The sequence below is a fragment of the Populus nigra genome, chromosome 14 (genome assembly GCF_951802175.1).
Source record: "Populus nigra chromosome 14, ddPopNigr1.1, whole genome shotgun sequence".
NCBI classification, from domain to species: domain Eukaryota; kingdom Viridiplantae; phylum Streptophyta; class Magnoliopsida; order Malpighiales; family Salicaceae; genus Populus; species Populus nigra.
The window spans coordinates 12256880-12398598 of NC_084865.1; the positions used below are offsets into that span (position 1 = coordinate 12256880).

The 141719-nt window shown below is 33.5% G+C and overlaps 15 protein-coding genes across 22 annotated transcripts in view; 7 read left to right on the top strand and 8 right to left on the bottom strand.

Moving 5' to 3' along the window:
* Nucleotides 1-5543: 5543 nt before the first annotated feature.
* LOC133672287 (GDSL esterase/lipase At2g23540) lies at nt 5544-7691 on the bottom strand. Its single transcript, XM_062092664.1, has 5 exons — nt 7358-7691; nt 7123-7253; nt 6772-7020; nt 6435-6690; nt 5544-5931 (listed from the first exon to the last, which is right to left on the bottom strand). The coding sequence occupies exons 1-5, from the start codon at nt 7611-7613 to the stop codon at nt 5708-5710; spliced, it is 1116 nt and encodes a 371-aa protein (XP_061948648.1). The 5' UTR covers nt 7614-7691; the 3' UTR covers nt 5544-5707.
* Nucleotides 7692-15000: 7309 nt separating this feature from the next.
* Nucleotides 15001-20295, top strand: LOC133672787 (uncharacterized). Its single transcript, XM_062093317.1, has 5 exons — nt 15001-15521; nt 16091-16327; nt 18167-18250; nt 18688-18817; nt 18908-20295. The coding sequence occupies exons 1-5, from the start codon at nt 15220-15222 to the stop codon at nt 19952-19954; spliced, it is 1800 nt and encodes a 599-aa protein (XP_061949301.1). The 5' UTR covers nt 15001-15219; the 3' UTR covers nt 19955-20295.
* Nucleotides 20296-31433: 11138 nt separating this feature from the next.
* Nucleotides 31434-35128, top strand: LOC133672774 (uncharacterized). Its single transcript, XM_062093302.1, has one exon. It carries the CDS (start codon nt 32055-32057, stop codon nt 34869-34871), a length of 2817 nt encoding a protein of 938 aa, XP_061949286.1. The 5' UTR covers nt 31434-32054; the 3' UTR covers nt 34872-35128.
* A 1265-nt stretch (nt 35129-36393) lies between these two features.
* On the bottom strand, nt 36394-42493 carry LOC133672844 (uncharacterized). Of its 2 annotated transcripts, none has more exons than XM_062093382.1 (11): nt 42055-42493; nt 41705-41883; nt 41366-41588; nt 41106-41247; nt 40827-41027; nt 40405-40536; nt 40195-40323; nt 39315-39733; nt 38932-39148; nt 38422-38612; nt 36394-37055 (listed from the first exon to the last, which is right to left on the bottom strand). In XM_062093382.1, the coding sequence occupies exons 1-11, from the start codon at nt 42426-42428 to the stop codon at nt 36878-36880; spliced, it is 2385 nt and encodes a 794-aa protein (XP_061949366.1). In that variant the 5' UTR covers nt 42429-42493; the 3' UTR covers nt 36394-36877. The 2 variants fall into 2 exon arrangements, with proteins under 2 accessions (XP_061949366.1, XP_061949367.1); XM_062093383.1 differs by having other exon boundaries at nt 41705-41903; nt 42055-42177.
* Nucleotides 42494-53557: 11064 nt separating this feature from the next.
* On the bottom strand, nt 53558-55013 carry LOC133672805 (exopolygalacturonase-like). The gene is made up of 4 exons (XM_062093338.1): nt 54891-55013; nt 54499-54810; nt 53883-54398; nt 53558-53782 (listed from the first exon to the last, which is right to left on the bottom strand). The coding sequence occupies exons 1-4, from the start codon at nt 55011-55013 to the stop codon at nt 53558-53560; spliced, it is 1176 nt and encodes a 391-aa protein (XP_061949322.1).
* Nucleotides 55014-57618: 2605 nt separating this feature from the next.
* Nucleotides 57619-60429, top strand: LOC133672397 (B3 domain-containing transcription factor VRN1-like). The gene is made up of 3 exons (XM_062092801.1): nt 57619-58213; nt 58366-58789; nt 58925-60429. The coding sequence occupies exons 1-3, from the start codon at nt 58196-58198 to the stop codon at nt 59011-59013; spliced, it is 531 nt and encodes a 176-aa protein (XP_061948785.1). The 5' UTR covers nt 57619-58195; the 3' UTR covers nt 59014-60429.
* An 866-nt stretch (nt 60430-61295) lies between these two features.
* LOC133672586 (large ribosomal subunit protein uL1y-like) lies at nt 61296-63262 on the bottom strand. The gene is made up of 6 exons (XM_062093032.1): nt 63108-63262; nt 62959-63003; nt 62307-62526; nt 61839-62004; nt 61554-61759; nt 61296-61462 (listed from the first exon to the last, which is right to left on the bottom strand). Exons 2-6 carry the CDS (start codon nt 62961-62963, stop codon nt 61409-61411), a joined length of 651 nt encoding a protein of 216 aa, XP_061949016.1. The 5' UTR covers nt 62964-63003; nt 63108-63262; the 3' UTR covers nt 61296-61408.
* Nucleotides 63263-65788: 2526 nt separating this feature from the next.
* Nucleotides 65789-68530, top strand: LOC133672941 (putative B3 domain-containing protein At5g66980). The gene is made up of 4 exons (XM_062093514.1): nt 65789-65978; nt 66071-66482; nt 66557-66699; nt 68024-68530. Exons 1-4 carry the CDS (start codon nt 65898-65900, stop codon nt 68285-68287), a joined length of 900 nt encoding a protein of 299 aa, XP_061949498.1. The 5' UTR covers nt 65789-65897; the 3' UTR covers nt 68288-68530.
* Nucleotides 68531-73301: 4771 nt separating this feature from the next.
* LOC133672982 (uncharacterized membrane protein At3g27390-like) lies at nt 73302-77588 on the top strand. The gene is made up of 10 exons (XM_062093562.1): nt 73302-73471; nt 73559-73667; nt 73819-74017; nt 74118-74248; nt 74562-74850; nt 74975-75081; nt 75186-75327; nt 76150-76342; nt 76727-76970; nt 77242-77588. Exons 1-10 carry the CDS (start codon nt 73378-73380, stop codon nt 77378-77380), a joined length of 1647 nt encoding a protein of 548 aa, XP_061949546.1. The 5' UTR covers nt 73302-73377; the 3' UTR covers nt 77381-77588.
* A 9294-nt stretch (nt 77589-86882) lies between these two features.
* On the top strand, nt 86883-91517 carry LOC133672925 (protein root UVB sensitive 4). Its single transcript, XM_062093499.1, has 10 exons — nt 86883-87618; nt 87969-88115; nt 88286-88432; nt 89055-89117; nt 89213-89289; nt 89663-89768; nt 90320-90422; nt 90520-90671; nt 90774-90839; nt 90994-91517. Exons 1-10 carry the CDS (start codon nt 87148-87150, stop codon nt 91228-91230), a joined length of 1569 nt encoding a protein of 522 aa, XP_061949483.1. The 5' UTR covers nt 86883-87147; the 3' UTR covers nt 91231-91517.
* A 336-nt stretch (nt 91518-91853) lies between these two features.
* LOC133672922 (extra-large guanine nucleotide-binding protein 1) lies at nt 91854-98011 on the bottom strand. The gene is made up of 8 exons (XM_062093498.1): nt 96336-98011; nt 96091-96228; nt 95895-95999; nt 95612-95797; nt 94394-94574; nt 93559-93800; nt 93110-93273; nt 91854-92859 (listed from the first exon to the last, which is right to left on the bottom strand). Exons 1-8 carry the CDS (start codon nt 97494-97496, stop codon nt 92268-92270), a joined length of 2769 nt encoding a protein of 922 aa, XP_061949482.1. The 5' UTR covers nt 97497-98011; the 3' UTR covers nt 91854-92267.
* A 3873-nt stretch (nt 98012-101884) lies between these two features.
* LOC133672373 (protein JINGUBANG-like) lies at nt 101885-103121 on the bottom strand. The gene has a single exon (XM_062092770.1). The coding sequence runs from the start codon at nt 103097-103099 to the stop codon at nt 101999-102001; it is 1101 nt and encodes a 366-aa protein (XP_061948754.1). The 5' UTR covers nt 103100-103121; the 3' UTR covers nt 101885-101998.
* Nucleotides 103122-107358: 4237 nt separating this feature from the next.
* Nucleotides 107359-128283, top strand: LOC133673253 (uncharacterized). Of its 6 annotated transcripts, none has more exons than XM_062093993.1 (36): nt 107359-107718; nt 107804-107888; nt 108338-110577; nt 111202-111316; nt 113131-113991; nt 114189-114432; nt 114509-114798; nt 114954-115080; nt 115163-115287; nt 116573-117174; nt 117284-117401; nt 117498-117614; nt 118675-118769; nt 118899-119047; nt 119798-119853; nt 119932-120145; nt 120938-121354; nt 121437-121714; nt 121932-122017; nt 122104-122190; nt 122313-122583; nt 122681-123091; nt 123199-123295; nt 123435-123748; nt 124062-124178; nt 124334-124501; nt 124631-124759; nt 124859-124948; nt 125069-125175; nt 125241-125389; nt 125877-125959; nt 126036-126131; nt 126284-126406; nt 126790-126873; nt 127234-127377; nt 127892-128283. In XM_062093993.1, the coding sequence occupies exons 1-36, from the start codon at nt 107441-107443 to the stop codon at nt 128228-128230; spliced, it is 9306 nt and encodes a 3101-aa protein (XP_061949977.1). In that variant the 5' UTR covers nt 107359-107440; the 3' UTR covers nt 128231-128283. The 6 variants fall into 6 exon arrangements, with proteins under 6 accessions (XP_061949977.1, XP_061949979.1, XP_061949978.1 ...); XM_062093995.1 differs by having other exon boundaries at nt 122684-123091; XM_062093994.1 differs by having other exon boundaries at nt 118902-119047.
* Nucleotides 128284-131387: 3104 nt separating this feature from the next.
* On the bottom strand, nt 131388-133703 carry LOC133672271 (large ribosomal subunit protein uL1y-like). Its single transcript, XM_062092645.1, has 6 exons — nt 133593-133703; nt 133469-133513; nt 132569-132788; nt 132083-132248; nt 131751-131956; nt 131388-131661 (listed from the first exon to the last, which is right to left on the bottom strand). Exons 2-6 carry the CDS (start codon nt 133471-133473, stop codon nt 131608-131610), a joined length of 651 nt encoding a protein of 216 aa, XP_061948629.1. The 5' UTR covers nt 133474-133513; nt 133593-133703; the 3' UTR covers nt 131388-131607.
* Nucleotides 133704-141498: 7795 nt separating this feature from the next.
* The window catches only part of LOC133672703 (uncharacterized), a 3159-nt gene continuing 2938 nt past the window's right edge, over nt 141499-141719 (bottom strand). For both annotated transcript variants that reach the window (XM_062093194.1, XM_062093193.1), the window contains exon 5: nt 141499-141719. This exon is cut by the window's right edge and continues 280 nt beyond it. The gene's annotated coding sequence lies outside the window, so the exon portion shown is untranslated.

Below are 141719 nucleotides of genomic sequence, written 5' to 3' on the forward strand. Positions count from 1 at the left end.
TCATTGACCTATCTCATTAACCAGACCATTCTGAATAATAGAAATTGGTAAAGCCTAGAGAAAATGCTACGTAAAGCATTTGATCCTATCCACACGTCAGATAAAAAAAGAATAGAGGATGCATCTCCAATCATGAATTTAATGTTTTCACAAAAAAAATTTAAAGAAACTTGAAGTTGAAACACGAGAAGAAACCTAGAAAACATAAAACTTACATAAGAGGGAAAAAAAAATGTAAAATCTGTAAGAAAAAAGAAATTCATGCTCATAAAACCTTGTGATAGAAATATATCTACGAAGATCCTCTTTGTTTTTGAAATACACTTTTAAAAAAAATTGAATTTTTTAATATTTTTTCAAATTAATTTTTTAAATAGTATGGATGGCAAGAATAGTAGTGATGATGAGCTGATTGACGAAGCTACTCTCTTGGATTCAATTCATATTAAGACACGAACAAGCATCAAATTTCATCACCAGTCAATAACTGTGACAATAGGACATTTTTCTCTTTGAAAGAAAAGTCCAAGTTATTAGTGAAAACAAAAGAGAAATCAAGCCAAGAGAATCCAGTAAGATGCTGAAGTTGATATTAGTAAAATTTCTCAGCATGGAATTGTTGGAAAAGAAAAATAGAATGTGGTAGCTAATTTATAAGAACAAAGCTAAAGAACAAAAAAAAGATTAAGATGAAAGTTATTTTATTAAAAGTTTTCTTAAAAGATATACTTTTCTAACTCTTCTCTATATCTCTCTCAACTTGTTTTTAATGTTTAAGATTATAAGTCTATTTATAAACTTTAAATCCTTACTTATCAAGAAATTAAACAATTCAAAGAAAATTATAATCTAACAAGGAATCTAATATTCTAATTAAACAAAGATTGTAATAAACTAGTTTATTATAAATCCTTTTTCATTAATGATTTTTTTTTTAACTAATATTAAAATTTTTATAAATTCTAAATTTTATTAATTTAAATTCTAGTTGATATTGAATTTCACCAGGAACTGCAGCATGAGTTGAGTGTAAAGTACCTCACGGAAGATAGGATGCAACATTGTCACTGTAAGTGTCTTAATCACTCTGATTTGTTATGTACGCTGTCCAGATTCCTCTTCTCAACTCTTAGACTATTTTTATAGACATACTCTGATTCTTCAGAATCAATCTGAAAATTTGTAATGACAGTCAGAAATCTGTCAACGACATGAAACAAGATGCTCACCAAATCTTGTTCCTTTTTCTCTGATGAATGGCTGGCGGCATTAAGAGCTTCTGGAGAGGTACTTGGCTGATACTATAGTGAATGATTTCATGAAATATTTGTAGTAGCCCCTGATTCAAAAATTTCTGTAGGAAATTTTAACCATGAAAGGTGGCACTGTACAAAATTCACCCCATGACAAGTTTCAACATGAACCTGGTCCTTGGTCCCTGGTATGATCCTGCATGCTCTATTCCCTTCTCAAATAATGTCAGCAAGCTTTCTTACTGCAATCAAGTTTTTTTCCGTGGGTGAAGGGAGGGTAGGGTTTTTATATAATTAATGTCTTATGAGTACTACTGGTGGATGTGTAGGATTCCTTTTGGAACTGAACTGAAAATGATGCTCTTCCTCTTGCTATAATATTCTAGTTAAAAGTTTAATGACTACTGATTTACAGTGGACATGCTGTTTTGGGAAGTGATGGAGGAGACTGGTGCAGGGGTGGCTTGCGAATTGGCTGCATGAATGAAGAACAGAAGCTCTACCCTCAGATTTTATAGAAGAAAAGCAGATTATTTACCAGCATTTGGTCTGATGACTATAATGTAAATGGTTTTCAGGTGCACCAGGAAGAACGCTCAAGGGATCGCACCATTTGACTGTACAAAATGTTGGAACACTTTAAATTATCTTAAGATTGTTGTTTCTTTTGAACTTACATGATTTGGTTTTCACAAAACATAAAAATGCACAACTTCCCATTCACTCCAACACAAAATTCATGAATAACATCACACCTTGCACTTGTGATTGAGGAGACACGGTTCACTAAAAAATCCAGGGCTTGGACCATTTCAATCTATGTCTCTGTTGAGTCTGGGGAGATTCGGCTGATCATTCTGCTATGACTAACAATGTCACTCCCTAAAATCAAGCCATGTAAAAATCAAATTCTGATGATGTTTTTTATTCTTCCCTTCCTGATTCCTGTTTCCCTACTTCAGCATGGGTAATCGCACTTTTAATATTTGATGCTACAATTATGGCCTGTGTAAACAGCACTTTGAAATTTGAATATTTATGCTAAAACCATGGCTATTTTTTTGAGAAAAAAATTCCAACTATCTGAACCTTCATGTTTGACGCTTTTGAACTATCACTGGGATGGTACGTGGTTGTATAATTCAAAATCTATCGTAGCTAATTTTGTGTTCTTGTTATTTCCCTTCACATGCTGCTAGTGATAGAGTGGAATTTTCAGGATTCGAATAGGTTTCGGTGTTCTTGTTATTCCCCTTCACCATGTTGGAATGATAAAATACGTGACCTTGCATGATTAATTATGTGTTCTTTTGTCATCCACTTTTTTTCTTCTGAGTCCTTTTTTTATTTGAATTATATCATGCTACATGATTGCATCTTTCACATGATATAATAACATATAATGTAACAATCTAATAGGTGGCAGTGATAAGAATTTAGAACCAAAAAGTTTGCTCCACCTATGATCTCAGGTTCGAGTCCTGTAATTGCTAATATAATGGCTACTGGAGGTTTACATGGTCAAATTAGTTGAGATACGCGCAAGCTGTCTCGGACACCCATGTTAATAAAAAAAAATAACATCCAATGTGCGTATATGTGGGAGAATCCGAGACCTTAAAAAATAAACATCATTTGCAGTCAGCACAAGTAAATTATATAGCTTTGTACTAGAGTTTGTAGAGGTTGCGAATTCATAGAATGAATTGGTTGAAGATTCTTGGATCATTTTGAAGGTTTCTTTAGTAAAATAATGAGAGCATTGTTTGCTTGCTTTAATCTTTAATTTCAAGCCTGATTGCGGGAGAGTGTGAACAAGTTAACGAAATCAGGGATTAAGAGGGTCCCGTTTCAGATTTCCTACTGTCAACATAACATGTACAACAACGACTAATTCAACCAAATTTTGGCATTTCAATCCCCAAAGTTCTGGAAAGGGAGTAGTAGTTTTGTTCTCTTATCGGAAATATGGGTACAGGGAACTTGGATTTATATGATGCTAGGGATCTAGTGAAGTTTGGATTCCCTTTGGCTTTCACTGCAACAATGTTGCTCTGGGCTATTCTTGTGTATGCAGAACATATTGAAGTAATGAAACAATTGAGTGATGCTCAGGATTCTCTAACTTGAATGCATATCCTTTCCAGTGTGCTTTGCATCCAGGTTCCCTGCTTGCTATTACTGTTTACACTTTGAACTCGAATTCATGGCCTAGGAGTGCTCTATTTTGATCGGGGTAATAAAACTTAAGCAATGCTGAAAGACTTCAGTTTCTTTGAGTTTTACTTCCATCTGCAGAGTTCTTACCCAAAAGTACATGGATTTTGAATCTCAGAATTTGTTGACAAATGTATTTTACCTCAACCATAGAGTGTGTGTGTGGATGTGTGTCTCTGACTATTGAATGATGAAAACTTTCAATTCCTGCTAGATTTCAACATCCGTAACCACTACAACCCCATATTCATCCTGTCAGTGGTGTCTATATTCGAGGAAGAATCACTCTCTCAATTGTTCCTGTTTAAATTTCGCATAGGCGAGTGATCCTGAACCGGACCGCAAATGTTTCGAAAAGACCTGAAACCATGATGGAGAACAGGCCCTTGCCCGAAGTTAACAAATCTTTTCAGGGGACTGAAGTTTCAGCAGAAACTGTGGCTGCGGTGGGCATCGTTATCTCTTATTTTCAAGAAAATCATCTCCTCTTCTATTTTGCTCCTCATGCATGGCCGGCGACTCTTTACTTTAGCAGACATTTCTAGAGGTTCTTATAGCGTCAGTATCACCCAAATGCAGACACCAAGACACGCTATAACTTCACGATATGGGGATAGCTCTTATGGCCAGCTACCTGGCTCTATCCTGCAACTGGGAACCTGCCGTACCCCATGTTTATTTGGTATGACAAGCGTGCTACCAGGAACTCTGGCACATATATGATACTGTGCGCTTAAATCTTCAATTAATTTTAGTTTGTACTTGATTTGTTAAATTAATGTCAAAGTTAATGGTTAGGCACCATAAGGTTAATATTAATGATATTAGTATATGCCAGATTCAATTTTATTAAGTTTTTATTTATTTATTTTTTGTGTGGTTCTTTAAAACATATGGGTTTGGCACACATGTCAGGCCAAGACATTTGAACTTGACAGTCAATCAAATTTAAAACACTTGAACTTAGCAGTGCGTCAAATCTAAGATAGCATGGGTCTGGCACGCATCCCAGATTCAAGGGACTTGGACTTAGCAGTCAGTCAGGTTCAAGATAATGACCATTCTCCTTTATCATGTGCAGGGAAATAATTGTCTTCCTTTGGCATATGTAGGGGAATTATTGTCCTCCCTTGACATGTTTAGGAGAGTGACCAACCTTTTTCGAGTCTAATTTTAAGAAAGAACTCAGTCTTTATAAGCTTGGCTACACTTGACATCTTAAACTCTAATCTTCCTATATCTTTTTGGGTGTATAAAAGTCCTTCAAGGACTTGTTATATTCTTATCAAGTAAATGATATTTATCCCTCATTCAATGCTATCAGGGTTATTATCTTGCAGGTCCTTCTTTTATGGGCTATAAATACATCATGAGAGTTTCATGATAAAAGGTTTCATAATCTTCATTTTTTATTACATATATATTTTCAAAGTATCTTTCTCTAAAATATTCTTGTATTTTTTCTTTCTAAAAATATATTTATTTAAGTATTGGAGAGTTCATATCTCCATTAAAAAAAACATTTTGTATGTATTAGTGACGAGCAGCTTTAACCTATCAAAAACCAAACATAAATTATCAACTACTTTAGTTTTTAGTTAAGAAAAATTAAGGAAATTGTTAGGTTCTATTGATTAACCAACGGAGAAGACTATTTTTGGGACATCATCACCATCTTATGTTTGTTTTACCACGTTAAAATCACATGTTGTGTTGCTAGAAATAGCTATCATCCAGGATGAAATTAGCAGCCGCAAGGAAGTAGTGCGCTGTTTCCCTGTCAGCATCTGGTGGATACAACATATATAATTCTGAGCCATGTTCCGAAAAGCCGCATGTCTTAAATGTCAAAAACGATGATTATGAAGGTTAGGAAAAAGCACTACTGATTCAGTTTTTGTTCAGGTTCTAATTGTCCAGGTTGAATATTTTTGGTGGTGCACTAGGGATTTCAAGAGACGAGAACCTTAGACTTTTGGTTTTACAGGAAAACATCTAAGCACCTGAGTGAGGCAGAATATGTTTCGAGAGACACGAATAAGTGTAAGAGAATATTGCAGCAAAATTCTGAAGTGAAAGATGATGAAAACTTTAATTATACTTGTAAAAGTTTACAAAATATATGTCTATAGAGCGAAACCTTGTTGAAATACAGAACAAGATCGAATTGAATCGGTTCATATGTTGCTCCAAGAAGTAATCACACACAATTCAAGAAACATTATTAATTACAACATTCAAAGATCTCGAAGTTGCCTGAGATTCACGGGGGAGATGTATTTTGTATCTCCATCCAACAGTTTCTTGGCAATTATAACGTTGGCAGCCTCACTTGGATGATAAGGATCCCAGAACACATGCTTGGATCGATCTTCGCACAAGGTTGACGTTGGTCCACATGGAATTATCCCTGCAAATTGCCCTCCATTTCCACAACAAGCTCTACTTGATGTTGTAAATCCTGCACACAACTCTCACAGATGATATTCCTTCATAACTTTGTACATTCTAGTTTTCCAAACAAAACAAAAAAACAGTAGGGCATGATTTAATTAATGTTATGAAACGCACAATCTTTAAAATAACTCTAAATATATGATAAATGAGAAAAAAAGAAAGAAAGAAAGAAAGAAGATCATCACATAAAAATCTGGATTTTTGGTAAGTACTTCATCCCAAATATAATAATTTATATCATAAAAACAATTGAAATTTTGATTTTAAGATAAATTAGAGAGTACATAACCTTCACCTATCTATATATCCACCACCCAACAGTCAACTAGTCAGCCAAGCAAACTTTAATAGTCAAGAAAAACCAGAAACTAAAAATCTAGCCTAACATACCAAGTGCCAACAACTATTTAGCTTTGTCAAACCAAGAGTACTTAATTAATAGAATTAGGGTCTAAAGTCACCATGGAAAGCATATATAATATTTTTCCCACAAGTATGATCACTTACCATATTTTTCATAATTTGTGATGAGTTCCATCACCATATCATACACATTAGCAAGAACAAATGTAGCTCCTGGAAGGTTTTCATTTAGTTCAGCAAGTAAATCTTTCAATCGTCCATTATACTGAACTGCTAGCTTATTTGCCAATCCCACGCATTCATTTTCGCTTAATTGATTTATTGTCTTTTGATATGGAATGCAACCTATCGGGCCAACGTTCCCGATTACAAATTTTCGAGCATCCATTTTGTATAGTCTCTGCAACCAAAAAGGAAAATTACACAGATATATATTTTTCAAGTAATCAGAGGTTACTGATAAGAGTGATGATTTTCATACCGTAAGTTGGCCTCTAAAGTGACTGAGCATGTCATCAATGAATGCATCAGGACTTTCAGAAATCCTTGCTCCAATAGAGAGAACTGGAAGTAGATAATTGTTGAGGAAATCATTTGCTCCAATAGTAATAGAGAAGATGGATTTCTTCATGATATAATCTCTTGCCTGGGATGCACCCAGCAATTTATCGAACTGCTTTCTAGTAATTGCGAAGTAGTCAATTTGTACATCCATTCCTAGCCTATTAACCTGCACAATACAATACATAAATCATGCACATGTGAATATATGTGTGTGTGTGTGTGTGTGTGTGTGTTGTAGTTTCTATAGCTAAGGTTGTCAAGTGCTAACAAATATTCTTCCAGTTCCATTCATAATCCCTCCTCCTCCGGATGCATAATTCACGCCATATAATATAGTTTTTCCAGTGGCGTTCGGAGACAAAAACGGGTGAGCATAGTTTGGTTGTCCTAGTTCTTCCCCTGGAAACATGAAGTTAGCACTCACAAATATGAAGCAATGAAATATAGAGAAGATTGAAACAGGAAGAACAAAAAGGGAAACATGTCACAAGCAGCTGGCTTACCTACAATGTCACCAATGGTTCTGCCATTGGTATACCGGCCGGTAGGGTTTCCGCCGGATGCTTTAAAATCAATGCCATTAGGTTTAATATTGGCCTTGGACAAAGTTGGTAGATAATTGTTGTTTCCAGCATCAACTAGGGAATCACCAAATATAAAAGAAGCTCCTAAAGCAGAATTATCACAAGCTACCTTTCCAAAATAGCTCAAATCCACGACAAAAAGCACCAAGGCCAAGGTGTAGATTATCGTGGCCATGGCTAGCTAGCTTTTCTACAATTCACAAGTTAATGAGATTGATACTACAAATGTTATATCAAGATAGAGCCCTAGTGGTGAGTATTTATGCAGCTTTTTGTCACAAAAACAAGCAAAGAATCCATAGGTGAAACTTGTAAGCTATGTTCTAATAAGGTATTTGGTAAGACCCACTATTGTATAGGGAAGAGGACTAGTGCGCGTATGGACGACAAAGTTCCCAGAGGTAGTTCATCAACATTGTTGCCAATTTCTCAACGTGTTGCGAACTTTTGGAGCTTGCTTTTGCAATACGTAATTAGCTCCCATGAAGGTCAAAGATATGCATTAATTCAATCAAGGTTATTAGTGGCCTAAATTAGAAAATGTTCTAGCCAAGGGGACTTGGGTGGTGTTTGGTTTAGGCGTTGAACTCCATAGCACCCAAAATTATTATTTAAGTACATGCCATTTGCCCACAAGTATACTCGGAAATAAAAGGTCCATGATGAAGCCGAGCCTAGAGCTCTAGGGAGAAGAACCATCCAATCAAAAACTCGAGTCTTGATTTGTACAGAGAGATAGATACTAGATAGAGCCCTTTTTTTCCTGAATTACTTAAAATCATATTAAATTTAAGGAGATTCACACTTAATATAAATCAAGATTGTTAATTCCATTCTATTTTGTTTAAAATAACTGAAATATTTCATATCAATTTAAAAAATAAAACAAAACGGAACAATTTTTATCTCATTTCATATCTCGGTTTGTTCTGGATTTTTTGACTAAATTCCAGCCGGAAAGTTTCGGTTTCATTCCACATGTTCTGTTAAAGTCTTGAAAAACCATTAAATCAAATTGAACCTAGTTCAATTTAATTAATTAAACCACCCAAATATAAAAAGCTCTTTTTCATTACTATTTTCAATAACAATGATATTAATAATAATATTGAAAATTATTTTTACTATTTTCATTAACAATTATATTAATTTTTTAAAATTAGATTTATCACGAATATATATTGCTTATACTCATGTTATTTTTTTCAAGTTTATATATACTTTGTAGGAATTTAAGTAAAACAAGAAATGCTTTAGATCTCATTAGCCTTGAAAACATTGACTTGGCTTTATATTTAAAATATTTATGTTAAAACATTTTAATTTCATAATATTTTGATATTTTGTTTAAGTTGAATTACTTTAAGTTAAAGATTTATTTAATTTTAACTATTTAGAAATATTTTAAATTTTAAAATTATATTTGTTTGACATTCTGTTTGCATTGCATAATTTATAATTAATTTATCTTGAATTTGAATTATGCTTATTGAATATATATAGTACAACCTCAAAACAGCACGCCGAAACACTCTGAAACTGAAACATTTCATTCCAATTGAAAAAACAAAATATCTACTGAAACGGAATTGACAACCTTAATATAAATAAGTTAAATTAAATAGATTAAGGAGCGGTGGTATTCTTACATTACTGGAGTTATTTCCGCTATAGATTAAACATTATTTTTTTTATGTTATTGAGATTTTGATTTTCAATTTCTTATGTATTTTTATGCACATGATTTTTTTATATGAACTTGATGCATTCAAGAATATTTAATAAAATCTTATGAATATTTATTTTGAATTTAGAATTTAGAATATATATATATATATATATATATCTCAAGATGTTGTTTATAGGTCTTGGCATCATCCAAAACTCAAGGATATGAACTCAATAGATATATTACAGAAAACTTAAAAGAGATCAAGAAAACAATGCATGTGGATTGAAATAGTGTTTTTTTGTTATCCTTGAATTATTTTTTATTTTTTTCAATTTTATCTTTTCACTTTTTTTATTGGAATTTGAATCTCATATTTTATTTTGATTAATTTTATATGAGGTTCTCACAATATAAAAAAAAACATAATATTAAGTTAATGCTCAATTTTATTAAATAAAATTCAATTTTATTGATTAAAAAAATAAGATTTTAAGGATCAAATTTGATAATGAAATAAAAAAATCAACCTTCTTTCCTTTTAGGTGTTTTTGATCCTTTATAATGGTGGAAAAAATAGATTAGGGCTTGGAAATGTTTTCTTATTCAAGATAAATCTTGATTTTTTGACTGATTAAAGGTTGTTTTGAGATTAGATATTGATTTATTGAGGTTTGTGGGATGTTTGTTAGGTATTTTCAAGTGAAAATAGGTTTTTTTGTTAAATAATTTTTAATCCGAGTTTTTGTGATACGGTTCAGCCTTGTGATATGGTCAAAGTTAGGCTCTGATACCAACTGATGTGAACCTCATGATTACATGGTCATGCAACCCACAATTAAGATTGAGATTTGATCTTGAAAAGTCGAAATAGGTTTGATAGGAGTGTGACACAATGGAAACTTGCCCCAAGATACTAACACTATTGAAATGAAGTAGAATGATGTCACGAAGCCAATTAATTTTTGATAAGTCAAATTTAGTTCATTTAAGAACTGAAGAATGCAAGAATCACTCTCACACGTTAAAACTGAAAAATCAATAGCTCCAAAATTTATGTAAGACCTAGACTTTTGGCCCAAATCTAAGCCCAAGTCAGCTCAAACCCAACCTAAGTTAACCTAGGTATTTAAGAAAGAGTTGCAAGAGAATTTCTTTCCTCTCTTTTAATTCTTGTAGTCGTTGTGACCCTCCCCTCCTCAAACCAAAGAGTTTAGTTTTTTATCTTGAGTTTTGGTTCAAGAAAAGTGGAAGTAGCAAGTAAGTGGTTCCCTTTCATATTATTTTCGATTATAGTTTGTTTATGGAATTATTAAAGAAGAGATTAGGGTTTATAAGGATTGGAGGTTTATATTGTTAAGATTGATTTATGATTATTAAGGATTTAATATTAGGTGAGTAATTAGTATGTTGTTGAAAATAAGGATTTATGAGTTGATTTGTTTAAATTAATTTTTATGGATTAAGAAATTCAATTTTACCTTGCTGTAAAATCTGGACAGAATGGTCTTGAGGTTAAAGATGGCCAAATTTTATTTGGTCCTTGATTTATGAAAATTACAGTTTAGTCCCTAAACTTTGGGAAAATTATAATTTGACACCTAAATGTATTTTGAGATTATGGACAGTGTTATTATGAGATTAAGGATGATGAATCTCAGTTTGATAATTGATTTGGAATATTTTCAGTTTGGTCCCTTAACTTTGGGAATTTACATTTTAGTCCTTGAACTTTATGAAAATTACAATTCGATCCCTGGTTCGTTCTAGACAGAATTTAGGATGGTTTATGGGTGAAATTTCAGTATGGTTATGTATTTATAGTTTGGTCCAGTTTTGGTAAAATTACGTTTTGGTCCCTGTTTTGGATAATTGTCGTTTTAGTCTCTAAACTTAGGAGACTAAACTTGCTTTTCTTTTATGCATTGGAATCTTTTAATTGTGTTGCTTTGAGTTTTTTTTTACTATATTTCATAGATTTATTGTAGGTTCTCCTAACGATCCTCAATAGATTTTTCGGGTCTTTCATCTGATATTCCTTTTAATTTTATATTTTCCGGGTGAGTGGGATAATCTTTAATATGCATGTAATATAAATAAATATGTATGTTGATTATACAATGAGTACAACCAGTAAATTTCTTGAATATTTATATATATTGCTTTATTTTCCGAGTACTCATTTATTCTTAAATTTGCACTCGCAATCTGTTGAACTAAATTCTATTTGATATGATATACGTTTCTTTGATGATTCTGTGAATATCTATTAAGCCTTGATATGAGACTTGTCAATAACTACATGCTAACGGAGAGTAGTTAGTCTATGTGCACATAGTATTCTGTATACCTAGCTGGTGAGAGAGGCACCAGCCTGTGGCGATTGATCATCCCACAGTGGTTACCTTTGGGTGTCATATGGTCACTTTGGAGTGCCATCTGGTCACTCTCAGGTGTCATCTGGTCACCTTCGGGTGTCATCTAATCTCTAAAATGTATTCCATTACGTTATAATAATATGTTTATAATATATTTAGTATGTATATGTATATCAAGATAACTCATCTTGCAAACTATTAATATCTAAAATATCTAAAATGTATATTAAATGTTATTTCCTCGCTGAGTTGGTTGAACTCACCCCTCATTCTTAATATTATTTCAGGTTCTTAATTTCTGATAGCAGTTGAACTTTGTAGAGTGTTCCTGCTTCTTCAGTTTTGGTCAGTATGCCTTACTTGTTTTGTGAGGCTTTCTTTTAAGTTTTGATTCGATGTCTTAGACGCTCCACTATTACCTTATTTTAATTAAGTTTGGATTTTAATAATGTAATGAGTATTATGGGTTATTGTTTTTGTTTTAATTATTGATGATGAGTTTTAAACTATCTTTTGGTTTCATCAGTTTTGAATAATATAACATTTCTGAAGATTATGAAATGTTGCGTACTTTTGAATAAATTGTTCTTTTGATGTCTGTTTTGAGGCTTAGCATAGGTGGGGTGTCCTTTCAACACCGCTCCTGTGTTACCGGTCATGGACCCGGGATTTGGGTCGTGACAATTTAGGTTACATGTGTTTAAATAGTTCTTAAAAATTAACCCTAATTGTTCTACTATTGTAGGTTGAACTGACCCGAAAACCCTAAATTGAAAAGCCCATAACCCGATCCAAACAAACCTTGGATCTTAGCTCAAAACAAAGTTTTAATTAAGTCCAAATATGAAAGAAAATAATAAAAATAGTTAATTTGTCATCAAATAGCACCAGCCTTTTTTTCCCTTGTGTAGCAAGAATGAATAAGAAATCCTTATAAAAAAAAACGATTTTGAAACATTAAAGAATCATTGTCACTCTTGAAAATTTTGTTTCAGCTCATTAAAGATTCTTGTGGAATTAGAAAATTCTCAAAACAAGTTGTCACATCCTTTTATAAAAATAATCCTTATCAAATAGAAAGTCACAGGTCAAAAGAAAGTAAATAACAAAATTCATACAGTTTGTTCTGACTATTTTACAAGTTCTTTCTGAACTCTGATTCACCTGATAATTTACCTCAACATAGATAAAAACCTTTGGAATCTTCAAGTAAAGTTTCAGCTCGATACAACAGTTAGATTTAGAGTTATGCTCAATAATATAAAATTGAACAATAAAAAATTTTACACTAAAATTCAAATCTAACCTTGAATCGTATCAAAAGACTAATCCGTAACATTTTATAATTCCCTAACTTAGTTTGGAAGATTACCGGTGGGCAATGCATCGCCTAAATTTTTCAAAAACAAATGGATGGACAACCATTTAAAAAAAAAAAAAAAGAGCTTATACGCTGCTTGGTAGGGCCATGCATGCCTACCATGCTTTGTTATTGGCCAAATATGCTTAGTCATCCAGACCTACGTGTCTGTCTTTGTTTGGTGAACCTTTTTTATTTTTTTATTCTTTTTTATTTTAATTAAATTTCATTAAAAATAATTATTTTTTTATTAAATATAGTTTAATTTATACTTGGTTTTTGAATAAGATTATTGCATTTTTTATACAATTAGCCAACACTCTTTTTGTACAAATATTCGTTATTTTTAAAAACAAATTATTTGTTGGTTTTCATTCGTGCGATATTTATGATTCTAATAAGCTTTTGTTTGAAAAAAAAATAAACATTCTAGTAAAAAAAACCAACAAAAAGGGGAAAACCACGTTTTAATTAAATAGATATATTTTTTTTAGTTTGGATTGTCTAAGATATTTGAATATTTATTCTAATTTACATCTCACATAGCTAAAAAAATTATTTTTTTCTAGATAATTAAATTTATAAGAAAATAAAGAATTATACCGGTAAATTATTTTGATTCAATTGTACGTGATTATTTATCTTTATATGTATATATCTCTCAGTTTTCAATTTAATTTTTAATTTGTATCAATATCTCTTTTCAATATTTTATTTATGCAAATTATTCTTGATTTATTTGATAAAATACACCTATTTACTTTTTGATTCATAATTAAAAAGATTTCTTGAAACTAACAACACTCACACGTTCTTTTTTTCTGTGTTAAAAAATAATTTTTAATCTGACTTACAATGAAACTCACAACAGAACATGAGCTAGGTCTGCCGCAAGGTTTTTATGCTAGCAAGGAGAGAAAGACTTGAGTGATGGTGGCCAAAGGGGCGACACTGCTGCTGCTCTTGGATGAGGCAGTGGTTGAGTTGTTGGATGGAAGATGCTATCATTGATTACTGCTGAAGGGTGGCTGAGCTATTGCCGGCAATGTGGATGGTTGTCGGTGGAGATGGAGGAACCCATAACGGCTGTGATTGTGAGTTTCAGTGGGGCAGCTCATGGTGGAGGAGTAGAACGGAGCTGGCGTTGGGCGGTGAGATGTTAGGTGCTGGCAAAATGGTGTTGTTTTGGAAGTGACATTGAAAATGAGGGTGGAGTTTTGTGCAGGTGGCAGCTAGATATTGTCAAAATCTATTCTAATTTGTTTTTATTATTCACAGGCAATATAATATTTTTTTTCTATTGTTTGGTTCCTAACAACTAGATTTTATTTTGTTGACTTTATTTTCTTGTTTGACGTTTTAGTTATTTTGTCTTTATATATATATATATATATATATATATATATATATATATATATATATATATTGGATTTTGATTTTAATAAAAAAAACAACGTTAATATTAACTTAATGAAAAAAATTAATTACTAATTTTGAAATGAATGTATTAATATTGAAAATAAATTTTTAAATTTTGAATTAAATAAACATTATATATATATATATATTATTTTTCTTACTTTTTATATTTTTATTTTAAAAAAGTTAACATTAAAAATTAATTAATAATTTTAAAATGAACGTATTAAATTATTAATAGCTAAATGCATAAAAATAAATTTTTAAATCTTGAATTAAAAAAAAAACATTAAAAATAAAGAAAATGACGAGAATGTGTTAAGAATATATATTATTAGAATTTCTTAGAAAACTATTTTTGAAATAGAGTAAAAAAATTGGGTTATAAAAATTAGGTTTTCTAAATATAGGTTTGGCGCGGCTGCGGCGGCGTTCCAAAAAAAATTTAAATTTTTTTTTGTTAAAATTTAATATAGTTTGTATATTTTGAATCATTTTGACATGTGATATGTTGATATTAAAAATAATTTTTAAAAAATAAAAAATATTATTAATATATATTTTAATATAAAAAAATATTTAAAACACATTCTACAAAGCATGTAAAACACCACCAGCATGGAAAAATAGTTTTAACTACAAACTGAGAATGCTCCTGTTAGGAAGGACAGTGCAACCATGCCCAGGCAAATTCAGGTTCCTCCTCCCTCCCTTCAAGAATGGTATCATCAAAATATATTATGTCAGAAGAACCCTTGAAAACAGAGTGTAAACAGGGGAGATTTTGTGACCTGTAAAGGGTATTGGTGTCATTTAAAAATCCCAAATTCCAACTTTCCTAACTCCATCCTCCATTTCAAAATCCAAAACGAGAAACATTACCGTTGAGAAACCACACACACAGAGGCCAAAATCAGAGAGAGAGAGAGAGAGAGTGAACCGAGAAAGCTCAAAAATGTCAACTTTGAGAAAGAGAAGGCCACGAGATCACCAAGAGCCCAACAAAAACACAAGGCCAAATGAAGAAATCAACAACAATGAGCTCCACGAAACCCCAAAGATTTCTGTCTACGAACAAACGAGAGAAGAAAGAATCAAAGAAAACCTTGAAAGAATGCAAAAACTTGGTCTCATGGACCTTTCTCTCAAGCTCAAGGCTTGCACTGCTCCTTCTAAAAGAACTCCAAGGACAAGCCCTTCCTCGACGAAACACCCCACACCCTTTCTGCCACGAGGGCCTCTTCGCCGTTCCTCTAGGTGCCTGTAGCATGACCCCCCCCCCCCCCTCTTTTTTATTCTTCACCCCATTTTGTGGTTTATTGAATTAATGCATGTTTTAAATTCTGGGATTTCTATTACACTTTGAATGTTATGGCTTTGAAAGAATATTTTATCAACTGGGTTTGATTAAAGTTCATAATTTGAGGCTTTTTTTTAATATCTTAACATATAATATGCTCTTTTGAGTTTATTAAAGTTTTTATCTTTCTCTGTGTTACTAGCTAGAAACATGAAAACAAGTAAAAAGGACATGAAATATAGAATTTTTTATGTGTTTTTATGTTAAATAAAAATTTATACAGGGATTTTCAAGTAGGTGATGAAATTTTGTATCTTTCAAGTGTTTTGATAAAACTTCTTTAATTAGTTTTGTAAATATTGAATCTGGAATTATGATAGGTGTAGTGGTATAACATTTATTTTCAAATCCTACATGGGTCTTTTGTATTTTTGGCTAGGAATAAGGTTTCAAGACTAATTTTGTTTTCATGTGAATTATTGTCTCACTTTAATGTTTTTCTTTTCTGTTTTCGGGGCAAGCTTAGGTTGCAAAATTCAACTCCAGTTAGTTACTCAGAAGTGGCATTGACTAAGAAAGATGGATTGTTAGAGGATGAGAATATAATGGAAGAGGTGGGATCAAAGCCTGAGATATACACGGAAGAGCATGAGAAGCTGTTAGGAAACACCGAGAGGAGCTGGACGCTTTTTGTGGATGGGTGTGGGAAGGATGGAAAGAGAATTTATGATCCGATAAATGGAAAGACTTGCCACCAATGCAGGTCAGTATGCTTTGTGAACTCCATTTGTATGTCATCGTGCGTTAAACTTATCTTTTGAGGGTAGTAAGGTATGCCTTTGCGAAAGTAATCCTATTATTAACAAGAAAGCGTGCCATTTTTTCACATGCTTTCCAACAAATTTAGCTATGTTTGACATGCAATTGTTCTAAAAGACATGGAGGTGTCCATTTGGTAGTGCACAGATGAGTAAAGTATTGTGATTAGAAGTGCTGTTCTTTGAGAAGGTTACTGAAATGAGTTTTAGGGCATATAGTAACCATAATTGTAAAATTACTTTTCGTAGAACTTAAATTGGTGGACTTTTTGTGCTTCTAAAACTTAAGTTGGTATGTCTATCCATAGAGTAATCTTCACTCTAATTATAACCTTTTTCACATCCTCTTTCTGTAAGAAGTACCTTAAATGCTGCTTCATGGAAAGAGCGCTGACTTTCTTTGCTATTTGACCTCTTAGTACTGTCAAAGATGAACAAACACTCAGTAAAGCATTTCTAGGTTACTGCAAGTGAATGGTTGGGGTTTCTTACAGCTTTCAGATAGTTTTTGAAGAGGAGCCAGTGATAAAAACATGTTAGCAATACTAACAACAATAAACAAATGGCATGGCCATATTTGCGTGTGTGGTTGTGTGTGAGGATCATGAATTGATTTGAATGCTTAGTTTGTATCGTGTGCTAGTACAGCTAATGACAACAGTAACAAAATTCACATTGAATATATCATAAGAAACAAAAAGATTATAGTGCGTAGAAGTTGGCTTTAATTTTAGTTAAAAGTTCTCTGTAAATCTTGATATGGCACAAGTTTTGAAGGAAATCTTAATGCCAACTTCTTTCCATTATTAACTGAACTGGCTTTCTGAAAATATGCATTAGAATACCCAAGTTTTTGTTTGTGGTGTTGTTGTAAGGGATGCACTGCTAGTGGTAACAAAAGAAGTTGTAACTGAAGGTCTGGGAATGGACTGTGGGGGGCTGTGGTAGTGTTAAAATGTCGTGGTTTTGGAACAGGGAACTTGTGCCTGGTTGACAAAGCAATGATAGCATATCAATGCTGCAATCTTATAGTTAATGCAGTGGTGCTGGTGAGACTAGTAATGACAAGGTTAGGAGTTGCCAAAATGCTAGGAAAGGGAGGACCTGGCTTGGTGTCTGAAGTGGTTGGAGTGTTTGGGACTTGCGGAGAAGTTTGCTGAGAGTTTTGTTGCAGTAAATGGAGCTTGGTGGAAGAGGGGGGAGATGAAAACAATTGAACTTGTTATACCAATTAATGTATCTGTTTCTTTTTTAGAAGGTTTTGTTAAGGATATGATGCTATAATGAGGTTTGATATATTTTTCTTTTGACAAAATTGAACTCGCTTTAATTGTTGAGAAGTAGAGCTGAATATTGATAGCAATGGGCCAATTTGCATTATTCATGACAATAACCTGCATGTTAAATTGGTTTGTCAGATCATTGATTCTCAAGTTGTTTATTATTTGACTGATTGATCAGTGGAAAAAGCTTCAAATTTTAAAATTTAATATTTTTTTCCGCACATGGTTCAAAAACAAATAAACTTTTGAAAAGTGGAAGTTCAATAGAAAATGCTTTCCCACAATCACTTGTTTTCCTTGAAATTTAGCAGTTAGAAATAAATGATCAAAATAGCTTTGGACGGCTTTAATGTGAATATCTATCCAACAATTAAATTTTCCTTTTCTTGTTTTGTGTTTCCTATTATCTAATATTTATGTTTGCACTTAGGTTCTTAAATCATTTCTTTACAAAATCTATATGACTTCAATCATTCACAAATTGAAAATGGTACTTGACAGGCAGAAAACTCTTGGTTATCGTACTCACTGCTGCGAATGCAAGATGGTCCAGGGACAGTTCTGTGGAGATTGTTTGTACATGAGGTAAATATTTTTAGAATATACTTGACTTGTAATTGCTTTGAGTTTCCAAGCTTTTCTAGGCTTATAATTCTAAGTTTCAATGCACACTAACTACGGAAACAATCCATGGATAATCAATTCAATTTTTTTTGTTGCCCTGCCAAACTTGTAAAGCCTCTGCTAGTCTGTCTTTGTTGGACCTCATATTTTCTCATTTAATTTAATTCTCCTAGGTTTGCCCATCTGACTCTCACTTGTTTTTCCTTTTATAATATCAGAAGGCTGCTTGCCTGGTTTCCAAAAGTGCAACTATGCGAACCCTGCCATTTGGCTATTTATTTTATTTTTATTTAATTTGTATCATAAAAGGCCCATTTCACAACCTAAAAGACAGAAACAACTTATCAGTTTAATTTGGAAAATTTATTTTTCTCAGTTCTTCCTTTCTTGGTATGCAGATATGGGGAGCATGTACTTGAATCCTTGGAAAATCCGAATTGGTTATGCCCTGTATGTCGTGGAATTTGCAACTGCAGTTTGTGCCGACAAGCAAAAGGGTGGCCTCCCACTGGCACTCTTTATAGGAAGGTAGCTTTCTAAGCTTAACAAAATATGAAAATCCAACTCCTTATTGCAGAAAACTAACTGAGCAAGCCTTTTGTATACTTATCCTTCCAGATATCAAGTTTGGGCTACAAGTCCGTTGCACACTATCTCATCCAAACCAAGCGCCTACAAAACACTGCCAATGAAGTTTCTGCAAAAAGGTCACTTCCCTTTTCCAACATGGAAGTGGTGTCCAAAGAATCTCCACAGTTCATTCATAAAACAGCTGAGCAATTAGAGCATCAATCTGAAGACAAAATACTTGATGAGTTAAAGAGCAAGACAGAGAACAAAATATCAAGCAGCAGAAATCTGGCTAATGATGGTCAGACAAAAAGGGCATTGACTTTTTCAAGCAGTGAAGTGAAGTCTGAGAATGTGGAATATGCAAAGGTCAACCATGAGGTTCATGACAACCTTGGTTTATCGAAGCCTCAATGTGAGGAAATGAATAACGAGTTTGAAAAAGAGAAGCACGTGCAAAGCAATGGAAATCGTGCTACAGCTTGTCAGACAGACAAGTCATTGACATTTTCTGGAAGTGAAGCAAGGTCCAAGAAAGTTGAATCTGCTGGCACCCATGAGATTCTTGACGATCTTGCATTATCAATGCTTAAATTTGAAGACATGTATGAAAATGAATTTAAAAGTGAGGAAGAGAAGAAAGAAACACACATCTGCCATGAGATTCATGATGATCTTGCATTATCAATGCCAAAATTTGAAGGCAATATTCCATCTGAAAGTTGCCTGAAACATAAAAGGAAACACGCATCTGCCATCAACCCAAGTCCAGATAGTATTGCTGCAAGATTAAGGCAGAGACGTTGGAAAAGTAATGGCAAAGATGATGCAGGGTTCATGGGGGTGGATGAGAAAGCCTCTAATGTTAAACCAGCTGTAAATGTCATGTCGTCAAGCCAAAACATGGAGGAAGAAAATGAAATGCATGTTGAGGATGATAAACGTGTTGTATTGGAGAGCAGTCAGCTCAAGAAGCGTACTCATGCTGAACCAAACCCAGATAGTATTGGCGCAAGATTGAGACAGAGGCATAGGATGGGCAAAAGCCATGAAAACAACGAGTTGCCGGGGACAAGATTGAGAAGTAGAGGTTAGAATGAAACTTACCGAATATTAAAAACCCTAGGAAAGACATAGTCTGAAGATGTTGATGCCCTGGAAATCAACAGCATGAAGATCAGGGGCTTTTTCCATTTTTCTCAGCAACAGCAGGAATGGAGCTTAGGATTTTTTGATAATGCAGCAGTCTTAAAGCTGCTAGAAACTATGGTTTGCTGGATTTAGTGCAGTTTGTAACATCATATTGGCTTTTGCCAAGATCCTGGTCCTTTTGGATTGGATAAACTTATCTGTTGAAATTTGGGATTCAAAGTTTATTGGAGCAATCTAACCGATTAAGTTTGATGCTAATGCAAAATAGCATCCCCTTGGGCCAAGTAATATCCATTTAGTCTCTATTTCCAGTTAAATCATAGGATAACAACCTTCCAGTACGGCATGCTTATGAAATAATCATCAATTAAACCATGTTACTTGGTGAGCTTTCTAACTTCAATGGACTATATATGATCATCAACGAAAACTATATATTAATAATCAAAATGATCATGTTTTTCCTGTATCATGATGATTCTGGTTGGTAGATCCTTTATATATATATATATATATATATATATATATATATATATATATATATACACTTTTAAAAAATATCACAACAATATCAATCGAAATGCCGAAAGTTTAGCTTCCAATTCCATTTTATAATGCATTCTCATCTAACACTTTGTCGGTAAAACTTGGAAAGAATTCAACATCACAGAGGAAAAAACGAAAAAGGAGAAGATGAATCAAGAAAGCCTAATAAAGAAAAGGGTATAATTACAAAAAGGAGATCATCCCCGACTCCCTGCCCTAAATTCAAAATGGAGTTTCGACAAAGCTAGCTATTGTCTTTCTGCTATAAAAGGACGTCACAATGCTTTACATTTGACGTGGTCACACCCATGCTTCAAGTGAGGGACCGTCGGCCATCCCTTTCTTCTTTGTCCTCTCGTTAAAGAAGCATGCAAAGCCTTGAAGCCTAGTGATTTGAGCAAAGAATAACTTCGCTCTCCCCGATGATATTATTTTTGACTGATAAATGATTTGTTCCTTGCTGCTTTTGATGCAATCCATTCCTTGTGCTTGACCATCGATAATTTGGCCTCTTCCCATTATATTATTGACTGGTAAGCAATAATGAATCATGAACATGGATGGAATGTAGCTTTATTATTACCTGTTTGGCCCCGGCGAATATTTCTTTTTCTATAAAAAAAACATGACTTTGTAAATAAAAAAATTCTAATTAAAAATCAAAAAGTTAGTGCATAAATCAATAGTTATATAGCTTAATAAATGAAAAAAAGCATAAACAATAACTAAAAATAAAACCTGAAAAATCGAAAGATGGATCAAGATATTTAATCTCGTAAGATATGATATTTATCCGATTGTGTTTGTTAAATTTATTTATTAAAATAATTTTGTATTCAATCAAACGATAATGAAAATAGACACACACATTAAATTGATTGAAAAAAATAAAAGAAAAAATATTATGCGAAACTGCACATATTAGAAATATCATCTAAAAATAAATATTTATTTTTAAAAATAAATTCCATCCATACAAAAGATAAAATAAATTATAGATAAATCAGAAAAATCTCTTTGAAAATTAAAAACATATAAAATAACTAAAAAATAATCTTTATTTAAAAAAGGTTGTATAAAAAAATAAAAGAGAGAAAGGGTATTAATTTAAATATAAAAAAATAATAATTTTAAAAAATATATATATATAAAAAACATTAATTTAAAAAAAAACAAGTACTATTGGGCAAGCCCTGCCCACTTGGCTCATTTTGTTAGGACTCGCGCACTTAAGCCCTTATTTATTTTTATTGCAACTGGAACGAATGATATGTCATCCGTCTCATTTTTTTTATGTATCATCTGATTTTGCTCAAATTTCACCCACCATAATGGCTAAAAAATTAGTGCTTGAGGTTTTTTTACTTAAAAACTAATTTTTGACCCAAAAACACAAAAAATATCATAGGAATCTTTATACCTATCCATAGTTTTAAAAAAACCTTAAAAACCGTTTCAAAACCAAAAAATTTCTTGAACTCAGATATATATTTTTAGGTACATTTAAGGTAAAAAAAACATCTAATATGAACTCCACTTATCGAATGGAGACATTTGACACAAATATCAGCTGTTTTGGTGGTTGAAATCGGTGTCAATGATATTTTTTTTTCTTTATTGTTAAAATCCAACGACTTCTCTCTCCTCTTTCAAACCAGGGATCAAAAAATAACAAAAATAAATTTTTATACCAAAATTGAATTGATAAAATATTGAGGGACCAAATATGTATAATTTTTAAAGTGTGAGGACTGAATTAAAATTTTTGTGTGAACTTTGAAACCATCATCTATTTATGGCGTCTTTTCTACTTTGATCTCCTTTCTTTTAATTATGTTCATGATCCACAAATTTAATTTTAATTTCCCTTGAATTTGGTAAAAAAAATATAGTTGTGCAAAAAAAAGCGTTTGAGGATAAAATCGAAAAGAAGCAAAATTTTGAATAGCAAATCCATAGTCAAATATGAGAGGATGAATAGTAATGCATGTACAGTAAAAAACTCATATTTTTTAGTTTATTATTATTATTATTATTAAATTTCATGTTAATGATATCTTTGGATTAATTCGCAGACATTAACTGAAATTATGTTATTTTTTAAAATGATTTTAAAATATATTCTTCACATTAATTCAATTGCATTCCCCTGAATATTGATTATGAGATTCAGACTTAAGACTAACAAATCTAACACTTGAGTTTTATATCTAACTTATTCTTCTATGCCAATTAATTGCATTCCCGTGCTGCGTATAATTGGAAATATTGTTCGATTAAATTAGATAATTAAAACCGATAAAATTAAGTTGTGTTAGGAGGATAAGGAAGCATCTAGGATAAGGAAGCGTTTCTAACCACGTTTTCTTAAAAAATTTTATTTTTTTTATTTTAAATTAGTTTTTTTATATATTTTTAAATGTTTTTTTGATATGTTAATATTAAAAATAATTTTTAAAAAATAAAAAAAATTATTTTAATATATTTAAAAAAAAATACTTTGAACTATAATCGTTATCACATTCTAAACACACCTTTAATTTCTTAATTTAATATTGGATCACTCAATTGCATTCCCTAGCTGCCCGTATGACTGGCAATAATTTAATTAAATCAAATAAAAACCTATAAATTTCAGTCTTATTCTAAATTGAATAGCCCTTTAAGTTCTAACCTTAATGGGTTATAGGCCATGAATATGTTTTATCTATAAATAAAAAAACATCCTCATTGGTCATAATATTTTACTATATCAACAGTTTCATTGCTTATAAAATATTATTAGAAAAAAAATAGAAAATTTTTCATTGACGTAATTCAACTTTCTATTTAAGGTGGTGATGAGTCTCATTAAAATGTGGTTATAGTTATTTTTTAAAGTGTTTTTCATATTGAAATATATTAAAATGATATTTTTTATTTTTAAAAAATTATTTTTAAGATCAACATATTAAAACGATCTAAAATATACTAAAATAATTAATTTTTAATAAAAAATTTAAAATTTTAAAAAAATATAATTTACATCAGGTTCACAAATACTCGTGTAGCTGGGGTAGCAAGCTCGTGTCTTGCACATGCTATCCCAAGTCAATCATTTGCAAGTGCTATCGTAGAAACAAGTTCAACTTTAATTTTGCTTCCTAACTATTATACATTAAAATTGAATAAAGAATTGGGAAGTCTACACTAGAAAAATAATATTAAAATTGAATAAATTTGATAAGATCCAAACTTGAAATTAGGTCACGAAAGGAAATTTAAAATTTTAAAACAATAAATATAATAAGACGAGTAGGTAATTGTTACTTTAAAAGGAATAGAGTGAGTGGACTTCCCTGTTTAAAAAATAATGCTAGATAAAAGATCAACAACAACTACAACTCATATTTAAAAAATATGAAGGTAATCGTTACTTTAAAAGGAATAGAGTAAGTGGACTTTCTTATTTAAAAAATGATGTTAGACTACATCTCGACAACAACAATTGCTACGTAATTAAACTAGGTTTTCAGAATCTTCAAAACATGTTTATCGGTAGGTTTATAATCTTGTAAATAATAACTAGCACGCATATAATTTATAGAAAAATAGCTTGTAGATTGATAATTTATAGACAATAATCAATAGGCTTGTAGCTTTCATTGTGATGTAGTAGACTTGTGGTTTTCATTACCAAAAACCCTGAAAAAACCAAAGAATATATTAGTTCATGTTCTTCTATCAAGAAAGTTTCGTGCATGTTTGTAATCAATTAAAGAATCATCCAATTAATATGAATTTGTTTATTATGAATCGATAGGCTTGTAATCTCGTAAATAATAACTAGTACACATAGTTTATAGAGGAATAGCTTGTATGTTGGTAATTTATACGCGATAATCATTAGGCTTGTAGCTTTCATTGTGATGCACTATACTTGCGGTTTTCATTTCCAAAAACCCTGAAAAAACCAAAGAATATTAGTTCATGTTCTTATATCAAGGAATTTTCGTACGTGTTTGTAATCAATTGAAGAATCATCCACTTAATGTAAATTTTTTTATCACGAATTGTTAAGTTAATTTTTGTATTTAAAACATTCAAGTTATTTGATCACTATATAAGTTTAAATTTGCTTTTTACATATAAAAAAATCATTAAATTTCTATACAGTTTAAAGTTCAAGCATGAAACTGGATCGTTAACTTCAAATTTAAATTTCAATGCTAAAGTCTAAAATCTTCTTAATTAAGACAAGCATGAAAAAACTGAAACAATAACCAAGACATAAAGATTGACATAAGAATTGATTGAATTCAAAGATAGTTACAAACTCAACATGGTTTTTTGACTTGAGTTCTTTTGAGGTCAAATGTTGACCAGTAACATAAATTTGACCTCGTTAATTACAATTTCATTCAGCAATTTGTACTAGTCAATAAGGTGACTTTTAGGACATGAAATAATGTCACCTTAATTGGCATCAATATATATATATATATATATTTTAAGAAATGTGAAATAATTTTTATTATATAGTTTGAAAATTGCAATCACTGTCTCATTGTTTGGCAACTGATAGGTCTGAATCATGATCTGGAATTAGAGAGTAGTAATTCCACGATTGATTATGGTTTCTTAGGTCCTCCTTCATGGCCATGCCTATGCCCCAGAAGAGAATTTTAACATGACATTTTTTTTTTTTTTTACATTATTGTTATTGTGAGATAGGTAGTAATTACAAGTATAGTTTTTAAACCCAGTTTGGTGGCTGATCCAGTTCAAGATCCGGGTTTTGATCGGGTCACCAGGTTTTGATTGAATCACTAGGTCGTCTGAGTCGATTTCTATTTAAAAAATAATTAAAATGATGTCGTTTTAATAAAAAAAATAAAAATTAACAAGGTGTAACTAGATTTTTGACAGGGTTTTACTAGATTACCGGATCAGCCCATCAGATTAACCAAGTTATAATTTTTATTTTTTTTAAGCTGATCTGGTTCCAATCTCGATCGAGTTCACCCATTAAAAATTATGATTACGAGAATCATAATACTGGGTGTTAGTCTCATTAATTGAATACTGGAGCTCTATTTATTTTTTCATAATTGCCCACCTATTTCCTGTAATTGCCTACTCATACATCGCTATCAAAATTGACTCGTGGCAACGTCACGTCATTTAAGAGACACCCAAGAACTCAACTCCCATTTCCAGACCAATTTTTTCTTTTTTCTTTTTTTTTTAAAAACACAGTTTAATTTTCAGTTTTTTCTATTGTTTTTTATTCAATAATAAAAGATATTTTTTGAATTAACTTATACATTAACTGAAATTAGTTTTTTTAAATTATTTTAATAATAAATTATTATCATCATCATCATAAAATATAAATTGTTATGGATATAGAAATGATTAAAATATAAAATAAAATATATATTTTAAAAATATATAATTTATTTTCTTATTGAGTGTAAAATAGACTAAATTGTAGAATGATTTCGAATGTAAATTGTTATACACGCGCCGCCGAAGTTTAAAATATAAATGGAAACAACTAAATTATAAAACAATTAAGGTAACTTTTTATATTTTAAATAAACTACTTTAAATATTAGTCAAAGATTCAATCTGAAGAAAGAAGTTAAAATTGATATTATCTTCAAGAGGTGGAGCACTTTTTCGGACAATTACTTTTATAACCTCGACATATGAAGCTGCTGTTAGAGCCAACTTTTTAGGCTTCGGTCAATTTCTCAGGATAACAAAGTAAACTGTGATCTAGCTAGCTAGTGGCCTTTTTCGCCTTTTGGGCAGCCGCAGCAGGAGGTGGGGCAATGTGCACAAGCCCTGCCGCTGAGAAAATGGGGATCCAATGCGGAGTGCTGGTAGCAAGTGATGACCTGTTTATGGCTGCTTGGGAGTTGACCTAACATTTTTGTACCCATTCACGAACATAAATATATAGTTTTTTAAATGTATCTATCTTAATTTTTTTATTTTTCAAATTTATTTAAAGTGATAATATCAAATAAATTTTTATAAAATATAAAAAATATTTTAATATATTTTTAAGTAAAAAACACTTTAAAAATAATTGTAACTACACTCTCAAACACTCCCTGAGAGCGCGTAAATGACAAAAAAAAATTATAATATTTTATATTTTTTATAAAAAAAACACTTATTAAAAAAGTGTTGGAGAATGTGGTAACGGTTGTTTTTTAAAGTTTTTTTTTCTTAGAAATATATTGAAATAATATTTTTTATTTTAAAAAAGTTATTTTTGACATTACCACTTTAAACAAATTTGAAAAATTAAAAATTAAAAATTAAAAATTAAAAACATTGAAATGTAAGTATAAATAGGGTGGGTGTAAGAGTATGTAAATGAAAGAATATAATGTTTTATGAAAGAAGAAAGATTTTTTTTTTCTCCAAAGAAAACGAAAACATTTTCCTATCGTAGATGGGTGGTTTGTACTTAATCGTCTGACAAGCTGAATTAGTAAGGTTGTAGGAGTGTGTAAATGAGTTTTTGGACTATTTTGAGGACAGGTGTCCCCACAACACCTACCACCTTTAATAGGGCATGTCATGGCCACAAACATTAATACTTCTTCATCAACATGGAATGCATGACATAAATTGACCGGCATTAATAACTTTTTTTATTATTATTATCATTATTATTATTATTATTAATGTTACGCTCATCTCGATTAATTTCATGAGTTCTGAAGTTAACAATTATATAAGTCTCCAATAACCATAAAATTTATAGGACTCGAACTGGTGACTTATAGAGAACAAACCTTGAGTTATCATTAATAACTTTTACTATTAACTGTGAAGGAGTTGGTTGTGTCATTTAGATGTTGTTTACTGTATTTGAAGTTGTGGTAACGGTTATGTTTTTAAGTTTTTTTAATTTAAAAATATATTAAGATAATACTATTTATTTTTAAAAAATTATTCTTGATATTAGCATCCGAAAAAATCAAAAAATTATTAATTTAAATAAAAAAAAATTAAATTTGTTTGAAAATATTTATGAAATACAAAAACAGACAAGTTTTTAAGTAGAATCCAAGGAAAATAAAAGGAAGAAGAAGATGCATTTTTAAGATATCTGATTTGATGGTATATATATACATGAAAGTATAGTATAAGATGATGACATTACATTAAACTAAATTCTATTTCCGTAATTAAATTAAAAGAAGTGGTCGTGGACTATTGAATTCAATATCCCTAATAAAATTAAATTAAATCCTCTTCAAAGAGTTGACCAAAGAGGGCTAGAAACTAAAATGATTTAATTATTTTAGAGAACAACGACACCTTCTTTGCTTTATCTTGTCTTGTCTCTATAAAAATACTCATAGAATAATCCTAGTCTTGCGCTCGATCGCCTACTTCTAGCCACAAGAGGACCCAAATGCAAATACGACGAGAAACAACCTTAAATCGCAAGAAAACGCTGCATTGAACTTTTCTTTTAAAAAAATTATTATGATTGTTATTTTTTAAAATATTTTTTATTTATAAATATTTTAAAATAATATTTTTTTATTTTTTAAAATTTATTTTTAATATTGATATACTTAATCAATCTTAAAATATAAAAAATACTTTAAAATAAAATAATATTTAAATTTTTAAAAAAACTGTTACACCATAAACATACAATATCTTTAAGCGGAACTAGATAAACGAACTACTGAGATGATGTAGTCGCAACTCCAACAACATTTTGTTGTAGCAAGAACAAAAAACACTATTTTTTTTATTTATAAATATTTTAAAATGATATATTTTTTATTTTTATAAATTATTTTTAATATCAACATATTAAAACAATTTAAAAATATAAAAAAATAATTAAAAAAAGACATTCAAATTTTTTCAAAAATAAATTTACACCATAAAAACATACAGTATCTTAAAGCGGAACCCAAATTAACGAACTGATCATGGATTGATTCAGCAAACAAACTAACTTGTTTCTCAACATGTGACGATTTATAAAACACATCAATTAGGTCAATGCCCCTTTAACACTATGGTCCAAGGTATTGCAGTACAGTTTCAAGTACGGGTGAGCAAAATAACAAAATAACAGAAAAAACCTGAAATATTAAACTAAATTGAAATATCAAAATTAACAAGAAAAACTAAATTGAGTTATTAAATTGAACAAATTGATTAGATAATTAATAAAAATTCTCAAGTCCATACCTTAAAACCTAAAAAAATATCTCAACTAAAAGATGCATTGATTCGACGATGTTAAATAAAAATTTAAATTAAACTGAACAATTTAATTTCAACTAGTTTTTTAAATGGATTTAATTCGATCGAGTTTTTGTCCAAACCGACCCAACCTCCCAGTAATCACCCCCTACGTCAAGCATCATGCATACATGCAGTAGATAAAAAAAAAAAAGCACACTTGAAATTATGTTTTATTTTAATATATAATACTATGACCAACATATCTTCATAAGATTTCACTTGTAAAAGAAAGAAATATCTGTAGAAAAATCATACAGCAAATCCACCAGCATTTTAAATTATGCACCGTTTCCTAAATTTGAGATTTTTTTAAAAAAAAATCATTAAAATATTCAGCAAAATCTTGTCGACGTGAAAACAGTATACATAGCTACATTTTTTTCCATTCAAAATAGAAAAATAAACAGGCAAAACATTAGTTTATTTGACTTGGAAGGGAGGCTTGGACTCAGCAGCTGCCTGATTGGACAGAAAACAGCTTTTAGCTTACAAGCCACCAGCTGATTATTTGACTTTCTAGCACTGACCCTGTGAAGAAAAATGACTGAGTAGGTCCCACCACGGAGCATAAATCATTTAAAAATGAGAGAAAAACAATTAATTGGCCAATTAGTTACTAATAATAATAATAATAATAATAAGATTATTAAAGACAGCAAGAACACCAGTTACATTTGGTCGAGCAAAGTCAATGTCCTTTCTGTCACTGTTTTGCCAAGGAGAGATAGTCAATTGAGAGAGAGAGAGAGAGAGAGAGAGAGAGAGCAAAGTGGGGTTAGCACTTATCATTATCAAAACAAAACTGCCTATGTTTTATTCTAGAGAAAACTAGATACGTGTCACTGTCTTACATCGTCTATCCGAATCATTTTTTTTTAACATAAAAAATATTTAGGAAATAACATACCAATATGAACTAATATTGGAGATTAAAATAATTATGTAAAAAAAAACCTCAATGACTTATAATATTAGAGTATAGAATTAAAAAATAATAATTAGAAAAAAAACAATGCAGAAAAAAACACACCGTTATCAACATAGGTTAACTTGATTAACTTGTCACCCATAACATGAGATCAATATAAAAAATTAGATTTAAAAAAAAAACATAGCAAAAAAAACTGAAACTAAATAAAAAAATACAAGTTAATCTGAGTTAACTTAACTACCTGAATTACTCAGGATGATCGCATGAAAAAAAAATAAAAAAATCACAAAGCGTAAGGGTCAATAATATAATGTCAAATTATGAAATTAAAAAAAAATCAATGTCATAATAAAATATCGAGAAAAAAACCCGATTTAACTTGACTAACTCGCTATCCAAAATATAAAATTGAGATAAACTAAAAAAAATGAAACAAATAACGAAACTCATGTCCAAGTAACCCAATGTTGAATGATAAAATTGAAAAGAGCTAATAAAAAAAATTAAAAAAATAAACCTAACTTAAACCAAGATAATATTCAAAACTAGTGACATGGGTTATGAGATCGGGATTACTGTATCGAAATCATTTCCAATCATAGAAAAAATCTAAAAACAAAACAAGTAGCAATAAAAACATCGAGAACCAAATATGATATAAAAACCAAATGAAATAAGATAATTAGGGATTAGATTAAAAAACAAAATAAATTAAAAAAAACAATGAAAAAAATGAGAACAACAATTGAATAAAAAACTAAAAAACTAAAATGATGAAGGATAAAATTGAAAAGGTTAAAACATAAACAAAATAGCAATAAAAAGAATGAAAGTTAAATTAAATAAAAAAAACTAAATGAAATAAAATAATTGGGGATGAATTTGAAAATAATTTAAACTTAAAAAAACTTTAAAAGCAAAAAATATAGTAATAAAAAAAATAAAAGCTAAAATTAATAGAAATAAAAACTAGAGGACAGAAATAATTTTTGGAATGACTCACATGAATTTCAAGACTAAAAAAGAAAAAAGAAAAAAGAAAAAGGAAAAGAAAAATAAAATCACTAAAACCCAACCACACCTATACCATGAATATGCAACCCACCATGATAAAGAGGACAAAGTGTTGCTTCAAATGTCTTCGTGCATGACTGATTTTGATAATCGGACGACCTTATATACACCATCTAAATTATATGGATCGTCAAACATTTTTTTAATAATTTTTAATAATATAATTTTTTTTTATAATCACCAAACAACTCCCATCTCAAACAATGCTTCTATTTTTTTTGAATTTAAAGATAATTGCATAACTTAGCTGTTCATAAAAAATAAAGAGACAAAAAGTCCTCCTATGCGAGTTTAATTTCTCTTTGCTTTTAAGATATCATCATAATTTTTTGCTTTCATTGAAGTTTTGATTTGAAAAAAAATTGAGACTATATATATATATAAACGAAAATTATATGGGGTTATTTTCATTATTTTATGTAATTTGAAAAATTTTTATTGACCAAATGATATTTTTTTGTAATTTTTAGAATAATTAAGATAAAGTTTAAAATAAAGTAAAGTGTAGAATACTTATATAATTTTCCTTTTATTTTAATTAGATTTACATAGCGGTAGTAATAGTAAATGAGCATTCTTTGTTTGTTCCTTTTATTTATGTGGTGCAGTGAGGGAGAGAGAGGGACTGAAAAAAGAAAGAGGTTCTTTTTTTGAGCTCTCTTGAGTGTATTAATGGAGTCTTGATGATACAAGTGTGTTTAAAAAAAGGTTCTTTAAACTGTGTATCCATTTAACGTGAAACCCTTTTTCTGTTTCTTTCTTTTGACAGTCTTGCTTGTTGCGTGGGACTGTTTTTTTTTTTTTTTTTGCAAGATTTAGGGATCTGGGTTTCGGGGTTCTAGGGTTTGACTCTCTCTTTCTTGCTTTCCTGGGTTTCTTCTAAATTTGTTTCTTTCTTGTACTCTTTACTGAAATGGGGTTTCTGACTTTAGTGAAACGAGTCATTTCAATTATGAGCTCTGGTTTTTGACCTGCAATTTGTTGAAGCCTACATCTTTGTATAGATTCTGTTTATAGTTTTGGGTTCTTTATAAAAAAGTTGGATTCTTTGAAACAAATCTTGATCTGGTTAGGGTTTTCAAGCTGACCCTTCTTTTTTTGTGAATTCTGAGTTTTTCTTAGATGAGCTGAACCCAAACTGTTTTTGTTGAATCTCGAGCTAGATTTGCTTTCTTGGCTTTGTCTCAGTTGATTGTGAAGTTACAAGATTTGATGCATCTTTCACTGTGGAAACCTATATCTCACTGTGCTGCTCTGCTGTTGGACAAGAAGAGCAGAAGGAAAGATGGGTCTGAATCCAGTCTTGAAATCAAGAGGAACTCATCAATTCTTCGAAAACTTCAAGAACACAAGCTCAGGGAGGCACTTGAAGAAGCATCTGAAGATGGGTCACTCGTTAAATCTCAAGATATGGAGTCTGACACTCTTGCAAACCAAGATGAGAGTCTTGGGAGGTCAAGATCACTAGCAAGGCTCCATGCGCAGCGAGAATTCTTGCGTGCCACAGCGCTAGCTGCTGAACGAATATTTGAGAATGAAGATTCTATACCTGACCTTCTTGAGGCATTTTCCAAGTTCCTCACGATGTATCCAAAGTATCAGTCGTCAGAGAAGGTTGATCAGTTAAGGTCAGATGAATATGCACATTTGTCTCCAAAGGTATGCCTTGATTACTGTGGATTTGGGCTTTTTTCATATCTTCAGTCTTTGCATTATTGGGAGTCTTCAACATTTAGCTTATCGGAGATAACTGCCAATTTGAGTAACCATGCTCTGTATGGTGGTGCTGAGAAGGGCACTGTGGAACATGATATAAAGACTAGAATAATGGATTATTTGAATATCCCTGAGCATGAGTATGGTCTTGTTTTCACTGTGAGTAGAGGCTCGGCCTTTAAATTACTTGCTGAATCGTACCCTTTTCATACCAATAAGAAGCTGTTGACCATGTTTGATTACGAGAGCCAGTCTGTGAATTGGATGGCTCAAAGTGCCAAAGAGAAGGGCGCAAAAGTCTATAGTGCATGGTTTAAATGGCCAACTCTTAAACTTTGTTCCACTGATTTGAGAAAGCAAATTTTGAACAAGAAGAGGAGGAAGAAGGATTCTGCAGTTGGTTTGTTTGTATTTCCAGTGCAGTCAAGAGTTACTGGGGCAAAGTATTCGTACCAGTGGATGGCGCTGGCTCAACAGAACCGTTGGCACGTATTGCTTGATGCTGGTTCATTGGGTCCTAAAGATATGGATTCACTTGGTTTGTCCTTGTTCCGTCCTGACTTCATTATCACATCATTTTACAAAGTATTCGGACATGACCCCACTGGTTTTGGATGTCTTCTTATCAAGAAATCAGTGATGGGAAGCCTCCAAAATCAGTCTGGGAGTACAGGGTCTGGAATGGTAAAGATTACACCTGAGTATCCTATGTATTTGAGTGATTCTGTGGATGGGCTGGATGGGTTGGTTGGTGTTGAAGATGATGAGGTTGCTGGGAATGCTGAAAAAACCACAGAAATTCGCCCAGGATCACAGTTGCCTGCCTTTTCTGGTGCTTTCACATCTGCTCAGGTGAGGGATGTATTCGAGACTGAGATGGATCATGAGAACAGTTCTGACAGAGATGGAACAAGCACTATATTTGAAGAAACTGAAAGTATTTCAGTGGGGGAAGTGATGAAAAGCCCTGTCTTTAGTGAAGATGAATCGTCAGACAACTCATTCTGGATTGATTTGGGTCAGAGTCCCTTGGGATCAGACAATGCTGGCCAATTGAACAAGCAGAAACTGGCCTCTCCGTTACCACCTTTCTGGTTTTCTGGCAAGAAGAACAACAAGCGACTCTCTCCAAAACCAACATCTAAGATATATGGCAGCCCAATGTATGATGACAAAGGGGTAAACTTGGGGTCACATGATGACCACCATATGTTGTCATTTGATGCTGCTGTTCTATCAGTTTCACAGGAACTGGACCGTGTTAAGGAGGTTCCTGAAGAAGAACAATTTTCAGAAACAGACCTCTCTTCAAGAAATAATAAGGGCTCAGATGATTTGCATGTTCATGAGATTGAGGAAGAACCGGGAACGAGCTCCTTTTCAAACTCCGCCATAAACAGATCCCATAACAATAATTCAACCTCTGGATCGCATCATAACCTAACAAATGGCTCAACTGCTGCAATTTGCTCGGAGATGAAAGAAAGTGCTATAAGACGAGAAACAGAAGGTGAATTCAGGTTGTTGGGGAGAAGGGAAGGGAGTAGATATGCTGGTAGTAGATTCTTCGGGTTGGAAGAGAATGAACATCCAAGCAGGGAAAGACGGGTATCATTTAGCATGGAGGACAACCGCAAAGAGCGTCCAAGCCATACTCTGGAGCCTGGAGAGATATCTGCTACCAGCCTCGATGATGAAGATTACAGCACTGATGGAGAATATGTTGATGGTCAAGATTGGGATCGAAGGGAACCTGAGATAACTTGCCGACATTTGGATCATGTGAATATGTTGGGTCTGAACAAAACTACTCTCCGGCTGAGATTTTTGATCAACTGGCTAGTAACTTCTTTACTTCAACTCAGGCTACCCAGTTCAGATGGAGATGGAAGGGTAAATCTTGTACACATTTATGGCCCAAAAATAAAATATGAAAGGGGTGCAGCTGTAGCTTTCAACGTCAGAGATAGAAACCGGGGGCTAATAAATCCAGAAGTTGTTCAGAAGCTGGCTGAAAGAGAAGGTATCTCTCTTGGCATTGGTTTCCTTAGTCACATAAGGATTCTAGATAGCCCAAGACAGCAACGTGGTTCTGTGAACCTTGAAGATACGACTCTGTGCAGACCAATGGAAAATGGGCATAATAACGGAAAAGGTGGGTTCATAAGGGTTGAGGTTGTCACAGCATCTCTTGGATTTCTGACCAACTTTGAGGATGTCTACAAGTTGTGGGCTTTTGTTTCCAAGTTTCTTAATCCAACCTTTATCAGCGAGGGTGGCCTTCCAACTGTTGAAGAGGGCACGGAGGTTTGATTTCCAGGACATCTATCAATTGGGGTGCAAAATCTGAGAGTCAGAGCCGAAGATTGGGAGGTGTTAAATCTGTGTGGCCAGATCCTTTTGCTCTTCCTCGTGACTCTTTGATGCAACGGGTGAATTTGTTAATTCTTGTTTGTTTGATTTTTCCCTTTTGGGTTTTTTGTAGAGGTGGCTTTAGAATCTGTATCAACTCGGGGAGTTATGTTGACCTCAAAACAGAATTATATGGATATAACTTTCAGCACCAAAAACTTTCTGCTTTTTCTCTATACAAAATCAAATTTCTTGCATCTGTAAAATACAAAACTCACCTTATTTTGCCTGTGTAGTCTATAATACAATTCAGTGGTCTATTCATTACTTTGAATCCCAAGTTCTGTCAGCATGGTGGTAATTTTGATTCTTGAAATTGGACCTGGAATTTTCGTTTCTTAATCTGGTTGGGATTGCGTGGTTTTACTACTAGCAAGCTTTGTTAATCAATGAGGAGAATGTCGCTTTGTTTACCAGTCCTTGGAAATTCATAGCTTAATGTATCTGATCTGTTAGGAGATGATGCAGGGTCTTGACTGGAATTTCGATGAAAAGAGTTGACTGAATAGCCTTGCTGATCATGACCATAGTCCTGCCTAAGTAGCCTTAGACCTTAGTTGAGGAAGCAAGTTGTTTGGTCTTTAAACTGCCTGTATTGTCCCTACATGTTCTTGTCTTGAGCAGTAATGTTTGTTATATCTTCTCACCCAAAGTAGTCTTCTTTTTCTTGACATTGAAATAAACATTTTTCTGTTAGTGTCAAATTTCAATTCAACAAAGACTTAATCTGCTTTTAGTATGGAAAAGAAATGGCCAAAACCATTAGTATGGGCAAAATCATGCACCGAGGAGCAGTGACTTGATGTTAACAGGAAACGGATATCTCCTTGCATAACGCAAAGCTCGCCATCAAGTTCCCATTTAGTAATTATCATCTTTGGGCCATACCCATTTAAGTTTGTTTCCCACGGAAATAATGGGGGGAGCATGTATGATTCTGCTTCCTTTTCTTTTGGTGCCTGTGGATTCTCACTTCTCAGTGTTCGAGGCGAGCTTGAGCGGGTCTTTTTCATAAAGTTGGTGTGGACATGGCACTGCAAGTTTCATTTTGAAACCATATCATGATGATCATCACCACATGCTTTTCTTAGAAATAAACAAAAAAAAAGAAACCTCAACCGGTCACCACCAGATACTCTTACCATTTCAAATAGGAAACCTTCTGTACAACCCAAAAGATTGCATAATAACGTATAACAAGAATGGTGCCATGTTTGACAAAGCTTCTTTAAGGGCTCCTATGGGGAAGTTGCTTCTAAAAGGAACTTTGGCGCGGTGGTTGGTGACAGTGAATCGTTGACAAACTTCAGCTGATTAAGCTAGTTGGCTACTAAACTAAAAGATTTGAAAGATATTGCATGTCATAGTCATAATCAAGAAAATGTTGTCTGCATAAACAAAGATATGTAGATGTTCATCCTAATGCTTCCTGAATTATTGTGTTATATTATAAAGAGAAAAGGTAAGAGTACCTTCCAAACCAAAATAAAATTTTAGTCTACAAAATTTCTTAGGAATAACATTGATATGGACACATAACAAACTTGCAATCTCAATAAGAGAAAGCTAACATCTCACCAGAAATTGAAGATCTGGTCTCTGCACTATATAAAGTTCTCCGTTCCAACTGTATTGGCCACTACGCAATTAAAAATTTAAAACCACTTCAACTTCAGCAGGCCAGATCAACCATTCCCTATGCTCCGAAATATTAAACCAAGTGTGACTTAAATATTAACAAACAAACGAAAGTAAAGAAAAGAATTCCTTCAGCTCGTGAGTGGTTCCTGGTTGGCAACTTAAGTTAGATCCAAATCTTAGATCTTCACAAAGATGATATCCCACTTCACCAGCTTATGGAAAAGATCAACAGATTCAGAGATGAGGTGGCACTAGTGAACACCTACTTATGATTCCATCATCTTTATAAGAAATGCAGTTTCTAATGCTGATTCCTTGCACTGCAGGTATCTGTTTTCCTCCACTATATCCGTAGTTAAGTTAAGTAGTATCGGGCGTTTGGGATCATAAATAGTATGTTCACGAACTCGTGCAGCCCATTTTGCTGCTTCCCAAACCCCAAATCTGAAACATATCAAGGATAAATAACATGATCATCCCACTCAAGACAAAAGCAAAAGAAGAGCAATCATTGTTTCTAAAAATTGAAAAAGCAGAACCACTTTGACATAATAAACATATAATAACAATTTCAAAGGACAATAATTAAAAAAAAAAGTCTTGAATCAGTCATTGCTTTAGGAATCAAAGCCATTAAGTTTTATGCAGAAGCAAGTAGATAAATTATTTCAAACAAGAAACATGGACCACTCTAATAAACATCATGTATGCATAATAATATGTCTGTGTGTACAATCGTGAGATATCTCTGATTTGACAAAATGCATACACTTTATTTAATACCAGAATGGTGGCGTCCCTCTATTCCTCATTAATGAACTTCACTAAATAAGCTCAAAGTGTGCAAGAGTACGAATACATACACCATTCCATTTATTATGTGCCTTTTGACATCTATGATATACGCTTGAAGTTAGAGCAATTTATCCACCTAACATTTTGAGAGCACATTATTTGCAGCAAACATCAGCTCAAGTTTGTAGCTCTCAATATGAATTAGATGTATTTTGAAAAAAATTGGCTACCATTCAAAATTGAAAAATTTATCTGAATTCAATTCCAAATATTGTTAGTTACAGTCGATGAACACCACTATTCAGAGAGATCGGCTCAAATTTTTGACACAACAGTAGTGACTTAACTTCAAATTCAAAGGAATAACATGACTTGAAATGAACATGCAGTTCAGCAATGAGTATAACTTTTGAGATGAACTTCATTTATATCTATCACTATCTAAACGAATTTGGGAGTTTGACAATTCAATTATTATTCATAGAACATAAAACCATTTTGTTTTATATAGAAAAAGAGACTACTCAATAAATGTAAGCCAATAACCTGAGTAGCAGAGAGCAATTTCATCTAAAATCATGGAAGACAAATGATAATCAACTAAAGAGAATTATCTATCAAGTATCAAATGGGAAACAAGGGACGAGTAAATTAAAAGCAAAAACTTAAGGGCCAATAATCATCAAACCAAGAGCATATCAAGTCACACCAAGAAAAGAAAGTCACAAAGGACAACTAAAGAGTTTCCAACATGAAGAAAATTCTCAAACAGCCAGTTCAGGGTCCTAATGTTTGAAATTCATAAATGCATTTCAAGATAAATTCTCTGAGGAAAAAAAAATGGATGACAGAGTTCCTGTCATTATCTGCTCACTCCCAGTGGTTTTGGTCTTGCCACTATCAGATAAGTTCACCAACTTTACATGTGTCAAGAAAAAAATTTGCATTTGTGTTTTGAGTATCTGTCTGATCACAGCCTATACAAAGAAAACCTGACAACATGTTAGCAAATTACCGTGTATTAAAGGACGAGGTTATCAACACAGCAGGATAAAGGACATCTTTCTGAATATTGGCATAAGGACAATATTTCATTATGGCATGAAAATCATCAATGTCCCCGGGACACCCAAACTCTTCATAGTCAGCTGCTGTGAGTGGTAAAATGGGATGGAGAAGAGTGCTGGTTGCATCTAAAAAGGGAACCTGAACAAAAGGAATATATAATTATTGGAATACAAGAATGAAGAGCTGATAAAAGATATTGACAAACAGCCATATAATTGCAAATGCTAAATAAATCTACAAAACTTTTTAATTACAGTGTCCCGACCACCATAAAGAATTGCAGAAAACCGTCTAGCACAAGCAATACCTTCATACGATCAAGGGAGAACAATGAAAATGATATTTTTTTATTGTATAAGGTAACCATGAAGTTGATTGCTCAAGTCATTTTACTTGATAACGATGACAGCGTTGTATATTATAATACATGGTTTTGCAATGACTGAAACATGTATACCTTCAAAATGGCAGCACGAAATAAATCTGGGCAACTATTAATGGCAGCAGCCACCAAAAGTCCTCCAGCACTATATCCCCAACCAGCAAGCTTGTTTTCTTGCACAAACTCATTTTCAATGAGGAACTTGGCACAGGAGACAAAATCTTTGATTGAATTAAGTTTCTTCTGTTGTCTACCATTATGATGCCATGCCTTACCATGACCACCTCCACCTCTGCAAACACAATGTGCTGTAGATAATTAAACTTTAAACAAGCCCAAACTTTAAACAAGCCCAGACAAACGGTAACCATTTCAAACAAGGATTTAACTGTATTCACACTAGAAATAAGCTGAGCCAAAAAACTTCTGAATAGTTGCAGTACAGGTGAAAAACATACCTAACATCAGCATATGCAATAACCCAACCACGATCAAGAAGGCTTTTCAAATCATTGCGCCACCGCTTGTCAAGTAACTCACCATAAGCTCCATGCCCATGAAGCAAACCAGGATTTTGATTATTATTTTTGTTTTTGCGTGAGTACAGAATTGTTAAAGGAACCATAACTCCATCATAAGAGGAGACATCATATTGTTCGCAAGCATAAAACTCTGAGAGGCAATTCCACAAGTTATCATCTTCAGATTTGATTTCATTTAGAAAATCAGAATTCAAATTATTCAAGGATCCATTTGCAATGCCTCCTGAGGAGGTTGTCCCATACAAAATTCTTGTTCTTTCATAGAGCAAATTTTGCTGTTGGACAATATTCCAATTGCCACTTGACAGCTCATAATCAACTACAGCGTCAGGCATCTGCAAAAATTTGGAGATGTTCAAGTGGAGATGCACACTTTTGCAAAATATATAAGAGGAAAATAACATTCACATGGAGAAAAGAAGTTGGAAGAAATCTTCATTGTTATTAAAATCAGAAAGGATGTGCGAGCAAAGGATATAAAAAGGGGTATCATGAAAGAGCAAAGCATGCATTGTATGCTAAATGGATATAAACTCTAAAACCTCATAAAACCATACGACAAAAAAGAAAACCCTCAGAATTCCCAATTGATCAAACAACAAAATCACTTTAACTGGTTGAATGTCTGGTCTTACAGATACTAGTTTTCATTCATATCTTCCCATTATCTCTGAATCAGAATCCAAGTATAATATAATTTAAATGCCTATTATATATTAAATTTGGTATGAACATACGCAGCTTGAAAAGCATGAGGAAACCATCTGCTAACATTAATGACTTTTACGGGTCATACCACAGGTGATGATATTGTAAAGCGCATGGTTGATGAGTAGTAGTCATAATTTGGTCCAGGCCAAATTTGAGAAACATGATTTGGAAGAGGAAGGAATGTAGGGTTAAGTTCTTTCAGTCTAACTGCATCCTGCCAGAACAAGAGAAGAAAAGATGAGAATAGCAGAACAGTAATACCATAAATGCATTCTTAGTGAAACCACCATGTTACCTTCCTAGCAGGCAGAGGTAGAGGAACTGAACAAAGTCTAAAGCTGCAGTTTTCCCGTATGATTAGTGTCAAGTGTGTATTACAGAAATCAACATCTTCAATAACCATATCTCGGTCATCATCAAATACTCTCTGCAATAAATGCAGTGATGGAGAAAATAATTTATGAAGTAAATGTGTTCGCCAAAACAGAAAAGATTTATGAAAATATAGGTGAGTTTTAACTACGAGGAAAAATTACTAAGAAAAATGCTGAAAGAAAAAGGTATAAAGTAGTGAAAATAAGAACAGAAAAGAGATATGCAGCGAAATTATATCAAGCTGTCAAGCACCATACTATCCAACCAATGGTATCAACTGGGTCACCAGACAACAATCAGGGAATAATAGACAAAGTGATTGCACATAGTTAACCCACCAACCTCCCAGATCCTTGGACCAGAAGAAGCATTAACTGGGCATCGAAGAAGATAGTGATGATCAACCAATTGGCCCCCTCTGGCAGCATCAGTAAACAAGTAAAGGTATCCTTGATGATGTTCAACTATGCAGTGGGCTTGAGCTTCACATTCCCAAACTAAAGTAATGCCAGATAATGGATCGGCTGCATTTATCAGAAAGACCTAAAACATGGTCATGATTATTATTCCATTTCAAATGTCAGGATCTCGAGTTGAGAAAAAGCATTTTGAAAGTGATACCTTTGAGAATGTTGTAGAGAAAGTATTTACAGTCACAAAGCGGAAATCCTTTGTGTGTCGTATGTTAACATAAACATTTTCTGCTGGCTCATCTAGAAGCAAAACATCTTCCTCGGTTGATCCGATCATGCTACAATATATTCTGATGACAAAAGAACAAAAATTCAACTTCATGCTGTTGAATTCAACAAGGAAGAAAAACAGCACACAATGATGAGATAAATCACACTAAAATGTTATAAAGTCCATGTAATACCAACCGACAAGGCCTCTTATGTTGATCAGTAACAACATACAGCAATGCTTGTCCATCCTTGGCCCAAGCCAAATTCGAAACTCGATCTGCTTGGGGCTTACTACACAACGCACCAGAATTCAAATTCCGTACAGACAATCTAAAGGAGTCATTGTCCTTATCATACATAGTATATGCAAGAAACTTATGATCAGGTGACACTTCTGATAATTCTTCATAAGCATAACCTATAAACACAAATAAACAAACAAACGAACGAACAATAAACAAACAAACATTGTCCCAAATAGCTTTAAAACAACAAAACTTCATACTTCAGTAAAAAATTTTACTTTATCAGCACCTCCAAATCTCTCAGCTTCTAGATTGTAATCAACCATCTTCTGCTCAATTTTTCTCCCAGAAACAAAATCAAACCCGCCCGAAGGATCTTTATTCGAAATGAATTGTTCGTTTAAGCTTGCCAATCTCCTACAAAGCACAGGATACTGCTTTCCCGCTTCAACTCTTTTATAATACAACCTACAGTGAGTAACATCCACCTTGAAACAGTAGCAAAAAGAAAAAGAAAACGATCCATTTTGAGATTCTCAAACAAAATTAACAACTTTGAACAAATTATCCAATACCCTTTTGAAAAACTAACAAATTACAAGCAGCAGGGACAACTTGAGAGAGTAGGCAATCACATACCATGGACCCCAGCGAATGGGAGAGGTAGAGAGGTCAAAATGCAGTCTTGAAGCCATTTCAGACTGGAGTTTACTTTGAAGTTTCTCGGTATCAGACATGACAGCTTCTGTGTACTTCTCTTCTTGTTCCATGTAAATATCCATGTGTCTCATAGCTACTTTGTCATTTAAGTGCGACATCCAGCTATATGGGTCTTCCCAGGTAGCATCATGGAATGTGAAAGATTGAGGTTTTTGCGGTGGTTTCGGATGTTTTGGAGGGGCTGGTGGGGTTGGTGGTTTGGGTGGTCTATAGTGGCGGATGAGTAGGTGGTGGAGAATGGTGGGCAGACGGTGGTTGTGGCGGTGGAAAGTCGTGGTTAAGAGGTGACGCATGGTTGGTGGGGATTTAGGGAGAAAATGAGGAATTCTTGGGGTTTAAGAGTTTTGGTTTTTGAAGACATGCCCATTTGTTTGTTTTTAGACATTTTTGGTATTGTCACGGCGCTTTTAATTTTTTTTTTAATTTTAATATTTTAAAATTATTTTGATATATAATTTCAAAAATAAATTTTAATAAATAAAAAAAATATTATTTTAATATATTTTAAAATAAAAACAATTAGTAAGGTAATATCAAACATTACTTTAGTATTATAACATGGTCCGATTCTCTTAATTTTTAATTTATAATCAATAATTTTTTTTAAATACATAAATAAATATAACAACAAAAACTACATTTTTCTGTTCTGGTCAACTTGACGATGAATAAACCTACTTGTATATATGAAGATTTTTTTATCAAACTATATTATTTTGCTTTTTTCTTAAAAAAATAAAAACAGTGCTAATTTTAAAAAATAAAATAAAATTAGGAGCATTCGGTTCTCATTGCCTATCAGCTAGCAGGCTAGGCATAGGGCTCCGTTTCTCCTGCTAGTGAGATTGTTTTTTAATGCTGGGAAGAAAAGTTAATCCCAATATGTAAAATTATATTATTATAGAAAACACTGAAGGAAGGAAGCAATCTCGAGTGAAAACCTATTTTGCTTTTATTTACATAAAATAAAAGGTAAGGGATGGGGGTATTATGTTCAAGGGTTTTATGGTAATTCTATTTTTTATAGCACAATGAAAATAATAAAAATACTCCCAAATTAAAAAAGAAAACTATCTTATATGGGTAATTTAGTCTTTCTAATATGTTTTCTAATAGCAATGAGGAGTATTTTTATATTCTAATAATATAAAATATAAAATATAAAAAAAGATGTTAGTTTTTGCCACAGACATGCTAGAGGTCTTTGCCACGGACGTGCTAGCATGTGGACTTAGTCCATGCTTTTTAGATGACTTGTGTGGTTGTATATGTCGTTGAAATACTACTTTTCATGGTGGTGTTGGACGTGAAAAATCACTAAATTATAATCTGAGTAAAATAAATAAAGTACCGGATAGATTAAATAAAAAGATTTCAAGTATTGTAATTGGATACAATAAAATAAAATATAAGATGTTATGATGTAAATTAAGTAAAAAGAAGAGTTGGGTGACAAAAATAAAAATGAGAAGAAATGAGGGCCAATGTGTAAATAGGTAAAAGTTAGACTACAAATGCTCCATTTTTTCTCTTTTGGTCGTGAGCTTGAAACAAAAAGAGGGGGAAGAATTTGTGATTTTTCTACTTAAATTCTTATTGATTTCACTAAGTAAAGTGAGCAATTAGAGTGATTAACTTAATTAAACATCAAGAGGGGGTGATTTTAAGGTGGTGAGTGTATTGGAGGAAGGATTTCGAGCTAAGGTTTGAAGAGAGAGGAGAAGAAAACTTGATTTTTCTTGTATTTTTTCCTTAAATCCTTATCAAAATGAGGTAAATAACATGTTCCAAATGATTAATTCCTTTAATTTTATGTTCGATGAAGGATTATGCAAAATTATGATTATGTGAAGTTGTGGATTTATGTTATAATTTATGGGAATAATGCAAGTTATGTTTGAACCATGTTAGAAATCATGAATTATGATTGGGTAAGTATTTAATTTTTTTTAAAAAAGAAACAAAAATTATTTCCCCCTATTTTAATTGAATATTTGACCAAAAAAGGAATAATTTAGGGTATTTGAGGTTTTAATACAATTGTTTGAAAAATATGGGAAGATAAAGGTTTATAAGTGTTATTATATGAATGGAGTGAAAAATTTTCAAAGAGAAAAGAAAAATCTTCACTTCCTTTCCTAGGTTATTTTTGGCTAATTGGAGAAGAAAAATTAGAGAATAGAGTTCTAATAATATTATTGAGAAATCTTGCTAAATTGAAGGCAATTGATATTGATAGATTAAATTGAATAGGGATTTTTGTAAGAAAATAAGTAAATAATTTGAAAAGAGGGGTTTTATCCTCCTCGAATTAAAAGTTAATTAAGCTTAATTAAGGGTGTTGGATTTAATCAAAAAATATGTAATGGGTATTAGAATTTTATGAGTTCAAATGAATGAACAATGATAAAGTAAATTTTGTTGGTACAGAGGTGGCCGCAAGACCTAATCAGCAACAAGGAACCTCTTCACACGCACAGATACCAGGTAGGTTTTCGACACCTTGGAGTAATTAATTAGTTTATACTTTTTTATTGTAGAAGAAATTTTTTATAGATTGTAAATTTTAGTGCTGGTTACTGAAAATAATGCCCTGGTGAATGGGCAAGCCTTGAAAAATTATTTTCTAGTTACTGAAAATAATACCTTGTTGGAAATAATGCCCTGGTGAATGGAAAAACCTTGAAAAGTTATTTCCTAGTTATTGAAAATAATGCTCGTTACTGGAAATAATGCCATGTTGAATGGGCAAACCTTAAAGATTATTTTCTAATTACTGAAATTAATGCCTGGTTGAATGGCCATGTTAAGAAAATTAACTTATGAATTAATGGGATAATCACTCAATGTAAAATAGATTAATTATAAAACTTTGTTTTGAAGTTAAATATGCGGGTTTATGGGAGACACTCTTGATATTTTTTTCTTAGTAGATTTATCTCTATGTCTGGAAGAGAATTTATGAAATTAGAAATTTCATAAAGAAAATAAGACAATTTATTCGATGATATGAAAATCACTTTAATGTATATGAATAGCTAGTCCTTAATCAATTACTTATTGAAATGTGCAATTTTTAATCATGTTTAATGCGATTATGTTTTTAGGTACATTGCACCCTCGATCTGGACAGTAGATGCTTGGATAAATAATTTTGTTATGTGATTAACGTAATTGGAAGGACTAATATTTTATTGTAATATACTTTCATATCTAAAAATTATAATGTTTAACTTATTATCTTGTGTATGATGTAATTTATTATGTTATTATTATTAAGTTGAATTATGGTTGGTTATATATATATATTTTGAGCACAAATACTTTAAAAAAGAAGAAGAAAAAGAGACTATGCATGTTATGAATTTATTAGCTTTTATCATAATGTTATATAGAAAATAGAATTGAGATATTGAAATATGCTTGAGTTTTGGAAGTCCAAATGATTGGACTGATATTGTGATTGATGTTACAGGTTGAGAAATGATTGAGTCGATAACTTGGTATCTAAAGAATATAAAGGAAACTCTGCCGATATTTTAGAAAAATATATAGATAAAATTTTTTTTTGGTGACTACGAATTTATATCATATAATTTGAGTTTATAAGTTAGAGATTGTTACAGTTGGTATTAGAGCCGACCTCACTGACTGTTCGATGGTGCTGACGAGGTCGTCAAACTCCTTAAGGAGGATGGGTTATAATATCTCATATCGGCGTATGAGGAGTTGGTTGCTGACCTTATTAGTAGTGCTGATTGCTGACTTGTTATACGCGTTTTGGGGCGTCAGGCTCAGAAGTGGGCTCACGTCACTAGGAACAAAACCGTGAGGGCGGTAAGGCCCAAAGCGGATAATATATGGCAAGTTAGGTCGGGCTGTTACAGTTGGTATCATAGTCCCGACTTGGGTTCAAGAGTGAAAAAAAAAGGGATTTAATAAATTTTTGACTTGTACTAGAATGGTTCGCATAAGAAAAGGTACAATGACTAGAGAAGGGTTTGAGGAGAGACAAGGAGAGGATCCATTAGAGGATACTGCCTTTCATATGCCCCTAGAGCCTCAGCAGTCAAGACTGAAAGAGTCGATTGGACTCATTCGTGACACCGACTTGAGACAGACTGAGGGGTTATAACTCGAGGGTTAAGACCAGCAGAGACAGGAAGTCATGCCTCCAGCTACGGCTCCAACACTTGCAGCAGTTCCTACACTACATGCCGACCCTTTGTTCATAGCTCAGATAGTAGAGCAATGATTGAGGTCATGCCTGGTGCCTCAGCCCCGACAATCCTAATAGCTCCGGCAGAACAACCAGCTCTAGTGGCTACGATAAAAGTTGATAATGTGGTCACATTAGTGTGGATTGTAAAAAGCATGAGAGAACTTGGGTGCGAGCCTTTTTTAGGTGAACCAAATGCCGAGATAGCAGGAAAATGGCTTCGCACAATTGAGTATACCCTGAATCATATACAGGTAATAGAGGGCTTACGCGTCAACTGTGCCACTCATTTACTTTCTGATAGGGCACAGTCTTGGTGGAATACAATGAGATCGAGGAGACTTGCAAGATCCTGGACTTGGGTTGAGTTTAAAGCGTAATTTGAACATCAGTTTTACTCTCTGAGGCAAAAAATTAAGGAATAGGAGTTTTTGGCCCTAAGGCAAGGAGACATGTATGTACTTGATTATGAGAGGAGGTTTCATGACCTCTCCATGTCTGCCTCGCATTATATCCCTGACGAGCAACATAGTGTGAAAGGGTTGAGGGATGGCTTGCGGCAAGAGTTGAGACAAAGGTTGATTGCATTTAAGTTCGAGACCACTAGATATCTTGTTGAAGCAGCAGAGGCCCTATAAGCTTGTATGAAAGAGGGCTAACAAGGCCAGCATGGTTTAGGTAAACGAAAGGATACAAAGTACACCCATAACAGACCTTATTTCTCAAAAAAGAGGAAATGACAGTACAACCAGTTTAAAAAGGTGGGAGATACATCAGTTACATCAGTTCAGACTACTGAGGTGGGGTCAACAGGAGGACAACCAAACCTCAGGGTAATTTTTCTAGAGGAGTGTCAGAGCAAAGAACGATTACTTATCCTTTATGTGTTCAATGTGAGCAAAGACATCTAGGGGATTGTTCTGCAACACCAGGATGATGTTATATATACTGAGGGGAGCACAGGTGGATGGACTGCCCGCACTTAGGCCGAGGTTGTTATTATCATGTGGGTCAAGGGCACTTCTGAAGAGATTTGTCCTCGTAGGACTGAAATTACCCAAAATCAGTAGCAAGCTCAGAGTCAGCAGCAGTCTACTACCGTGAATAGACTAGCCAGACAGGTTTTGTCAGGGGCTAACGGCAGTAGAAGCTGAACTCATGCCCAGGGCGAAAAAATATAGGGGGCCGAACCCAAGGTAGAGTATACTACATGACCCAAGAGGAGACTTGGGTCGCTTCTGACGTAGTGGCAGGTACATTGCAATTAAATTCTCTGTCTGTTCATGTATTGTTTGATTTGGGTGCCACACACTCATTTGTTGCAAATAAACTTGTGGGGGAATTAGGGAGAAATCCTTGTAGAATAGAAAATGGGTTTATTATAAGCACTCTATTAAGCGAAACTATGAATGTTGATCATATGCATAAGGGGGTCCAGATTAATATAGGTGGTTGTGAGTTAAAAGTATATTTATTACCACTAGAATTACATGATTTTGATGTCATCTTGGGAATGGACTGACTAAGTATGAATAAAGCTTAAATGGACTGTTTCACAAAAATAGTAACTCTTCAAGGGCCCGATGGTAAAAAAATAGTGTTTAGAGGGGAGAGAAATGTCATCCCAAACTGTATTATCTCAGCTATGGCTGCTAGGAAAATGATAAAAAAAAAGGATGTGAGACTTACCTTGCCTATGTCTTAGAGACCAAAAGGGGAGATATTCAAGTGTCAAATGTTCCAATAGTAAGGGAATTTCTTGATTTATTTCCGGATGAACTACCGGGAGTCCCTCTGGAGAGAGAAGTAGAGGTCATTATTGATGTACTGCCTGGTACGTCTCCGATAGCCCAATCATCATATAAGATGGCGCTAGTCGAGTTGGTCAAACTGAAGATCCAACTACAGGAATTACTAAATAAAGGATTTATACATCTGAGTAATTCACCCTGGGGAGCTCTTGTGCTGTTTGTGAAGAAAAAAGATGGGACCCTTAAGCTTTGTATAGATTATAGGCAGTTGAACAGAGTAACAATAAAGAACAAATATCCACTTCCGTGGATAAATGATTTGTTTGATCAGCTAAAGGGGGCAAGAGTGTTTTCGAAAATAAATTTGAGGTCGGGATACTATCAGTTGAGGATTAAGGAACTAGATGTAGCAAAAACCGCATTCAAAACTTGATATGGACATTACGAGTTCTTAGTAATGTCGTTTGGGCTAACAAATGCACTGGCTGTGTTCATGGATTTGATGAACTGAGTCTTTCTACCTTACTTACACAAGTTTGTGGTGGTATTCATAGACGACATCTTAGTTTATTCAAAGTCATATTTGGAGCATGAACAACAGCTAAGGCAAGTATTGATGACCTTAAGGGAGCATCAACTAATGCCAAACTTAGCAAGTGCGAGTTCTGGTCGAAGGAGGTGATTTTTGTAGGACACAATATATCGACTGAAGGAATATCGGTGTATCCTACAAAAGTTGAAGCAGTATTGAAATGGAAAAGGCCTACCAATATCACTGAAATTCATAGTTTTCTTGGGTTAGCAGGGTACTATCGAAGATTTATCGAGGGATTTTCTATCATAGTTATTCTCATTACTCGGTTGACTCGGAAAGAAACAAAGTGGGAGTGGACTCAAGAATGTGAAGAAAGCTTCCAAGAACTGAAAAAAAGACTCACTACTGTACCGGTGTTAACACTCCCATCAGGAACCGAAGGATTAGTGGTCTATAGTGATGCATTGAAGAATGGATTAGGGTGTGTATTGATACAACATGGTAAAGTAATTGCATATGTCTTAAGACAGTTAAAGGCTTACGAGATCAACAACCCGGTGCATGATTTAGAATTAACCGCTGTGGTGTTTGCCTTAAGAGTATGGAGGCACTACTTATATGGGTCTCAGGTTCAAATATTCACGGATCATAAGAGTTTGAGGTATCTAATGACACAGAAGGAATTGAATGTACGGCAAGGATGCTGGGTGGAATTGATAAAGGATTATGATTGTGTAATCGAGTATCATCCGGGGAGAGCAAATGTAATCGCAGATGCTCTTAGTCGTAAGGTTAAGACAATGGATGCTCAGTGGGAGGATTGAGATGAAAAAGAATTGTTAGAATTAAGAAATATTGATGCCCAAGTAGAGGCAGGGATCGAATGAGTCATTAGTGGCTCAATTAAGCATAAGGTCAACACTCCGGGACAGGGTACTAGAAGCTCAGCAAGAAGATCTGGAAGTTTGTAAGATAAGAGAAAAGATGAGGTCAGGAATCGAGATGTCGTTTCAAATTCAGAAAGATGGAATGGTAGTCATTGGAAGATGAATGTACTTACTAGATGATTAAGTGCTGAAAAAAGAAGTTTTACAGGAGGCCCACGAGTTTAGACTTGGTTTTCTTTGTTTTTGGTATTTAAATTTTAATCCTTATTCATCCTGCGACCTCTTACTCAATAAGCATGTGTTGAGAGATGATGCATGTGCCTCAGGTGCCTAGTTATGGTCTGCACCTAGCGACTTATGGTCATCAGAAGCGCTGCCAGAAGAACAAAAAATGCTCATATCAGAGCATGTTAATTTTTCATGCGTGCTCCAATAAAAAACCATATTATATAACAAATAATTTATTATCTAAACCAAAATTGCTTTCATCTAAAAAATTTATTTGCTCGAGACATCATATGTCAAAGCCCCGGATGACCACAACTAATTCAACTTATCAATCAACGATCAAAGACAAACATCTATATTCCTACCTAGACTATTAAGATTAGGTATGACCGTAGGTGAGAACATTAACTCATGACTCATACACATCTTTGATGGCAAGTTGTAAAACATGAGTTTCATCAACTAACAAGAATAAGATATAACAAATAACACGAATGGATTGAATATGTTTGTTCATAACCTAACATGTATATTTTATGGTTCCATTGAAAATTAAGGATGCACCCTACTAAACTGTGATACAGGTATAAGATAAAGACAACAACAAATAAAGAAAGAACACATGAATTTTAATGAGTGAAAGGGGTTGCCGATGTGAACCCCAAGTTTGCAGGTTTTATTTTTTCTAGAATAATAATCCTTAAGGAGGTTTACAAAGTCTTAAATAGACCAGAAACCCTACCTTAACTAGGAAACAAAATTAAAATCCAAAATTATCAAGGAAAGAAGCATGAAATCCAAAAATAACAAGGAAAATCACAAAAACTGCTAAAACCAGGGTCCCGGAGCGAGATTTTCAAAATTAAAATATCTGATGATTATAATAGCAATTTTATCACTATTTTTAGGAAAACGACCTCTGAAAACTCCTGTAAACATTTTAGTGTGGTCCAACAGTTAAATCAAAAGTTATGAATCTTTTAAGTTGTTATTTTGGTCTATTACAACCAGATCTCCTCTTGGGTCTAGACTTATCTCACTAGTTCATAAATATATTTGCTAGGCCATCCATGTAATCTTTCTAGGGCATATTCTCATCTAGTTATGGCAAACTCACCTTTACTTGTTCAAAATCACCCGTTATCGCAAGTCTAACTACATCAAAATTACTTCCAGGCTTCACCATCGGAAGGATGCACTATGACTCCGTCCAATGCATCATGTGATTGATGCCATGTCATATGCTTAACATTCTTTAGAAACATGAATAACTTTTGTAGTCTATAAGTAATTGAGAAGTATCTCAATTTTCTATATGAAATAAGAATCCTTCCCCTACTGGTTTTGGGTTTATACCAAGCATGCTTATATGTTTTACATTCATTCAAATCTGTATTTTCAAGGTAGTACAACATGCAAAATTTTAGAAACATGTCAATTTTTTAGTATCCTAGGCTAGGGTGTTTCATCATGCATATAACAACATAAAAGTTCTCTTTCGATCTATTCTTTTTAAGTAAAATATTTCTCGTCCATTCAATAATTTTGCATAAGTGTTCAACCCATGATCTGACTTAATTATGAACACTTGTGCAACGACTGATAATTTATTGTGATTTGTGCACCCATCCTATAATGGTTTGTTGGAATTTTTCAAAAGATTAAAAAACCTGGCTGCATCTTTATGTGGTTCTTCATCTGCGATTGAACATTTACCTGCATAACCCTGACTCATTCACATTGCATCCATAATTATTCTCCGTGTGTAAACCAATACAAATATTTTTCCATAAACCTTTAGAAGATGCATAGTAACAACATCCAGATTGAGAAACTTTTTATTTTTACATATTTACATTGACATCTAATATCTCATCTACTAATAGTTTTTGGATTAGATGGTGTGTAATTAATAAAACTTGTAATACCATTACAATAATTCATCATACGTAATCTTTCAAGTGAAACTAGATATATCCAGAAAAAATCATTTATTACTTATATAAACCTATATAGAATATTGATGACAACATGTATTAATTAATAATATGAACTAAATAAATTATTGATACCCAAATAATTAGCTATCATCGGTTTAAGTCAAACTTATTCAATCTATTTTGAGAGTACCCTTAAATCATTATTAATTTTCTTTAAAAATTCAAATTCTTTTAAATTTTCTGAAATTTTTAACTTAACAATAAAATTGATTAAATGTGAAACTTGCCCATTAATAAGCCATTACTTATTCCATTATAAAACACCTAAACTACAAAATCAAACTCAATTTCATCAAATGACAAAGAAATATAATTTTTCAAAACCTCAAACAAACCCTAACATGTACAAATAATACATTCTTACATCAAGTTTCTATAGGAAACAATTATAAAACAAGTAAACACATAATCAAACTACATAGATTGCATAAAAATGACAAAAAATAACATTTGTAAAATGGGTTACAACAAAAAAAAATGGATAGTTTTGCTTACTTGATGTGACGATTCTAAAAAAAATAAAATTAACCAAAACAAGAATACTGACAAACTGAGTGTTGAAATGATCGAATTTGTGATAATGAGAGTTTGGTTTGTGACAAAATGAGTGGAGAGGGTGTTATGTGTTGTTTCTATAGGATAAAAAGGAAGGAGAAGAATAAATGGGGAGGGGAGATGAGGGATTAACTGTCAGGTTATAACTTAAATTTTACAAACGGATTCACCGATGAGTATTGGCAACGAGTATATTTGATTTGTAATTCCGTCTGAAATAATGACACGTCATTTTTATATTTTTTTAGTTTTTCATTATTTAATTTTCAACTGTAATTCCATCGGTATTCACTGAAGGAAGATTTTTTCGGTGAATACCGAGGGAAATAACAACATTATGTTCTATCAGTAATTATCACTATAATTTACCAATGATATTGTTTCCATCAATATTTTTGTTAGTATTTAACAATTTTCTAGTAGTGTTACATATGTATTTTAAAAGGCTATGATTATTTGGAGCGGAGATAATGGAGTTTAAAATGTCTCATGAAATAGTAATGGAAAAGTTCAAAAATATATTGTTTTAAAGAAAAGAAAAAGGATGCCCTACAAATAAAGTTTTAGTAGTAAAAATAAATGAAAAATAATAAGATTTGAAACTAAATATCAAAGATAAGTTTAATTTGGAAAAACTTTGTTTATATTACAAAGAAAAATAAAAATCCATCTCCTCATTTTATTTGATTGTGTCATATATTGATATTCTTTTTATCTTAACTTTATTCTTTTCCAATTGAAAGTATCGTATGTATATATCAACACAAGCAAAATTGATAACAATATTTTTCATGCAAAAATTGTATACTTTAAATATGAAATATTGCTCATTGTTGATCCTAGAACCATTTCATTAATATATAAATCATATAATTTTGTTTTCTTGACAAATAAATTTCTTATGGAACCATTGGAATTTAATGATAGAATTATACATACATACATACATATATATATATATATATGTGTGTGTGTGTGTGTGTGTGTTACTCATAACATGTCCATTAAATATACGAGTGCCATCTTTACTGTGGGATCCTTTTAGTTTTATGGGATATTGTGTTCTAAGGCTATTAAGAAACCCTAGAAATCCTAAATCAGAAATAATAAGAAAGAAGAAGAAAGTAACATCCCATAAGAAGAGATATACTACTTTCCATTATTGCTCATGAGTCAATCTTGATACAAATTCCCTTAGTTTTTCTTTCATCTGTAAACCCATTTAATTGCTCACAATATTCTGCGCATCAACATTTTGATGGGTTTATTTTCCCATGAAATTTAGGTTGAACATTAGAGCATTGGAATTTAGCTGGACCCTCACTTCCGGTGTATTTGAGGTCAATATCAGCAACCTCCACTTCGTCGCATGGAATGTCCTTGCTACAGGAAAGCTGAACAGCCACGGGAGTCCTAGATGTGCCTCTTATATTCTTGAAGCTCACATTCTTGATGCTTACTTTTGATGCAGACTGTAAGTAAGAAATGAAAAACCATATATGATAAGATTCTATTAGTATCCTTAGTTTTGAGAGATTTCTTTCTTTCTGTAATTAATAAATTAATCAGTACCTTTCTATTGCATTCATTCCATGGACAGTATACTTGATCTATGACAATAGGATTGCTGACGTTCTTCATGATAATATCTTCGAAATGTATATCAGACGCTGAGCCACCAAATAACGCAGGCCAAGATTTAATTCTCACACCATTTTGGGTATTGGAGATGGTGCAGTTCTTAACAAAGATTCCAGACACAGATTCTTCATTCTGGGATTTCCCTAAACTTCCAATGCTGATGCCGTGACCTGGCGCGCATGTTACTCCTTCGATTGTAATTTGTCTACTACCATGGCCGAGGGAGATACAATCATCTCCCGTTCCAATGTTTGAATCGATAATCTTGATGTCTTTTGATCGTCCAATATGGATTCCATCTGTGTTTAGGCTCTCATCATGTGCGGTGATTGTAAAATGCTGGAAAGTGAGGTTTTTGCACCCCAAGAGATGAGCATGAAAGTACTTGCTGTCCGTGGATGTTATATCGTGGACTATTCCGTTGGTGATGAAATTGAACTTCAAACTCTGGTCGATCAAGCAAACAAAAGCAACACAAAATTAAGAAATTTAATTTTTCATTTCGATCATTTACTAATCACCATAACATAAAAGAAATTAAACTTACGACGGGGGGTAGCTTGCAATGTTTATCCTTTCCACAATTGTTTTGATTCGATGCCGATTTTCCTTGGCCATCAAAAGTTCCACCACCAGTCAAAGTAAACTGATCAACATAGTTGAGAGTAATCCAGCTGCTAAACCCTTCGAATTCTCTCATGTCTACCGGCGCCTGTAATTTGCCTTTAACTTGAAGCTCAATTGCAGCCTTGCAAGGCCCTGATATAATCACGGGGCCTAACAAGTATGTCCCTCTCGGAATCAAGACTTTACTCGGACTCGTTGATGCACAAGCATCTTCCCATGCACTTTTGAAGGCCTGAGGAGGGCAAAAGAAAATGCAAAATATCTCAACCAAGACAATCTGGTAAATTAAACATTGTATTGCTAAATACTTACCTTGCTAATATCTTCCTCGTCACCATATTTTGTCACATCGAAGACAACGTTTTCGGCTTTAACATCAGCAGATGTCAAGAATAGCAACAAAAAGATTGCCGAGACATTAACTTTCAAGCCCATTTTTCCTTGGGACGTCAATTTCTTCCACCTCCTTCTGTATTCTGCAAATTTGTTTGGATCGAAAATGAAATGATTATAATATTCTATGGAGCTTTTTATAGAGCATTGAGGAAAACAAACACCAATCATATTTTTTCCGGCAACGAATTCATATGGTTTCTATTATTAGATTTCTCTCAACTGCAAAACTCACACAGCTTGGCAAACTAACTCATACGAACATTCCCTTTTATTTTTAGATTAGGGCAGGAAAATCTTATCTGGGAAAATAAAACTAAGACTAATTACAGGGAAACAAAGTGACATTAGAGTTTTCTAAGAAAAACTTGTAACCAATTGTGGTTGCATCATGTTCTCTGCCATTAAATTCATTAATTACATCGAAGCTAGCTCTCCCTCTTCAATACTTTATGGTCAGACCTGGATATTTAGTACGTATATAGAGATTGGCTACACCTGGGTTGTCTGTGCATGGTTGGTAACTGGAGTATGAAAACAGAAACTGTGGCTGTTATGAAAATAACAAATTGTTAGAATGAGCTGTGAAAGATCATGAGGATACAAATACCATACTTAGAAGATGCGAATCAATTTTACACCTTAATTCTAGCGTAGAGATCATCGTGTATTAAGAACCTAGATACTACAACACTGTACTGTAAAATCAATCCTATGTATCAACGAAAAGCAAGGCTTCATACATGTGTTTAACACAAATGTTTGTTAGGTTTAGTTTTTGTTACTCCATCAAGCTATTTTTGGTAATTAGATAATGTGAAATTGATATAGCATAAATATGAAGGCAATGACACCAAAAGTTTAAGCAAAAGTTAAACTGCATACAGCCCAACAGCCTATGCAATCTGTGGTCTTTTCTATCTTTAGGGGAAAGAAATTTGTGAGAGACTTCCAATCTTAACAGCACTAGTTTTTGTTTGTTTCATGAGGAGGTTCTTCGAATTTGGATCTTTCACTGCAACTCAGGCTTAGATCTCTTCTTTTCTTATTTCTTGTCCCTTATAATACGAGTGAAATCCCACATCACATCTCACTGATCATCATGTTAAGGAATTTTTTTAAAATAAAGTGGACAGCAATGCTGGCATATATGTCCTTTGGGAATGGCACAAATTTTCATACTTTTTGTTGCATATAACCACATTCGCATTTGGAGAATTTTTTTATATTAATTATTATTATAAAGAAGAAGTTCGAACCTGAGATCTTTGAGGAAAAAATGGGTGTTCATTGAGGTATAAATCTATTAATTATTATGATAATAACACGTTGCATGTTTGAAGGTTGCATATACAGATAGACACCCTTACTTATTTAACAAGTTCATATTAAATTCTCTTAACCTGACTTCTTAGTTTAAAAAGAATTGGATGGTTCAGAGTGGTTAAGTTAGGAGGATTGCCTCCCTTTTACTGCACGGCTATGAAATTTTTGTTCTTCCTCCTTTAATTTGAACAAAATTATCTTCCCTTTATTGGCCATTTACGTTCTTTCTTTTCTTCATGGCAGAATATAATAGTCATGGTTTCTAAGAGATATTTTAAGGAGAAGCATGTTCAGATAGAAGAACTTCCATTCTAGTTGGACGACATTTGTATGGCTCATAATTTGAAAGTAGGTGATTTATCTCTGTCTTTGAGTTGATCAAGGCAATTCAACTTATGTTGAAATTTGTTGTTATCCTAGCAGAAGATTATTTTACTTCTCTATTCAGAATAAGACTCCAGATATTGATTTTGATGTTGTTTATGTTCTTGACATTCATACTGACTTTTGCCTTTGCCAATGGGCATCCAATTTTTAGTAGTAGCACCATGCTTAAAAAGTACTAGCTAGGAAAAGGGTTTCCACTGATGTGTTGATCGATCAGTTTATGTTTGTTACACTAATGATATTCAAAATTCTATTTTGTTCAGTGTATAGAAAAAATCTCCTTTTATTTTATTAGATTTTTAAGGATTGCTGTCGTTGATATTCACTAGCTAATGAAAGGGCTTCCATTGTTATGATCAGTTTTGTATTGTTGTCATCATCATTATTGTTCACAGTGGAAGTTTTCGATGGTATTTAAATTCTCGTTGTGCAGATTGGCAAAAGATTTCATTACTAAACATCTAAGCGAAATAGAATGTGGCCTGTGGAGGTACTGAGCTGTTGATATTCGCAAAGATATGTCCTGGATTTGATGGTCTCTTGATGTTGGAGCTGATTGTTTGTTCGTGATGATTACATGGGACCCCTTAAGCTGCTAATGCTCCATTTTCAGACAACATTTTGTTTGTCCATTCACATTAATATAATTTATTGTCTTTTGGGGATCGCTTTTGCAGAAATATTTGGACAGTAATACGTTAGATTGCCAGATGCTGAAGACTCGTCTTCCTTTTCTTTGCCTCCATGGTATATAAGAATTTAGAGGTAAGCTCTTTTTGACTGAAAACGTGCTCACTTTTTTGGGACAACATTACCTGGCCATGTTTCATTTTGACAGTCAAAAAAGTCTGAAAGGTTGTGGCTTGGCTGCATTTGTGCCTGAGACAGTGCAGTTTTGCTTGGGATTTTACACGCACCCTTAAATCTACTGCATTTGAACATTTGGATCTTCAACGGGGATTGCATTTAGATCAGATCCAGCAACATACATGCAAGAAAAGCCCATCCACTACCATAGAACCATGCATTAAACTGGTGGGAACCAATGTATGCTGTGCTTAATTAAGTGAAGAGGCATACAAAGATCACAAATTCTGAGGGATGGACCTTTCTTGATCACAAAATGTCTTAGAAGATAGATTCACCACTCTATTGAAGATACTCTTATATCTTTCCCTTCTTGTACATACCTGTTATTCTCCCTTGTTCTTCTCCCCTTTCCTTCCCAGTATTTAAAGTATGTGTTATACAACATCTCCTAAATAAGGCCTAACGAAAACTATTCGGAGAATAATGAAATACAATTGACAGAGCTCTCAAAACACTCCCACACATCCAAAAACTCAGTTTTAGCACCATACACGAGCCTTTCTGTTGCTTTTCTCTTGCTTTGAAGAAACTACCTTAATTTGTTGCATCTGAGGAAACATGGCTTCTTGTAGCGAGACAACAATGGATCATTGTTCACACAAAAAAAAACACATTTTATCCGTATCATTCTTAGTGATATTATGAAGAATCAGAAGATCGTAGGCTTTCTTTTCCTTCCAATCTATAAACTTTCCTTCTTCTGTTTCTTGTTGTTCTTCAACTTGTTTTTTGGTTGAAGTACTAATCAGTGCGCAAGCGAAGCTAACTTCAAAACACCCTCCTCCTTTCTTTTTTGTTATGTTATTTACAGGCGATTCCTCGAAGATTTTTGAGAAAGCATGGAGAAAGTTTATCAAAATCAGCAGTAATTAAAGTTCCAAGTGCTGCAACATGGAAGGTGGAGTTATTAAAACATAAAGATGAAGTTTCATTTGCAAAGGGTTGGGAAATGTTCATAGCTTATTACTCTATTGACTATGGAGATTTCCTAGTTGAGTACGAGGGGAACTCCCTGTTCACTGTATTCATAATCGATAAGAGTTTTACGGAAGTAGGCTATCAATGGAATAACACTGATGCTGCGGAGAGTAATCAAGAAGATAAGCTTGAGGATCATGAAGATGATGATGATGATGATGCCTTTGTTGAATTCATTGACATTTCGTCTGGCTCACAAGAAACAGGAAAGGGGACCAAAGGGAAGGAAAAACTAGGTTGTTCAAGAAATTCTGAAGGTTAAATAAATCACATTGCATTGTTTTCCTCTTTCTAGTTTTCTTGCTTAAAAACAAGTAGCTTCTGTCACATTCTTAATCTGCTTGCTTTCTCATGTATCTGTTTAAGTTTTGACTTGATATTTTATTGAACAGAATATGAAGGTGATCATGGAGGAAGGCCTGCTGAAAACAAATGTCATCCAAGTGGGACACCATTGGTAATTTCCTGTTATTTTACCTAGCTCTCTTTAACTTGTGACTTCTTGCCTCTCAAACTTTGAAATTAGTAAGGTTGTTTGTTGTTGGCCCCCCAAAAAAGCCCCTTTTTTCATCGTAATTTCAAAGCAATAAGAACTCGCCTAAAATTAAGGAAGATTAGATATCTTTTCCAAATGAAAACAAGTGGCAAATAGTGTATCTTTGATCCAAAGCAATAGAATATTATCTGCTGTATCATGACAAAGCGAAATCTCTAGTACAGAGTGCAGCCAGAGACAGCCCTGGTTTCTACTTTACATGGACTGCGAGCTTTCTAGTGTACCACAAAATCTGCCATTAAGAGAAAGGAAGATTAAAACTACATCAAGCAAGCTTTCTAGTACTGTTTGACCTGTTCTGTGTGGAACCGTGTTGCTAATCAGTTTTTCTTTCGACTGTTACAGGAAAAAAAAACGAATAAACAAACATGAACCCTAGATAATATCCAGGTAATGCTTGTAATTTCTTTTTCTGTGCCTGGCTCCTAAAGCTTGTCAACAAGACTTTCTGAGAAAGTTGCAAAAGAAAGAAGATTGTACTTGCAAGCATCTTATTTGGCTTTACTGCAACCCTATTACTTTACCTTTGTTTCCCCTTAAGTTTGGATAGGCATGCATTAGAAATGAAGTGACATGATTTTTTGTATCATGGTAACATGTACCACACCTGCAACACTGAGAAGCTATAAACACGCTTTCATGCAGATCTTCTGCAGTATTCAAAAAGCCGTTGTCTTTATCTGTCAAAATCTGCAGCAAATCTAGAAACAGAAATATTTCTTTTTATCGAAAGTGAATTATCTCCACACAGGCTTGCAGATTCGATTCCTTTCCTTGTCTGTTGCGCAAACTTAAGTCTCATGATCAATCTGCAATGCTAATTTATGCGTAGATAAACCAGGCAATGACCTCATTAAGTCTGTTAACTCCATACTTAGCAAGAGAATAGAATCAACTATGGTGTTGGCTTTTTATAGGACTAGGGATATGGACAAAACAAAGACTAGCCGAGTACTCTTTGTTTCATTGAGAGACAAATTTATTTCGTTTGATATTTCAGAGAATAGAATATTATCTGCTAATTCAATCTAAGCAGAATGAGATTTGGAATTGTCAAATATCCTTATGGTTGGTCTGTTAAATCTTGGTGTTTCGTACATTAACAGTCTAGTACTGTTTTGTTACTTGTGCTCGGCTTTGCAAGCTAATTCTTTACTTGACAATCGATCTCACATTTCCAATGACTATAAAAGAGCTAGGTTCGAAGAAACTATGGAATGTGAGCTCGATCGAATGCCTTCAAATCAATAATCTTCTCCAGGATGAGAAGAATAATGAGCACAGATTCTCCTAATTGTGCAGCTTGCGGAAAGGCTTATAGGAAGAAATTGTTGTTTAAGGTTGATGCAACAATGCTGTTGAAAAGCTCTTTTTTTTACACAATTTACAATTGACATTGCTTTTATGATCTTTATAGGATTTATTTTAATGTAGCTGGATTCAAATCTCAGTAATTATTGACCATCTTCATATATTACAGTATGGCAAATATTGTACAGGAGGTTATTGTTGCCTGTGTTCAATATTTAAGGCTGCCATGAACGCAGCAGCAAGTCTGTTTATTCCTTCTCACAGCTATCAAAAAGTTACGATTAACATCTTAAGATCAAATACGTGATCCGCCTCGAAAACCATATTGTTATCTCTGATTAAAGAATGCGATGTAATAGCTGAAAAATAGGATGGGAGTTAGGAGGTCTGCTCAGATGTCGTAGAAGGGCTTCTGGCTCTTGACCACCCGAATCCGATAATTATGATGCTTGTGCTTCAATAGATAAAAAGCAAGATTCTCTGAAGACCTTTTTTTATGAATATTCTTTGGTTTGAGAGTAAACTCTCTCGCAGGATTGGAAACAACACATCTTTATAAGAAATCAGGTCGTTTTTTGATAAAATCTTGATCTTTTTGACATGAGAATCACCGCTGGGTTCTTGCAGGAGATACGACACTATCTGACTAGAGACAACTTATTTCGGCTGATTTTTAAGACATTCGACGCAAGACCAAAAAACCACCGTTGAAATTAAGAAGCAAGTTACCTATTTTACCATCTATATATAAAGCAAAGGCAGATTCATCCCAGGCAAGTTTGACACTAGCGCTTTTCTTTCTGCAGTTGGCTTTCCCACAGCATTAAACATTTCAAGGGAAGCAATGCTATCCAACATAACAGGTCTGATTTAAGGGTTAAGCATTAAAAAAAAAATTAAGAACAAATCCATGAACATAATTTCATCTCTCAAAAAACAATATAGTTATTTAAGGAAAGGGGTGACATTTCTAAGCATTCCAAAAACATAGCGGTAGTTTAGAACTAGCTTAATAGAGGCGGACTGGGGTACCCATGGTACTCTTTAGGTGCAGCGACTTCACCTGATTTACAGCAAAAGACATAAAATAGGTTCAGAAAACAGTCAACGGTGCTAGAAAGAAGTCGCAACAAGTTTAAAAAGAACAAACTCACATTTTGCCAGTTTTTCTTCAACAAAGAGACCAGGAAGTTCACAGACATTTGAACATTCTGGAAGATCTGCTTATCCTCCATGTCGCAGTTGCCAACAGCAACACCCATGCAAAGGACTTTCTTTAATTGAAACTTCACGGTTGCCTTGATCTCATTAACTTTAGACTCCAGTGACTCTTGGTGAGTCACGAGGGTAGGAAACTTTCCTGCATTCACATATAAATCGGCAGAAACCATGAGAAACTACCATATCCAAAAGACGGTGAATACTCCTAATAAACTTGCCTGCCTTGTTGAGACCAGGGCCTAAAAGACGAGGAATCTGCTTGATGACAGACTCTGATGCCAAAAAGGCATGGTACTGCTTGGAAAGCTTCTTAACCAATTTCTTGTTCTTGTTCAGCTTCTTCAATGCTTCAACATCCATCCATTGCAAACCTATAGAAGTTGCCTGCAAATATAAATTAAACAGTTAATCCTATTAAAAATTCCATTACAAGTGATAAAAATTCAGACTCAAAGTTTGTAGAAAGCATTTAATGGCCCCAGTAATACATCTCGCAGGCACAAGAGATAACTACAATCATCTGATTATCGTGGTATAGGAAACATGATTTGAAAACGAACAAGTCAAATATGCTATTTTGGCAGCAAAAACAGAGAACATTAAATAGAAACCAAAACTGAAACCTCATCAATGATTAAAGAACTTCTTGTAATCTATGTACAATTATGAATGGAATGAACAATTACCTCCTCCACATGCTGAGCATCTCCAAGCATGCAGACCTTCATTTTGGGACGCGGTATGTGCGGCAACTTAACAGAGCCGCTGAACCTCTTGTCCTTCTGGGGGTCATAGTTTTTCAATCCAATCTGTAGTTCGATGGTCTGGACGAACTTGCGGGGCTTCTCATTCACACCATTTTTTATAGTTGTAACAGCTTCGCGAATTGTATCCCCTGCAAGCTTACTGCAGTAGCAAAATATACAACATTCATATCATGAAATGTAACACCAATCACTCCCTGGCTCAACCAATGATGTTTCAGGTGATTTTATTTTTAATCTAGTTTACGCTTCATAACCGAGAAATCAGTCAAGTAAAAGCAATCGGGACCAAGTTCAGGCAGAAAATTATCAAAACTTCAGTTTATTATATAAATCCAAAGCAATTATATAAAACTAACAAAACAAATTTCCCATTTTAACATATAGATGATCAAAAGAACCTTTCAAATTATACTAAAATTCTTCAAAAACCAAGAACCCATAACCCCACATCATATTTCCTTGCAATCCATGAAAACAAAACAGTGATAATGAAATTACTTCCAAAACATGAAAAAATCAAGAAACCTTCAAAATGACATGAAAAGAAAACAACCAAGATTTTGCGGCATACCTCATGATTGAAACCTCTTAAAGCAACCCTCTTCAGAGTTTTGTCCTGCAAATTCAACAGGAAAAAAAAAACATTAAAGCTAAAAAAAGAAGATGAAAGAACCCATGCTTGAACTCAAATCTAAGCTGTTGAATCGAAAGAAAACCCACCAAAGAAAAAAAATGGAGGAACTTGGAGAAGAGAAGGTAACGGCTAGAGAGTGTGCAAAATGTCTTCGAGAGATCTTTGGAGCTAATAAAACCCTAGCTAGCCACTTTTAATGGACTGGAACTGTCTGTATAGGAAAACAAAATATAGACCAGGCCCGTACTCTTAGGTCATTTATAAAATACTTGATTTGTTGCTATCGTTCCGTCGCGAGCAAGGTAAAAAATAATTTCAATATTAAAAACATTATTCAAATAAAAAAAATTCAAATCTCGAATTACTAATTCAATTAATAATTTAAAGAATGTAAAAAAATTGCATTAAAAAAATAAACTAATAAAAAATATATAAAAAAAACTAAATATGAATCTGTTCTTATTATCAAATAACTCAAAAGGTGAATTTAAAACAAAAAAATATAATTTTTTTAAAAAATATATTGAATCGGGTGAACTCAAAAACCTCATGATCATGGATGTAACATTGAAATAATCTTATAGAAAAAAAAACAAAGAAAAAAGTTTGAAGAATAAAATTAAAATAAATCAATTTAGTGAATCTATGTAAACCTTTAAAATCAATAATCCTAATCGTTAACCCAAAGTTAACCCAATAGAAGTCAGACACAAAAAATAATAAATCAAAACTTAAAAAAAAAAGAAAACATTAGTAATAAAGGAAAAAAACCAAGTAAACTCGAACGAACCTTTTAGATCTGGTCTAATCTTTAAAACATGCAATTTATGAAATCTTAGATTTAGTTTCAATTAAAAAATTTAATTTTCAATTAATTTAATTTTGAATGATGAAATTGTAAAAAAAATATTAATAAAAAACCTTGCAAAAGCAAAAAAATAGCAACAAAAAGAATAATAATAAATTTTGATAGGAAAAAAACCACAGGATTATGAAATTTGAAAAATAAAATAAAAATGATTCTAAAAAAAATAATAGCAATTGAAAATAATAAAGATTAAATTTGAAAGATTATAAATTCATGGGAGGATGAAATTGAAAAATATTTGTAATTCAATAGACTATTTATAGATTAAAAAAATAATAGAGGTAAAATTTAAAAAAAATAAAGGACTAGCCTAATATAAGCCAAACCATAAAAAATAACAAAACAAAACAAAACAAAATAAGGTAAAACTTTTATTTTTTGAAAAAACAATTCATATTAAATCGAGTGAACTTAAAATCTTCATGACTATGGGTATCGGATTGAGATAATCTCATATGAAAAAAAGTAGAGAAAAAAATTTGAAGAATGAAATTGAAATAAATCAATTTTAAAACAGAAAAAAATGAACCTGTGTAAACCTTAAAAATTAGTGATATTGGTCATAAACTCGAAGTTAACCCAATAGAAAGCAAACATAAAAAATAATAAAATCAAAACTAAAAAAAAGATAAAAAAATAAAAAAACATCGACTTAAAAAAAAAACCAAGCAAACCCGAGTAAAACTTTTAGATCTAATTTAATCTCTCTTGCAACTTGTGAAATCTTAGACTCGGGTTCAATAAAAAAATTTAATTCTCAACCAATTTAATTTTGAATGATAGAATTGTGGAAAAAATATTAATAAAAAGACTTGCAAAATAAAAAATTATCAACAAAAAAATAAGGATAAATTTTGATAAAAAGACACCCAAGGAGGATGAAATTTGAAAAAAAAAATATTATTCTAAACAAATTAATAGCAATTAAAAGAATAAAAATCAAATTTAAAAGATTATAAATTTATAAGGGGTGAAATTGAAAAATATTTGTAATTCAGGCTAAAACCTAGTCATTCTAAAATCCACATTTTAATGGTGCATTTATTTCTATTTTGTATTTTTAATACATGATAATATATTATACAATGTAATTTTATACCCCTAAATGTTAAAATCTATAATTAATTTCTAACATTTTATTTTTGTTAATTTATTTAATTTAATATTAAAAATATACATTATTTTATTTTCAAATAATGATAAAAATGAGATATGATTTTTTAAAAATAGCTTTTCACTTCTAAGTATATTAAAATATTTTTTTAAATTGTTTAAATCAGTATATCAAAAAGTTCAAAATTATTATAATATGTTTAAAAAATATCAATTTAATATTTATTTTAAACTAAAAACACTAAAAAACAGAAGCATTTTCAAACACATCTTTACGTAATTATGTTTTTAAAAAAATTATGTGTATCAATTAAAATTATTATTATTATTTATTTAAATAATAAATTCAGCATGAAAGTGCATTCTCCATGTAGCTTGATAAATTCAGATATGAAATATTATTTTCTCATGGAAATCTATGAACAATGAAATTGCAGTAAAAAAGAAGAAGCTTAATTGGCATTCAACAAGATTATCTAAATTGTATTGGTATCACAATTACCATTATTTTTTTACTGTTTAAATGACTTTTTAATGGACAACAATTTTCATCAGAATAATAAATAAAAATAGCTTAGCCCTTGGATTGGTTTAATTAATTGTTTTTTCACTACAATATCCTTCCTTTCTAGTCATATTTTATAATTTTACCATCTACAAACAGGATGGAAACTGGAAAGAGTAATTTAAAAGGGCAATTTAGAGATTAAAAAAAATACAATCAACTCCATTGAGGAAATAGAAAACAAATTAATTAAATATATACTTTTCTCTTTAATTTTAGAAGAAACTCTAGCGAGGATGGTGATGCTGTAGATATGAATTACTGCCGAGGGTTTTTTTTTTTTTTTATTTCAACTAGGGAAAAAAGAAGAAGAAGAAGAAGAAGGAAACAATGGTGAAACCTAAAAGAAACGTTTCTTTCTCCAACGAATTCTTCAAAGTCTACCTTTCAGATTTCAGTTCCCGCCAACTGGTACTTTCCCTCTTTCTCTATGCTTCTCAACTGGGTTTTTTGTTTTCTCAATTGGGTATTGATCAAAATTGAATCTTTCTCAATATTTGCAGAGTTTACCACCTGCGTTTGGTATACAGTTTAATGGAAAGAATGAAGCTTTACCGAAGACTGCTACACTTAAAGATGGGAATGCAAAGATTTGGCAAGTAGGGTTGGTGAAAAGAGAAGGGGACTGGGTTATTAAAGATGGGTGGAAAGAGTTTGCTTGTTATCATTCTTTAGTTGATGGAGATTTCTTAATTTTTAAGTATGATGGGAGTTCTGAATTCGAAGTTGAATTGTATGGTAATGATGGATTGAAGAATAATGGATTGAAGAAAGAAGGTAGAGGTTTAGAGAATAAGCTTAGCATTCATGTGAAGGAGGAGCTAGAAACAGAAGAAGATTTTATTGGTAGTAGGCCTAGTACTGGTTGCAAGCAGAAAGATTCAAACATTGAGCCTCGCATAACTCGATCGCAGGGTTAGTTTTTGATAAATTATTTTTTGTAGACATGATTTTGCCTCTTTATTAATGTAAGTTTTTTGTGTTAATAGGTTTGTTTGGAAAAAGTGGACCTAAATCAAGTGAAACTAAGATAGCAGAACTTGGAGAATGCAAGGGGGCTAAAGCACCATCATCTGTTCCTCGTGAAGTTCCACGCTTTGTTATGAATATTACTAAAATTACTCGATTTGCAGTGAGTTTTCTTATCTTGTATCTTGCAAGATTGGTAAAGAAAGTAAAAAAAAAACCTCAGGAATTCATTTTAATCCAATTGTTTTCTGTGAATGACTGTTAGATGCACAGCTGTGGTTATTTTGCCTATATCTAATTACTTTGAGGTTCTAAAATAGAAGTTGAAGGAATAGTAAGTTGAAAATTCTATCACAAGTACCCTGTTGTCTGTTGTGGTTCACTTGCGTGTATTGGTCCCAAGAAACAACATGTGACTAGGAAGTTTGTATGGCTTGGTCCTAATTATAAAAACAAAACAAAGAGAAAACGTGTACTATTGTTTAGCTTTAGCCTTCAGTATTCTTTTTTTTTAACAAAGCAGGGGCAAGGAAATATGTGTAGCCCTATTGCAATTGTAAATTCCAAGCATAACTATGACACATTGTTTATTTAGAATTTGTCTGATTTAATGTCTGAATTTTATGGGTTTTTAATATAGTTATGAGTCAATTAGATGCCTGCCTTTCAATGTTAAATGAAACATAAATTAGTCATTGCAGTTTCTTAGTCAAATTTGGCCTAGTGCCTGATTTGATATAATATGATAGCTCAAATTGTTCATCTATATTGAATTAGAAAGTACTTTGTCTGTGTCAAATAAGGTTTGTCTTTTAGAAAGACAAGAGAGTTTTAAAATCTTTACTTAGGTGATGAGTTGTTCTAGGAGTTCATTGATGCAATTGCCAGGACCGAAGCCTCAACTCTACTGGTTTTAATTATCCAACTAGCATTTGGTTAACTTGTATGTGGTTGCTCTTTACTTGGGTTTCAACATGAGTTGTTTGCTCATTTTAAGATCCGTGGAGCAATTGCACAGCAGCAATTGTTGCTGGGGATTTCAAAATTCAACCAATTGGATTTCCTGCCTTTTACACTTAATTTAAGGACTAGGGAAAAAGGAGTCCATAAAAACAGAAAACGAAACACTAGTTTGATATCCGGCAAAGGTAAAAACTGGATGCATCTTGATGACAAAAAACTGTCTCTGCCAAAATCCAAGAAATCTGAATAGATATTGCTCTCTTAGCTGGCAGAGGATCCGAAATCTTCTGAAAAATGGTCACTGCTTGTTCCAGAGAAATTTCTCCTTCTCTCTTTTTTTTTCCCCAAAACTTTGTCTCAGCTGTTAGTAAGATTGTCTTCGCTGACTTATATGGCACATTCTTCTCTAATACCTTTATTTTTGACCTAGTTATTGTCTTGCCATTTAAAATTTAATCTTGTTTGGTGACCTTTTTTTTATTACCGCTGCATGAGATGTCTTATTGTGTTCTTGCTTTCTGCAGCGTATTCCTAAGAAATTCCTGCGAGAAAATAATATTGAATTACCTAAAGAGATAAAACTTCGCGATGAGAGTGGGAAGTTATGGCCTGTGCAAACCAGTCTCTGGGACAGCGGCTATACTGTGCTTACTAGTGGATTCTCTGAGTTCTGCAGGATGAATAAGTTGGTACCAAGAGACCAGTGCGTTTTTACATTTATATGCTCAAAAGGCAATTTATGCAATGTAATACAGGTGCAAGTTGTTCGCCGGGGTCCCAGAACTTGAAAACATGGCTGGCAGTTGAAAGCATGACAGCTTGTCCGACCTTTATCATAATAGGGTAGGCAAGCTATGCACCAGTTCTGCTTTCCTGGTTAAAGGAAAACATGGTTTAGTTGAGGAATATTTTTCTTCTAAAGTTGTTGAGCATTTGGTAAGATGGTTTGTTTTTACTTAATCAAATAGTGAGCACAATCCATTGTTCTGAATGCAGTTTTGGTTGCTGATATCTAAACTAGATTTTTGTAATTGCTGTTCCACTTACCTTGACCTTGGGCTGTCTATTGGAAAAAAAGTGGATGCTAGGGCATGTATTACATATGAATCCAGTGTCCTACCTTGGACTGTTCTGGTTAGACATAGCAACTTCGTTCTTCAGCAGGATCGACCACTGCTAAAAAGTGATAATTCCATGCTAGGCAGTTCATCATTTGCTACAAGATGATGAACCGAAGCAGTTTAGGCTTGATCATGTTTAGTTGCCATAAGCGATGCCAAGATACTGTAGTCGAGGACAGAAAAATGGAAGGACAGTCTTGAAATGTTGACAGTCCTAACTGATCAAGCTATGCCAACCATTTACGCAACCGTTTGATCAGTCTTGAAAAGCTGCAGTTGATAGTTGTGGTCACCTTTCCAGCTAATACAGTCATGAACAGACCAAGGAAAGAGGACAAGCTTCTAAATTTGATGCTGCTAACGTGTATTTATAATAAGTTACTTGCCATCAAGTCTGTATGGACCTAGAAGTCTAGAGCAACTCGTCTGAAAACGTAACTACTGCCTTTTGCACAACTTCTGAAGATTGAACACTAGCTTGGACTAAAATGATGCCAATAATAATAATAAATAGGTCCAACAGGATTCCATGAGCCAGGCACTAGACCAAATCTTTGTCTGAACCAGACCATTTGGTAGGCATGAATTATATATATATATACATATATATATATATATATATATATATATATATATATATATATATATATTATTACACGGTTTGACCGTAACTTGATCTCTCTTTTGAAGGGATCCTGAAGTTAGCGAGTTGATCAAGAAACCTAGAGATGATTTGGAGAACTAAACAATTGAAAAGCAGACTGATGATCAGGCTTGACTCTTGCAAAGCACATATTCGTTTTCTTAATTTGTTTATTTTTTATTTTTTATAGGATCACATAGCACAAAGTCTATCGTCCTTCCAGCTTGTCTTTTCCACAGTAGATGATTCAGATTTTTGTTCTATAGTATTGGACTTTACTAATCAAGTTAGACAGAGTAAGGTATTTTACTTCTGCTTTAACTATTATGCTTCTTTTTGGCTGATAAGAAAATATAGGATAGAATGGCCTCGCTGACCAGAATTAATTGCTAGGCTAAGTGATAAATCCAGATTTAATTAGTTTAAAAAACTAGCTAGGCTAACTATCAATCGACTCAGCCTATAAAAAAAATCCAGCTATTATAGGTTTATCTACCCTACTCTCTCTATATTTATTAGATATATAAAAAATTTATAAATGGCGTGCTATATTTATATGGTATTAATGTTTGTGTAAATGATATTTATTCATCATTAATGTTATTAGGGTAAAATTATATTACAATCCCTCCTCTTCACAAAAAAACAAAACTCATGGGCTATAAATACCTCATGAATCCTTCAAACTTTAGGTTCATAATATCTTTATTTTTAACATTTTTGGCCTACATATTTCCAAAGTTAATCTCTCTAAAATATCATTGAATATTCTCTCTTTATAAAAAATACTTACTTAAACATTTGACAGTCTCCACATGTACTAAAAAGAACCTTTTGCAGGTATCAAATACCTTGGCTTTGTAGACACTAGGTTTCAGCTATCAGTCACATTGGTTAGGAGAATAGATAAAATTGCTAGAACCAAGAAATTAGCTTATTATCCAACATATAAGCTTTGTTTCTAAGTTATTTAGACTTTTTGGATCATCATCATTGTCACTGTCAGTAGAAACTGAGCAAAAAGTCAATTCATTTCCTGTTTCCAAAAGCTCTTTTTATGGCTAACAAAACCCGAACACAATGGTAGTTATGTCAGTGGCTATGTCTATGGCTACGCTAACAACATGTCAGCGACTAAGCCAACAATTATATCTAAGCTACGCTAGAGATCACTCCCACAGTCACGCCAGCGTCAATACAAGGCTACACCCATGGTAATGCTCATGGATATGTCTATGACTATGTTCATGGCTACGCTCTACGACTATGTCCATAACAATACCCCAAGGGTATGCCTATGATGATACCTCAAGGCTACACTTACAAACAATTTTTATGGCGACTTGTATACATTAAAATGTGTCATCTGGACTTGGGGGCTTTAATAATACATAAAAGGTAACATTACCCACTGTAAGTATACCCCCCCTCCCACTCTTGCTAGGTCATAAGTCTCCCACATTTTACTAACCACTCTTTAAGGGATGAGTATAAGGTCTTTCGAGTGCAATAGCATTACTCTTCCTGGATTCTTCCTAGCCACTTAAAAATTTTCTAAGTACGGGCTCCACCCTCCATGGGTTTCCCTTAGCCACTTAGAGAATTTTTTAAGTATGGGTTCAACCTTTATGAGTTCCCCTCATCCACTTAGAAATTTTCTGTATAAGCTTCACCTTCTATGGGTTCTTCTCAGTCTCTTAAAAGATTTTCTAAGTATAGGCTCGTCCTTATTGGGTTCCCCTTGACTTCTTAGAGTTTTTTCTAAGTATAGGCTCACTCATCCATTGGGATGCAATTGTCATAGATCTAATCTATAGTACATAAACACTTCACTCATAAATCCTTGAAGAGGAAAGGTATACCCCAACTCATACATGCATATAGGGGTTATGATTTCAAAGTGTCCTTAAGCGAAGGCCAAGGTTGTTTGGTTGATCCTTTCATCCCTAAAAGATAATTGAACCATGTACTATTCAGGCTGTCGACCATTAGCAAAAGTTGTTTCCTCTATGCTCAAAGTACTAGGAATATCATTCTCAAGGGCTTAAGGTAGCCTTTATCTCCCCCAGGGTTCCCTAAATGTAGTAAGGGAAGGACTTTTTTGATGTTTAGAATTGTCTTCCTCCCTTCCAAAAGTGGACGCTGGATTTCCACCCCTTGTGGTTTTAGGGTCTAATTTATTGGACCCCAGTCCCCTACTGTTTCCTCTTGTTTTTTATTGAAATCTAAACTCACCACCGAAGAAAGTAACATCCCTACTCCTAGGGTCAAAACTAACTCTCTAAGGATCTATTTTTCTAATAAGAAGAAAGAAAAAAAAATTAGGGGTGATAAGTATCTAAAATAATAGTTTCTTCTCAAAATAGAGCAAGTCTTGCTCAAGGATTCTTTAACAAAACTCTTTTTATAGAGGTTATATAGAGTGAAAGTAAAAAAAAAATGGAAGCAAGAACAATTAGAGTTATAAAAGAAACAACATTTCATTTCCATCATTGAATAAATAACCTTTCAAGTCATCATAGATTTCCAAGACTCAATTATTGTATTAAATGCACATTGCCATTTTGTTTTTCAAGAGACATGTATTTTAAAATTTTAGTTTTAGCCTAAATCCATGTTTATAAAAGTCAAATGTAGGGTGATGGACTTGAAAAAATTCCAAGCCTATATGAAATGGATTTGACTTGCTTTAAGATCCAACATCATTAGATTCAGCGACGAGTTAAGTCCAAGTACATATGAGTTGAGTGAATATTCAGACTTAATATCCTTAGATTTAGCTACATGTTAAGCCCAAGTACATATAGGTCTAATTAGTTGTCAAACTTAGCACCTTTAGTTTCAGCTACATGCTGGGCCCAAGTAAATATGAGTCCAACGAGCTACCAGACTCAACACCTTTAGGTTCAGCTATGCGTTGAGTCCAAGTAAATATAGGTTTGGTGAGCTGCCAGATCCAGCAGGGCCAGCACCTCTATGTTAAGTTATGTGCTGAGCCCAAGTGCATATGGGTCTAGTGAGCTGCCAAACCCATCACCTTTATGTTTAGCTACACATTGAGCTCAAGTTCATATGGGTCTGGCGAGCTGCCAAACCCATCACCCTTGGGTTTAGTTACACGCTGAGCTAAAGTGCATGTGAGTATAGCGAGCTCCTAGACCTAGTACCTGTGGGTTCAGCTACACATTGAGCCTATGCGCATATGGGTATGATGAGTGGTTAGACTCAACTTCCTCGAGTTCAATTATATGTTGAGCCCAGGTGTATATAAGTTTGGCAAGTGATTAGAACCAACATCCTTGAGTTCAGCTACGTGTTGAACCTAAATGCATCGCTTCAAATCCAAATAGGTATAGGACTAACAATCGTTATGAGTCCTATTTTGGGTTATGAGGTTGTGTTTTTTTTTATTCTTATAGATCTTAACATGAAATGTTAAAAGTCAAGAATAATCATCTCCATGCACCCCTAAATGCATGCAAGTCTTCTAAAAGGCTTACCACATTTCTGTTAACATTAATATTGGTAATAGATGTTTATCCTTCATTAATGTTATGTAAAAGATATTTATCTCTCATTAATGTTATCAAAAGAAAATGGCATGTCAACCTCTCCATTTAAGCAACCTAACAAAGTTTGGTGCTATACACATCTTGTAAATCACTCAGGTAAATAGTTTATAATTTCTCTTTTCTATCCAAGCATTTATATTTTAATTTTCAGAGAATTTATCATACAAAATCAAGAATAAATAATTTTATTCATGAAATTTAAAGCTAATTATCTTATTTATTACAATTCTTTATTAAAAAAAATCATTAATTTTTATCATTTTAGAGTTATTAAACCCTACAAAAAAAAATTGTTTTTACTTGAACTTTCTACTGCCAACCATTTACTTCTTAAGCTTAAAGAAAAGAATATTAACATAAACATGTAATTAAACACTATATAAACATCAAATAATAAATAATAAATTTTAGAACATCATCACCAATTTTACACAAGATCCATAATTTTGGTCCTTAAATATTCATTTGCCTATAATTAGCAGCAATTAAAAGAAGTGCCTAAGTGATAACTAATCCCAAGAAAATAGCTCCTTCAAAGAAAAATGAATGTTCCTAAAGGATTCTTGAACTATCTTTTATACTTTATCATCTTCTTTCCAATCTTTTTGTTTCTATTTTTTCTTGGATGCATCAAAGGTATCCATTTATTCCTTTTCTCTGTCTTCGTCATTATATCTGAATCATTGTTAATCCTTTGTTATTAATCATAAAAGTATTTTGCAGGTGCTATTTTCAGTCCCTTTGTTTTTCTGGTAATTGCATTTGGTGATACTGGTATAGTCATTGGTTTATGGCCCCTTCACCTTATATGGAGCATCTACTGCATAATAAAGTAAGTTTTCCACTTCTTTTCAGTTTACTGTTTGTATGGTAGTCTGAAGAGTATACCTGTTTGTGGGTCAGTTCAATATTTCGGAGTTTCATGCTAACATGAGGCCAGTTCTTTCCCTTTCTTTCTTACTGTTCCATTGAAATTGAAACAGATCAAAGAGGTTTGGCCCATATATGAAATGCCTATTGATTTTACTAGTTCCACTACCAATAGCTTTGTGGACTGTTGTTGGAGTTGTTGGGAGTGCGATTATGGGTGCTATGTATGGTTTCATTTGGCCTGTCATGGAGACATTTCGGGCTATCAGCAAGGAAGGTTCAATTTGTATGAAGTTGATTAGATGCTTTACTGTAAGATTTCTATAGCTCTCCTCCTTTGATACACCATGAAAAACATGATTTATTTGTGTCTAGCCAAGAGATAATGCTGTTTTTGGAATGACTTTTCTAGGATGGCACTTGGTCCTGTGTTCGGGGAGCATGCACAGTTGTCCGTGATTTTGCTGACTTTTCCTTCCACTCGTACTTCTCTGTTATGGATGAGCTGCTGGAGTCGAAGGGGGAGGAGCCTATTGAACTCAAGTATTGATCTTCTTATTTCATGCAATTTGATTCTGCTAATGTTAGAACTGTTTTATTGTTGGGTTTCAAACTATTTCTCCTTTGGATATTTGATTCAATTGCATGGTCATTATTACATTCTTGAAAACTTGTAAACGAAGCATATCGGTCTCTTCATCTGCCTCTAATGAAAGATGAGACTGTTAACCATGTATGCTGTACATCCATGTTTTCTAACTTGTGATTTTGGCATGTCTGGGTTCAAAACACATTTGCATGGACTTTTCATTTACATGTCTAATGAAGTTTTTATAATTCCCTGGTTTTCTGATAGGGTCACCCAGATACCTGGATGCATACTGGCAGCAATTCTAGGAATTGTGGTTGATGTTCATGTCATCACCATAATAGTTCTGTTAAAAGCACCTTTAATGCTGTTGAAAGGTTGGCACCGGCTAATACAAGATCTTATAGGAAGGGAAGGCCCATTTTTGGAGACTGTGTGTGTTCCCTTTGCCGCACTTTGGATTCTGTTATGGCCTATTATGGTTCTGCTGGCGATTGCAGCAGGCATAATATCAAGTCTTGGTTTTGGCTGTTTTGCTGCAGTTGTTGCATATCAGGTAAATTTTGATTACTATATTATATCTGCTACCATTCTTGTTCGTTTAGAGCTTTACCGGACTCTTCCCTGTTTTCATGTGGGATTATTATGGTTATGAGAGTTCTCATTGGTGTTTAAATCAGGAGAATTCCACTAAGAGAGGGTTGCTTTATGTAATTGCCTCTGCCTCTATATTTGATGAGTACACCAATGATTTACTTTTCTTGCAAGAAGGCTCCTGCTTCCCCAGGTATGTAACTCTAGTAATGCCTATATATGTTCCTGAATATTATTCTTCTAGATTGTGTAGTCCTTAAATGATCTGTACGATACTTCTGTTGGTGCGGCAACCAGGCCCAGATATCGAAAAGGGGCTACTTCCAGTTCTTCACTGCTTCCTGTGAAGGGACTGCATGAACGGTTTGAAGCTGCTTATGTTGGTGAACAATTAGTAACGACTACTACAGATAAAGCCACCTCACTGAAGGCCGCAATGGTAAGCATGAAATGTGTACATGGCCTAGTTATGACAAACTTCACCATCAGGCATTGTTTTCAGAAATCCTTGTTTAGTCCCACCAAAGAGAGGGAGGGGGAGGAAATCGAATGTCATTGTTATAATAGGATTCTGTTGACAGAAAACTAGTTTTATGTCGGGAATTTCAGTTAATGTACACTTTGCTTCAGAAGTGTGTTCGTAAATTGTGTTAATGTTACTGAATAGATAAAACCTGAATAACTTGAACAAGTTGGACATTAGTACTCATTGTTGTCTAACATTATTATTCTCGTTTCTGTCTTCTACAGTTCTCTTTTATTGCTTTCAGACCATAAGATTCACATAAATTTGTATGACAAACTTCACCATCAGGCATTGTTTTCAGAAATCCTTGTTTAGTCCCACCAAAGAGAGGGAGGGGGAGGAAATCGAATGTCATTGTTATAATAGGATTCTGTTGACAGAAAACTAGTTTTATGTCGGGAATTTCAGTTAATGCACACTTTGCTTCAGAAGTGTGTTCGTAAATTGTGTTAATGTTACTGAATAGATAAAACCTGAATAACTTGAACAAGTTGGACATTAGTACTCATTGTTGTCTAACATTATTATTCTCGTTTCTGTCTTCTACAGTTCTCTTTTATTGCTTTCAGACCATAAGATTCACATAAATTTGTATTGTAAAATGATACTCTCTTTTTCTTCCCATCAAATTCAAGCACCCTGCACCTTTATTATCTTTAGTTTTTTAAACTGCCACTTAAAAAATGTTTGTTTCTTCTGTATATTGATTAATTCTGTCTACGATATGTAAACCAGATATGGGATAGTTTCTTCAAAACATTTGAAGATATAGGGAAAGAGCTTCTCAGAATGGGAGCCATTGGAATGCCAGATCTGGATGCCTGGGCAGACTCAAAATCAAAGATCGTCGACAATGGAATTCCTGCGTATGCATTTCTTGAATGCCTCCTCCGCTCTTTCAAGCATGGCTCCTATGGTTTAATCCTGCGTAAGAATCACTTTACTCTTGCCACTTAATACGCAAACTAAGCATTTCACCAAATTGCAGCAGTAATTTGATTCCAGGCCACTTTATTTAGACCAGTACAGTGCGATGGAAATTATCCATTTGTGGTTATTATTGTAGAATTCAAATAAAATATTTGTGTTTTCCTTCTTAAAAGGGTTTGTGGCACTTAGTTTATCTTCAATGTCACATATGAAGTCCCCAAAATATTAACTAATATCTTCAAGTTTGCAAATAAATTTTCAAACGCAAACCTCATTGTCTGTACTGGAGATTTTGGTCTATTGATTGCTAACTTAATGAAAACGAATTGGTGATTGCATGACCTGACTTGACATGAAATAATGTTCGTCCTACATGTTCCAGGTGACAAAGTTGAGATAACAAGATTGAATAGACCAGAAGGACGAATTTTTGATTGGCTCTATGAGCCAATGTGCATCATGAAGGAGCAAATCAGCAGTCTAAAATTAGATGAATCTGAGGAGCTGTACTTTTACAAACACTGCCTGTATGGTGGCGATGAAAAAAGAATAAAATCTTGGCTGAATGGTGGCACTCCCCCATCTGATGAGATCAAAAGAGCCCAGTTGGAGGGTATTAGTAGAAGGTATCTGTAACACTTTCATTCTCAATCATTTAGCTGAATAATATTCATTTCCAAAGCAGCCCATAATGTGTTGCAGTGGCTATGCTTTGTTTATGCAACCAGAAACTGACCATTAAACATTTCCTTTCATTGATTATTCTCCAATTTGAATTACTATAATAGGTTAGTTAAACTACAAAGTTCTCTTATATGTATTTTCCTTGTGTGTACTTTGTGCATGTCTATTTCTTTCTTTGTACTTGAAAACTGATTTATATATATTGCAAATCAGATTGCAAGGTTTCTGTTTGACGCTGTCACGGCTGCCAACATCAAGGCGTCGCTTCTGTGAAGTTGCGAAGGCTATTGAGCTGGAAGCAAAGAACTCTAGCATCCTAGCCGGCGGAGATGACTTGGAGGCAGCTAGATAGGTTCTCTCTGCATCTCACACTTGTATAGAAATGATCGGAATGAATCTGCTATTGTTACTCATAGAGGATGTTTAAGCCTCGTAGCTTGTTTTGTGAACTAGTTAACAGTCACCGGAAAATATATTTGTAAAAAACATTTATACGTAGGGAAAATGTATGATGCCCCATATCAATGAAAACATCTGATATCTGACACGTTCTCATAAAACAGGTGGTTTGGCAACTAGCAAAAATTCAGCCAAGTTAGATTCAATCATTTGCTACTACCAATCAACCTTGGCTTAATGCTAGCTATTGCTAAACGTCAACCAATTTTGTAAACAATTAGACAACATACAGAAACCATTATTTTAGCTGGATATGTATGAAGTTTCTGCATAGCTCCAAAATAGGGGTGTGAAGAATCAGTCTCACCTGAGTCTTCTATAAATTGGCATTGTGAAAATCCGCCATCTGAATTAAATATATGGTTAATCCACCAAGTCCTCCTGAATTTGAAATGTTAACATTAATATCAATAAATAAATTAAAATAGTAGGTGTTTTACTGTATAGCCACTGTTTATCCTTTCGCATCTCATCATTTAGAACATGGTTTCGATGGGCAAATTTCCTTCCTAGGCAACTCAAATTGACAAAGAAAGAAAACAGAATAGTGATGTACTGTCTAGCCACTGTTCAGCCTCTCGTATTTCAGCATTCACCAGTTCCGTTGCCCACACTCCGTTGCGGGCATGGATTCAAGGTGTTAGTAAAGAGTGGTTTTTTAAAAAAACAGCAAGTGTAAACTCGCAATATAACAAGTTGACCCATTTGAAATGACTACAAAAATTAAATTCAAATCAACATTTTCTTGAAAGCTGTGAGAATTCTCTGAAAATATCATTAAACTCGGCTCAGTAGGTCAATCTTGAAATTTCTTGATTTAATTCTTTACCTAACTAAAACTTCAAATTAATTCATGTGAGAATTATCATAACGTGATATAGTTGTTTTCATGAGTTCAAATGCAACCTAGAAGACCAATAAAATATGAATTAATTTTCAAAAAAATTCAAGATGATATATTTTTTTAATATTGAGATAATAACATATTGAATCACCCTTAATCAACTCGAGTTGATTGCCAAATTCATGACCCCAAGTCATGAACGTGATAAGAATGTGGTAAACCTATTGGTAGCATAACTCTATCTTTTTTGTCTCCTTCTTCTCTTTTTATGGGTCTTCATTTGGGAGACGGGATGAGATTTGATATTAAATTAAAGAGTTATTAGAGAATTAGAGAATAAATTAAAAGAAGAGGGATTTGGATTTAATTGGAATGAATTTAAAATTCAATTGAAAAGTTATTATAGACTAGATGACTAAATTGAATGGAGAGGAAAAAAAAAAATGTATGATGCATGAATGACTTACATGCGTCTGCGTGTCAGGGGAATCGCTGCATTGGGGTGGTTTGTGTGGCAAGGTGGCTTTCCTTGGTGTGTCTCAAATCATCTCAGTGAGGGTTCCTTTCAAGCAATGTTTTAAAACTCGGACCGGCCCGGCGGGTCGACCTGGGACCCGGCCGACCCGGGCCTGGGACCGGTTCGGGTTGAGGAAAAAACCCGCTCGGGAATTGACCTGGGAAAACCCGGTCGACCCGGAACCCGGTCCACCCGGTCAAACCCGGGTGAGACCCAGTCAATTTTTTTTTATTTTCACTGTCATTAAACGACATCGTTTTTTTGCCATCTAAAATCCCAAAACGTTGAAGACTGAAGACAGAAGAAAAACAAAGCAATTAACCTAATTATGTTACTCTTTGTCTTTGAAAATTGAAACTCAGCTGAGAAGCAGAGGAGCAGCGGACGTCTGATCATTGATCTCTGTGAAAAAGGTTTGAATCTCTTTCTTTCACTCTCTATTTTCTTTATTCTTGGCTGTTTTCTCATTTCTGGCATCAATTTCAATTTCAGCCCAGCACAAGGAGATCGAAATTCAAAAGACATCTCTGAAACATCTCCCCCAAAGAAACCATCTTTTGTCTGCAGAAATGGTGTATTGTTGGGAAAAACATCATGCACACCTGCCACATTGAACTGTGGAGTTCCACAGTGAGGAACTTGACTGGCTTCTTCATTGCTAATCATCAAATATGCATCAAAGGGATCTTCAACTTTGGAATCTTTTCCTGTTAATTCTTGAACAATTGCCCTAAACTCAGAGGCATTGGTTGCTTTAACCATTGTTGGGCTTGAAATGTATGTTATCTTGACTGGTTCTTTCTTGTGCGTGCTTGGTGGGTTTTTTGCCCCTTCTAGGTTCTTGACGGCCAGAATATTGCTCACTAAGCTGGCTCATTTTCTTCGATATTTGGTGGAAATATGAAGACGAGGAAGAGGGGGAGAGCAGCTGGTTTGGTTTTGTTGTGTGTTGATCCTTTGCCTCTAGGGTTTTTTTTGTGTTTTTTTTATAAGTGTTTTTATTTTTTTGGGTTGACCCGGGTCAATCCATGTAACTCGTGACCCCATGTAACTCGTGACCCAATCACTTGACCAGATCGATGACTGAATCGGGTTTCAAAACTATACTTTCAAGACAGTGCATGGAAGCTATGATGATGCAATGTGGCTCCAACGATCAATTTTTCTTTTTTTTTTTTCTCTTTCTTATCCTTCTAGATCCCATGCTAGAAAAGTTTTTTCTTCCTAAAATTGAGTTTAAATAATTATCCAAATATATACTTTTATTAAATTATATATTGTGGTATTTTATGATAAAATTAATAATTATTTTCATATATATATAAAACATTGAACATTCAACCCACATCAAATATTTTCTTATGACAACTTTTTATATAATTTTTCTCAAATTTATTTTTTTATATTTTTTATACATTAGTTTCAAAATAATTGATTCATTATTTTTATTGTTTTTTTAATTAATAATGGCTTTTATAATTATGATAAGTTTTTATTTAAAGAAATACTTCTAAGAAAAATTATATAAAAAAAGGGAATGCATCAATAAGGCAAGGGATTTTAATTAAAGAGATACATTTTTATCCTAATTTCAAATCATTAATTTTTTCTCGATATTTATTTTAATTTTTATAAAATTAAAAACACAGCTAAGAAAGGATATATTTTAATTTTTCTCAAGTTTCTTATTCTTATATTTTTTTAATGCATTTATGTTAAAATTATAAATTCATTAGTTCTTTTTATTATTATTATTATTAAAACACTTTTAAGATTATGAAAAGTTGTTATATAAGAAAAAATACATAAAAAAACTGAAAAAAAGTCCATTAATAAGTCAAAAGGAGCTTTTAAAAAAGGAGATAATTTTTTTTATCTTTATTGCACATTGTTAAAATTATTTTAGATTTGATTTCATTTGCTTCTAGTTTTTCTGTAATAAATAGCATAACTAAAAAAGAAATTGGTTAAAAAATTACATTAATAAAAAAAATATAATTTATACAAAAAAAATTTATTTTTTTACAAAATTTTAATTATAAATTTTCTTTTATGAAAATCTATTTTTATTTCCATATAATTAAATAAAAAATAATTAAACACTCTACATGGTAGGAGATCAAATTTCTTCTTTTAGTTTCATGCTTTAGTTTTTAATTAATGTTAATGACTTCTTTTTTTTAATGATTTCTTACCTCATATAATTTTCTATTTATTATATTAAATCCACGCATTAACTTTTCTATTATCAATTAATTTTTTTCATGGAGCTAGAAAATGCATTCGCACTAACTATGCATTTTTCTTTTGCATTAAAAATTAATTTGGAATCCCAGCTGCAACATAGCTCATGTACTTGGCTTTTTTTTTCTTTCTTTTATGAATTAGAATAAAAAAGAGAAATTGTTGGATTTTTTCTTCTAAAACATGGTTACCGGGTAAATTTGTGCCAATTAAAAAAAAGAATCCACTCATTTTTTAAGTTCAAATTTTATTAAAATTTATTCTCTGATATAAGTTCTTCAACATGTAATATTAACATAATTAAAATAAATTTTATTTAAAATTTATTCTCTGATATAAGTTTCCACTGCACATGCACATCATCATGTTCCTCCAATTTGTTAACCATGACGAATTTGGACAGTTTTGTAAGTGTTGCATTTCCATTAAACTGATCATATCTTCTCACACGGAGGACTTGCAGGTGAATTTTTGAATTGTTAGGACGAGGCATATGCTTTCGTGCCCATTCTTTTGGGATATGCTGCCTGAAGAAAAGCCATTAATCAAATAGCAGCTCATATTTCATCTAATAATACATAATTCAATACCAAGAGCTAATCTTATTCCGATTACAAGCAGAAAACTTGCACGGTTTTTCTTGACAGATACAACTATTCGTAGCTGTTATCAAGATCGACTTAATTCGATATCACACTTGTGAGAGTATTCATGCTTGAAAGAAGAATAAAATGCAAGATTCAAGAGCTTACCACAAAAAAAATACTTGTACAGTACGTAGACTCATCCTCAGGTGCCAATTTTTTGGCTCTCTCAGTTTCTTTTCTTCTTCTTGATATAGGATAGAAACTACAATTCGTTCCAGGCAGCCAATTCGTTTATTCAGAATCAGAGTCATCCACGGGGAAATATTTAAAACAAGAAAACTCATAAACATAAAGCTCTTGATATGTGGAAACGAGAGAAAGGTAACAAACTATCAGAATTGTTCATGTAGACATGAAACAAAAAAGTTCAACAACACAAGGAAATTTCTCATTTCCTTTCTGTTTGATGCTCCAAGGGTATGGATCAGTACCTTGAGAACCTCCATTGCCGGTTTGAGCCTTGTCAGCCCCATGCTTCTCCTTTCCGTGTCCACGCCTTGTGACTGAGTTTGAATTTGCATCCTCAGTCTCCCCTTCTACACTTGATTCAGACATATTCCCAAGTCAGGAACTTGATCGAGATACTCAGTCCTTCTACTCTTCTTTCTACCGCAGGCAAAATTTCTACAATGGACCTAGATTCTACATGTAAAACAAGTTCCGAACCAAGAAATACTCTATGCTTAAATTAGTATTTTATTTTATTTTATCGAATGACAAGCAAGTAAAATTCAAGAAAATAAAAATGATATTTTTTCTATGAAGAAGATATGTATGTTTTTTATTTCGTTGAGAATGTTTTCTGTATAGTATGTTGAGAAGAATCCTCCTCTCGATATCTTGATTTCTCCTCATCTCTTTCAAAATAATAAAAAAATATTTAGTTTGGAAAATATCAAGAAAATAATTATAAAAATATCTAGAAAATATAAAAGAAAAAGTAATATTCATGAACAATAATAAATTATACCATGTAAATTATATTATTCCTAAATACTAAAACGATGTGAAACAATGTAGCTCAATCAGTTCAAGCCAAGGAAATAAAGAGATAGCAAGAAGAGGTAGAGCTCGATCTGACCGAGTTTAAGAATTTAAGACTCGTTCTGAACGAGCTTTGCATAGTAAACATTAATTATTCATGAATAGTAAATGCTATTTATAAATAGTAAACGAGATTATACCAAATTAAAAGATGATAGAAAGAGAAGAGGAGAGGATAGAGCTCAGTCTGAACGACTATAAATAATATGTCTCAATCTGAGACTTACTCTGAACAAGTTTTGCATAGCAAATAGTATTCCTGATAGTAAATGCTATTCATGATAGTAAATGAGACTATGCCAAGTTAAGCAATGAGAAAGAAGAAAGGAGAGAAAAAAAAGGGTGGAGCTCGGTCTGAATGGCCATAAATATTATGACCGAGTCTAAGACTTGTTTTGAATGAGCTTTGTATAATAAATATTATTCTAAATAGTTAATAAGATTATACCAAAACAGGATAAGAGATGATAGGAAAATAAAAAGAGATGGAGCTTGGTTGGGCCACGACACAACCAAGCTTTTTTCATTTGGTATTATCAGAACTTCTATTTCCTCATCCTTCCATGAGCTTTCCTCTCTGCATATCTTTTTCCTCACATGAAGCGTGCTTGTTTATAAAGTAAGCGCCTTCTCTCTCACATTCTGCTTATCGAAAATGGTAATCTTGAATGTTGAATTTTCATCATATCGGAAGACCAGGAAATCTGCTTTCTCCCAAGCCATGACCTTCGTACAAAATTTTCGCAACCATTTTGGGAGAGTCAGTCATCAGTTCCCCTCGTAAGTTTTGCATCCCATACATGTCCACTTGTACCTTTCAGGACAATGGTCTCTAGCAATTTTTCCATCAAGTTGTCCTAATTATCTAGGAATTATCTGCAAACAACAATACTATGAACAACCAAACCATCCGTCAGTAAAGCCACTTGAAATTATCTACAAGTAGTAGTATATCTTCTTCATGCTTGTTCTTGTCAGCACTTATCAGCTCATCTTTTAAGTTATTAACAACCATTACTTTGAAAAATTGGTGTCTGGTGGATTTAAATTCAGTCCAATACCTTTGTTTTTCTGACATTTTTCACCTTTGCTTCATTTCTTCAATTCGTAACAGAATCATTATGTGTTTACTTACACAAGCACTGTTTTCATCAAAGTAGAATGATCAGAACAAGCAAAGTAGTAAAATAATGGATCCAGGTAATTATTTATAGATGAATTGGGTATAATAAGAATGCAGTGCCTAAAACAGATCCTGTGTTTTCTGCTCACCCTATAAAACAAGCCTAAGCTTTGCAAAGAAACAAGCAAGCACATACCTCAGTAGAAGATGTGACTTAAGTGGACCAATTTTTTCTGATCTAGCAAAGACTCTTTTCGTTTCCAGGAGTGGACAAGATGATCTTCAGATTTGGGCTGCTAGAACAACAGAAATAAGATGACTACCTTGATTACACCGCAAATGGAAGATCTGGCCGAACCTGGAGAAAGTTCTTACAACTCCAGGTTAATTTGAGGATCAGAACAATGAAGACAATTTTTGCCTTTAAGAAGCTATGAAGTGGCTTAATATGAGTTTAGGAAGGAAAATGTAACTCAGTAAAGCCAAACCATGCAATGGTTTGGCAACCTCCACTTCATGAGTTTTTGAAGCTAAATCAAATAAACCTCAGAGCAAACACTCGTGGCTGGAAGAAGAAGACACACTTTCTCTACCCAGATCTTCTTAAGGTTACCAGGTTCCTCTCTCTTCAGCTAGATTCTCTCTGTGAGTAATAGAGCATGAATAGATTTGAGTAGAAGAGATTATCTTAATTTTATTGCGAGTTCTGTTGCTTCATATGTAAACTCCAGGTCTCATTACTGTTAATGCATCTGATCAGTTTCTTACGAGAAAAAATACCATTATGAATGACACCAAAACTATCGAACTTTCGATTACCAAATTGGAAATTAAATACAATTTCATTGCATTGCATTGCGATACCACGTTTCATCTAATGATACGAAACAATATAACATTCCTTTTAACTCTATCAATAAAAAAAAGTGATTATTTCTATTTTTTCTTATATTTGTAATTAGTTGGCAAGAACTGTTAATAACAATTAAAAATAAAGATATTTTACTATCTTTTTTATCATAGTCTCATAAGAAACATATGGTTCTTGTTTTTTCATGAACTTTTTTTTATAGAAGATACATCATTACAACATCTAAATCGAGAAACTTTTTTATTTTTACACCTCTTACATAGATATCTAATACCGTCTCCATTAATATTACTTGGATTAGATAGTGCGTAGTTAATAAAACCATCAATCCCATTACAATAATCCATCTTGCGCAACCCTTCCAGTGAAACTCGATACATTCATGAACGATCATTCATTGCTTATATCAAACCTATATAGAATATTGATTACAACATCTATTAATTAATTATATGAACTAAATAAATTAGCTAACATTGGTTTATCTCAAACTTATTTAATCTATTTTAATAGTACTCTTAAATCATTATCAATTATCTACATAAATTTAAATTTCTTCATATTTACTGAAATTTTCAACTTAACAATAAAATTGACAAAATATGAAACATACCTATTAAATAAGTCATTATTTATTTTATTACAAAACACCTAAGTCACAAAATCAAAATCATTTCATCAAATTACAAGCAAATACAATATTTTAAAATCTCAAACAAACTCTAACATTAACAAATCATACATTCATACAATAAATTTCTATGGAAAAAAACTATAAAATAAGTAAAAATATAAACAAACTACATGTTATAAAAAAAATGCAATAAAAATTAACATTTAAAAATTGAGTTCAAACAAAAAATGAGTAGTTTTGCATAATTGATGTAGAAAATCCTTAAAAAAATTAAATTAGAAGAATGATGCTGACAAACCGAGTTTAAGGGTGGTCTAATTTATGGTAATAGGAGTTTGATTTATGATAAAATAGGAGGTTTGTTGTTTTTTTTTTTTTTGAAAAATAGAGGAACATTAAGAAATGAAGGAGGGAAGAGGAAGTCACTCATCAGGTTATAATTTAAATATTACCGACAGATTTATGGACGGATATTACCGACAAATTATTTCATCGGTAATATCATATGTAAAAATAACATGTCATGGTATCTATTTGTCTTTTTAAAAAAATCCAACTATAATTTCATTGGTATACACTGATGGAAACTTTTTGTTGGTGTATGCAAAGGAACATGACGAAGAACTATTTCATTAATAAATTTGACCGCAATTACCGGATGAAACTTTAGCCATCAGTATTTCTATTTTTATTTGTTAATTTTTTAATAATATATAAAAATATTATTGTTTTATAAAATTCTATTTTATATATACACACACGTACATACACACATTCAGTGTCGGAGATAGGGGGATGGCAAGGGCCCTGGCCCCTTCAAGAAAATGTTTTTCTCAACCCTTTCCTTATAAATATTTATAATTTTAGTGAAAGTAATTGAAATTTTAACCTTTTTAAAATAATTTTTTTAATCCCCCCCTCCCCCCAAATTTTTGTTCTTGATCCGCACCTGCCCACATTGCTTTTATTGAAATGATATATATATATATATATATATATATATATATATATATATATATATATATATATATATATATATTACCATCATATTTAGTTTTTTGAATTTAAGAATTACTCCCGTAAAAAATGATAAACACATGCCATGTAAGTTGTAAGTGTTATAAGTAATTTAATATAAATAAAATATTTTTAATATGCGGCCGTTCATATTTATCATTTTTTATATAAAAACACAACAATAAAATTTAATCAAATATCATTTAATTATTTTAAACATATATAAGTATAACACAGTAACTAGTTATTAAATATTATTTTATCTCACAACACAGAATAACCTACCATAGTATATAATTCAATGAATACAAAATTATTTTATTCTAAAAAATAGAGCTGTTACAATAAATAAACTCGCTCCAGCATTCTATTCTACGTTCACAGAATCATGAAGCATGTAGTACTTGTAAACCGAAAACGACATCGTGTACAACAGAAAAGAAAAGGCCAGGAGGAGACGGAAAAGTAAAGTCCTCTTTTTTAGCAGCCGCACAGCACCTAAACCTCTTTCATCTCTTCTCACTGTCCTAAAACCCTCCCTCCCTCCATTGTTGCTGCCTCCCATCCCTCCCTCCCCGTATCAAAAACCCAACAAGTAACCAATTTTTTTAAAATATGACGGGAAAATAATAGCAGAATTCTCAGTTCATCTCTGTTTCTACTAAAGTTCCAATCTTTTTTGTAACCATAAAACAAAAGTTCAATTTTTTTTCTTTTTAATGCAATCCACGTTAAACGCAGCCATAAATTATCATCAACTCGACTTTCAATGGAAATCTCAAAAACCCATTTCAAGAAAATTCAAAACCTCTCCAAAAATCCTACCTTTAACCAATTCCCTGAGAACTTCCATTAATTATGAACCTGAAGAAGGCCTTGACAAGGTTCCGGGTCCACCCGGGTCTGAACCCAATTCAGTGCTGAGGTTGCCGGTTGTCATTAGGCAGTCGGGTCGGGTTTCGAGGTATATATATGAAGGGAATAGCTTGAAGTTAGTCAGTCTTGATGGGGGTGCAGGGTCCTTTTCTTTGGATTTTGAAGATGCGTTTCGTAAATTGGTTCGGGTTTCAGGTTTTGGTATTAAGGATTTTTTTATACCTAAACAAGTACCTGAGAATTATATGGGGTATGTTAAGTGGAAGTTTTTGCATAGAGTTTTTAGCTCTGCTTTGCAAGTTCTTGCAACTCAGGTATGTATTATGCCTAAGAGATTTTATTTTTTTTGGCTCGTTTGGTTTTGAAGTTTTGAGGGTGGTTGCTGTTTTTCTAGGTAGTATAAGCTTGAATTGAGCGTGGATAGTTTATGGTTATGGTTTTAAATGTGAAGGTTGTTGCTTTAATTGTTTGGTGATTTTAAATTGAACCCATTAAAGTTGCTGAAGAAAATTTTGGAGACTGATAAGGAATATTAACTGATAAGACTTAAAAACTGGATAAACAAGCAGAGATGATCAGAAAGAAATGGGATTTTTTTTCTTTTGAAAGGAAATTCTGGCTTACTTGAATGCTTATTTTGTGAGAATGGGATTTTTTATATTAGGCAATGTTTCGAGCTATAGGCATTGGGTATTCTCGTTCACTCCCATCGGCAGCAGCTCTTAACTGGGTGTTGAAGGATGGACTTGGACGGCTAAGTAGATGTATTTACACTGCTAGCTTAGCATCTGCATTTGATACTAATTTGAAGGTATAATTTCTGCCTCCATTAGAAGTTCTGATTTATAGGTTTGAAGCTTTTTTCACTTGTTTGCTTATGGCGATGTTTAAAAGTCTTGCAGTTACAAGCACTGTATTTTGGTGTTGTTAGAGCCTTCACTATACTTAATGTGTTCTGTTATGGTGTTTTTTCTTTTGCAGAGAGTTAGGTTCACGACATCGGTTCTGTTCAGTTTGAGCATTGGAGTTGAGCTGCTGACTCCCACATTTCCTCAGTATTTCTTGCTTCTCGCAACTCTAGCCAACATTGCCAAACAAATAAGCCTTGCATGCTACCTGGCAACTGGTGTAAGGATTTGCCCTTAACTGTTATTCTCCTTTCTATTACATGAACTGTCCTAGTTTTCAATTCTAGTCTGAAGAATGGTTTCAGCATCAGCATTCATGATATGCTGATGTAAATTAGTTCTTCTTTTTTTTTTTTGGAGAATATAATGTTAGTTAAATTTTGTTTGTTGAGGACAAAGAAGCACCCATGAATAATATATGCGTATAATAGTATCTTTCTTTCACTACTTTGTGCGGTGTTTTCAAGTTTATTGTTTAACAATTTCCCCTCCAACAGTCTGTTGATTTATTTTTTCCTTTTTGATTGTTCTTTTCTGTCTATGTACCTTTTGCTGTTGCTTGCTAAACATTAGCTTCATCATAGAACATGGTCTGCAGTCATTGCAGTGCCAGTTCTAGGTGGCATTCATACTCAAACACTGAAGCACATAAGCAACACGATTCTAATATAAGTAAATTTAGTGGCTCAAAATAAGTTGTGAGCCCCCACCAACATTGCCCTCATATGTGGTAAATGGAAGCATGCTACACCCACTTCATCGTTATTCTTAGGGACTGCAGTTTTACAAAGCACTTCTAGATGTTATGGTTTTTTGTTGTAATGGGTCTCTCTAATACGCAGTCTGCTGTTCATAGAAGCTTTGCAATAGCAGATAATATTGGTGAAGTTTCTGCCAAAGCACAGGTTATAATTTTTCCTTGCATGACTGCTATGTCTTTCATACAGAATTTTATTCTTTTTACTTGTGAACATATCCTGACCTGTGGTGTGGGTTTCAGATACAAACGGTTTGCTTTGATAACCTTGGTCTCATGCTTGCTGCACTTCTGAATATGTTGTTCAAAAACAACCAAAGGTTTTCTCTTTCTTTCCCTACAATGTCCTTCTGTTTTTGTAGGTTTATCAATAAAAATATAGTTTCCTCCCAGTAATAAACTTTTTGTATTTTAGTGATATTCAATCAGCTGAGACATGTCTGATGCTTATACATGTTTTTACTCCCCACTTTATACATATGTTCCTGTTTCAAAGTTACATGTACCTCTGGTTCTCATCATATTCTGATGCTGAAAAGTTATTTTAAATTGATCTTAATCGAATAACACTTAAACCTTCCCTTCTGAAGAAATAATGTTTTCTACCATTTGGACCTATCCTTAATGTGCTAACTGAATTCATTGTGTTGATTTATGCCATTGTATATTTCTGACTTGTTGTCAATATGCAAGATTGCTTGCAGGTTTACCTTTCTTTGTTTACCCCATTTTCTCAGCTATTGACCTTTTTGGAATATATCAAGGACTCCAGCATGTCCATCTACAAACATTAACTAAGGTTTGTATGGGCTAGCATAATCTATCTACTTTTACATTTGAGACCGTTGAAGAACAAGATATGCTCAGTAGCAGATTTTGAGATTTTCAGTTTTCTTTTCTCATGCAAAAAACTCTTTCTGTTGCTATGTGCATGCTGGTTTATTATTGATTCTGTTTATTGAACCACTCCTGAATGAAACAAAGCCCGTATTCAAATTCCAGAGATATCACATTTTAGATGTCTCGTGGCTGTTTTGTTATCTGTACCCAGACAATATAATAAGATTGTGCTCTCCTTGTTTCTTAACTATTAGAAATTTGTTCTGTTTTATGTACTTTTGCAATTATGTTGAAAGTATCTTGATTGAACTTTAATATTAACCCATCACTTATTTCAAACCAGCTGAAGTCCCAGCACATCCATGGATCAAATTTGCTTTTGTAAAAATGAATATGATCTCTACAGCATATATGCTCTAGTACTGTTTGTCCTCATTTTATAGATAGAGGTATTTCCTCAAAGTATGAAGCTCACTGTTCAACCTCTCAACTTTTCCTTTCTCTTTTCAGGATAGGCTTGAAATCATTCTAAATTCATGGATTGATTTCAGGCATGTTCCTTCACCTGCAGAAGTGAGTGAAGAGGAGGGAATTGATTTTCTATGGACCAAAAGTGGGTCTTTTCATCTCAGGTTTTAGTGTTTTTTGGTGCTTTGATATTAGGTGTTATGAATGATGCAACTTGAGCTAATTATTGGTTTCTTTAACAGACAACGAATTGTGGCCCATTAGAATAGGGTGCTTAAATACCAACAGTGAGATACCGAAGTTGTCAATGATGGCAATGCAGTCTTTAACTAGCGAGGATTATTATTTTGTATGCATGGAGAGCTCTTGCAGAGAATGGACAAGAATTAAGCCAGTATAGCCATCAGAATCTTTTTCCTTGCATTTTCATATAATTATACAGCCACTCCTCGTAAAATGCTTGTCTCACTCGTTCTTTTCTCTGATGAATTTCTAGCGAGGTATCCTACTTTGCCTACGGGAGGGTTCTGGTACTGCAGATGTTATTATGGGTTTGTTGCAGGTAAAAGGAACTTGTAAAATAACCATTACGTATGATGCATGCATTATAATTTTCATCACATCATTACGGTATGCATGTTGATAGGAGAATCTGGCAGTGTTCCTACTTTTTTCACATTAATGATGTAAAATGCCTTTTACATTTGTTATTATAGGCATGCTACATTCGGAAGGCCCTGCTTTTCAGCAGCATGTGGGAGACGGCTGTGGAGGATAAAGATGTCTCGGACTTGGTTTTCAAGGAGTGGTTTAAATTGATCGATGATAGCAAGCAATCTGCAAAAAGGGATTTGTCCACTTTGAATGATCAAATGGGATCTCTGGGTTGGGCTCTAAAACACATATTACTCAGCACAGAAGAGCAGGCTAGATACAGTTTTGTAGATGATTGAACGTGGAAGATTGGGTGTACTCCTGTAATATTGTGGGTGGCTCTCTGATACATCATCAAAGAGTTTTGGGGATAAAATTGTTTGAAAAGGGGGACAAGTTGTTTCTGTTGTCTCTCTGAGTTGCTTCTCAGGGGTATCGAATATCTATGTATCCAAACATGCACGCACACAAACAGGTGGATGATTCTATACAGTAGGGTAGGGTGCCTGGGGCTTTTGGTAGCCTTCAATATTCTTTTGAGTATTGAATCTGCAATATAAATTTAATATACCCGATTTTGATTCTATCTGATTATCCAGCAACTTATTAAATGTAAATCTTATAAGCCTGTCACTGTCAGGAAGATCAACTGGATATGTATGATTTTTTACCCCTCAAATCTGGTACGTGCAGTATGACGTCTGAGGGCTCATGTGACAAGGCTGCTACAAATCCACCTGCCTCCGCCAGTTAAATGGAGAGAGAGACAACGGCAGAGAGAGAATGAATTTATAATTTTCATATAAGCGTGAAAATAATTATTTTCAGTTTCTCTTGCTCTCTCTTTTCCTTGTATTTAACTATTTATCTTTACTCTCATTGAACAAGTATATGCAAATGCAAACCATCACACATGCCTGCGTTCATCCTTATCAAAAGACTTTATTTCACAAATAGAGACAACGAAAATTGGTGCGCGTAGAAAGACGGCATCCGAAAGATCTTGTAATATCATCTTATATTACAAATGAATATTCGATTCTGTTCAGGTGTGGAAATAACTACACGCAAGGTAGAAAACCAACATCAAGCGATTCCTTCAGTGTGACGAGGAAAACATGTGTTTCATCCTAATTTCTGTGCTGATAATCTCGGAAATAAATTTTTTGCTGCAGAAAATCGAGATAAACCTAAAGGCTGGCTTAACAATCTTACAGCTGCAATAGCTCACGCAAGTAAAACTTCTCGTTAATTTCTGTGCCCTTATATGTACAGTGGCAATGAGAACTGCTGTTTAGAGCCAAGATCCATGTACAAGTGTTTCTTGCTTTACTGATCAGGGGGAATAGGAGCTTGCTTCAGTGCTATACATTGAATACTCACTGAGACTGAAGTTGGGCTTTTCTTCATCCCACTTCAAAATCTCCTTCGCATATTTAAGAGCTGCATCAACACTATCAGGTTCAAGTCCCTTGACCACAGAAGCATACAACTTCCTTCCAGTGAGTGAAGAGTAGAGCCTCTTGAACTTGACTGCCATGTAGTGTGCACCCAGCTGACCAAGTGAGGGGCTAGTATTAATGCTGTTGCTGTTGCTGTTGGAGCGATGGCGACTGATCACTGGATGAAAATCATCAAACCAGTCGCACTGAGTCAATGGTACTCGCTCAATCTTCTCCTCAAACAGATCAAATTTGTTTAGTATCAAAAGGAAATCCATCTGCTCAAATGTTGGATGTGTAACGATGCTCTCAAAGAATTTCCTGCTCATCATCATATTGTTAGTAGACGTGCCATTCCCATCAACTGTGAACTGATCATAGTCAGTCATGGCAACACAAAAAATGACCATCCCAACATCATCGAACATCTCTAGCCACTTGCAGTTCTCTCCAAGCCCCCGTGCATGTACACTAATTAGTTGATACCTGGTGACCAAAGAGAAGTGGAAAAACTGTCAACAATAAAAAGATACCACTTCAAATGACTACATATTTAATAATGTTCCTGAGTGATGAGATAGAAGAATTAGACGAGCCATGCCAGAGATTGAGCAAATAGCACAGAAGCAGCAGTGATTGCTTACAAGCTGTTCATAACAAAGGCCAGAGCTTAAACCATCTGAAATTTAAACCATCTAAAATTTAAGGCATATCTATAATAAACCATGGCTCCTACCTAAGTAAAGCATCATGCAGGTCTTCAGTGTCGTATTTATCATCAGATGCTGACTGGGGATATGAGAAGTCCAAACAAGCAAGCCCATTTGATGAGGTAACACCCTCAGCATATAGGATATCCAAATCTGAGGGCTCATAGTCTGTTCTCAATATATCAACAGCCTGTGGAGAATAATTTTAGTAACAATAACAAAGAAACTGCAGTTACAATTATCATCTAATATGTTTGGCAAGAGCACAATAAGATGAAACAAAATGGTCTCTAACCCCTAATCAACCCAGTGGTAAGCTTAAACATTACTATTGCTCAGCCTATGCAAGCTGAGGAAAGAAGGAATTCCACTGCAACCATAAATCAGGTATTGTCATTGGAGAAAATCATGTATATAACCCTTATATAATTTAACAAATTTTGACCGAGCAAATGAGCCTGACAAAAGATCTTACCCGCTCCAAGAAATAGCTTGACACACTAGGTAGCATTTCCAGTTCATTTCTCCGCTTGTAAGTGGCCTGAACGGCTGCATCCTTCCACAACTCTTCAACTAATGGTGCATATTCACGAGTAGCAGCAGGAAAAATGGCTTCCAAATTACCTGAAACCATGGTCTTCAGAAGCCAGTCTGAGAATGCTTTCAGCCTTGGACCAATTGAATAGATAGTTTGGTTTTTGGTGTTACTGGTACTGCCTGTTAGCACAAAACATTTTCTTTCAGGCACTTACAGAATATAAGCCCACGAAGAATTTTAAAGTAAATGTAAATCAATCAGCTGTCACACACCTACTTCTACATTGTGAGTGGATTCAACACGTTCTGAAACAGCATGTTATTCATCAATACTACAAAGCACTTATCTAATCACATCTTGAAGATGGAACATTCTTTGGCCCATCCCAGTTCCAACCTAAAATCTGTTTCCTTATCTCCGATACACTACTTGGACGCAAGAGTAAGTTAGAATCTGGTGTATTCCCGTACAACAAAAGAGAGTGTTGGAAATTACAAATGTGAAGCCACAACCCTTGTTCTTCCCAAAGCTAAGTTCATAGCAAAATTCTCAGAAAGAACTTGGGGTAAGGATTTCTATACACTTTTAGTTCTAATGGTGTTCATCTATACATGTTACATGCATCCATGGGCATTTCTTTTTTGTTCCTCTTTATGCATGTCCACACACATGGGTTAGTAATAAACACGAGGGTCATTCTTCAAAAACAATACCAAGAACAAAGAAAAAAAGAGAGTTGAGAAGATAAAGAGAATAGAGAGACTCAACATACCAATAGCTTCTGTTTCATCAGTAGATCGCACTTTCTTCATTGCAGCTAAACTTTCCTCTTCGAAACGGTCACGGCCCTCAAGAAGTATACCAAGATAACCGTACACGTTACTCTGGATTGTCAGTTTAATGTTTTCACGCTCATCTTCAGTAAAAGGGACAGGTTTATAAAGAATCTTTGCCTGAAAAAAACATTGAATTAAAATTAAGCATGCTAATTTTGGACAGCATTGTCTAGCATTGCTTTTATAGCCATGCTTTGCAGGATAAGGCATGGCCCCGATAATTTCAAGGGCCACATTAAAGAAACTGAGTACAAGCATACAGGTACACAGATCAATGCATACTAAAAGTAAAAAGCTTGCAGAACAAGGTTCACATACAAGCACTCCCTCCAAGAGTAGTCAGATGTTTTAACCAGTCCGATACAAGCAATGACAAACATTGTAATGGCACAAAACCCACAAGCCACCTAAATGAGTGGGCCTTTTCATTGTTCTAGTAGTGTTACACCTATTTTTAACTCATTTTTAATCCAAGTAAATTGCTTTTGTTGATGGTTTTGACTATATTTCAAAGTTGAACTTTGGCTTCAAAGCATTTGTTGATGGTTTGACTATGTTTCAAAGTTGAACTTTGGCTTACCATTTAAACTGCTTTAAGCATAGTGTCTAGGGTTAGATTGGAAAACTAATGCTTTCTTAAAATAAACATATTTTACACTCAATTTTCCCACTTTATCCTTTATTAAATAGCATTGTCTCATTATGGAATATGCTTTCCACTACTTTTCAATGATAACGGCATAAAGAAATATAATTGGGACCCACTTTTACTAAAAGTTAAAATTTTGAGCGAATCAAATATGGAAATTTAATTTGGAACAGAGGGAATGTTTGATTTCACAGTTGCTTGAGAATAGCAAATAGCTTGAACACTGTTGATGGTTCCTACTTTACCATCCAAGGTTCTCCAACTAAATTTAATAATCAAATAAATGCATTAGCATAATAACATCTATGTACCTTTTGAAACATCACTTGGATGTTCTTAGATAGAAAAGGAGACCATAACCATACAACACAAAGTAATGACAGCAAAACCTCATTAACATCCGTAATTGGAAAACAAGACAATGACCATATCACACACTAAGCAAAGACTGGTAATCCTTAACATAAACAAATTTAGAGGTGAAATTCCCCAATTGAGAAACTACCTGCTTAAAGATAGTACTTGTTCCAGATCCACTGTATCCAACTAAAAGCAGCTTCAGAAGTGTTCTCTGCTCAAGGTAGTCTGGGACGCTTCTGCTAATCAGACTATTAACTTGTTCTCCACAAGAATTTGAAGGTTTAGAAGGAACAGGCAGTGATAAGAATGCACAAACAAGCTTCATTCCCGCCTGTTAAGTAACACAGAAACAAATAAATTCCCATGTGCATATATAAATGCAGAAACAGAAAATTCAGGCAGGGATGAGGTTTCCATGGAGAGCATACCTTGCCCCAAATGTAACCTTTAGTGTTCTTCTGTCCTTCTTCTTGGTATGATCCATCCTCGTTCACCCAAAAATGAGGGTTGCCAGCACATTGAACTCCTGCCAGCTGCAATTTCAACAAAATGGTCTTAATACTAAACCCTTCACATTAAATCATTCAAAACAAACAAAGAAAAGAGCATGTGTAAAGACTCAACCTGCAACATCCTAAGCTCTACTTTTGTGATCTCCCGGCCATTAATGAAAACCTGCGTGTTTCCACTGCTTGCATTTGCCTTAATTGGACCCCCAACATTCAAATGAGGACTTATAACCTGGGAAGGCTTCTGCCCTTCCTGTTAAATTAAAATTTTGAAATAACCATCAAAGTCCAAAACAAAGAAACAAGCCATATCATATTATTACAAGAACATAATCACTGAAAGTATTACACTATATTCACCTTTCCCCAGAGACCAGACACTTTATCATACCAATAGTTTCCAGGTTTCATCTTCTTAGGCGGGTTCAAACAGGTCTGCAAAATAACCAACTCCTCATGACAAAGAGGTTCTCCATTCACATAAACATACTCTGGAGGCAACTGGTTAGCTTCGCACAACTTCTCCGCCTTCATTACCTGTCTAACCTCCAAATCATTCAACAACCTCTTGAGCATCCTCGAACACTTCCCTAAACTCCCACGCTTCGGTTCATCAATCGGAAACCCAATACAGGTAACACACTTCCTCCCTTCTGGCATCGATCCCATCGCTCTAAGCACACAATTACTACAATATTTCGCATCACAAACAAGACAAACTTCCTTCTCCGTGAACCTATTCCCCTTAAAACACCTATAACAACTCCCTTTCTTCCCTTTACTTCTTGCCTCTCGTTTAACCCGAATAACCCTATCCTCCTCCTCCAAAATATCTTCATTCCCTTCAAACCCATCATCAATATCACTAGTATCATCACCACCAACACCATCATCCGATTCAATATCGCGAAAAGTAACAACTGGGGCTTTTCTACCCTCGCCATTCACCTCATTATTAGAAACCTTAACGCTAGAAACACGCGAAGATGGGTACTCATCATCAACATCAACACTGCTTAATACAGACTCATTTGACTCCCAATCTCGAATCGATGACAATTCATTAGAAACCCTCAATTTTAACAAACTTTCATCACGAGATTTATCATCAAAACTATCAGAAAACTCTATGGTACTTGAACTCCTAGCACCATCATTTAACAAACCTGAACTACTTAACTCACCAGAAAAAACACTCTCTTGCAAATTACAATCAGCAGCTCTCTCTATAACTGAAGTTGGCGAAACAGTTATAACTCCCTCTTCAGATCCACAATCCTTACCTGGGATTTTACCGGTAATAACAGAATTTGGGTTTTTACTGGTATCAGATGAGGGTAGCAGGGGCTTTACTACAGGTAAGGTGATCTTCCGTGGGAAATTAATGTGAGAAACTACCGCGGCGACAGGGATTTTGCTGACGTTGATTGGGACGGCGCGTGGGATATCGTAACCCACCGGAGGACCGGTGTATTCAAGAGCGAATGAGTATTGAATTCCATCTTCAGTGTCTGGTGGCATTTTCGTAAATTTGTAGATCAAATTGAAACCCTAACTTCAAAAACAAGAAGAGGAAACATGTTCTTGGTTTTTGTTTTAGTTTGGGTTGTTGGGTTTTGAGGAATAAAGTGAGTGGTAAGGAAAAAGTGTGGGCTATTGAGTTGATTTGGAAGGAAAAGATGAAAAAAAAGACGAGGGAAAAGGGAAAGTGGGTGAATAATGAGTTTGCTTGTGAGAAGAGGGAAATTGAAGAGATGACGGAAAGGGAAATTTGGGTTTCAAGATTGGAGGCTAGGAGAAGAGGACAGGTTTTTGGGAGAAGTGGAAAAGGAAGAAAACCAGGCAAAGACAGGGCAATAAGAACTCAAAGAGATGAAGAGAAGAAGATGCTTTGGTTTAATGACCACTGTAAGCTCATTCATTATTATTATCAGGCACATGGAGCTGCCATGTGCATGTATGAAGGAAAGGCTATAACAAGGTGTGGAGGTGTTATTATTAGCATTAGCAAGGGCAAGGGGGGCATCTGGTTTCTTGTGTTATTGGAAGAGAGGTGAGGGTGGTGGTGGTGGGGGACACAAACTTTTGTCTTTTACATCGTGGTGGTGGAATCGGGGGATAAATGTAGGGTTTGGTAGGGCCATGGATGGGACCACCACCACCAACGCTTGAAGAGCTGGTTTGCATTGCGGCAATGGTGGTAAAAATATTTTTCAAGTATATTAAATGATCTACAAAACCAAAAAAAAAAATCAATTTTTTAGAAACATTTTCACACACCACCGCAATAAAAGAGGTCCCAGAAGAGAGAATAATGTGCTGTGGTGGGTATGTGATTGCTACTGCTACTGTTTTTTTCAGTTTCCTGCTTGGGAATGTGTTTTTTTTTTTACTTTTCGTAGAGGGTAGACTAGCAGGGTGGGTAGGTTGGCGACCAAGTTGAATCGCACGGGGTTTCCGCACCCTTTTTCTCCAACTCTTTCTCTGAGCCGCCTGCTTTGGGATCTTTCTGACCCAAATATTTATTCCTAGATATTTTATTTTTTTCTTTATTTATTCTTATGTTCTTCATTAATACACATGAAGTTTTAATTTAAATAAAATTTAAAAAATATGTATCCAAATAACCTGAGTTTGAACCGATTCCTTAAGCTCTTTTCTTTTTCTTTTTCTTATATCCTCGTTCATTGTTAAATTAATATTTAAATTTTCTATTTCATGCACCTGTATTTTAAAATGTGATGATGGTTTTTTTTTAATATTTTTATTTTAAAATAATTATTTTTAATATCAACACATTAAAATTATCAAAAAATATAAAAAAATTAATTATTACTATTAATATTATTATTATTACAACCACTACAATTACCATCACCATTATTATTATTATTATTATTATTATTATTATTATTATTGGAATAACAAATATCATAAACTTATTTTGAGGGATAAAATTAAAAATTATAAAAACTCTGATAAAAGGACAAAGGAAACAAATAAAAAAATCAAAAAGAAAAAGATCAAACTAAAAAAAATATTATTACTATTAAAAAAATTATAAATTTGATTTGAATGATAAAATTAAAAGCTATAATTATTATTGTTGTTGTTATAGTTAAAATAATAAAAATTATAAACTTGATTTGAATGATAAAATTAAAAACCATAAAAACTTTGACAAAAGAGCAAAAGAAACAAATAAAAAATTAAAAAAAGACCAAACTAAAATAAATATTATTAATATTGAAATAAATTCATAAATTTGATTTAAATGATAAAATTAAAAGCTATAACTATTATTGTTGTTGAAGAGTATGTTTGGCAGTGTGGTAGTAGTTACTTTTCAAATAACTTTTCGTGCTGAAATGCATGCCAATGATGTTTTTTATTTTTTAAAAATTATTTTTGATATCAGCACATCAAAACGATCCAAAACATACAAACCATATTAAATTTTAGCAAAAAAAATGATTTTTTTAGGAACGCGGTTTGCACCGCGTTCCCAAACGGCTTCGAAATAACAAAAAATATAAACTTGATTTGAATGATAAAATTAAAAATCATAAATACTTTGACAAAAGGACAAAGAAAAAAATCAAAAGAAAAGGGATCAAACTGAAAAAAATATTATTAATATTGAAAAAAATTCATAAATTTTATTTGAAAAATAAAATAAAAACTATAAAAACTTTGATGAAAAAGCCAAGGGAAAAAATAAGAAATCAAAAGTAGAAGGATCGAATCGAAAAACATCATATACACAAATTAGAATTGAATGACTAAATTTTAAAAAAAAATCTATAAAATAATAAAGAATGAAAAAAGAAATTAAAACGATGAGAATTGAAACTATAAAATGAATAAGAATGAAATAAAAAATTAAAAGAATGAGAATTGAAATAAAAAAACAAAACATATGAGAAATTATATTTAAAAGACTAAATTAAAAAAATTATAAAAAAAATAAAAACTGAAATTAAAAATTAAACAATAAAGAGAACAATGATACATTCTAGATGCTAGGAGAGAGAGAGAGAGAACAAATAACCACCACATATCTAAACGCGTCACATTTTATGGAAGAAAAGATAGTTATGTGAGTTGATGAATTATAATTGTTCTTTTATATGTGACATGAATTTAAATCAACAATACAAACATGAATAAAAAATTAATGAGTTATTTTTTAATAAAACTTATATGTTTTTAATATTATTAGTGAAATCAAAATAATAAAATCAAAATAAATAGTATAATTATAAGAATTGACTTGAGAATGGATTCAATCCAAGGTTGGAGTCACAGGGAGTTAAAGCTCCATCCTTAATTTAAAAAAAAAATCAAATAACATTGTTTTTTTGCAATAGAAAAACTCAATACAATATTGTTTAGGTATATAATAAAAAAGGATTTTTTCATTGTCAGGTTTTATAAATCTAAGTTAAACTTTTTTCACGGATTTAGTATAGCTTAATTAATTAAACTTTAAATTTATTTTGTAGAGATCATTAATTTTTAAAGTTATTGAATATTTTTAGGACTCGTTGAATTAATTGAGGTACACACAAGCTGACCCGAATACCCATATTAATTAAAAAAAAATTCACATATTCAATTCGTATAATTTAATTAAAATGGAGCTCGTTTATATCCTTTGGTTAAGTTAACTCCTTACTCTTATAGTTATTATAGTTTATAAGTACGAGTATTAAGTAGAATTAAGCTCAGCATATTGATATATAATTCTGAAGAACAATTAAAACCCATAGGATACTGTTTGTACATTCCTTTAAAAGTTGCTTAATAATGCCAAAATCTTCATTTTAAAAAAAAGCAAAATTTCACATCATTGTGACCTTAGCTGAGAACTTTGTCTGCCAATAAATATGGACCATACAAATAAATAAATGAAGCAGCATATTTTTGACTTGGTCTAAAAAAGGACTCCTGATTATTTTGACATGCACTTTGATTTCTAAAAATATTTTCAAAGAAAATTAAATTTTTTTATTTTAAATTAATATTTTTTTTAGTATTTTCAGATTATTTTATGTATTGATGTTAAATGATTTTAAAAAAATAAAAAAATTATTTTGATATATTTTCAAGTAAAAAAACTTTAAAAAACGACCGCAACTATATTTCTAAACATGCTTTAAAATTATTGTAATTCTTTTAATTATTAAAAACAAGGAAAAAAAATCATTGTGATTGATTCTTATCGTGGAATTTTGATTTTTTTCTATAAATTAATATTTTTTTATGTTTTTATATTGTTTTGGTTTATTAATATTAAAATTAAAGCATAATTAACCATTCAATTCTGCATGAAATTCAATCTTTGAGTATCTAGGCTGCTGGGCGCTCGTCTGATTATCCTCAATCCAAACCACAAATTAAATAACTAGAAAAAATAAATATAATTCCATATGGAGCTCAGGCATAGAAGTTTCTTGCACTTCAATTAAAGAACAAATTAAACAAAAGATTCTATCAAAGCTCATCATCAAATACAATGCTTTCGGTGTAAGGAATCTTCACGCATTTAATTTATTTTGGTTCACATTTCTCACAGGTTCTGAAAGGCATCCCTCTGATGCATCAACTTTCGAGAAAAAGAAAGAAAGAAAGAAAGAAAGAACAGCTACTCATTAATCAGAGGCCAAGTCTCCATCAGTAGCTTTCATTGACAATGTTTTGCTATGTTCTTTCCTTTTCCTAAACGATTTTAGTGGTTGTGAGAAAATGTTTAAGTTCTTATATTATACTTAAAGCAAAGGTAAGCGTAATCTTGTCACTGATTAAAATAAAATAAAAAAATTGCAAAAGAAAGCTGTGAAATTAATTATAAAGGAAAACAATCTGTAAGAACTCGTCAATATTTTTATTTGATCTGACTGCAAAAACAACTGAATTGGTGAAAGAATTGAAAATTTCCAGTTTCATTTTTTAAGGTAACAAATCACATATACATAACCTCTCTTTTTTATTCTTCTTCTTCTTTTTAATTGCGAATATCGTTAATTATTCCTGGTCTGAGCTGGGAAGCTTGTAGCTGCTGGCAGTGAACTTGGCATGGAGGTAGGAGCACTACTAGCACAGCCTCTCCATGCCATTGGTGGTGCGTTTTCAGATACTCTCCACATCTTTACAGATTTATCAAGGCTGCCACTGTACAAAATCCATCGCCTCTCGTTCGGCGCGGACTCGTGATCCGTCTCTGCAGCCAAGCACTTGACAGGTCCTTTGTGGCCTGCTAACAATGACAAACATATGTGATCATTTCCCATTCTCCTCCACACACATATTCCCATATCAGCTGAGCCGCTAAACAGGAGGCTCCCTGCTGTAACTAAGCATAGAATAGCCAATTTATGACCTCTTAAAACACCACCATGAGACATATGTTTTTCACGTTCCCAGAAGTTAACAAGCCCATCTGATGAGCCACAATAGACAACTGTGGCATTAGGATTAACCGCCACTGCCGTAACGGCACATTCTTGTTTCAACAACGTTTGTGAAAAGAAATGTTTGGTTCCTGTCCCTTGTAATTCTCTCCTCCAAACCTTGACAGTTCCATCCGCTGATCCTGTAAAGACTAGGCCATCGTTTCCGGCAACGATTGAATTAACAGCATCATCGTGAGAAATGACTGATTCAAGGCATCTAGAATTGGATATTCTCCAAACTTTAAAAGTCTTGTCCCATGATGATGAATAAAGAAATGTCTTATCTTCGCTCAAGCTAAGACATGAAATTGCATCGCAATGTTTGTACCATACCGCATTCTTGTGGCGTTTAACTTCAATATAATTACTTGTTTTCATCGAGTTGTTGAAGTAATCCCTCATAGTTGGTAAGGTCCCTACACGTTTATGAATACTTGGATCCTTGGATGAGACCTTCCATACCCGTATTTTCCCATCTTGATGGCCTGTAAATATCGTTGCACCAGAAATCACAATTGCTTTAACCAATCCACTATTCGATTTAAACCCTGGAAACTCCTTCTGATTCTTCCAAACCCTTATATTCTTGCAATCAGAACCAGTATAAAGAAGATCACCGGATGCAGCCAATGAATAAATATGACCCTCTTCTCGTACTAATGACCCCATTAGCACATTAGGAGAGAAATTATCACCATTGTCTTCAAAAGGAATGTTGGTGATGCTCTGAGAGGACCTTGGAGACTTCTCCACCGGAGAGACAATATTATAAGGCGAACTCGAGTGGGAGGGAGTTACAACCTGATATTGGCTATTTCTTGTATTGAAAAAGTCATCATCATTATCAGCAGGAAGATTAGTTTTCTTGATTCTGTTAAATTTAAGCAAGCTATTCTCTTCATAAAAAAAGCGCCTTCCTCTTGATGAGCTCCCTCGTTTCGAACCTTTCTTTAACATTGAAGAGTTTATGTTTTGATTTTTACACAAGGTAAAGAAAGAACAGCAATATAATAAGTAAAGAATGGAGAGGATGACCAGGTATGGAGGAAACCGAAAGCAAGGAGAAAACAGAAGGCGCTGTAGAGGACAGTATTATCAGTTTATTCCTCACTGTTGATGATAGGAAAATTTGTGGTAGACCCTTTGTTCTTACCAACAGATTTACATCATTTTTGTTGTAATAGATCCAAAGGCTAATCTCATAAGGCTGTAATAGTAAAACTAATTAAACCCAAATAAATCCAATGCCATGTAGCCCATGCTTAGTTATGCAAATCACAGTCCTGGTAGCTTATAAGGACGACCACCAGGGTGTGTTGAACTTAAAAAAGGATGATGAATTTAATTAGGACTGCATGTTATCTATCATCAGGGTGCTAAAACGGAGAGCTCGGGATAATTTGTGGTGTTGAAACAAGGGTGCCTGTAAGATCTAGCTAAAAAGAGACAAAAGTTGTTGATTCATCTTGTAAACTACGTACAAAGCATATATATCTAACCTTTGACCTGGTCTAAAAGACTAAATCATAGTTCATGGTTTAGCCATTTTGTTGGAATCTGACTCCCATTTAATTCAATTTAATATTCAAAAAACATTAACGTTGGTTTAATTCAATTTAATATTATTTATTTTTGGTTATTCAAAAAACGTTGACTTTGGTTTCTGAAAAAGAGACTTGTTTTTTTTATATTTTAATATTAGTCTCTTATAAAAAAAAAAAAAGTGTCAAAAATAATGTTTACCCCCTCAAAAAGATTATATCAAAGTTGTTGAGAACAGCATTGGACCATATAAATAATAAAAGTTGGGATTTGAACTTGCATTGATGATACGAGTTGGGCTTTGGACCCAACTATTATTTTAGTGGGCCTTAAATGGATTTGGTCTTTGGCCCATTTATTTTCGTTGTTTTTATATATATATATATATATATATATATATATATATATATATATATATTTATTTATTTATTTATTTATTATTATTATTATTTATTTCATTTGTTATAGAGAATATCGCCATTTATGACCTGCAAGAGAGTGAATTAAATTGGCAAAACAAAGTCGCCAGCTCCTCTCCTTTTACTCCTTTAAACTCGATTGTCTCATCCCATCATTATATGATGGGAACTGATGTATTAGAAAGGGCTATTGAGCTTGTTTTTGACAGGGAAGGTAATGGTTTTGGGCGGGGATGGCTGGTTGTGTGTGTGTGTGTGCGCGAGCGCGCGCGCGGTGATGGTTACGGGAGGAAGGCTGTTGGCTTTGTTGAGAGGGGTTGTGGAAGGAGTTGTTGGTGTTCGTGTGGCAGGTTGAAGATGGAGGCTGGGGAATTTCCGGTATATGCAGTGTATGGCGAACGCTTTGTGTTGATGAATGGGAGGCTCTGTTGGTCTTTGAAGGAGAGAAATGCAAGGGTTTGGGAAGTCAATTAATGCCAGATTATGGGAATTGGTATGAAGAGATCAATTTGGGACTTTAATTGAGGATTTGGGCTGAAAATATGGGATTGGGGAGATTAAAATATGGATTTAATGCTGGGATTTTTGGTTTAATTGCTCATGAATTTGGCAGATTGCAATCTCTGGTTTAAATGTCTGGAATTAATTTAGGACTAAATTGAATTGAATCAGTTCAATTAGACTTGATTGGATTGAAATAAATGAATTAATTGGACTCAATTAAATTAAATGGACTTAAATAAAACTTCGGACAAACATTCCTTATTCTCATCACAGTCCTTGGATTTTGAATTCTTTCCAATTTCAATCAGTTTTCTTAAATCATCTTTTCTTTTCAATTATATTCCTAATTGAATCAATTTAAACCTTTAAATTTAACAATTCTCAAAATTATATAATTTTAATCTATATAACTTTTAATTTTAATATTCTTTTTCAATTAAACATTTTATTTATTTCTAATTTAGCTATTTATTTTAAAATTATTCTTAAACTTTAAATTTTTTTCGCTCTTAGCCAAATCAAGCTCTTTTTTAAAATTTATTTTTAATTAAAACCTTGACTATAGACCAAAAATTCTCAAACTCAATTTTGCATACTGATTATCAATTCAATTTCAAACCCTAGCTATTCTTTGTATTATATTTTGCATCTTGTATTTGTTTTTTTTTTTATGATTTTCAAAATATTTTGACACATAAAAATTAAGAAAATAACAAAATGATTAAAATAGCTAAAATTATTGAAAAAAACATATTTTTTCTTTCAAAATATATACAAAAATAAGGGTAAAAAAATTTTCAAGATAGTTTTAGGTGAAAATGGATTTTCTAAGAGTCTATTTGGCTTTGCGGTTGAACCTGTGTTTGACCAAATTTTAAAATTTTTTTCTTGCTAAAATTGAGTGTGGTTTGTACTTTTTGAATTGTTTTGATGTGCTGATGTCAAAAATGATTTTTAAAAAATAAAAAAACATCATTGGCTTGTATTTCGGCACGAAAAACTATTTGAAAAGTAACAACTACCACACTGCCAAACACGCTCTAAGACTACTGAGCAGAACCTGAGTTTTCAAACTTTTAAGGTGAGTGGGTCAAAATCAACAAATAACTTATGACCTTACTTATAAAATAAAAATAAAAAGAGGTGATCGCTTGCCATGAAAATAAAAAAATAAAGCTTGATATGTGGGTTTGGCCTTGTTATTTATGGGCCAGGCATATAAGCCCCGTACATCTGACGACGTGTTTAGTTACTTTTTTTTTCTTCTATATCTTTAATTTAAATTCATTAAAATAAATTAACACAAATTAAATTGAGATTTTTCTATCACATACCTTTAAATTTTCAATTGCTTTATACTTTTAATTATATTCAAAAGTGCTCTTTTTTTTTTACAATCTTTCACGATGTTTTTTTTAAAATTTTATTTGACCATTAAATATTTTTGGATATTATTTGAATAAATAACATTTAATTGTTTTTTTAATAAGTTTATAGCATTCTTTTTATAATACTAGGAAACACTCTTTTTGTGTGGCCGGAGAATATTTTTTCCTTAAATTTCATTTGCTAGCTTTCTTACACATGTAGATTTTTATTATTATATAATCAAATAAAAAAATAAATTAAAAAAGTTATTAAACACAACCAAATACATGACTCGGATCTCAGATTTACTAGAGTTAACCTAAGTTAAATCTAGTTGATTCAATAGACTATTATCTTATTATATATAAAAAATGTTAAAACAATATTGTCTTAATTTTTTTTTATCCTTGATATAAAACTAGGTTTTAATAAAGTTATATTTGAACTTGTCATGTTAAGCACGTCAGTTCCTTCCTAATCCAATTTGAAGCTTCAAGCAAGAAATTGATCGGATTAAGAGGTGTTTAGGTGAGCTCACTAGGATGGGTTAGTTTTGGTGACATGACTAAAGATTTTCCTGTATATTTAATTTATTGTTTTTAATTTTTTAATACATTCACATTAAAAATAATTAAAATTCATCTGAAAACATAGATTTGAAGAAAAAAAAACAATTATAGTGCGTTGGTAAGATAAAAGATTTCAAATAAAGGAGGTGCCTATTTTTATTCTTACTTCAAGTCATCCAGATTCTTTTTACAAGTGAAATAAAAAATTATTATAGGTATTTTTTTTCAAGTTATTTTTTTTTATTTAATTCACAGCTAAACGCTTTCAATTGGTTTGTTTCAACTAACAAATGAAAATTGGATAAGATATTTTAACCTTCACTAGCAATATATAGGTAAAGGGGGTGGAAATTGTCTAATGTCAATTACTTATATTATAAAATTGATATATATATAAAAATAAACGATCTGGGACTCAATTGATAATAAGGTATTATGTTAAGGGTTAAATTGAGGTTTTCCAAAGAAGAATTCAATAACACGTGTGCTCCTACTCTTTTCACTATAAAATTCAGTGCCTGATTCTGATGACACGTATTAAAATGCCGACAAAACTTAAAAAATTCCTTACCCAAACTTCACTCAACTAACTGTAAGTCACCGCCGTTATGTTCTTCCACGACGCCGTTTACCGGCGACTGGTGTCATTATTGCGGCCGTGGTTGCACGAAGAACCGGAAATTGAACTCCAATTAGGGTTTATCAACTCTGAATTGACCGCAAAGAAGTTAAAATTCGATGTCTCTGCTCTCAATAATGAATCCGAATCCTCTCGGTTTCAATTTAAAGAAGTCACCGTTGATCACTTGAGTTTTCGCTTCTCCAATTGGTCTTCCCCTGCTTGCAAAATCGGAATTCGCGGTGTCAATATCACTCTTTTAGCTGGGTAAGTTATTTTATTTGTTTATGCTGTGATTGATTTTAACGTGAGTGTGAATTTATTGTGTTTTGGTTTTGTTTTGTTTTGATAGGGAAGTGAAGGAGGAGGGGAGTTTGAGAAGGGCGAGGAAATTGAGTGAGGAAAAGAAGAAGGCGGTTGCCGGGTTTGATCCTGAGGTATTTTATTGTTCATTTTGTTGCTTAGAGAGTGTATATAGAGATCTAAAATTAGCTCATTTAAGTGATGCCTTGTTTAGTGATTTGATTGATTATGCTTCAGTAGGATCACTGAGATTTTTTGTGTGTGTATTGGGTATTTGTTTGTTTGTGGTGTCATTGTTTTTTATTTTGGGGAATACCTGCTCGCATGGAATACCTGCCTTGTATCTCTATCTGGTTGATTCAGTTCATTAGTGATTGTATTAGTATTTTAACTTGTATCAGGTCTTGTCTATGTTGCTGAGTTTGTTTGGAAATGAAACTAATTCATTTATGCAAAGAAGAATTTTTTTTAGTGCGTCTTTTTGTTGCTAATTCAGCTTGATTGAGCTAGTGGATACCTGTTTACTTTTTTCTATTGGTAATGCCCGTTTACAATCACCAAGATGTTGGTTTGTGTACATCAGGGTAGTGCCTTGCATGATGTGCTGGAGAGGATCTTGCTTAACCCACCTTCAAGGAATTGGTTTAAAACCTCTCTGTTGAATCTTGTTCTCAAACATTGCCACTTACAGATTTCCGATACTAATCTGCAAGTGCAGTTTCCCGACTTGAATGACGCTGTAGTTTTTTTCTTGGAACTAAAGGATTTTAATGGAGAATCTGAGCACTCTGACCCTGGGTGTCTTTTAAGAGGGGTTGTTGGTGCAGTTTTTAAACCTCTAAAAGTGGTTTCTTTTGTTATGGATTTTAGAGGTTTTGGGTTTGCATATAAGATGGAAGATCAGATAAACCACATCTCTTCTTTCACAGATCTGCTTTCTTGCATTAAATTAAATGACCTTCGGGTGGTAGACTTTAATATCCGTGTTCCAAAATTAAGTCTGTTGTTTTCTCCACTTGATCTCCTTGTTTTGTCAGCTTTTGGTAAACTATCAAAGAAAGAACGAAAACATGTCAGAAGTGGTAGACAACTATGGAAACTAGCTGCAAACAGATTAGGATACGTCCCTTCCTCTCCCAGATTATCATTGCATAAATTAGTTGATTTCATTTGCCTCTGGCTACGTTATCAAAATGCGTATGAGTATTTGCTGTCTCTGCTAGGATATTCTGCTGACAACTTATTAAAAAAGTCTGTTATTAAGTTGTCTGAGGACAAAATGTTTCTGAATTCTGTCAAACACAATTGGGGGGAGATTTCCGGCGTAGAGAAGGAGTTGCCAGCTGAAGCTATTGCCCAGGCACGACGGATAGCACGATACAGAGCAGTCTCAAACATTCAAAATGGTAAAAATAGTTTCAAAGAATCTTCAATGGATAAACAAGTCAATGTTTTCTCCAAGATCCTTTCAGTATTCATATTCATTTGGAATGTTATGTACAAGATTTTGCTCTCAATTTTACAGTGTTTCTTTTTTATTATACTTTTCTTTCAACGACCAAAACTTGATTGGAAGCCGGGAAACAATTCTGAAGATCACAGCTCCCGATATTGCTTCCTGCTAAACTTTGGAAAGATTTTAGTTACTTTTTCTTCAACAAGCAAGCACAAGAATGCTGATGAAAGAATAGAGTCCCATACAGGGATTTCATATTCTGATATACACTCATTCTGTCTATCAATTCATATGCTGTTATTTGCATATGTTGATGAAGTTTTTGAACAGTCTTTGTCTCTTTCCTGTGGGAAGCTGAAGGTTAAGTCCTCTTCTGTTATGGAGACTGCAATTGTGGATAGGAGTGTAAAGAATCCTTTTAGTTCAAAAAAAGTACGTCGGAAAGGGAGTGTTGATAAATTAAAAACTATCCTGATGGGTAAGCCTGCACAAGTATTTCTTCCTTCACAAACTAGTGAAACCAGTGTTGCAAATCCAGCTGAAGGAACCTGTAACCCATATTTGCAGACACTTTTGGGAGAAATGTGGTTGGCTTGGCAAAGATCTTCTGCGGGATATAAGGATAATGAGATTGCATATTCTGAAACTCCATGGCTTCTTTGTGAGATTAAAAACTGTTTGATGGATCCAAACCTGAAGAGACCAGTTTCTGGGTTTTGGAAATGCTGTTTGACAGCCGGGAAATTAAATTTAGCTTTGGGGTATTCATCAGTATTGTCATTGGCTATACTGCTTGGCCAAATACAGCATGCTCTAAATTTGAATGAGAACACTGGGAGGGCAACTGTACTTCTGAATTTTCCTCCAACCATTGAAAATCAGGAAGAAATTAGTTGGGAAGATAAATATGAGTTGTATTCTAATAGACTGAAGTTGACTTTTCTTAGAATGCTTCCGGAGAAACATATTGAACTTGGAGTTTTTGTAACTGGTCCTTGTATTGAAATGACACCGAGAAAGGTTGGACTTAACAGTGGGGATAAAGACACGAATCAGGATGATTTTCACCTTGGTTTTGATATCCAAAATATTGAGGTTGTTGTATGGCCAACCTCAAAATCAGATTTGGCATTAACTGGATGGTCAGAATCTGATGGTGCAGAACCAGAGAGCCATAAATTGCGAGAGCCTCAGATAATTGAAATTCCTAAACCAGATAATGAAAAGTATGCATCTGAGGGATGGATTTCACTTGGTTCATACTTCAAGATTAGTGGTTTTGATATTTACAAGGGGAATTCAGCAGAAAGAGAACAAAACCAAATCTTTTCAATGAAGCCAATAGTTGCTCGGTTATCATTCTTCAGGTAGGGGATTCTGGCCTTTCCATTTGAATTTCATTTTCTCATACCAGGGACTTTGGACACCTTGATTTCTTGGACCCATTTCCCTTGTTATTATCTGTTTTGATTGTTAAGTAGTTACATTTATTCTTGTTTTCTCAAGCGTCTCTGCTTTCCATTACTTGCACATCATTTACAATCAAGGAACCTTCTTCTTTTTCAAATAATTGCTCCCATGACTTTGCTGCTCAACATGGGGGAGAGCTGTCTCATTCTTTTATTATTCCTATCTTGGGTATTCATGGAATTAGATGTGTGGTTGCCTGTTGGATGAACTGTCTTGAAAGAAAAAAGACACCAGCATCACAGACTGCCATCTGAGGATTTTTTTCTTGCTCCTTTTCTTTGCATGTATTCAATTTCTTTGAAGTCCAAAAGCATATAAGAGCAAAATATCTAGCTTAATAACGAACAACATGAGGTGCTTAAAGATTTTAAAAAGTAGAATACTGTGCATCTGATGGATATTTCCTTCTAGTTTTCTGGTGAAGTAGATAACATTGCACTAAAGAACATTTTTAATCCCTCTTTGATGCTGTTTCTTAATATACTAACCAATCATCTATCTTGTCTTGATTTTTGTTTCAGGGAGTTTGTATATACGTTTAGCACGACTGTCATTGCTTTCTCAACAACTTTCTCTGTGACGGCTTCAGGATTCTCTATTATATCATATATGGATGAGTTGTATGTTCTCTTTCAGGTGATTGTGTTCTTTTAGTTTTCTTGAATAGAAGTAGCTATAAGGAGTTGATCAAAGCACATGTTTAAATGCCAACACCTTGAATTTTAGTACTTGAAATATTATGCATTTAGTTGTATCCTAGCCAATTCTCTGTGCACTCATTGGCTGTTCACCTTATTGACCTCCCTTTTATTCTTTTAAGGCCTTTAAATTTAAAGAATGAATTTTCAAGTTGGAGATGCTATAAGGACAGTTGAAATAGTTTGTCTCAAAATAATGAGAGAGGACATAGTTGCCAATGAATTTGTTGATGGATGTTCCTAAGAGAGCTGAATGGACTGGTTTGTTACTAGGGACATAAACTTTATTGACTTTGATGTGGTATTTAATAGTTGCATTAGTGATACGACAACCATTGCTTTATGGGTTTTGACATGATGACCTTATGGTGATGGTAGCACCAATTTGTTGTTCTAGGATTAAGGAAACTATAACACCTAAGAGGGGGGTGAATTAGGTGTATCATTAATATTAACAAATAATTCAAATTAATTCAAATAAATATAATAACCAACAATATAATTAAAGTTTTTAAAATAAATAGGTAAGGGATAGAATTTGCAAACTTGATTTTTTATGTGTTCAGCAAGCCTACATCCACACCTTAAGCACCAAACCGTACTTGAGTATTACATTCTTTACCTTGTCCAAACTTTAGAGTACAATGACCACTTGATGAATCCATACCAAGATTTTTACACCATTTGAAGATATTTTTACTTCAAGATTTTTCTTCCACTTATAGATATACCTTCAAGATTTTTTTGTTGGTGAAAATACTTCACCAAAACCAAGAGTTTTATCCTAACTCAAAGGTTTATAAGTGTGATTTTTGTTATCAAGTGGATATTACAATTGAAACTTCTAGTATCTCAATATCTCAAAAGATAGTACTTATAGGATTAAAAAGTGTTTCGGTGTAGTGAAAATGAGAGTGTATACTCTTGTACTAGATTATGAAGGTTTGATTGAACAAATATGAGTATAATTAAGGATTTATGGTTTTAAAGTTGTTTTGCTTATAAAATAGCTTGTATATGATATATGCTCGGATTCTCTAACTAATTTTACAATTACACAAGCTATATATATATGTTTATAGCAAAAACTAGCTGTTACAGCCCTATTAACGGCTGAAATGGTCGACCAATTCATGTAGAATTCTAGTTTTGATAGATTTAGCCTAGGTGAATTCTTAGAACCGTTGATTAGGTTTTTAATCAATCCTTTTAAATGCATATATAGTGAAGTGTGTGAGTTCATTTTAATTGTGCTATCAAGATAAGATATAGAGATTTACATAAAGCACTAAAATGAACACTTAAATTCCAAGTCATCACCTTGCTTTCTTTTTGGATTTCAATTTCTTTATGAAATCCTTCATATTTGTTGATATGATCTTTATGTAAAACTTGTTTAACACTTGTTCTCAATCAAACATATTATTTGTCCAATTTTCATTTTACTGTTATCATCAAAATATATAAAAACATAAATGTGTAACCTAAAGGTCAACACAATTGACGCTACCATGTAGTAAAAAAGGCTACAATCCCCTAATTGTTGTAAAGACCTGCCATGGCATTGGTATTTGAACTCCCATTTGCTTTTTGCCTTTGAAGGAAGAGTACTTAAAATATTTGAAAGTTTTATTGTAGTATTTTTTTCCCTTTGCTTAATGCAAAAGAAAGATATTGTATTTTGAAGTTACCTCGTGTCTTTGCACTTGTTTTTTTCAAATGGCATGACCGAGTCATATAATCTCTATCCAGGTGGTTGCAGGTTTGCTTTCAACAGTTTCGCTTTCATATGCTTTTAGGAGCTTTGATATGAGTGGTTTTATGCCTCTTCAAAACTTTGTGAGGCAAAATATTGCGTTCAATGAACCTGAGAATGATGATATTAGTGCTCAAGGAGCAGCTTTGATTTGTAATAGCACTTTGGTCTCAACTACTGGAACCTTCAACTTCAAGTCGATGGATGTAATTCTTCAGAATTCTAGGATAGATGATAAGGAGGGAAGTTCTGTAAAAACATATGCTGCTACGAGCAACCAAATGGCTGGGCATGATTTACCTGATTGCGGAATTTTGATTTCTGTTCATCAAACTCATGCAGAGGTATCTTTGGAAGAGCAGAAATTGGAAATTCTCTGTGATTTGCAAGGAATTCAGTTTGTAATTTCTAGATATCCAGATCACATGCTAAAAAGTTTTGATCACTCTGTAGTTAGAAACTTGCTGCAGCAAACTGAGGGTGGATTATATGAAATATTTCTTTCTGATTTCACGTTTACATTTTGGCTGGGTCAACCTCACAATAGTTTGTATAACTCGGATGGTAAAACTTCTTCAAGTGGTAATACATCACAAACAGTGGACAATGCCCATTTGATCAGTGAGTGTGAAACATCAACTGCTCAATCCTCTAGATTCACTCAGAAGTCAGATTTTGCTACAGATATCACAGCTTCATCCCCAAGTCAATGGATTCTCGTAAATGTTACACTTGGTGTAATTTTTGTGGCAAAGGGCTCATTAAAGAATTCTCTGGTTGGGCCAAATCAATTCAATAAGCTTACTGCATTGCTCGAAGTTGGGAGAAATCTTCAGACAATCTCTTGGGGAATAAAGGTGCTAATATCCTGAACTGCACAGATGCTATATCTTCTTTTGTTTACTTGCTCATTCAATGAATTTATAGACTTTTGCACATCTTTTGTAGTGCTGAATTGTTAGTTTATGTTTTGAAGCTCTTATCTGATTCCTGACTTCTGCATGTTCATATCTGTTGTTTACTAATGGGAATGAGACATTATGCTATTGGACAGGGTGGCGTCCTTGTCCTTGAAACAGCAGCATTAACAATGTTTTTACGGTGTGTTGTTTCATATCTCCAACGTATAAAACATCTCTTATCAATCATTAGTTCTTCTGTTAAACAAGCTGAAAATGCTGAAAATGAGGCCCAAGAGACACTACATATGACCCGACAAACCAAATGGGAATGGCTTGAAGCTTCCACCATAGACGTGTCTCAGTTTTCTCTTACTCTTGTTGTTGAAGATGGCTCTGGTATGGTGTCCTTCCTTTTCTTATATGTGATACTTATGCCACATATTGCTTTTGAATAATTAGTTCATTTGTGTAGGAGGTTTTCAGGAACTTGTGATTGAGGTTGATGTCCATATGAAGTTCGAATCTGCAAATCTGCTGAGGAAATTCATATTTAACCTTTCCAGGATGGTGATCTTTTCTCAAGTTCATAGAGATTATGTAGAAAATGAAAATCATGGAAGTCATCAGAGCAAAATGTTGAATAATTTAGTTGCCTCTATATCAGCTGAAAAGCATGAGAATGATCATAAATCAAATCAGGTTTGGGTTGGCATGGGTTCTATTTCAGGTTTTGAAATGACAATATCCTTGTCTGAAATACAGGTGAGTAATGCTAAATTTCTTTTGTTTCTTTCAAGTTTTGAAAATGCAATCCTTGTATAACTTGCTGCAATTTTCATACTGTCGGTGCTTCTATCACTGGAAGAGCATGCATGCCTTGTTTTTGATATCTCAGTCAAACTTGCCTTTTATATCAGATGATTTTATCCATGGTTTCATCCTTCTCCTCTGCATCCAACGAAGAGACAGGCAGTGACCTGAAACTAAGGCGATTGTCCAGTAACCAAGAACCTGACAACTGTTTGGAACCTATGGTTCCTGATGGTACATGATGTGTTTATATTTTTTTTTAACCTTTTGCAGATTTAAGGGAAACTGAACTAAATGTTATTCATGAGTTGTGTAGGAGCAATTGTGGCAATTCAAGATGTGCATCAACACTTGTACTTGGCTGTTGAAGAAAGGGAAAATAAGTATAGTTTGTTTGGTGTTATTCATCATTCACTTGTAGGGGAGAAGGCACTTTTTAGGGTAAGAATTTATTATTTCACATTTCCATTTAATTCAGGAGCTTAGAGTCTTGATTTGTGGCAATTTCTTGAATCTTATAATTTTTGTATTGAGATGTATGCGTTTAGATGTTGCTAATTTTGTGTCTGTGAATTGAATAGCTCTGTACACAACTTTAATTTTTAGATGCTTTCCCCGTTTGGTTATTACAATAGTCTGTCTAGCATGCAGCAGTGGCTTTCTTGCTCTTTGTTCCAGAAGATATGGTGCCCTTGTTCAACAATTTTGGGAGTCATGTGCTGTTTATTGCTTACTGTGACATTAGGCTTTGCTTTGCATAAACAAACAATTAGAACCTTCACACTTTCTCTTATGTTGTTTGGGGAGAAAAGGAAAAGTACAGGCATTAAAACATGGGTGCCCATGTGAAATTATGCAATCTATATTAGAATCAGGTTGGGGGACTGAACATTTAATGGATCTTATAAGGTTCCATGGCTGTATACTCACCTTGGATCTGAGGCTTAGAAATGTTGTTTTTTGGAGATTATTTTATGCATTCATTCATTTCATTGTAGCCCATTTTTTCATTGAATAACCATTGTTCCATATCCATACATCGATCATTTAATTCTAGTTTGCATTTATATTTTAATTCTACTTTCCTCATGCTTCTTGTGCTATCAGTTGGTTTGAGAAGGTTATATAATAATTACCATATACCCACTTGTTATATACATGTTTCTTTTGTACTGGGTCCAAACTCAATGATATGGGGAAAGTGATCTTCACTGACTGAAGTTGGAGCACGAGCTCTTTTGAGTACACAGTACTGATCCCTAGTGTGCTAATGCTGTGAATTTTTTGGGGGACAGTTATGAGATGTTATCGATACTTTGCATACTTGTGTGGGTGTATAGTTGTGTAGCTCTGGGTAATATGACTGGCAGCCAGCTCAATTCTGAATCATGACAGTTGACTGGGCGAGTCTTGTCCTAGTACTTTACAGCATTACTTACTGATGTGGCACCCTCCCCCTTCTAAACCTGATTCTGGAGCCAACCATCATGTAACACTTGCACAAATCCTCTTCTTCAGGAGGAGGGATGCATTTGAACACTTCTGAGGATAACGTTGTTGAAGCATTCTGTAATGGAATGATCTGTAATACCAGAAACTTTCAAACTCATCCTTCATTTTGATTTCTTATTACACTAATAGGTTCCCTTTTGCACTTTGTCTTCAAACTTAACTACCATGATACAAGTGATGTAGTAGTGTAACCACAGCTCAAACTTACTTGTAGGTCAAGCACCATAAGCAAAGAATGTGGAAGTCATCAGTTCTGTGGTTTTCCTTGATATCATTGCATGCTAAGAACAATGCTGGCGAACCATTGCGATTGAACTATCATTCTGGATCAGGTTTTGTTGAGATCTCCAGTGCTAATGATAGTGGTTGGTCACTCTGGAGGATACTTCCTTGCGAGCCTGAAAGCTACAACAGTGATATTGATTGGGAGCCATACAATAAGTTGGTTAAAGATACTTTTTACCTGGTAAATAAGAAGAGTGACTCAGCTGTTGCATTTGTTGATGGAGTTCCGTTGTTTGTTAGAAAGCCTGGACACCCTTTCAAGTTTAAAGTATGTAATCAGTTTCCTTGTACGCATGAGGATGCAGGCAGAATTTCTGGGCAGTGCAGAAGTCTCCCTTGCCTTCAAATTAAAATTGACCATGTTTCTGTGACCATTGTCCATGAACTTTTAGATACAAGGGACAGGTTTCCACTTCTTCGTGGCTGCATCAGTAATACCGAACTTAATCTCCAGATTCTATATTATAAAACCAGAGTTATGAGCACATCAATTGCTTTGCTTGATTACTTTGATGCCCAAAGAAATTTGTGGTGAGTAGTAATTCCGAAGAGAATACTAATCTATGCTCCTAAATTTGTTTTTACATCAAATTGATCATCAATTTTATGCAGATTTGTATTAATTTCCTCTTCTATGCAGGAGAAAACTTGTTCACCCTCTTGAAATATGTACATTCTATCGTTCAGTGTTCCACATTCAGGATTCAGAAACTGTTCAGCATGGAGCACCAGTTCATTTCTATTGCCGAAGTAAAGAGGTCAGAATAATGACAATTGAGATGATATTTCTCTCCACAGCTCATTCTCCTACCATTCATAGAATGTAAACAATATTTGTTCTTGCATATTGGCAGTTGGACATATCCCTAACCGAGCTCTCCTTGGACGTACTTCTTTTTGTGATTGGGAAATTACAATTGGCTGGTCCATTTTCATCGAGGAGCTCCATGATTTTGTCCAACTGCTGCAAGGTTTATACTTTCTATTTCTGGTGTCATCTCCATGTTCCAAAACATGCTTATAAATCATTCCTTTTAGCTTAAGTTTATTCCTGAATCATTTTTTTTAGTTTAAACAACAATTTGTTTCTTACTGTTATTTTAAATTAGGGAGTCCTTTCTGTAGGCTTGGGATCTCAAAGCCTTCCATTATTCATCCATGTGTGGACTAGCAATGGGCAACCCTATGCCCTCACCATCCCATGCTGTTCTTAACAACTTGCAGTTGGTTGCCAATTCCTTTTATTCGATACATCATGGTGCTAATTTGTGAACTCTGACTGCATACATGCATGTCTCTGTTTAGGTGGGATGGGGAGGAAGAAGGATGGATAGGGTAAAATGGAGGTACAAACCCATTCATCTGATTGTTTGGCTAACAAGGGAGGGAAATGATGGCAACCAATCCACCCAATTTAGGAGGATTGTAGATTACGATTTAGGAAGGATAGAAAAGATCCTTCCCTTCCATTCTTGGGTCTTTATCCATCTTGCCAAACAAGGGAAGCGTCTCATCTTTCTCCTCTCATCCATCCTACTTTCCCTCACAACAAACAGAGCGTAAACTGACAATTGCTTATGTAGCTCTGTTGGTAGTGGTTATGGTGGTTCAGCCCTTGCATTCTAAATTATGGTCTTTTACGTATAATTGTCAAAGCTGCTGATTACCAACTGTATGTTTTACAGCTAAGAATCAATCACATATGAATTTGATGTCATTCCGAAAGGATATCTATTTATATTCATCTCCAACTCTGGAATAAGATTCTAGCATCTATTTTATCTTGTGAGGAATGACATGCTTTGAAATGTTGTCTTTAACTTTAAGAGGTCCAATTTCACATTTTTCTCTTGGACCTGTTGATGCTATTACTGTGATTTAAACAGCATTAATGATAACTGCTTATTTATTTTTACACCCCCCCCCCCCTCCCGCTTCCCATCCATTTGAGTGTAACATCCTGTTATATTCTTATAACCATCCTGCATCTTGTATACTTGGAAAGAGTTGTAATGGTGTTTACTATACCAGGTGGAAAACCAAACAGGTTTGAGCCTTATTTGTCACTTCTACAACAAGAAAAGTGTTACAATAGCCAGAAAACAGTCTGCTTCAGTTTCTTTAAGGTAACTTATTAGAAATGTCTGTTTAATGGTTAATGGGTACTGCACATACAAAGATGCACATTCTTTGTTTGCATGTATTGAGTTTAACATTTGATTTATTAATAATCTCTTGTTATTAATGTTCTGAAGCAGCCAAATATTGGCAGATCAACCTCCAGAAAGCACTCTTGTTACAATTCAGCTTTCTGATCTTGGATCTTTTGCTACTTCCTCACTTGATATTTCTATCCTAGAAACTCGAGTGCTTGCTTGGAGAACATCTATAGTGTCACTTGAAGGTATGTCACCACATTTATTTGAATGAAGTATTAGCAAATGTGTCCTGTTTATTGGTTTATCAAAGCAAATCTCCTATCCAGCTTGCTTTACTGACTCAGGTAGACATGATTGCTAAATTTAACTTCGTGACTGTTAGTTGTTTTTGAGTGAAACTGATTTTAATTTTCTTTTTCTGTTTATTAAATGACGGGGGATGAAGAAAGGCAGCAATGGGAATTAATATTTGATTTAACTGCTAAATAATAATAGAATAAATACTAATATTCTTAAATAACACTAAAAATCTAGAATAATCATTCAAAGTTTAATTCACATTGCTGTCTTTCTTCATTCCCATCTGTAAATTTGTACGAACATATTACAGGTATAGTCATGTTCATTATGGTTTTAAATTTTCTTTTATTTTATATTTTGACATTCGGAACATCTTTATGGATATGTAGCTTTTCTTTTATTTCTAATCCTTAGATCTTAATTCCTTGTGGAAGTATAACTCAATCTGTAACTATGGGATGAACTCTTGTGGCTTCTATAATCAAAAGCTATTTCCATGCCCTTATAAATTGCAAGGTTGCAATGTTGCTACGATGCTGTTACTAACTCTTGTGGTTTTGCATAAATTCTGAGCAGATGTTTTTTTCTGTGCATTTGAGTCACCTTTTGATTTGCATTGAAACAAGAGAGATTTCAGACATTGATATCATAGGACTTTTTTGTTAGTTACACTTGACACTTTCATCCTTAAACAGATTCAAGAACTTACCCTGGGCCATTTGTAGTGGTTGAGATTTCAAGGAAATCCGAGGTAATTCCCCTAATATCGCACTAAATGATCTTATTCCAGCGAAATTCTTATCTTTGTTTCTTCCTTGATTGATTATAGGATGGTTTGTCAATTTCGGTTTCTCCTTTAATAAGAATTCATAATGAAACTGAATTCTCCATGGAACTACGTTTTCGACATTCTCAACAAGATGAAGATGTGTTCGCTCCAATTTTACTTAAGAAGGGGTCTTCTGTTGATGATTCCATGAAAGTGTTTGAGGCTATAGGTTCATCTGGTGGATTAAAGAAGGCATTAATGTCTTTCACTGTTGGTGTGCTTTCTCAATTCAGTACTTCAAATCAATCTGATTTTTTTTTTTGCCATATTTGAAGCAGTATTTTTATTTCTTACCATGCATGCATCCTTCTAATCCTCTCTTTTCTTTGTTTTCTTGTCAATACTATCCCATCATCATTATTGTATATCGTACGCAAGCGATACTGATTTTCTTACGATAAGCTATTATCTGTAAATATTATCTATGGGAGAGTTTGCATGGAAGAAAGTTTGATGCTTGAGTTTGTTTTTGCTTGGTTTTTTACCCCTTAACCTTCCCAAATCTGTTGCCCCTTCCATTCGCACCTGGTCCAATTGGCACTGGTGACTGATAACAAGGCAATGGTTGGAGTTTGGCTATGCTGAACTTCTGAAAATCTTAATGATGAAAACGAATAGTTGGTGTTTGCTGTGCAATATCTTAAGGAAAATTGTGAGAGGGTGCTGTATCATATTGGAGTGAGAGATTTCAGATAAAAATTCAAAACTCAATCATAACTTTCTTTGATATTGTCTCTTTGTTTGTTTGTTTGTTTTCTTTTTTATAGCAAATTAATAGTAATTAAAGTTTCTTCATTCCTAGAATGGTGGTTAGGAGGCATGGGGCCTAGTTCATGAATCACGCTATTGGCAAAAATTAACGGCCAGGATTCTCCATGGTTCTAAGTTTATGGCAGATGTTTTATTGTCTCAGAATAAGCTATCTTGTCCGCTTGCTTGTTTCTTTCTTGTTGAACATTATCAAGTCTTTCTCATAACAAACTTGTATCTGGTAATTGATTTGCAGGAAACTTCTTATTTTCTTTCAGACCTGAAATCACAGATGATTTGATAAATTCTAAGAGTCCTCTTTCAGCAGAATGGTCAGACGAGCTTAAAGGTGGAAAGGCTGTTTTCCTTTCTGGAATTTTCGATAAACTAAGCTACAAAGTCCGCAAGGCATTGTCTGTTGATACAATTAAATGTTCCTTTAGCACTGCTGCTTGTACCCTAAAATCTGGAGACGCGCATGCTACTAACCTGCATTTTCTTATTCAAAGCATTGGAAGAGATGTGCCTATCATACAGCCTGATAAGTCTAGTGGTAGTTCTGATTTGACTTCAGCTGTTGCATTACAGGAGCAGAAGGAAATTTTTATACTTCCTACTGTAAGGGTGTCCAATTTACTGCACTCTGAGATACATGTGCTTTTGACTGAGAAGGGTAAAATCACAAAATATGATGTATTTATAACTTCTTTTTTTGTTGTTTCTGATTCCTACTAATAACTTTAATCTTGGTGCAGGTCTATGCACTACTGTTGGTAGTGACAGTTTGGGGAAGCAGGCAGCCATACCATGTGGATCAACAGTTGACTTTTATGCTAATCCTGCTATATTATATTTTACTGTTACCTTAACTGCTTTTAGTATGAGCTGCAAACCAGTGAACAGTGGTGATTGGGTCAAGAAGTTACTTAAGAACAAAAATAAAGTGCACTTTCTGGACATTGATCTGGAGTTTGGTGGTGGAAAGTATTTTGCATCACTAAGATTGTCACGTGGGTACAGGGGCATATTAGAGGTTGTTATGCATTTATTTATCACAAAATGTACAATTTATTTGGCATATATTCTAGTTGCAAGAGCATGTGTTGCAAATAAAATGTCTAGCCACTCGCAATCTCTCATACAATAATTTTTTTTTGGCAATTTCTTATGCTCTACAAGTTCTTATGCACATCCAGTTGGAAGAACTACAGTTCATTTTGGTGGAAGACTAAACCCTATATTGTTTGCAGGTTTCTGTCTTTACACAATATTCCTTGAAGAACGACACTGAGTTTTCACTCTTTATGTTTGCACCACATCAGAAGCCTCTGTCTAGGTACTTATTAAATCTGAGGATACGAAATTTACTCTTTAAGAACTCATGTTTGATAATTTACATTTTGATGGCGGTACTATTTGCAGTGATGAGGTCAGGAGATTCGGTTCCACCATTCCTCCTGATTTGGGATTATTTTCTCCTCCTAACTCAATAAGATCATGGTTTTTAAAGTAAGATTACTTCCTTGCTACTACCATATAGCAGTATAAAATTCTTACTCTGTCTATTGATACAATAAAATTGCTACATTTTTCTCTTATGGGCTTATAATAAACTCTGCTGGTGCTATCAGATCGCACAAGACGCGGCTTAAATTGTTAGAGGACTCTGCATCTGAGGCACTGTTAGACTTGGATGCTCTGTCTGGCCTCACTGAGATAAGCTTGGACAAAGAAGAAGAAGAAGAAGGGTCTGGAGAGAAAAGCATTGTGAAGTTTGGGGTTTCTGTGGGACCCTCTTCGAGTAGTGTGATGGTCCCATCACAGATAGTGACTATGGTCCCTAGACATGTTGTATTTAACGAGTCAGAGGAAGATATCACTGTCCGTCAGTATTATTTGGAGGTCTGCTCTCTGTTCAATTCTAGATGTTTGTTAGGTGATTTTTTACAACTTGTGATCTAACTGGTTCCCCCCCCCCCCTCCCTAAACAATTTTCAAGAAGGATGAAGTGACAAGCCTTGTCCACGTTAACAGTAAACAGAGAACAGCACTAAAGCTTCGGAATGGAATTAGCAAGAGGAAAGAATTCAGTTTATTCGAGAATTTCATCAGGAAGCATAGAAATGATATCGATACTTCGTTGGTATATATCCAGTTTCAGCTGAATGACCCTGAATCTAGCTGGTCAGGGCCAGTATGCATTGTTTCATTAGGAAGGTTTTTCATAAAATTCAGGAAACAATCAAATCAAGATCAAGCATTAGACAACAGTACATTCGAATTTGCTGCTATTCATGTGGTTGAAGAGGGTTCTACTGTTGGTGTACACTTCCACAAACCACCAAATGTTACTCTACCGTATCGGATTGAGAATCACTTGCATGATGTATCTCTCACTTTCTGTCAAAAGGTGGTAGTGTTACCTGATTTTGCTTATTCTTGATTCCAATTCCATTCCTATCAACTAGAAACATTTTGTACCAACTCTCTATTGATTATGGTTGGAAACGTTTTCAGGATTCATCAGAGAGAGAGATTCTTGGATCTGACTGTAGTGCTTATTATGTCTGGGATGATCTGACTCTTCCGCATAAACTGGTTGTTCTAATCAACGGTAATTACTGCCCTGCTATTTCTTAGGAACTGTTGTTCATGGCTGCATCATGTGTGGTAGGGGCCACATATTTATAGTTGGCTGTCATTGTTGCTAGTATCCTTAAGGTACATGAATTTTATTTTCATGCTTCATGCAGATCTTCAACGTGAGATAAACTTGGATAAGGTACGGGCATGGAAACCTTTTCTCAAATCAACAAAACTTCGAGGATTGGCATCTCATTCTTTTTTGCACAAAGAATCCAGAGACCAGAAAATCTACTTAGATCATTTAAACAGCGTGGATATTATGAAGGTGGGGTATGAAGTATATGCTGAGGGTACCACACGAGTTTTAAGAATTTGCGAGTTTTTGGATAGTCACAAGAGAGATAGATTGTCTCAGTTATGTGCCAAGATCCAAGTGAGAGTGTTTCATTTTGCAATCCACTTTCTTGAGCATGAAAAACAGGTCAGCTACCTTAACCTTCCATCAAAAGGATGCCTTTCCTTATATGTGATATTTCCCTCTTCTGACAAGTCCGAAACAAGTCTAAAATTTTTGCTTTACTTGTTCAATGACTCTGTTACACAATGAGGGAGAGAGTATGGGTTCTTTCATTGATCTCATGAATCCTAATTATTTCTTTTTTCTTTTATTATTAGACCTCATTGACTTTCTCATAAAGAAACTATTTAAAAGGTTTTTGGCAATATCTGAACAACAAATGACATGGTTTCTTCTTGATCTAGTGACTTCTTACAACGTGTTATTATTTTTTAAGGATGTTGATGAGGTTGTGGATCTCACTTATACGCCACTTATAGTTGCAAGGCTTGGAAATATCAGTGTGGACTCAGTGTTCACTGATCTGAAGAAATTTAACCGGATCAGTGTGCAGGTAATAGTTTTAACATAGGTTGCCCACCTTATAAAGGGGAACAGATCTCAAAATCTCTGCCTACTATTTTCTGATTCTGGAAGGTTTTATAATCAGTTAAAAGTCAGGATCATAGAATTTCAATAATGTTGTGCCTGTACTTTCAAACAATGCAGTCATTAAATGTGGATCAGAAGTGGTTAGGTTCTCCTTTTGCGGCAATGCTTCGCAGACATCAATCAGACTTCAGTGACTCAAATGCTTCTGTACTCGAATTTGTCCTTGTCCTACTTTCAACCAGCTCCAGTGTTAGGCAAGTTGAATACTCATCCATGATTCTGCAGGTATAATAAGGCGCTACACATGGTGTTTTTTTTCATATGTTGGCCAGATCTTGTTGGTTACAATTCTTTTGTTTCTACATGTTTCTAATGAAGTTGAGTAGCCTAACTTCATGAATTTGTTGTCCATAGCCAATTGATTTGAATCTTGATGAGGAAACTTTAATGAGAATTGCCTCATTTTGGCGTACGTCTCTTAGTGACCCAAGTACTCCAAGTCGACAACAGTACTTTGATCATTTTGAGATCCATCCAGTAAAGGTTTTGTGCTTTTAACTCTCCAATTATAAAATACTTTTGCCGCAGGTACTTAATCGTGTTCCTTGGTTAATCTGACTGGTGTTTTGGTAAATCTTGTAGATTATTACTAATTTTATTCCTGGGGACATGTATTCAAGTTATAATTCAGCACAGGAGACCCTAAGGTCCTTACTGCATAGTGTAGTAAAGGTGTGACTCTTTCTCTGTATGTAAGAAAACATTTTCATTTATCTCCATACATTTCGGCATGTAAAGCATAGGTGCTGCTATAGTGTGACGTGTTTGTTTTCCCTTTTTCCTCATCTGCAGGTTCCTCCCATAAAAAATATGGTTGTTGAACTCAATGGGGTACTGGTTACTCATGCTTTAATAACCATGCATGAATTGTTTATCAGATGTGCACAGCATTATTCATGGTAAGCCTACTCGTATTCTTTTGTTTTTATACAGTATGTGTCTTAAAGTTTTCACAATAATCCAGGTATGCAATGAGGGCCATCTATATTGCAAAAGGAAGCCCTTTGCTTCCGCCAGCTTTTGCATCCATATTTGATGATTTGGCTTCGTCTTCTCTCGACGTCTATTTTGATCCTTCACGTGGGTTGATTAATATTCCAGGTTTCAATTTAGGTAATTGATTGGCATTACTTTTTCATCTTTCAGAGGTTGTGATGTACTTTCTAGGTAAATTACAGTTTGCTCTCCCAACATCCACGTTTGCAATATCCAATCATTTCTGTCCCTGTTAGAAAGGCAGTTGCATGTGAAAAGCCCTGCACAAACCATATGCCATTTGACGATATTTGTGAAATACACTTGTTCCCCTATTCGACTTTGTCTTCTTGTGATCAATGTTTTCTTACCATGTTGTGAGTTTAATGCAAAAGTAGCTCGAAATAAGTAGTTTTTTTTCAAGAATTAACAAATTGTATTGGTATCAATGATATTATCATCATTATTGTCTTTATTTGTCAAGTTGTCTGATCTTGATAAACTATTTGGTAGACCTATTTTGTTCTCCTTTTCCATTTGCATCAGTGTGAGTCCATTCATGAGTTCAAATTATGGTGGTTTTCATTGGCTTATACTCAATTGGTCCTCTGCTTCTGGAGGACAGGTACATTCAAATTCCTCAGTAAATGTATCGATGCTAGAGGGTTCTCGGGGACAAAACGCTACTTTGGTGACCTGGAAAAAACTGTATGTTTGTTGCTTTTTTCAGTTACAGTTAAGTTTCCATATGAAAAAAGCTGTTGATTGCATGATGGTTCTGCAGTTGAGAACAGTGGGATCCAATATGGTGTTTGCTGCTGCCACTGAAATATCAGACTCTGTTCTGAAGGGAGCAGAAACAAATGGTTTTGATGGAATGGTATCAAACATCTTCTCTCTGCTAATACTTTTCCTACATTCTGCTACTTCTCCATGTTAATTCTACAATTAACCATTAACAAGATTGGAAAGTGTAAATAACCACTTGGAATTATGAATGTTGGCATGTTCTCTTTCCTTGGTATTGTCAAGGCAAATGGTTTCCACCAAGGGATTCTGAAATTGGCTATGGAACCATCACTACTGGGGACTGCTTTAAAAGGCAGCGGCCCAGATAGAAAGGTGAAGCTTGATCGAAATCCAGGCATTGATGAGGTAATTAGCTTTGATGTGTTATGCAGAAATGGTTATCCAAACTTTATTGGTGGAATTGTATACATTCTTTATCCAAACTTTGTTCTTTCTTATGGTATGTATACATTCTTTATTGGTGGAAATGGTAGATAAATTGATTTGGTAAAGCAGTCCACTCCTATTCAAATCTAATCAGTGTGCACAGTAGGTCAGATATGTTGTAAGGTCTGCATCTTGTACTGAGTTGATGAAGAATCAGTTGTAAATTTGCACGATTAAGACGTTGGGCGTCAAGATTCTGTCTTTTACTTGCTTTTTATGGCTGCAAGCAGAATACAGAGGCTAACATTTTGATAATTTTATATCTGTCATTGGTCAATCGTTATTCTTTTGGAATTTTGCAGTTGTATGTCGAAGGATACTTGCAAGCAATGTTGGATACGACGTACAGACAAGAGTATCTTAGAGTTAGAGTGATTGATGATCAGGTAATTACTGAAGGGAGATATTAGGTTCATTGATTCTTAAGATAATTGGAGGGAAATTTTTTTTTAAAAAAAATGACTTGTGCATCAAATTTTTTGCTAGCTATTAAAACGTGAAATGCTATGTTCAACCTTGAGAATCCAAGAGTCTCCAGACTCGCCTATCTGCTGACCAGATTGTTGGAATTTATTGTGCATGCTATGGATCTGCAACTTGTAACTTTTACTTGATGATGTTAGGAACCTTCTTTCTAGACTACTTATTTAGAGTACTAATGCTATCCTATTCTGATTGGTTTTTTTTTTTTTTTTTTTGTGTGTGTTTTGCTCATTAAGTTTTGGTTGTATTATTTATGCATTCAGGTTTTCCTTAAAAACCTACCCCCGAATAGTGCCCTCATAGATGAGATCTTGGATCGTGTGAAGGGATTCCTGATAAGCAAAGGATTGCTGAAAGGTGATCCTTCAACATCTTCTCGCCCCTTGCGTCATCTTCAAGGAGAGAGTGTAAGTATCCCTGAATTTTGTATCCGTTCTTTTCCTTTTTATTAGCATTTTGCGGGTCAATATATATTTGGATGTCACACCTTCGAGTGAAATCTTCTCATATTGAAATACCATGGATTATCTACTGGCTATAATCTCATATTATTAATTAACGACTTCTCTTGACCATTACCTTAATGTTTGCTTTAAGCTGAATCCTTTGATGTGTAATAAATGTCTATTTTGGCACCAACTTCACCATAGAAATCATATGCAAAACTTATTACAAGCTGATTTAAATGGTTGCATTTGTCTTTCTTTCTTCCTTTCAATGTTATGCAATGATTTGTTAATTTTAATATCATGCATGGTTGCTTAGCCTTTCAAGTCCATGACCATGAATGTCAATGTCAGTGCACCCATAGTCGAGCTATGCATATGGACCATGCAGTCCTATTTGCTTATCACGCCTCGAAGAATACAGCACGCACTATTTCATCTTCAGAAAAAGTTTAATATTGAGAATCTATCACAGGAATGGAAAATTGGACCAACAGTGTGGACATTGTGTGAACATCTTGTTGTGAGCTTTGCAATCCGCATGCTGAGAAAGCAAACTGGAAAATTCGTGGCCAAGATTAATTTGAAAAAAGAACCAGAAAGCGATGATGGCAAAGCAATTGTCCCTGCAGACTCCCGTGAACAGGAGAAGAAGGGGGAGTTTACATGGAAACGGGGCATTCGTAGCTTTGTGTTTTCAGGCATTCTTGCATATATTGATGGAAGGCTATGTCGTTCAATTCCTAACCCTTTAGCACGACGAATTGTCAGTGGCTTTTTGTTCAGCTTTTTGGACAAAAACGATAGTGGATAGTAGGAGGATTTGACGGATGCACTTCTCATTCAGTTTCATATAATGTTACTCCCCCCCCCCCCCCCCCCTGTATATATCTTAGTATACTATTCAACAAAGGCTAAAAAACCCAAGAAGAGCATAGAGAAGGGATATTAATTAAAAAATAAATTTAAAAATTATTTTAAAAAACAATCCATTAAAAAAATAAAAAATTTGACAAAAAAAAAAGCAATGAAGCCTGTTAGTCCTAGTAAGCTAGGTCGGGTGCATGGCCTGATCAAGTAAAGGCTCATGCGCGGGCCTACAATTCAGTTTAATGATAGTTTGCTTCAATTGCTTGGAACTAAAATAGACGATAGGTTGTCAAGAAAAAACAGGGTATTTTTATCTAAAAATTTATTTCAACTTAGTTTCTATCCAAAACATCTCGAAAACATTTTAGGAACCTTGTTAAGTCAATCAATGACCTTCAAAATAAGATCATAATAAAATGACCAAAAACGTGAATCATGACGAAACTAAAAATCCAAAATCCCCCTCAATGTAAATCTGTATTTTTAGGTGTTATTAAGGTAAAAATAAATTAATATTAACTCCTCTCATATGGAATTTTTTGACATAAAAATTAACTGGTAGCCAGAATGTTCCCTAACAACTATCTCTAAGTTAGTAATCTGATGGTTTTCTTTTTCCTCCACTCAAAAAAAGATTAAGAAAAAACAAATGAAATTTGATATCAAAATATATTTTTTTAAGATTATATAGATCGGTTACCGAATAATTTAAAAAGATAGGAGACTAAAATAAGCTTTTCAAATAAATTGCAAAATTATCATCTAATTTACTCATTTTTATCATTTGTATTTCAATTCAACTCTCATTTCAAAAAATATGTAAATTGACTCTAATTTTGGCTAAAAAAACACAATTATGCAAAAAAAAAATCAAAAAAAAAATAAATTTTTTTTAAAATTTTACTATTACAATATATAATGAATTATGAAATGATAAACGGTAAAATATAACTACAGTATTTTCTCTACTTGCTTTAGTTTTTGTTAATTAATACTTATGTTGTTGATACAAATCCGGCGAGCAGTTGGCTGATAGGATGTTAGGTAATGATAATGTCATTATTGTGGAGGAGACGGAGTACTGTCAGCTTTTGATTTCTGCTTCGGAACTTGTGGAGGTCTCATAGTACTCTATCAGTACTATCCTTGCTGCAAATTGCAAAATAACCTAAGTCCTAAAACATTGATGGGGTACAAAATTCATTTGCTCAAAGTTTTTTTTTTTTTTCAGAAAAGGCAAGAAATAGTTAGGCTACTTGGATTGTTGACTCGTGCTTCTTTCCACGTTAGATTAAATTTTTATTTAATGTAGGAAAATATTCAGGAATTTCTAAAATGTTTTTCAAAAGGAATTTTTTAATTATAAATTTACAATTCAATGCATATTGGACATTTTTTTAAAATATTAAAATGGTGATATATTAGTATTTTTTTTAATATTAGATGATAACATATTAGATTGAATTGTGTTAATCTGAATAACTTATTAAATCCATGACTCGGGTTATGAGACCACTATTATCTTATAGAAAAAAATAAAAAAAATCATGAATGTCAAATCTCAATAAAAAAAATAATATCAAAGGACAAAATTGGAAAAAAATCACTTTAAAAAAAAGACAAAAAAAAATCACGAGTTAGCATGGGTTAATCTCTTAAATATGCTATTAGGGTCATGTGAACAAGATAATTCCATACAAAGAAAGAAAAAACTACAAAGCTTAACTCTACACTAATTTAATATTGAATAATGAAATTGAAAAAACAAACAATTGAAAAACAACAAAAAAAAAAGGATTAAAATCAACCCCGTTAGCCTGTGAAATCCATAACCAGGTTAAGGTTAGGATAAGCCCACATAAAAAAAATAAAAACAGTCAAGCTTAATTCTTAACCAATTAAATGTTGAAGATGATTTTGAAAAAAACATCAAATAACAAAAAGTGTCCCAAAAAATAGACTCAAGTTAACTTGAGTTCACCTACCAAACACGCGATCTGGGTCACAATACTGAGATAGTCTTATAAAAAACAAATAAAAAAATTACAAAGTTCAATTCTCAACCAATTCAATGTTGAAGGATGAAATGAAAAAAAACAAAAAAAAAACTAAAAAGAATTCTAGCAAACCTGAGTTACATGTCAAACCTGCGACCTAGATCATTATATCAAGATAACTCTATAGAAAGTAAATAAAAAAAAAATTATAAAGCTTAATTTTTAATCAATCCAATTCAATAATGTCGAAGGATAAAATTAAAAGAAAAATATATAAAGAATGATGAATAATTTGACATCCAAAAAGAAATGAAAATTCACTCTGCTATTTTAAAAAGAATGAGGCACAAAAATAAAGGAGTTAACAGAGGAAATAAAGTAAGATAAGAAGATAGGGCCACCAGTTCCAAACAAGAGCGTCGCCAAGTGCACGTGTCGTCTTGAAAGGAAGATCATGCCTAGACGAGTCAAACAATACCCAAAAAGGACATCTCTTGATGTCGATGGCCGCCCAAGTGCAGCGACTCTACCCACGTGTTGGCGCGTGATACAGACATGTAATTAATTACAACATTGAATAGGAGTTGTAGTTAACTGGAAAACGCATATAGCATCCAGACCACCGAAAGAAGAATTCCAAAAACAAAGGATAGAGGCTATGAAATCCATATGGAGAGGTCATGCAATACATCTACACTCATATTTCTTTCAGTAAATAATTAGCATTTAATTTCATAGAATTATATTAAAGCTAATAAACTTATGGGTGACGACTAGTTTATACATACATACATATATATATATATATAAAGATAGCACAATTTTAAAAATATATTTTTTAAATTTTAAAGATTTAAAAATATCATCTATTTTAAAGATGTTTGATAGTACAATTCAACAGTGTTTCTTAAAAATTTTAAATTTATTTGTTTTAAACATATACTAATTTAAAAAATATATATTATTTTAAAAATCATCTTGCACCATCTCAATCACCCCACTTTTATCTTCTAAATTGAGCACAAGAAGCATCGTCCCGAAAGACACTGGCAAAGCAAGCTCCAGCGTGAAAAAGAAGCCTGACCAGGACAATCAATACCAAGATACATCCCACAACACTAAAGATTTCATGGAAAAAATGGTTCACATCTATCAAGCATAACAGGTCTGGATTAAAGGCTAAGCATTCAAAACAAGAAAGAAATGAAAGGATAAAATCCACGGACATAATTTCATCTTTCAGAAAACAATTATAAGCTCTGCTCAGAAAAGGGATGGCATTTCTAAGCATTCCAAAACTAAAATGTCGTAATATAGAACTCGCTTAGTAGAGGCGGACTGGTGTGCCCATGGTACTCTTTAGGTGCAGGGACTTGACCTGATTTGCAGCAACAGACATTAAATAAGTACAAAAACAGTTAACAGTGCCAGAAAGTTTCAACAAAGTTTAAAGAGATCAGAACTCACATTTTGCCAATTTTTCTTCAACAAAGAAACAAGGAAGTTCACGGACATTTGAACATTCTGGAAAATCTGCTTATCCTCCATGTCGCAGTTACCAACAGCAACCCCCATGCAAAGGACTTTCTTCAATTGGAACTTCACTGTCGCCTTGATCTCATTAACTTTAGACTCCAATGACTCTTGGTGAGTCACGAGGGTGGGAAACTTTCCTGCATTCACATATAAATTGGCAGAAAGTATGAGACACTACCATATCAAAAAGCCAGGTCAACCACTCTACATGAAGACAGTTTGTAAAGAAATACACAGGCATGGAGCTCTCATCGTAAACTTGCCTGCCTTGTTGAGACCAGGGCCTAAAAGACGAGGAATCTGCTTGATGACAGACTCTGATGCCAAAAAGGCATGGTACTGCTTGGAAAGCTTTTTGACCAATTTCTTATTCTTGTTTAGCTTCTTCAATGCTTCAACGTCCATCCATTGCAAGCCTATAGATGTTGCCTGCCAAAAAGATAATACTATTAAAAATCCCATAATAAGTGAAAAAATTCAGGCTAATAAATCTCAGACAACCATACAACTACAATCATCTGACAAACTCATCCCAAAAGGACAACAGCAATCCACTCTCTCTATAACTTGCAGCAATGCTATTTTCATAATATAGCAACTGCTTCCAAACCATTGCCAAAACAGATTTGAAAACCGGAAAGATAAATATGCTACTTAAGTACATTTTATAGACACCAAACAGCAACATCACAAATTATTCAGAAACTTCTTTTAATCTATGTATATTGATGAATGGAATGAATAATTACCTCCTCCACATGTTGAGCATCTCCAAGCATGCAGACCTTCATTTTGGGACGGGGTATGTGAGGCAACTTAACAGAGCCACTGAACCTCTTGTCCTTCTGGGGGTCATAATTTTTCAATCCAATCTGTAGCTCAATGGTCTGAACAAACTTGCGAGGCTTCTCATTCACACCAGTTTTGATAGTAGTAACTGCTTCACGAATTGTATCCCCAGAAAGCTTACTGCAGTAGACAGAGCATAAAACATTCATATCATAATGTGTTTCACCAGTCACTCCTTAGCTCAACCTAGGATGTTTCAGAGTGCTTTAGGCTAATGGGTTTACTTCTTTACCTTAAAACTCACAAAATTCCCGACACTTGCTTAAGAATCATCTTAAGGTAAAAAGGAACACAAAGAGTTCAAAAGCAACTTGACTACTTTAAATTCTCTTAATACATGGCATCACAAACTTGACTTTTATAGCTCCTACATTGTTTAAACTAATAGTATTCATTGTAAATAACCAAAAATCCTCAACCAACTTCTACAGTAGCTTTGATGAATTTTCATTTTTTGTCTAGTGTAGACTTCATATCCAAGAAATCAGTCAAGTAAAAGCAATCAGGACCAAGAAAAATCAGAACACTATAAAAAATTTAATTTATTGTATAAATCCAAAGCAATTATCAAAAACAAACCAGACAAATTTCCCATTTTTTAACATGTAGATGAACAAACAAACCTTTCAAATTATACTAAAATGATTCAAAAACCAAGAACACATAACCCAACATCACATTTCCTCGCAATCCATGAAAACAAAACAATGATAATGAACTAGCTGCCGAAACATGAAAAAATCAGGAGCCCTTGCGGGGAAAAAATTAAAAAGGAAAGAACTAGAGATCTTGAGCCATACCTCATGCTGGAAACCTCTTAAAGGAACTCTCTTCAGATTTTTTCCCTGCAAATACAACAGCAAATACATTAAACCTCCATTGGTAGAAGTCAAGTCTAAGATGTTGAAGAGAAAGAAAACCCACCAGAGAACAAAGATGAAGGAACGTGGCGATGAGAAGAAAGCGGCTATGGAGTGTGGATTTATATTTGTTGAGAGAGCATTGGAAGTAATAAAACCCTAGCTAGCTAGCTAAGTTAGATGGGCTGGGTCTGACTGTTTAGAAAAGACATAGACTCGGCCCATACATTTAGCCCATTTGAGAGTAAGTTCCTTTTATTATCTTAATTTTATTATAAAATTTTAAGAGTGTCAAACAATAAAGTAAACGACTATTTCTTTTTAGTTCCCTTTATTATGATGATTTATAATAATGATATTTTTTTTGTAAAAAAATTCATCCTTTTTTAATTTAGTTTTATATATATATATATATATATATATATATATATATATATATATATATATTCTTTAAATACCAAAAAGAAATTTCATAAAAACAAAAATTCTACTATTTTAAAAAAGTTAATAACTCAAAATATATTATTATTCAACTTTTTTTCCTTAATAGCTCCAAAGACTAAAAAGTAATTTTCTACTCCTTTTTCATTAAAAAAATGAAAAGTGATTTATTTTCTAGGAAATCTTTTTTTATAACATTATCAAATATTAAAAAAAATATTAATTTTTTAGAAATTTACTTTTCATATAAACTATTTTCTAACAAATAAACAAGGTCAATATATTATATAATTACAACCTTTCTAAAACATTTCTTTTTCATTAATATCAACATCACATAGTTAAAAACAATAGACAAATTAAACTAAATATCTTGCTAAAATATATAGTTGATAAAATCAATTAACATCAAACATAACAATCACCAAGTGATGAAAATCCAACCAACCCAGCCATGTGATTGGGGGCTGACTTGTTTTTTTTTTTTTTTTAATCAACTTAAAAAAACACTCAATTGGGACATATGAAAAATAGACTTGTTTTATACAGCAGAGTTACAAAAATTTCCAGGCATTTCTTGAGCCACAAACTGTTATCACAGCGATTCTTGACACTCCTTAAAGTCCATGAAAAGAAAAGGAAAAAGAAATTCAATAATGCAAAATAAAAAAAAAATCAACTCATGAAAATACAGGGAATTAATGCAAAACAAAGAAAAAATGATCTAAGAAAATCATAACCAAAAGGAAGAGAAAACAAATAAAAAGACAACAAGAACTTGAAATCCATTCTTTCTTTGCGTAGAAACAGAGAGAATCTGGGAACTGAAATTCTTTCTTGCATAGACGACATTTTTTATGAATTGGGTTTTTATTATTATTATTATTATTATTATTCAAGATTTATTCTTCAATTCTTTAAGACTATTTACATGCAGAGGATAATATTTTGACAGGGGAAGAGACATTTATGGAGAGGGAAAATTATTTAGAACTTCGTCGGAGACCCCTCTCCTTGTACGGCACAACCTCAAATCTCCATCTCCACAACTGAACCTCTGGAATGGACAGTGAAATGGAAGTCGAGAACACAATCAGCATCCTTTCATGGTTATATGTTTCTCTGTGTGTCTTAATAAACGTCAGCAATAAAAAATAGTATATTGATAGTTTAATAGATGCTGGCGGGGCTTCCTATGACTACTTCAAATCACTATAATTATAATACCTTTAAAAATATGAAATAATAAGATAGCATCTAGAATATAACTAGTTATTTGACCGTTTTTAATTTTTGATTTGATAATTTTATTTTTCAGCAAAAATATAAATATGCAGTTTTTTTCTTTGTATTTTTTTCCAAAAAAAATTCCAAGAGAAGCTTTTATATATATATATATATATATATATATATAAAATTAAATAAATCAAGAATTATTTGTGCTAATAAATATATAAATAAGTTATTATAAATAAGTAAAGACTAAACTGGAAAAATCAAGAGATAAATATAGATCTAGATATTTAATCTCACAACACAGGTCATGTATCCACTTGTATTTAATAATTTTATTTCTTTGAATAATTTTTTTAATTAAATGATTATGTGTGGACAAAGCATAAAAAAATATCATTAATAATAACTAAAGACTAAACTTGAGAAATAAAGAGATAAATAGAGATCAAGTTATTTGATCTCACAACACTCATCATGTATCCAATTGTATCTAATAAATTTGTTTATTAGATTAAATTCTTTATTTAATCAAACAATAATTGAATTGTTCTGTGTTACGCCGCATGTAAGAGTAAAAAAAAATTCGAATATCAAAAAAATATTTAAGTATTATTAACGTAATTCCTAAAGAAAATAGAAAATAACCATGAATTTAAAATCAATTGCATACCAGACAATATTTTTATTTAATATTGAGGTAGAAACATATTGGATTGATTTTCGTCAAGCCTGGTTGACCTGTAAAACTTGCAAGGATAATCTTGTAAAAAATAAATTGGAAAGTTTAATTTCCAATCAACTCATTGTTGAAGGATAAAATTGATAAAAAGTAACATTCAATTTTAAAAAAACAATCAAACTTACGATGCAGGTCATGCACATCATTAGATTCAATAAATTTTAATTCTCGAGATTATTTATCACTTGATTATACAACAATAAAGCGCACGAGAGTTTTTTTTTGTATGAAATATCAATTTAAAAAGAAAAAAAAGGGGGGGGGACCGATATGTGGAATTGAGATAGCAAAAGTAGATCATCGATAAAAAAATAAAATTATATTTTTTTAATTTTAAATTAAATAAGAAAATAGATCATCAGTAACAAAGGGTAAAATTATATTTCTTCTTTAAATTTGAGGGACAAAAATGCATTAAACAATAATAATAAAAAAGCGAAGGCACGAACATTGTGGTTTAACTCGTCAAACCTAAGATCGAGGTTATGAACTCAATTGGATTCCATAATTTTTTTTATATATATTTATATTTAATCTAAATATAAAATAAAAAGAATTAAGAAAAAAAAGCCAAAAAATGACTAACAAATGTTTTGGATACAATACATTTCCATTCATCGGAACCAATATGCTAGAGGTGAGTAAAAAAACCGATAAATCGAGAAAACAAAAAAAAAATAACCAAAAAAACCGAACCTAAAAAAAAATTGAATTAACCGATTAAAAAATCACAAAAAAATTCCGATTCGGTTCGATTTCGGTTTCTAAAGTTTGAAACTGATTCAACCTAACCGAACCGAACCGGTTCAGCCAGCCAGCACTTAAAAACAAATAAGTATAAATACAACATTTTCTAACCCTAAAATCACTTTTAGCCATCAGCCGCCCCTTCTCTGCATATCCCTCCCTCCCTTTAGCCCCCCCTTACCCTTCTCTGCATATCCCCCCCTCCTTTTAGCCCCCCTTTCTCTGCATATCCCTCTCCCTTCTCTTTACTCTTCTTTGCTTTGATTTTTCTCCCCTCTCTTTACTCTTTGTAAACCTAAAGTTACAGGCTTTATGGGGTGCATGCATGATGTGGGTAAGTGCCAAGTTGTGGATTTTTTTCCCTTTCATTCCCGCTTTTTTTTTTCCCTGTTGTGTTTCTTATCTTTTGCTGGCTTGTGTGGCTGCTGGTTTGGACAATTTGTTCATACAAGTTTCAACAAACAAATATGACATCTTTTCTTTATTATGCGTAGCAGAAGCTTTGGATTTGGAGGCTCTTGTTTTAATTGTAGACGGTCGGGGTACACAGCATCAAAATGCCCAAACAAGGAAGATTTTTAGTTGCCTTTTTCGACGTAGGGATTAGGGGTTTTTTTGGGACTGTGAACAAGTTGGAATAATTTCGGTTTGAACTAGTTTGGAATGGAAAAAAACCGAACCGAACCGAAATTAATTGGTTTAAACCAGTTTTCGGTTCGGTTCGGTTCAAAACCGGACCGAACCGGAAATGCTCAGCCCTGCAATATGCGGCTCAGTACTCCCATTTCCTCATCTCCATACCATCAGGAGGGCTTTCCTTCCACCACCTTTACAGTTTGTCGACAGCACCGTCCCTTTGGACTCCACCTGTTGTTATAAAAACAACAGAAAGCACAAATATGAGGAAGCACTAAGCAGTTCCTTCACCCCATAAATATATGTATAACATAATTTCATTCAAAGGCCTTACAAAAGACTTTTTCATGGCTCTTCTTGTGTCTTCATCAGCATCTTGGTAAATTTCTCGGAAAAATTTGTTCAAAGCCGCATGTCCCCATCTAGCTTCTCCTCTCTCCTGAAATCCACAAATGATATCTCATGCTTCATTTACGGAATGAACACAGAACATGAGCACAGAATCAACAAATATTACCTCCTTCTTCACTTCAGCTTCAAGCTTCTCCCAATCAACTCCTTTTGGTTTTGATGACGGATAGGCATGCCTTTGAGCAATCTCTGCAACATTCATCATGAAAAGCATTACGTTTACCATTTAAATTTCTTAGCTCTGGCTTAAAGGATTTAGCTGTAATTTTATCTTGGTTTAAGGGGTTTAGTTGCCTTGCACGCGTCAATCGTTTCGTTGCCCTCTAGCGACATATACAGCTGGTTCTAGTAGTTGAAACCATAATCCACAGTATTATTTGGTTTTAGTATGGTATAACTCAAAATTACTTTGGTTAAAAACCAAATTTTTTGAAAACCCTCAAATTAAAGCTTAGGAAGAATCCTAATCCATTGATGTTTGAAAAGCTGAGTTGATCAAATTGAAGCGAGGTACGGTCTAAGAAGAACCAAGGCCTTGAGTAAGAAGATGATTCCTTTTCTACTCTAGAAAGAGGTTGAAGATTTCAGATTTTCAACACCAAAAATAATAATAAGATGCAAATAACTCAACCATCTAGAAGGTGATTCAGTAATAAGAGTTTGAAATTAAAAAGTTTGTTTTCTCTATGGTCTGAGGTTCGAGTCCTATGATTGTTCATATGATAACCACTAGAGACTTACATGGTCGTTAACTTCAGGACCCGTAAGATTAGTCGAGGTGCACGCAAGCTGATTCAAACATCCACATTAATAATAAAAAAAAAGATGCACATATCTCGGGTGACATTGTGATGACGTCACATTCATGCGGATGACAAAATATTTTGTGGATTACATTTTGAAAGTCAGTGAAGAGTAAACACGACTTCTTTCAGCCTTTCTCTCCGCTTGTTAGCTTGGTTATATTTCAAGTAAAAGTTATTTTTAAGAATGTTTATTTTATTTAAAATATATTAAAATAATATTTTTTTATTTTTAAAATTTATTTTGATATTAAGATATTAAAATGATTTAAAAGCATTAAAAAAATATTAATTTAAAGTAAAAAAAATTATTTTTTTTCAAAATACTTTTAAAACGAAAAAAATCAAACAAATTCTTCATTTTAAAACGAAAAATATTTGCTTCTTATTGCTGTTATTATTATTGAAACTGGAACACTCTCTCTGCGACTCTGGCTATTGTCACCTGTTGCTCCTAATAACTACATTCTATGCATAAAAGATTAAAAGATTAAGTGGCTGTTTGGGAACATGACTGCGGGCGAGGTTCACCCACAACCACATTAATTAATGTTTGGTAACCCAAAAAAAGTTGCTTTTGATGGGTAGAACCCACATGAAACCGGAGTTTCATGAAAAGCAATATTTTACTGCTTCTCATCTAACAGTGGAGCATGGCTCCACTGTTTAGTGAACAGTGGAGCCATGACTGTAGCTGTTCACTATAAAGGGTGAAGCAGTGTTTTTTTTTTAATTTTGAAAAACTAGTGTGCTACACTGTTAAAAGTTTAGGTTTTTTTTTTAAAAAAAAATCAGTCCAATTAATTAATTTCACTCACACTATTCATGTGAACGTGAATAATATTTTTTTTGTTAAAAAAATAGTTTAAGATGAATTAAATTTACTCGTACTGTAATTTTAATTTTATTCCTGATAATATTTTACCTAATTTTTTTGCATGCTCAAAAAATCATGAAAACTATAGTTCTTGTCGAATGAATTTTGTACGTAATGAAATTGGAAATTGTTTTAAAAAAAATTGAGTTTTACTCGAAAAACTAGTATTTAATATTATTTAATAACACTACATAAATTAGAAGGATATCGCATAATGACGTAGCATTTGTGGAATTTGATCGCAATTCTAATTATGTTCTTGCCGGGTCCGACTCAGTTAAAAAAAATCAGTTTTTATTTTTATTTTAATTGAGTTTTATTCAAAAAATTAGAAGAATATCGCTTGATGACATAACAGAAAATTCAGTTTTTGTTGTTGCATTCTTAAGAAACCATGAAAAATATAGTCATTGTTGGGTAGATTTCGTATGTGATGACATTGCATATAGTTTAATTGAATAATAAAAAATATTTAATATCAATATTATTTATTTCATGATGTAATAATAGTAGTTAAATCTACAATATTTAAATTAAAAATATTTTTAAATTATTTTATAACCTCAATTTAAAAAGTATTTTTTTAACCAAACACATTAAACAACTTTTTATTCAACCTAAATTTCAACCACAGTTTGAACCAAACATATATTTTTCCAAACCAACCTCAACTAAAAATATTTTTTATAAAATAATTTTTTTAAAACCACAACCACAACAACAACCGCAATACCAAAAACAACTAATTTTAAACATATTTCTATGCATCGATAAATTTTATATTAGCCCACGAGCTATAATCTAGTGTATGTATGACGTCATTGAAGGTGATGTTACCCCAACGACCACCAAAAATGCAAAACCCACTGATTTGTGCTATAAACCAAACCGCTAAACAAAACAGAAGGAAGCTCCCACTGAAACCTCACACTCACACGTTATATATATACAATTCCCATTCTCCAGCTCTTTCCATCTCCATAAAACAATGGCTTTCATGATCTCTAAAGCTCAGCAATGCATCTCAGAAACTGAGAAATCGAACCAAAACCACCCCGAAGTTGAAGACAAACAAGCGCTCACTTGTCCTGTCAGCAGCCAGCTACATTTAAAACCATCTGTTCATTCCATGGACAAAGATGTTATCCTGAAACGTATCCGCCACCATAAGAGGTCAAACAAGGTAAAAAACGCTATCCAAGCTCTGGCTACATTTACAGGCAGCTTAGACCAAGAAAACATGGTGTTAGCAGACCAACGAAAGTGGCTGGACCCTGATGATGCGTTCTCCTCATCTTGAATGTGGCAATATACTTGATGAAATTTGTTGCTTGGATTGTTGGATGCATCACACTTCCTTCAAGCCGAAGAGAAGGGTAGGACTATGAGAATGAATCTACTCTCACCTTAGTAAAAACCAGATTGTGACGCTTCGTGATTGAAGCTTCAATATGACCAAGTTAAGATATTGTGACCATGTTTATGACTGCTATATATATCTTTTACGAATTGATGTTCTTGTATTGCCATTGTTCAGCAATTGCAGTTTAATGGACTTGTCTTCAAGAGCATTTCTCTCTGAATTCAATATAAGCTCTCGAAGCTTCATCACTCCCAGATCTCGAGTGAAAGGGTTTCCAAAAAACCTTTGAATGCCCATAATGAATTTGGGTTTCTTTTTCTTTTTCTTTTTAATCCAACTCGAAACTCCCAGTTCATATTGGCAAAATCAGCTCTGGTTGTCATGGTCTGGGATCATAGAGCAGCTATGGTGTGCATGTGAAGACAAGTTTGTTCACTAATCAAAGAAAAAAAGGGGCACAGAAAACCACATATTATATGCACCGAGTAGATTCTAAGAGATTGAATCCAGCAAGTCACCAAGATTAGAAAAATCCCCCGGAGGAAGGGCAGGAGAGGGCTTCTGAGAGATACAACTGATTTGTTTATATATGATTCAAAATCCAGAATGCAGTAGTCCCTTTTGAATGATTAACCTATATTTTCCACAACAATAAGTCGCCAATATTTTCTATCAACTTATGAAGTATCAATGAAAGGGATTCAAAATAGGCAAAGATTTTTAGCAGGACAGGTCCCCCAGCAAATTGCCGTTAACAATTTCTCTAACACAGATTAGATATTCATAATGATCAACAATCAATCCTTGGGAATCAGAAAATACTTGAATGATACAATGCAAAATGTGTCAACGTTAACTGTATTCGTCTCAATTTTGTATGCGTTTCAGTGGAGTTGAAAGTGATGTAAGAATTATTATGGTGCAGTAGCTTGAAAATA

What these genes read in the sequence shown, in the direction of transcription:
- LOC133672287 (XM_062092664.1), bottom strand. Translation starts at nt 7,613, where the DNA reads ATGGCCACGATAATCTACACCTTGGCCTTGGTGCTTTTTGTCGTGGAT. An exon ending in AACCATTGGTGACATTGTAG is followed by an intron (nt 7,254 to 7,357) that starts GTAAGCCAGCTG and finishes TCATGTTTCCAG; the next exon opens with GGGAAGAACTAGGACAACCA. An exon ending in ATGGAACTGGAAGAATATTT is followed by an intron (nt 7,021 to 7,122) that starts GTTAGCACTTGA and finishes TGTATTGTGCAG; the next exon opens with GTTAATAGGCTAGGAATGGA.
- LOC133672787 (XM_062093317.1), top strand. Translation starts at nt 15,220, where the DNA reads ATGTCAACTTTGAGAAAGAGAAGGCCACGAGATCACCAAGAGCCCAAC. An exon ending in CCTCTTCGCCGTTCCTCTAG is followed by an intron (nt 15,522 to 16,090) that starts GTGCCTGTAGCA and finishes GGGCAAGCTTAG; the next exon opens with GTTGCAAAATTCAACTCCAG. An exon ending in AAGACTTGCCACCAATGCAG is followed by an intron (nt 16,328 to 18,166) that starts GTCAGTATGCTT and finishes GGTACTTGACAG; the next exon opens with GCAGAAAACTCTTGGTTATC.
- LOC133672774 (XM_062093302.1), top strand. Translation starts at nt 32,055, where the DNA reads ATGCATCTTTCACTGTGGAAACCTATATCTCACTGTGCTGCTCTGCTG.
- LOC133672844 (XM_062093382.1), bottom strand. Translation starts at nt 42,428, where the DNA reads ATGCGTCACCTCTTAACCACGACTTTCCACCGCCACAACCACCGTCTG. An exon ending in TTACAATATCATCACCTGTG is followed by an intron (nt 39,734 to 40,194) that starts GTATGACCCGTA and finishes AAATTTTTGCAG; the next exon opens with ATGCCTGACGCTGTAGTTGA. An exon ending in ACCTCGTCCTTTAATACACG is followed by an intron (nt 37,056 to 38,421) that starts GTAATTTGCTAA and finishes GATATGTTTCAG; the next exon opens with ATTTGGGGTTTGGGAAGCAG.
- LOC133672805 (XM_062093338.1), bottom strand. Translation starts at nt 55,013, where the DNA reads ATGGGCTTGAAAGTTAATGTCTCGGCAATCTTTTTGTTGCTATTCTTG. An exon ending in ACGAGGAAGATATTAGCAAG is followed by an intron (nt 54,811 to 54,890) that starts GTAAGTATTTAG and finishes TGCCCTCCTCAG; the next exon opens with GCCTTCAAAAGTGCATGGGA. An exon ending in GGAATGAATGCAATAGAAAG is followed by an intron (nt 53,783 to 53,882) that starts GTACTGATTAAT and finishes TCTTACTTACAG; the next exon opens with TCTGCATCAAAAGTAAGCAT.
- LOC133672397 (XM_062092801.1), top strand. An exon ending in TTGTTCAAGAAATTCTGAAG is followed by an intron (nt 58,790 to 58,924) that starts GTTAAATAAATC and finishes TTTATTGAACAG; the next exon opens with AATATGAAGGTGATCATGGA.
- LOC133672586 (XM_062093032.1), bottom strand. An exon ending in CCCTGGTCTCAACAAGGCAG is followed by an intron (nt 61,760 to 61,838) that starts GCAAGTTTATTA and finishes ATGTGAATGCAG; the next exon opens with GAAAGTTTCCTACCCTCGTG. An exon ending in TGAAGAAAAACTGGCAAAAT is followed by an intron (nt 61,463 to 61,553) that starts GTGAGTTTGTTC and finishes GCTGTAAATCAG; the next exon opens with GTGAAGTCGCTGCACCTAAA.
- LOC133672941 (XM_062093514.1), top strand. Translation starts at nt 65,898, where the DNA reads ATGGTGAAACCTAAAAGAAACGTTTCTTTCTCCAACGAATTCTTCAAA. An exon ending in ATTTCAGTTCCCGCCAACTG is followed by an intron (nt 65,979 to 66,070) that starts GTACTTTCCCTC and finishes CAATATTTGCAG; the next exon opens with AGTTTACCACCTGCGTTTGG. An exon ending in CTAAAATTACTCGATTTGCA is followed by an intron (nt 66,700 to 68,023) that starts GTGAGTTTTCTT and finishes TGCTTTCTGCAG; the next exon opens with CGTATTCCTAAGAAATTCCT.
- LOC133672982 (XM_062093562.1), top strand. Translation starts at nt 73,378, where the DNA reads ATGAATGTTCCTAAAGGATTCTTGAACTATCTTTTATACTTTATCATC. An exon ending in TTTTCTTGGATGCATCAAAG is followed by an intron (nt 73,472 to 73,558) that starts GTATCCATTTAT and finishes AGTATTTTGCAG; the next exon opens with GTGCTATTTTCAGTCCCTTT. An exon ending in AGTTGATTAGATGCTTTACT is followed by an intron (nt 74,018 to 74,117) that starts GTAAGATTTCTA and finishes TGACTTTTCTAG; the next exon opens with GATGGCACTTGGTCCTGTGT.
- LOC133672925 (XM_062093499.1), top strand. Translation starts at nt 87,148, where the DNA reads ATGCAATCCACGTTAAACGCAGCCATAAATTATCATCAACTCGACTTT. An exon ending in CATGCTACCTGGCAACTGGT is followed by an intron (nt 88,433 to 89,054) that starts GTAAGGATTTGC and finishes TCTAATACGCAG; the next exon opens with TCTGCTGTTCATAGAAGCTT. An exon ending in AAGTTTCTGCCAAAGCACAG is followed by an intron (nt 89,118 to 89,212) that starts GTTATAATTTTT and finishes TGTGGGTTTCAG; the next exon opens with ATACAAACGGTTTGCTTTGA.
- LOC133672922 (XM_062093498.1), bottom strand. Translation starts at nt 97,496, where the DNA reads ATGCCACCAGACACTGAAGATGGAATTCAATACTCATTCGCTCTTGAA. An exon ending in TGTCTGGTCTCTGGGGAAAG is followed by an intron (nt 96,229 to 96,335) that starts GTGAATATAGTG and finishes TTAATTTAACAG; the next exon opens with GAAGGGCAGAAGCCTTCCCA. An exon ending in AAGGTTACATTTGGGGCAAG is followed by an intron (nt 95,798 to 95,894) that starts GTATGCTCTCCA and finishes GTTACTTAACAG; the next exon opens with GCGGGAATGAAGCTTGTTTG.
- LOC133672373 (XM_062092770.1), bottom strand. Translation starts at nt 103,099, where the DNA reads ATGGGGTCATTAGTACGAGAAGAGGGTCATATTTATTCATTGGCTGCA.
- LOC133673253 (XM_062093993.1), top strand. Translation starts at nt 107,441, where the DNA reads ATGTTCTTCCACGACGCCGTTTACCGGCGACTGGTGTCATTATTGCGG. An exon ending in AGATTTCAAGGAAATCCGAG is followed by an intron (nt 119,854 to 119,931) that starts GTAATTCCCCTA and finishes GATTGATTATAG; the next exon opens with GATGGTTTGTCAATTTCGGT. An exon ending in TGTGCTTTTGACTGAGAAGG is followed by an intron (nt 121,355 to 121,436) that starts GTAAAATCACAA and finishes ATCTTGGTGCAG; the next exon opens with GTCTATGCACTACTGTTGGT.
- LOC133672271 (XM_062092645.1), bottom strand. An exon ending in ATGCTCAACATGTGGAGGAG is followed by an intron (nt 132,249 to 132,568) that starts GTAATTATTCAT and finishes TCTTTTTGGCAG; the next exon opens with GCAACATCTATAGGCTTGCA. An exon ending in CCCTGGTCTCAACAAGGCAG is followed by an intron (nt 131,957 to 132,082) that starts GCAAGTTTACGA and finishes ATGTGAATGCAG; the next exon opens with GAAAGTTTCCCACCCTCGTG.